At 44.3% G+C, this 121,896-nt stretch overlaps 1 protein-coding gene across 3 annotated transcripts; it reads left to right on the top strand.

The window, feature by feature from the left end:
• The first annotated feature begins 24,305 nt into the window (after positions 1 to 24,305).
• On the top strand, positions 24,306 to 107,690 carry hic2 (hypermethylated in cancer 2). 3 transcript variants are annotated; one of them, XM_068054684.1, is made up of 2 exons: positions 24,306 to 24,409; positions 105,220 to 107,690. In XM_068054684.1, exon 2 carries the CDS (start codon positions 105,251 to 105,253, stop codon positions 106,931 to 106,933), a length of 1,683 nt encoding a protein of 560 aa, XP_067910785.1. In that variant the 5' UTR covers positions 24,306 to 24,409; positions 105,220 to 105,250; the 3' UTR covers positions 106,934 to 107,690. The 3 variants fall into 3 exon arrangements, with proteins under 3 accessions (XP_067910785.1, XP_067910787.1, XP_067910784.1); XM_068054686.1 differs by lacking the exon at positions 24,306 to 24,409 and adding an exon at positions 24,866 to 24,889; XM_068054683.1 differs by lacking the exon at positions 24,306 to 24,409 and adding an exon at positions 85,300 to 85,386.
• Positions 107,691 to 121,896: the final 14,206 nt, after the last annotated feature.

Here is a 121,896-nt window from a genome sequence, read left to right as displayed (position 1 = left end):
GTCACTCTAGAATTGGCCTTTATAGCCACTCCAGGCACTGCTTCACAAACCACTGACCACCTCCAGGCGCTTATCCATTGTCTCTGGAGACAAGGACACCAAAGAAGAAGAAGAAGAAGAGGCTCAAACAAGCACATGAAGGCTTAATTAATTCACAGAAAGATCTGGAAACTTACCCAAAAAACTGACTCCATCCTCTTAGAAATCCTAGAAATTCTGGCGCTAGGAGCTGACCCTCTCTCAATGATTTAGGGATTATATTTTTCTCCCATCCTGGAGATGACATTGTCTAACTGAGTCTTCTCCACATGATGTATTTTTAGTCTTCTGCACACAGTTGACAATTGGAAAGGCTTCCGTTGTTTAATTTTCATTTTATAATGTAGCAAAAATGGATTGAGCAGCACTATTTATTTTATACTTATGACAGAGTACTCGAAACCAACCAGCAAACAAAGAATACAGATATGGGCAACAGATTCTGGAAACATTGCACTATCATTCTAGCTTGGTGGGAGATTCTGAATAAAAGTCTTAAATTTAGCCAGTTATGTTTTTTTTAATGGATCGCCTCAATGTTCTTTCTGCGTTGGGATTAATTTGCAACAAGCCCACCCTCAGTAGGGTAGTTTCTACAATTAGAACTAAATGCTACAATTAGAATGTATCGTACATAAATTCACTTAAGCTAATCTTATTTGGCCTTTTAACTTCCACCAATCTACTCTAATCTTTATGCAGTAAACAGACTGATGTGAGACTAGATTTTTGAAACAGCCGTTAATTTTTTTCACTTGCAATATTCAGTTAGTGGAGAAAGCAACAACATGCATTTAGATATCATCTTTAACATTGTAAAACATCCCAAGGTGCTTCACAGGAGTGTTCATCAGACAAAAATTGACACTGAGCAAGAGAAAGAGAAATTAGGACAGGTAGCAAGGAGCTAGGTATTAAGAAAGACTTGCATTTATATAGTACCTATCACGACTACCGGATGGACAGCCAATGAAGTACATTTCAAGAGTAGTGTTACGACCAGGTGAGAAAGAGGTCTAGGGTTCCCTTTCAGCCTTCACCTGGTCTTACTGTAACAGGGTTTAATTTTAAACACACTGTGCTTTTAGCTCCCTCTTGGTGAATCCTTGTTCACCGCTTTCCAATTATAAGGCAAAGAAACCAGCACAAACAGGCTTTCTTAGGTTTAAAGAAGAAAAGTGAAATTTTATAAAACTTTAACTCTAATTCAGTTAATGCCTATGGATTCACGACACGCCCACGCTAGCAAGCATACGCGATACACACATGCAGATAGGGACAGAAAAGAGCAGAAGATAAAGTGGAAATGTTTGAGGCAATATCTGAAGAGTTTTTGTTACGGGTCTTTGAGCTCACTGTAGAGTTCTTGATTGTAGGTAGATCTTGCTTTTCGTTGGGGCCCAGTATTCTTCTTAAACCTTGTTGACTGTAGGAGACTTTTCTCTCTTGGGGTTCATGTGTCTTCAATGGATTCAGAAGCTGGTAAAAAAGAGATGGCAAAAGGCAGACAGACAAGAGGTCTTCTTACGTCCGGGAGCATTCTGCTTTCTGCCAGTTCAAATACTGTCTCCATAATTTAAAACTCACAGTTCAAGCTCTGCAACAGCCAGTTAGTCATGTGACTAACTGGTCTGACCACATCTGTTTGTCAATTGAATTGCAGCAGGAAATTGTCTTTCCAGCCAGGGGCCTGGCAACCCCTTGTCACAGGCCTTCTCTTCTTCCCAGCAACAATTTGAAATTTAATGTCCATGTGGTGAAATTAATGTGCCTCATTCTTGGCAAGTGGAGACCTTTATGACAGTAGTCACTGTTGTAATGTAGGAAACACAGCAGCCAATTTGTGCACAGCAAGCCCCCACAAACAGCAATGTGATAATGACCAGATAATCTGTTTTAGTGATTTTAAATGAGGGATAATTATTGGCCAGGATACCAGGGATAACCCTCTTACCTTTCTCGAAATAGTGCCATAGGATATTTTAAGTCCACCTGAGAGGGCAGACAGGGCCTTGGTTTAACATCTACTCCAAAAGGGAACACTTCCAACAGTACAGCACTCCTCAGTGTGGCACTGAAGTGTCAGTGTAGATTTTGGTGCTCAAGTCTTGGAGTGGGACTTGAACCCACAATCTTCTGACCCAGAAGTAAGAGTGCAACTCCTTGAGCCACAACAGGAGAGAGAGAAAGAGTGGGGGGGGTGGGGGGGGCGAGATTTAGGGAGAAAATTCCAGAGCTTCGGGCTTGGTTGGCTGAAGGCAAGGCCACCAATGGTGGGGAGAATGAAGTTGGGGATGCAAAAGAGGTCCGAATTGAAGGATCACAGAGGTCTCGGAGGGTTGTAGGGCTGCAGGAGGTTACAGAAATGGGGAGGGTGAGGCCATGAAGGGATTTGAACGTAAGAATTTGCCGCATACTCACAAAACCAGGACTCTACAGAATGAGGGGGAGGGGAAATTCCTTTTAGTTCTAGTCCATATTGAACTTATAAACAGCTGAAAAGTTTGACTCTGTGAAGAAAAACAGCTCGGTTTTGCTAATCATATAACGAGTCACAATGACCGCATTACCCCGCCTGTGTGTGGGATGCAAACAGGATGGTGATACACTAAATAGCATCTGTTCCCGTAAGTCTGTAAATAATTGATGATCAGCAAAGGCAACATTGTTATTCTACTTATGCCATGCACACAGGGACAATGACGTAACTGTGAGTCACGAGGTATTATTTGCCAACAGCTTTACAATGCTTCATTACTGTAAGCTAGTTTCGAGTCACTTTGATAGCGAACTCTTAACTCATTGTAACTTCACAACAGAATAGATTCAAATCAGAGTCTGCATAACATTGTGAATACTGTTGGCTAATTGTTACCGATATCTGTTTCCAATTACTCCAGAACATTCCCACTTCCCAAGTCTGACACTAGGGCGAGAGATTCCTTGTTGCTTAGGTCCAGTCAGACTAGTATCTTTGCTGCCTCTGGGAGTTTGTCTGCGGAATAGCAGTATTTGGGCAGCAGCTCACAGTGCACACAGTAAGCATAGAAATTTGTCAAAGGACATATTGGGCCAGATTTTGCACTCAGCGGTTAATGAATGGCACCAGCTCTTCATTACACTTCCACTTGTCCAGAGACATTGGAATTTGCTGTGATTATAAAGCCCATTGTCCTCTACAGGGTATTTTGGAGCTGTGTAAATGAGCAAGCAACTGCGTATCTCCTTTACCAATTAGTTTGATATTGTTATTGAACAGCACAGGAAGTGTAAGTTAGAATATTTAATTCAACATCAAATAATGTTTCAGGGCCAGAGAGGTTGCTTGAAAATAAATAAGACTTATCATGCTGTTTAAAATTTACTTACGCTGGAATGGACTGCCTTAATTTTTTCTGGCACGTTTAGCAAATATCTATCACGAAATTAGAACTTCGCACCATTTCATTTATTTCAATGCCGAGTCTCTTTGACGAGATATTGGTATAGCATTGCTCCTGGAGGAGCAGGGCAACTCCAAATGCAACTTTCTGATTTCCACAATTGATTCCGCATCTGCAGTCACCGGAAACACTGATAGCCTCACTTTTTTTTTAATTGTAAAATCCATGTCACACCAAATATCTTGCTTAAACTATTGTAATAAACTATTGGCTTGTGCTCAAACAATTTGCATTCATATAGCAGCATCAATGTAGCAAACCATCCCAAGGCGCTTCACAGGAGCGTTATCAGACAAGATTTGGAGATATTAAAACACGTGACCAAAAAGCTTGGTCAAAGAGGTAGGTTTTAAGGAGCATCTTAAAGAAGAAGAGAGAGAGAGGTGGAGGAACACAGAGATCTCGGAGGTTTATAGGGACGGAGGAGATTACAGGGATAGGGAGGGGTGAGGCCACGGAGGGACTTGAGCGCAAGCATTTAAATTTGAGGCATTTAAAACATACATGGGGTTTAATCCTTTGGCCAAATTAATTTTTACATGACGTTATTTAGTGTATGTATATCTATAATTTTCAGAACAGTTTAATCCAATTTGATTTATAAACCTTTGAAAGTTGCACTTTGTGCTTCACTGTTATCAGTTTTTAGTCGTTGTACCTTGTACTTGGACACTGTCTTATACATGAACAGAAAGTAAACCATTGAACTCTTGTCGTTTCTCGTTTTCACTGTGAGTTTCATTATTATCTCCAGATGTTTGCCAATGCCCTCTGCTTGGAAAAGTAAATTTCAGGAAACAAGATACAGATAATAAGGGAGCAACAGTGGGAGGATTCCAGTCTGCCTGCATGATGCACCACTGGGGAATGCCTTGCGGGGAAACACTGAGTAGAAGTCAAATACATTCCCATAGTGAGGGAAAGCCATGAGGGAAGATTAGTTTTAATATACTGGGGCTTTATTTGTGATGCTAGAAATACTTACACTGGAACAGAGAACTCTACGTTGATTTAAAGAAAGAACTTGGATTTCTTTGAAGCCTTTCCTAACGTCACACACCATGAAATACTTCACAGCTAACGGAGCAGTTTTGAAGTGTAGTCACTGTCGTTAGGTAGGGAAAACTGCCAGCTTATTTGCCCACAGCAAGGTCCAACAAAGAATAATGAGATAAATGACCAATTATCAGTTTTAGTGATGTTGGTTGAGGCATAATCTTTGGCCGGGACATCGGGAGAACCCTCCTGCTCTTCTCCAAGTAGTGGAATGGGATCTTTTACATCCACCTGAGAGAGCAGGGAGGGCTTAAGATCAGCATCTCATCCAGAAAAAAAACGCCACCTCCGACAGTGCAGCACTCCCTCAGTACTGCACTGAGATATCATCTGGGATGGTGGAGGAGATTTTCAACTGAAAAATGGGCAGCCAGTAGTTGAAAATCAGGGACAGGGTTGCAGGTGCAGACTGGCCATTGGGGAAATCAGGAGATTTCCTGAGTGCCCCTTTTAAATGGTTCCTTTGTGCAGTATTACAGACACTGCCTTTTTCCAAGAGATTCCTGTGCCCTTTCGGGGGAGCCACACCAGCCTGGGGCAGAAGCATCTCAGACAATCTCATTCATTGTATGACAGGAGAATTGGAGATGGGAGAGGGGGAGTGCAGACGTTTGTCAGGTGGACCTGTAACAGGACGAGAAGACTGTCTGCCTGTTTCCAATGCTTGTCAAGAGCTTTGGGATGTCCTGAGGTCATGAAAGGCACTATATAAATGCAGTCTTTCTTTCTTTCCTCCCGACCTGCCATCACCTGGTGCAAAAACTGCATAAACTTCCCCACTCAGGCCTGGCTTAAAATACAATCGGGTTCGCATTAAATCAATACATAGGTGGCATAAACGCATGAAGTGCCCCGATGGGTGCCTCAGATACCTAACTGCAGTATATAGTTAAAATGGTGGCTAGCAGAATTGCAGTGATAAGGCACAATGTTCTATTCTAAAAGCCCCTTCCCCTGCTGTGTAAACGTGGGACACAGTGAGTTAAAATTCCTCTGGAGCATTGTTCCAAATTGGAGTGTTTTGCCTTGGTTAATGATTGAGGGAGAGACCAGTGCACCTGTTAAGGGAAAATTGGATCAATGCTTGAAGCATAAGAAGATATTGGGCTATGGGGAGAGTGCAGGGCAATGGGATTCACTTTGGATTGCTCAGGCAAGAATCCAACACAGACACAATGGGCCAAATGGCCACCTTCTATGTTTTAAATATCACTGACAAAGGCCCATGCGGGAACATTTACCATTCATAGAATCACAGAATAGCACAGAAGGAAACCACTTCGACCCACAGAGCAGAAACTCAAACAATTGTCAAATAGCATACACAGTAACAAAAACTCCAGATGAGATTAATCAGTCATATTAACATTTGCTTTATATGCTCACATTTATTTAGGTTCATTTATCTGTAAAATCTCATTCATTGTATGACAGGAGAATCGGAGATGGGAGAGGGGGAGTGCAGGATGGAGTATCCAACACTCTTGATCTGAGCAGTTTATTCACTGTGCTCATCAAGCTACTAAGGTAAGCTTGGCCTCCACAACACTCCTTATATGGCAATGGGAAAGAGGGTAGGAGAAAACAGAGGGTTAGGTACAGACTAGGAAAGAAGGGGACTCGTCAGACATAGACATAAGGGTTAGATCTTTCTCTCCAGCACTCCTAGCAGTCTAAGAGCAAACAGGATATTTCAACCCACCCTCACCCTCTGATTTTAATGCAGGGAAAATCACTGGCTGTGGGTTGGGGGGATGGGAGGAGGGGTGCAATTTATTACAATTCCACAGGTAGGGAACAGAGGGGCAGAGAGATCTCAGACACAGAGTGGGCATGAGGTGAATATCCAACTCATGAGGCTGATATGGTTTCAAAATTGTCAATTGCAATTACCACTGACTTGCAATACTTAATATATGCAGGCAACAAGAAGTACAATGTTACATTTATATAGCACCTGCAACATAGTATAACTTCCCAAGGTGCTTCACAGGAGAGTTATCAACCAAAATTACACACTGAGCCATAAAAGGGGATAGTATGGCAGATGACCAAAAGCTTGGTCAAAGAGGTAAGTTTTCAGGAGCATCTTAAAGTAGGAAAATGAGGTGGCAAGAGGGAAAGGTTTAGGAAGGGAATTCTAGAGCTTAGAGCCTAGTCAGCTGAAGGCATGGCCACCAATGGTGGTACGATTAAAATCGGGGATGTTCAAGGAGACCAGAACTTGAGGAGCGCCGTGATTTTGGAGGGTTGTAGGGCTGGGGGAGATTCCAGAGATATGAAAGGGTGAGGCCATGAATGGAGTTGAAAACAAGGATGAGAATTTTGAATTGGGCCAATGTAGGTCAGTGAGCACAGGGGTGATGGGTAAACGGGATTTTGTGCGAGTTAGGATATGGGCAGCAGAGTTTTGTTTGAGCTCAAGCTTATGGAAGGTTCAAGGTGAAAGCCAAGCCAGGAGGGTAATCTTGTTATCGACCTCCGTTATTTTTTTTGACTGTGAGTTTATGTATGTGCGAGTGCACATGTCTATATTCTCCATGAATGTAGCACGCAAAGGTGCAGAGGAAGCTGCAACAGTGTGAACCTATCAGTCTCAGCTGTTTTCTAGTTTGCTTGACTACAGCTTCTGATGTGGTGTCAACTGAACTTACTGAATAACATGTTTCCGTTCAATATGTGGCAGCTATATTCAGGAAACATCTGTATGCTCTGGTGCCAAGATGTGTTTCATTTTTTGAGAAGCCTTGAAAGCCATTTAGCTTTGACTTTATTGTCAGGATTCTGTTGTGTTGCACTCAGGACTGTTGGAAATAATCACACAAACTTTTAGGATTGTAAGAATGCACAGGGCAGGAAAATGACACAACAGTCCAGTCTCAGGATTGAAGAAGTAGAATACCATCAACTATTATCCCTCTCAATTGTTTCTTTGGCCAAGACACTATTCAGTTCTCTCTTAAATTTTCTAACACTTACAGCAGCCTGTATATTTCACACATTCACCACCCTCTGAGCCAGGTCTTGGCTTCATGTGATAGCAGGTTGGCAGTCCGATTTACAGCTCTCTTAATTTTTATCATCATTGATTTCAACAAATTTGAGAGTTCTTTTCCTGCTGGTAAAATTTGGAGAGTTTCTAACACAGTTTGCTGACTCATGAACACCCATTTTATACTATCGCACAAAGTCAAAATCTACCCCTCTCTATGAAATAATTGGATCTAAATTGTTGATAAATTGTTTCTTTCCTCTTTTGAACCTGAATCCCCGTCCCCAGTTACAGGCTGTGTGGTTTATGAGAGTTCAGTGTGCCTGGACCCCTCAGAATCTTGGACCCCTCAGAATCTTGGACTCCTCAGAATCTTGGACTCCTCAGAATCTTGGACTCTTTAATTCCTAACTGTCTGCCCAATTCCCCTCCCCTGTTCTGAAGGTGCTGACATGCTGGGAATGGCACTGCCTGCACTAGCAGCCCTCTGACAACTGATTGAAGTGATTGTTCTTCATATTCAAGTCTTAGCAATGCATGCTGGCAGGATGTTTGACCATGGGGAGCCACCTTGGATAAGCTCAATCTTATCCTTCCCTGCTGTCCGTGAACATATATTATCTTATATGGGCAATGATTGGAAGCGTGAACCTTGGCTGATTAGCCTAGGGAGACTGAAGTCCACAGTCTTGCTGCCCATCTGAGAACAACTACCTCAGCACAGATTAGGAATAGTAGACAAGGACTTTGTGACAAGCAAATACGGAGAAACCTGTATAAATGGACTCTCCCAAAAAAACTGGACACTCTCAAAGAATGGGCGCTCTTGACAGTCCCAAATATTTGCATTGTAAAATATACGAGAGTCACTCTGAAACCAAGGACAATCGCACATTATGAACTACGGACAGCCTTCAATGCTCCAAGCCTTTTTACAACTTAAAACATGGGACAAAGTACTTTAAAATGTTCAAAGTTGCAACTGTATCTGAGTCTGAAGATTGTGATGATTCATGGATTGTAACTGGATTCTTCTTTGCCTGTGCCAGTGTCAGGCTTTGAGTCGCCCCTGGGGCCGATGTCCCTGCATTCAAAAGCAACCTTAGAATCATAGAAAGTTTACAGCACAGAAAGAGGCCACTTGGCCCTTTGTGTCGGCGCTGGCCAAAAAAACAAGCCACCCAGTTTAATCTCAGCTTCCAGCATTTGGTCTGTTGTCCTACAGGTTATGGCACTTGAGGTGCATATCCAGACACCTTTTAAATGAGTTGAGGGTCTCTGCCTCTACTACCCTTTCAGACAGTGAGTTCCAGACTCCCACCACCCTCTGGGTGAAAAAGTTTTTCCTCATCTCCCCTCTAATCTTTCTACCAATCACTTTAAATCCCCCCCAATGCAACCTTGTTGATGCATCCCATCTCATGTGGATCCAAAAGACGTGCATGTAACCAAGCCTATACAGTGCAATTGTCCATTGTTTGTGAGTGTCGTTAGGAACAGGATCCACTGTACAGATAGCATACAGGCAGTCCAATACTTGGCACATCAGTTTTGCCATTATATCTGCTTCCGATCTTAGGTTCTTTAGCATTGTTGCTGCTGATTATCATCTCAGCTGCTTCTTCAGGATTGTTGGTATAATTTTTACAGTACACACAATGACCATATTGAGAATAAGGAGACCTGCAATAAAAGGACTGCCGGTGCCAATTCCCCTAGGTGTCTGTAATTTACAGTTTTCACTGTAACAGCATTTATAGCAGCCAGGATGTGAGAATACCCTTGCTTCCAAAAATTTTTAAGGAGTATAAGCAGTAAATCTACATATAGCCTCGTTTACATGACTGCTGAGCAGCCTTTGGGAGAAGAGTTGGATGAGACTGAAGAATGAGACTGTGAGAAGCATTTTGAAGCAAAGTCTCAAAGCATCTTCACACATAATGAGTTTGAAGTTATGTAGGTAAATGCAGCAACCATTTTACACACAGCAAGATACCACAAACAGCAATGACGGGAATGATCAGTTAATCTGCTTTTTATTTTGATCTTGATTGAGGGGGAATTTTGACCAATACACTGGGAAATCTCTTGACAGGCAGAGCTTTACAGAGGCTAAAAGGGTTAAATTAAGAGCACAGGTTACATAGGGTAATGTATTCCCCTGAGAATAGAAGATTCAGGGGTGATCTAATTGAGATGTTTAAGATGATTAAAGGAGTTATAGGGTAAATAGAGAGAAACTATTTCCTCTGGTCAGGGAGTCCAGAACAAGGGGGCATAAACTTAAAATTAGAACCAGTCCATTCAGAGGTGATGTCAGGAAGCACTTCTTCACACAAAGAAATGTGGAACTGTCTCCACCAAAAAGCTGTTGAGACTGGAGGTCAATGGAAAAAACAAAACTGAGATTCCTAGGTTTTTGTTAGGCAAGGCACTAAGGGTTACGGAGCTAGGGCAAATAGATGGAGTTGAGATATAGATCAACCATGATATAAGCAACCATGAACAGGCTCAAAGGCTGAATGACTTACTCTTACTCTTATATTTCGATGTTTAGTCTAATGTCTCATTTGATTGATGTCACCTCCAACAAGGCTCCAGATTGGAGTGCAATCCTAAATTACATGCCCAGGTCCTTGTCTGCCCTTGAGCCCACAACCTTCTAGAGAGGGAATGGTCACTAAAGGAATGGAAGGAGAGGGGAGGACACAATAATCAAACTCAGGAGCACAAGCTGGAACACAAGGCTCAGGGAGTTACAGAGCTAGGATAGGCAAGCCTAGGAGGAATTTGTTAGTAAGGATGAAGGTTTTGAATTCAATCTGCTGGGGGATGGGGAACGAGTGTTGGTTGGCAAGAACAGGAATGATAAGTGAGTGGAACTCAGAATGGAATGAATACAGGTGGTGGAGTATTGGAATGGAATGAACACTGGTGGTGGAGTATTGGATGATCCTGCAGTTCGAGTCTTTTAAGCAATTTCAAATGTTTGAAAGAAAAATGAAGGACACTATATAAAGGAAAGTCTTTGTTTTTTTCTCTTTCTAACATGCTACATCTCTGTCCTTCCACAAAAATAAAAGGTTTGAGCTGTGAAAGGATGGATGTAAAGGTATTGGTGACCAATATTTTGGAAGTGGAAATAGGCAGTTTTGGTGATGGACTGCATGCAGAGATTTGAAACTCATCCCAGTCTTGAATATGACTCTGAAGTTCTGCATTTAGCCTGAACGAGCACCCAAGGAAGGTGCTGGAACCTGACAATGCCTTGATTTTAAAATTCTCATCCTCATGTTCAAATCCCTCCATGGCCATACCTCTTCCTAACTGGTGTAACCTCCTCCAGCCCTACAATGCACTGAGAACTCTGTGTTCCTCCAACTCTGGTCTGTTGTGCATCCCCAGTTTCCTTCGCCCTATCATTGGCCTTCAGGTGGCTAGGACCTAAACTCAGGAATTCCCTCTCCAAACTCTCTTTTCTTTTAAGGTGCTCCTTAAAGCCTACCTCTTGGACCTCTCCTAAAAGGACCTTATGTGGCACAGTGTCAATTTTTGTTTGATTACACTCCTGTACAATGCCTTAGGTTGTTTTACTATGTTAAAGGTACTATATAGATGCAAGTTATTGAATAATGTTTCTTAGAGACAGCAGGTACAAAAATATTGGAGGTTCTGAGGATGGTATTGTTACGACCCAGTGAGAAAGGGGTCTAGGGTTCCCTTTCAGCCTTCATCTGGTCTTACTGTAACAGGGTTTTGTTTTTTGAACACTTGTTCACCGCTTTCCAATTATAAGGTAAAGAAACGAGCACAAACAGGCTCTCTTAGGTTTAAAGAAGAAAGGTGAAATTTTATCAAAACTTAACTTAAATTCTAATTCGGTTGACGCCTATGGATACACAAAGCACCCACGCTAGCATGCATACGTGATACACACATGCAGATAGGGACAGAAAAGAGCAGAAGACAGGACGATATAGATGGGCTGGTAAGGTGGGCGGAGCAGTGGCAAATGGAATTTAATCCTGAGAAGTGTGAGGTGATGCATTTTGGGAGAACTAACAAGGCAAGGAAATATACAATGGATGGTAGGACCCTAGGAAGTACAGAAGGTCAGAGGTCCTTGGTGTACTTGTCCATAGATCACTGAAGGCAGCAGCACAGGTAGATAAGGTGGTTAGGAAGGCATATGGGATACTTGCCTTTATTAGCCGAGGCTTAGATTATAAGAGCAGGGAAGTTATGATGGAGCTGGATAAAATGCTAGTTAGGCCACAGCTGCAGTACTGTGTACAGTTCTGGGCACCACACTATAGGAAGGATGTGATTGCACTGGAGAGGGTGCAGAGGAGATTTACCAGGATGTTGCCTAGGCTGGAGCATTTCAGCTATGAAGAGAGACTGAAAAGGCTAGGGTTGATTTCCTTAGAGCAGAGAAGGCTGAGGGGGTGTTGAGGTATACAAAATTATGAGGGGCATTGATAGGTTATATAGGAAGAGGCTTTTCCCTTAGCGGAGGGGTCAATAACCAGGAGGCATAGATTTAAGGTAAGGGGAAGGAGGTTTAGAGGGAATTTGAGGAAAGATTTTTTCACCCAGAGGGTGGTTGGAATCTGGAACACATTGCCTGAAGGGGTGGTAGAGGCAGGAGCCCTCACAACATTTAAGAAGTATTTAGATGATGGGCCAAGTGCTGGAAAATGGCATTCGAATAGTTAGGTGCTTGATGGCCGGCACAGACACGATGGGCTGAAGAGCCTGTTTCTGTGCTTTATAACTCTATGACTCTAAATAAAGTGGAAAGGTTTGAGGAAATATCTGAAAAGATTTTGGTTATGGGTCATCGAGTTCACTGTATAGTCCTTGCTTGTAGGTAGATCTTGATTTTAATTGGAGCCAGTATTCTTCTTGAACCTTGTTCACTGTAGGAGACTTTTCTCTCTTGGGTCTTGGAGTTCCGTGAGAAAGAGATGGAAGCAGACAGGAGAGGCTCTTTTCAATCCATGAGCCAAGAGCTTTCTGCCAGTTCAAAAATGGTTTCTACAATTTAAAACTCCCCAAGTTGGCCAGCAGGGTAGTCACATGCCTGGTATAATCACTTCTGGCTTTTTGTATTGGGTGGGTCAGAGGATAGCTCCTTTGTTCCAAGAAGTGTCTGTTAATATGCAAAAATTTCCTTCCAGCCAGGGGCCTGCAATCCCTTGTAATAGGCCTTGTCTTCTTCCCAGCAACAATTTGAAATTTAATGTCCATGTGGTGAAATTAATGCCCTCATTCTTGGCAGGTGGGGGCCTGCATGACAGTATCTTGGTGCATCATGGAGATAAGCCTGTGAACACAAGAGGAAAATCATTCTAGCAGATGTGCCACTTATAAGAATAGATAGGAACGCAACCAGGCAACAATGGTGTCATGGAGATGGAGCATGGAGGAAGGCAGTGATGGCATATGGAGCGGTTGACCATGTCAAAGTTCACAGAGAGGCCATCAAGACCACAATCAGATATATGTGCATCTGTCTGACAGGGGTCGGGTGTGTGCCAAGGAGTAATAACACACTATGATCACAGTCAGGTTATTTTTGGTGAGTTTGACCAGGCAGTCTCAGTGCTGTGGGCAGGATAGAAGCCAAACTGAAGGCATTCAAACAGATGGGGTATAATTTTGGCCTTGGGTGATAATGTAAAATTGACTATATTTGATCATTATACATCCCTCCCAATTTTTATTTCCCTTGAAGTTAATTGTTCGTTTATGCTATAGATCAAAGTCAAACTTTCCCTCAGGGATTGTTGCAGTGATGACATCTGCAAGCAAAAGGGCCAAAGGGTTGAGTCAGGAAGGGGTCAAGGGAGCAGATGGTGGCTCTCACACAGGAAGTGAAGATTGAGGGAGAGATGGAGAGAACTTACAGACTAATCTGAGATCATGGTTAGGGTAGGAAGAGATCTGAGGTGATTTGGGACAATGGGATAACAGGAGGCTGAGGTAGCTTATGTAGATGACCTCAGTTTTAGAGATGAGAAAAAAATACAAGTTCTTTGCACGTCTTCTTTTCTTCTTTGGCCTCCTTAGCTCGGGAGACAATGGGTAAGCGCCTGGAGGTGGTCAGTGGTTTGTGAAGCAGCGCCTGGAGTGGCTATAAAGGCCAATTCTAGAGTGACAGACTTCCACAGGTGCTGCAGAAAAAATTGGTTGTCAGGGCTGTTACACAGTTGGCTCTCCCCTTCTGTCTTTTTTCCTGCCAACTGCTAAGTATCTTCGACTCGCTACTCTTTAGCCCCGTCTTTATGACTGCCCGCCAGCTCTGGCGATCGCTGGCAACTGACTCCCACGACTTGTTATCAATGTCACAGGACTTCATGTCGCGTTTGCAGATGTCTTTAAAGCGGAGACATGGACGGCCGGTAGGTCTGACACCAGTGGCGAGCTCGCTGTACAATGTGTCCTTGGGGATCCTGCCATCTTCCATGCGGCACACATGGCCAAGCCATCTCAAGCGCCGCTGACTCAGTAGTGCGTATAAACTGGGGATGTTGGCCGCCTCGAGGACTTCTGTGTTGGAGATACAGTCCTGCCACCTGATGCCAAGGATTCTCCGGAGGCAGCGAAGATGGAATGAATTGAGACGTCGCTCTTGGCTGACATACATTGTCCAGGCTTCGCTGCCATAGAGCAAGGTACTGAGGACACAGGCTTGATACACACGGACTTTTGTGTTCCGTGTCAGTGCGCCATTTTCCCACACTCTCTTGGCCAGTCTGGACATAGCAGTGGAAGCCTTTCCCATGCGCTTGTTGATTTCTGCATCGAGAGACAGGTTACTGGTGATAGTTGAGCCTAGGTAGGTGAACTCTTGAACCACTTACAGAGCGTGGTTGCCGATATTGATGGATGGAGCATTTCTGACGTCCTGTCCCATGATGTTCGTTTTCTTGAGGCTGATGGTTAGGCCAAATTCATTGCAGGCAGCTGCAAATCTGTCGATGAGACTCTGCAGGCACTCTTCAGTGTGAGGTGTTAATGCAGCATCGTCAGCAAAGAGGAGTTCCCTGATGAGGACTTTCTGTACTTTGGACTTTGCTCTTAGGCGGGCAAGGTTGAACAACCTGCCACCGGATCTTGTGTGGAGGAAAATTCCTTCTTCTGAAGACTTGAACGCATGTGAGAGCAGCAGGGAGAAGAAAATCCCAAACAGTGTGGGTGCGAGAACACAGCCCTGTTTCACGCCACTCAGAATAGGAAAGGGGTCTGATGAGGCTGAATTGTGTCTTTCATATTGTCATGGAATGAGGTGATGATACTTAGTAGCTTTGGTGGACATCCGATCTTTGCTAGTAGTCTGAAGAGACCATGTCTGCTGACGAGGTCAAAGGCTTTGGTGAGATCAATGAAAGCAACGTAGATGGGCATTTGTTGTTCGCAGCATTTCTCCTGTAGCTGACGAAGGGAGAACAGCATGTCAATTGTGGATCTCTCTGCTCAAAAGCCACACTGTGCCTCAGGGTAGACATGCTCGGCTAGCTTCTGGAGCCTGTTTAAAGTGACTTGAGCGAAGACTTTCCCCACTTTGCTGAGCAGGGAGATTCCACGGTAGTTGTTGCAGTCACCGCGGTCACCTTTGTTTTTATAGAGGGTGATAATATTGCCATCGCGCATGTCCTGTGGTACTGCTCCCTCGTCCCAGCACAAGCAAAGCAGTTCGTAGAGTGCTGAGAGTATAGCAGGCTTGGCACTCTTGATTATTTCAGGGGCAATGCCGTCCTTCCCAGGGGCTTTCCCGCTGGCTAGAGAATCAATGGCATCACTGAGTTCCGATTTTGTTGGCTGTACGTCCAGCTCATCCATGACTGGCAGAGACTGGGCTGCATTGAGGGCGGTCTCAGTCACAACATTCTCTCTGGAGTACAGTTCTAGATAGTGCTCAACCCAGCAGTCCATTTGCTTGCGTTGGTCAATGATTGTGTCCCCTGATTTAGATTTGAGAGTGGGGGGGGGGCGATCTTCTTGATGGTTGGCCTAAAAGCTCTCTTAATGCATCCGAACTAAATGTGGAAGGGAGATTGAAGGAAGTAGTTGGTGGTGGAGAAATGTTTAGGGTGGTCCTTCCCCTCTAGGATAATCCAGGATTTCGCAACAGAAAGGAAATGGCAACAGTACCTGTGGTGGTCAAACCACATCTGATGATGGAAAACCAAGCTGGTCACAGGTCACGTACACTTGCCTGGATGGGTGTGGCTCCAACAACACTCAGGAAGCTCAACACCATCCAAGACAAAGCAGCCTACTTGATCGGCACTCCATCCAGGACCTTAAACATTCACTCCCTTCACCACCAATGCACAGTGGCAGCAGTGTGTATCATATGCAAGATGCACTGCAGCAACTCACTCAACAGCACCTTCCAAACCTGTGACCTCTAGAAAGACAAGGGCAGCAGGTGCATGGGAACACCACCGCCTGCAAGTTTCCCTCCAAGTCACACACCATTCTAACTTGGAACTATATCGCCGTTCCTTCACTGTCACTGGATCAAAATCCTGGAACTCCCTCCCTAACAGCACTGTGGATGTATTTACACCAGATGGACTGCAGCAGTTCAAGAAGGCAGCTCACCACCACTTTCTCAAGAGCAATTAGGGATGGGCAACAAATGCTGGCCTTGCCAGTGACGCCCACATCCCATGAAATGAATAAAAAAGCTCGATCCTGCGCCCTCAGATTTTGAAGTCGCAAAAGAGGCCTATGGAGATGTAGGAAGAGACAAGGGAAGGTAATAGAATGGAGGGAGAGAGACAATGAGAAGATTGGAGAGCAAAATACTGCGGATGCTGGAAACCTGAAAAAAAAACAGAAAGTGCTGGAAATACTCAGCAGGTCTGGCAGCATCTGTGGAGAGAGAAACAGAGTTAGCGTTTCAGGTCTGTGACCTTTCATCAGAACCGGCAAAAGTTAGAAATGTAATAGGCTTTGAGCAAGTGAAAGGGGGGACGAAGAACAAAAGGGAAGGTGTGTGATAGAGCAGAGAGCAAGAGAGATTAACTAAGAGATGTCACAGAATAAAAGACAAAGGGGGTGCTAATAGTTGTGGTAAAAGGCAAAGCATAAGTCCAGAGAGAGTGTTGATGGCAGAATAATGAACAGCTCTGTCCAAAGGCAAAAATATGGAAAACAAGTTTAAGACAGGAGCATGGTTAAAAATAAAATAAAAATAAATAATTTTTTTAAAAAAGACAGTCATGCTCTAAAATTGTTAAACTCGATGTTGCATCCAGAAGGCTGTAGAGTGCCTAATGCCTAATCAGAAGATGAGGTGCTGTTCCTCAAGTTTACAATGAGCTTCATTGGAACACTATAACAGGCCAAGGACAGAAATGTGGGCATGAGAGCAGGGAAGTGAATTAAAACGTCAAGCAACGGAAGCTTGGGGGTCATGCTTGCAGAATGAGTGAAGGTGTTCAGCAAAGCGGTCACTCTTTCAGTGTTTGGTCTCCCCAATGTAGAGACAACCACATTGTGAGCAGCGAATACAGTACACTAAATTGAAAGAAGTACAAGTAAATTGCTGCTTCAGCTGGAAGGAGTGTTTGGGACCTTGGATAGTGAGGGGAGAGGAGGTAAATGGGCAGGTATTACACCTCCCGCGATTGCATGCAAAGGTGCCATGGGAAGGGTATGAGGTGTCGGGGGTAATGGAGGAGTGGACTAGGGTGTTGCGAAGGGAACAATCCCTTCGGAATGCTGACAGGGCAAGGGAGGGGAAGATGTGAATGGTGGTGGCATCATGCCAGAGGTGGCGGAAATGGCGGAGGATGATCCAATGGATATGGAGGCTGGTGGGGTGGAAAATGAGGACAAGGGAAACCCTGTCACGGTTCTGAGTGGGAGGGGAAGGGGTGAGAGCAGAAGTGTGGGAAATGGGTCGGACATGGTTGAGGGCCCAGTCAATGACTGTGGTTGGTGGGGGGGGGGGGGGGGGGGTGAAATCCTATGTTGAGAAAAGGGAAGACATATCAGAAGTGCGGTTGTGGAAGTTTGCATCATCAGAACAGATGGGTCGGAGATGGAGAAACTGGGAGAATGGAATGGAGTCCTTACCGGAAGCTGGGTGTGAGGAAGTGTAGTCATGGTAGCTGTGGGGATCGGTGGACTTATAATGAATATCTCCAGAGCCTATCTCCAGAGATGGAGACAGAGAAGTCGAGGAAGGGAAGGGAAGTGTCGGAGATGGACCATGTGAAGGTGAGGGAAGGGTGGAAATTGGAAGCAAAGTTGATGAAGTTTTCCAGTTCGGGACAAGAACAGGAAGGGGCACTGATACAATCATCAATGGACCAGAAAAAGAGTTGTGGAGAGATTGGAGGGGATGGGGGTTGGGCGGCCGAAATTTGTTTTTCTGCCCTGGGAAAGTCAAAGGCCAGTACCACTGTGAATGCAATGATGGGACTCAAGCCTGTGACCTTGACAGAAAAGGAAATCAGCAAAACGGAGCAACTGGTGGAATGGGGCACAGTCCAATAAGATCAGTGGAAGTGCACAGATACGAACATATGAATCAGGAGCAGAAGTAGGCCATTCCGCCCCTCAAGCCTGCTCCACCATTCAATAAGATCATGGTTAATCTATTTGTGTCTTGAATTCCACACTCCCATCTACCCCCGATAACCTTTGATTTCATTGCCTAACAAGAATCTATCTACCTCCACCTCAAAAATATTCAATGACCCTGCCTCCACCACCTTCTGAAGGAGAGAGTTCCAAAGTCGCACAACCCTCTGAGAGAAAAAATTCTCCTCAGCTCTGTCCTAAAAGGGCAACCCCTAATTTTAAAACAGTGCCCCCTAGTTCTGGACTCAGCCACAAAAGGAAACATCCTTTCCACCCATTCAAGACCATTCAGGATCTTATATACTTCAATCAAGTCTCCGCTCACTCTTCTAAATTCCAGTGAAAATAAGCCCAGTCTGTCCAACCTTTCCTCATAAGACAACCCGCTCATTCCATGTATCAATCTAGTAAACCTCCTCTGAATCGCCTCCAATGCATTTACATCCTTCCTTAAATAAGGAGACCAAAACTGCACAGAGTATTCAAGATGTGCTCTCATCAATGCCCTGTATAACTGAAGCATAACATCCTTACTTTTATTTTTAATTCCTCTTGTAATAAAGGATAGCATTCCATTAGCTTTCTTTATGACTTGCTGTACCTGCATACTAACTTTTTGTGACTCATGAACGAGAACACATAGATCCCTGCACCTCAGAATTCTGCAGTCGTTCTCTGTTTAAAGTAATATTCTGCTTTTTCATTCTTCCTGCCAAGGTGAACAACTTCACATTTTCCCACATTATACTCCATCTGCCAGATTTTTACCCACTCACTCAACCTATCGATATCGGTCTGCAACCTCCTAATGTCATCTTCACATCATACTTTCCTACCTATCTTTGTGTCATCTGCAAATTTAGCTACCATGCCATCAATCCCCTCATCTACGACATTGATATAAAATTGTAAAAAGTGGAGGCCCCAGCACAGACCCCTGCAGCACTCCACCCATCACACCCTGCCAATCAGAAAAGGATCCATTTATGCATTCTCTCTTTTTTCTGCCAGCCAGCCCATCTTCTATCCATGCTAATATGTTACCCCCTACACCATGAGCTCCTACTTTTCATAATAACCTTTTATGTGCCACCTTGTCAAATGCCTTCTGGAAATCCAAGTACAGTATGTCAACGGGCTCCCCTTTATCCACAGCATGTGTCACTCCTTCAAAGAGCTCCAATAAGTTGGTTGAACATGACTTTCCTTTCACAAAACCAGGCTGACTATTCCCAATTACCTTGAGTTTTTCTAAGTGCCCAGCTATAGCCTCCTTAAAGATTGATTCTAACACCTTCCCCACGACAGATGTCAAGCTAACTGGCCTATAGTTACCTGTTTTCTGACTACCCCCCTCCCCTCCCTTTTTGAATAGAGGGGTTATATTTGCTACTTTCCAGTCTGATGGAACCTATCCAGAATCCAGCAAATTTTGAAACATTAACACCAACGCATCTACTATGTCATTGGCCACATCTTTCAAGACCCAAGGATGAAGTCCCAGGGAATTGTCAGCCTGCAGCGCCATCAGTTTTTAAAATTTAATTTAATTTAGAGATACAGCACTGAAACAGGCCCTTCGGCCCACCGAGTCTGTGCTGACCAAGACCCACCCATTTATACTAACCCTACAGTAATTCCATATTCCCTACCACCTGCCTACACTATGGGCAATTTACAATGGCCAATTTACCTATCAACCTGCAAGTCTTTAGCTGTGGGAGGAAACCAGAGCACCCAACGGAAACCCATGCAGTCACAGGGAGAACTTGCAAACTGCGCACAAGCAGTACCCAGAACTGAACCCGGGTCGCTGGAGCTGTGAGGCTGTGGTGCTAACCACTGCGCCACTGTGTTTGCTCAGTACTGTTTCCCTGCTGTTGTAATTTCACCAAGTTTCTCTCTTCATTCCACCTCCTGATTTACAGCTATTACTGGAATATTTTTTGTATCCTCTATGGTGAAGACAAGCAAAATATTTGTTCATTTCATCTGCCATTTCCTTATTATCTACTATTAACTCCCCATTCTTACTCTCTAGAGAACCAACATTCACTTTACTTACTCTTTTCCTTTTTAACTACCTGTAGAACCTCTTGCTATCTGTTTTTACATTTCTAGCTAGCTTCCTCTCATACTCTAATTTCTTTCTGCTGATTAACCTTTTAGTCATTCTCTGCTGCTCTTTATATTCTGACCAATCATCTGACCTGCCACTCATCTTTACGCAACTATATGCTTTTTCCCTAAGTTTGATGCTTTCCTTAACTTCTTTAGTTAACCACAGATGGTGGGTCCCCCCCTTAGAATTTTTCTTTAGAGTACGAATACACTTACTCTGAGTATTCTGAAATATCCCTTTAAATGTCTGCCGCTGCTTCTCTATTGATCTATCTCATAGCCTCGTAATCCAGTTCACTTCAGCTAGCTCAGCTTTCATGCCCACATAGTTGCCCTTATTTAAGTTTAAAATACTAGTCTTAGACTCACTCTTCTCTCTTTCAAACTGGATGTAAAATTCAATCATATTGTGGTCACTGGTACTTAGAGGTGCCTTTACTCTGAGGTCATGAATTAATCCTGTCAGATTACACAATACCAATTCTAAGATAACCTCTCTGGTTGATTCCAGAATGTGCTACTCTAAGAAGCTATCTTGAAAACATTCTATGAACTCATCATCCAGGCTATTATTGCCAATCTGATTTTTCCAGTTTATATGTAGATTAAAATCACCCATGATTATTGCCGTCCCTTTATCACGAGCACCCAATATTTCTTCTTGTATACTTCGTCCTATATTGCAATTACTGTGAGGAGGCCTGTGGGCCACTCCCACTAGTGACTTCTTTCCCCTACTTTTCCTCATCTACACACCAAACCGATTCTACATCCTGATCTCCTGAACCAAGGTCATCTCTAACTATTGCACCAATGCCATCCTTGATTAACAGTGCTACCCCTCCACCTTTACCTAGCTTCCTATTCTTCATGAATGTCATATACCCCTCAATATTGAGGACCCAATCCTTGTCAGCCTGCAGCTACGTCTCCATAATGGCTATCAGATCATACTTATTTACTTCAATGTGTGCTATCAGTTCGTCTACTTTGTTATGAATGCTACGTGCATTCAGATATCGAGCCTTTACGTTTGTCTTTTTGTTATCTTTGTAACACCTAGTCTTGACTGTTGGTGTGATCTTAATGTTTTTCTCTCTGTCCCTTCCTGCCATTCTCTGGCCTGTTTCTATTGTTTCCATGTTTCTATTCAGCTCGCCTGTCTTGTCTATACCCCTTGATTTGTTACATTTCCCCAAGCTTGATCCCTCTCCCCATTTATTTAGTTCAAAGCCCTCTCTATTTCCCTAGTTATACGGTTTGCTCAAATACTGGTCTCAGCATGGTTCAGGTGCAGGCCGTCCCAATGGTACAGCCCCCACTTTCCCCAGTACTGGTGCCAGTGCTGACGAACCGAAACCCACTTCTCCCACACCAGTCTTTGAACCACGTATTCATTTCACTAATCTTATGTGCCCTCTGCCAATTGGAAGGTGGCTCAGGTAATAATCCAGAGATTATTGCAGAGTGTTGGCAATACAAACCTGTAAGGGGAGAACTAGGAGGTGAAGGGGTCTCAATGAAAACAGGAGACAACTGAACAGAGAGGAAGTGGATTGGACCCACAGTGGCAACTGAAATATATGCACCGTTGGACACTAAGTTGCATAAGTGTGGAGTGATCTGTGTACATAAGACTCTGTGTTGAGGAACTTGAAAAGTATGATTAGAGTCTGGGATCTGGCTAGCTGCTGGAGTCTGGATTAATTGGCATTCAGTAATTAGGATTGACTGGAGGAGGCTGGGGCTTTTTACTGAAGGGGTCTGGGTAATTCAATTGCGGGCTGGCTAGGGTCCAGGGCTGGCTAGTGGTCGAGCCTGAATTGGCTGGCATGCAGTCAGGATCTGGAAATAAAAGGTGAAAATGGTGGAAACACACAGTAGGCCAGGCAGCATCTGTAGAAACAGAAACAGAGTTAACGGTTCAGGCTGATGACCTTTCATCAGAACTGGAAAATGTTAAGAGATGAACAGCTTTTAAGCAAGTGCAGAGCCAGGGAAAATCAGGCAGGGGAAGAACAAAAGGGGAAAGGTCTATGTGATAAAGTAGAGGAAAGGAGTGATTAAATGACAAAAGTGATGATGGTGCAAAGCAAAAGGAGGTGATAATGGGACAAGTGAAGAAACAAACAATGGGTCCAGAGGAGGTGTAAATGATTACAGCAAAATAGCAGAGGGGGCAGGAAGCATGGAAAATCTGGCAAAGTGGAGAAAGCTCGCATGCTGCTGGAATGTGGCAGAGAGAGACTGGTAGACCCCTCCGGTTGTGTACTGATAGGGGAACCCCATGCCAAGCACCAGCTCACACCTCCTCCACTCGTAGTTGGTCTGGTGGAGCCTGCCTCCAGTACCAGAGCCTGCTGTTCAAGAGAAAATGGCTAAGATATAAGCTCCAAAAGGTGTTAAACTTGTTTCCCCTAGGGGAGGTGGAAATGATTACAGGACATAGCCTGGCAGCCACAGTTGGGGTGTCCGAACCCTTTCCCTTTCTGTGGCCTTTTGGTGCTTTTTTGCTTGCTTTCGTTCTGTATTCATAAGGCTCAAGTTAACCCGAACTCACCCACTCACATCCCAGATGCTGCCTTGACCCGCAAAGTGTTGCCAGCGTTTTTTAAAAAAAATTTAACTGTTGTTAAACTGCAGTGTGGTCAGTTGCAGTTGCCGAGGAAGCCACAAGGTGTCAGGGAAATTCCTGTGTTGTGACACAAAGTGGCCTTTTGGGGAGGTGGGGGGCGGATTAGTTACGTTGCATTTGGGCACTATTGGTCCAAACAAAATGAGGGGTGAAATATGCTTGTCTCGCAGAATCTGCTCTTCCTGCACAGTTCTGGGGAATTATTACTAATAGTAAATAGGGGGGAGGTTCATAGAATAACTTTGATCATCGTCTGCCTTTCTCCACTCCAAGAGCTGACGTTGCAGTTTGGCACAGCCTTTTTCGTTAAAGGGGCCTTCGTCTTTTGTCACTGGGGCATATAACGCTTGTCACTTTAATTAATCTTATGGGTCCGACTCAGGATTCAGTGAGCCGCCCTCCTGCTGAATGAAATGTGGCAATTTCACCATGAAATTACACACACACGTGTTTTAGAACAAGTATTGTGCTTGTTTTTAAAAACATTTAAAATACCTACAATCTCGCTTGTGAATTCCCCGCGGTAGATAACAATTTTTGCAACAAAAAGAGTTGCACAATCTGAAAGGATCAATGGCTCACCCCAAATATGGTATTAGCTGTGCGCTGACGACATTTAACAGATAGTGCCCATAACCATACATGTTACCCCTAGAAACCAATAACTCCAAAGCAGCCAATCCCGGTGGCGTGTGGGCGGGCTGGGGTGTTCTTCAATGATTTCATTTCCGATTGGAACATCTGTGAGCTTCTCTTTTGTTTGTTACCGTAGGCACTTTAATGCCCTTTCTGCACAATTAAAATCCTCTTTTTAGGCGTTGTTGTTAAAATAGGCTCTCAGCAAATAAAAGAGGAGGGTCAATCTCCCAGCACTACCCATTTGAAGGAATTATTTTAATGAAATATATACACATTGAAAAAGAGAACTCCAAACGTGCTGTTTTAAAATGCCTGTGGCATGGCATTGCTAAGCGAAATAAAAAAAGCAAGAAAAAAAAAATGCAGATCACTGCAAGAATGATACATTGCAGCTGCCTTGCCCTTGGGAAAGAAGCTTCCCCCGTGAGCAGAACCTGAATGAAATTAGTAAAGAGAGAGGGAGAGAAATCCACTCACTTCGAACATATAAATCTTTCCTCAGTCCTCACTCGCAGGGAATACAAAATAACCCAAACAACCCCCAAATTTGATACTAAGCAGCAATATTGCAAAGCAGTAACAATGTTACCCAATGTGAGAAAGTTGCTATATTGTAGCTCAGGGCTTCAGTTTTCAATGTTGTACAACTGGCACAGGCTCTTTTTTTCTCTCTCTCTCTCTCTCTCTTCTCTCCCTCCCCTCTTTCTCCTCCTTGCCCCTCTCGCTCTCTTTCTCCCTCCCCTCTCGCTCTTGGCTTCTATTCAAATATTGGGTCAGGGGTGAGATACCAACGTCACTAGCTAGCAAGATGGCGGTGGAAAGACTGTGAGATGAGACCTGGTGTGGTACACTGAAAACCTCGGCGGATGTCTCAAGGTATTCTTCCCAACTTTACTGCTTCGTTGTTGGGCTGTTATTTTCTCTCCTGCTTGCAGTAAGGTCGGGCTGCTGTGTGTGTCTGTGAGGGGGGAGGGGGGGAGTTTTACTGTACAATTAGTGCCAGTAAAAGTGCAGGATTCTGTCTCTTGTGCTATGCCTACTCCTGAAGTCAGCAATACCAGCCTGGCAAGCTGTGCTTATCATGTCCTCTCTCTCTCTCTCTAAGCTTGTTGTTAAACGAAGGAGGATTTTTTCTCCCCCTCTTTCCCACCCATCGAGGCACAAATTCCTCTCCACCCACCCCAACTCATTCTTCCCCTCATGATTTAAAATCGATCGAATCCAGTTGAGAATTTCGATCTTCTTCATTTTCTGACTGAAACAATGTGTTTTTTAAAAAAAAAATAAAACCTCATATTTGTCGGGTAATTTGCTTGAGTGACCTCGCACTGGCGTGAGCGCCATCGGCCAAAGCAGGTATTGATCAGAAACGCTGCCAGTGTAAACTTTTTGTTTTGTCTGTGTTTCCCATTTACCTGTCTCGAATCTATCGATTTAGATTTTTTTTTTAATCTGCGTGTTTTTTTTTAATAATAAAGGGAACTAAGGAATTTTTTTTCTTTTCCAAAAAGACAGACGGTAGTTTAAGTATGAAACGAGACATTCTCTACACCGAACATTGCTGCAGTCGAATGCCGATATTCTTTTTTTTATATATTATATATCGCTCAATTCCGATAAATCTTGTCCCCTTTTCCTGCCCTACCTTCCCTCCCCCACCTCTGCCCGCCGCTTTTGAGTTGTCTTATGTGACGCAGATTGGCATTCTATTTCCCCCGGCGGTACAACCAGAAGGTAACATTATTAAATTCAATTATCTCCCACTCAGTTTAACCTTTGTTTCTTGGTTTAAGGGCAGTTTCTGCATAATACCTTGATGCAGATTACTTATTTAATGAGATCTTTGGCTAAAAATATCTCACTAATATGGTGAGATATTTTACCCTGTGGGTGAAACTAATATAGCTGCAGTTGGAACATTCAATCTTCCACAGCAAAGTAATAACAGTAAATAATCTTTCAAAAACTCTTTAATGCAGTCCAGATCAGCGTCACCTTGCTTCCTTTTTAATGTATTTTTTATTCCTTTAGATTACACTATAGGTGCAGAAATGCGTAACTATAGATTCCAATATTCAATACTACAAAAACAGTTTTATAGCTGTGAAGGGGAATTCAAAACTTTTGATTTTTGTATGAATAGTATAAACTTGGAGGATAGCTACAGAAAATAAGGAAATGTACTGAATCTGCCTTTTTAACCTAATTTTTCTGAGACTTGGAGAAATGTGCATCCATGTGTTTTTGTTAAAACTCAGTACTGAACAGTTTATAACTGTCAAATAATTTGTAACTTTTAATCTAAAGTTTTATTAATGTCACTTCAAATGTATTGAGCATAAACTTCAGGGTGAGGTGACTGACATCATACAGCAATGTAAAGGATTTTAATGAAACACCATTTTGAGCCCTATTTTCTGATACTGTCTACCAATTCTTCCAAATTGCTTTTCAGTGCTTGGACCTCAGTAAAGATATAATAACCAGCCTTTTTATTTTGTTTTGTTGTATCTCGCAACCGAAGTGTGTATTAGACAACTTTCTCCTGGGGGAAAAAGTAGAAACTTGTTTAATTTTGAGGTTGTAAATTATAATGCTGAGCATGCTCGATTTTGTTTTAAGAAAGGCCAACTAATTTGCATTATTCCGCACTATGAGTTAAACTTTACACGTTGGAGCCCTGAATCAAGAGCTGGATGCGATGACTATTTATTGAAGGGTCACTAATTGGCTCTTTCCAAGTACATGATGTGTTCGGCTGTCCGATGTGCTGTGCTACAGGCGTGATCAATCAATTCATAAAATAAAATTTTAATAATAAACCCTGAACATACACCTTCCCAGTAAGACAAATTGGAATTTTCATTTCAGAGATCTTTTATCCTTGGCATATGATGCACCTTGCAGAGGACTGTGCACATTCAGAAATTTGTTTTTGCGATTTTGACTGAATAATTCAGTGGATTGCTACGTAGAGAGTATTGACTTCTGCTCTGCTGTGAGTTTCATCTACTGTAACATGTCTTGTGGGAAAAACCCATTAAAGTTACATTGTTGTCAATGTCTCTCTTGCGGAGAATGACAACAGAATAGTCGAAAGGTTTTCTAATGGTCAAATCAAGAAAGTTTAAAAAATATTTGGAAGCCATCAGCTTATTTTTGACTTGTGCACTTTAGAAATAAGATTGTTGCACTGTGAGGACCAGTAAAAGCTGACTTGCTGTTTTAAGTATTTCTGTACAATCTAAGTGGGAGCATGTGTATGCATATTGCCTAGTGCAACTACTTACACATCTATCCAGCATACATTATGTTTGTGTATCAGTGCTGCAGATTTAAGAGTAGTAGCAGAGAGAAAAGCATTTAAAAAATATTTCTGTTCTACTTGTCCTCGCTCTTGGGTGTCTATGCAATGTATATTCTCCAGCAAAGACATAGGTGAGTGACACTCTACTAGTGCTGGGCTGGGGCTGATTATTAATTAGCAATTCACAGGAGTAACCTAGATAACTTGCCAGCCACATTTCATTTTAAATCTTTCCGTCTCTACGAACCCAGCACATTGCAAAACCATGTGAGCACAATTAAACTGTCAAGGAACTTTGTGTAATTCCAGTGGGTCTTATTTATTGAAAATATGTGCATTAATAGTACGTAAGATACACACTGCAAAATGAGACCTAAATTAACACAATTTTTTGTTTGAAATTGTCTTGGCTACTTCCAGTGTTTTTGGGGAAAAATGTACCAAAGTTTATTTTAGTTTTGGGGGGTGGGGAGGAGAGAGGTGGGGAAAGGCATTTTTCTCAGTTAGAACCAGACTTTACTTTTGCTGGAAAATGCCTTTTGAAGTAAGTACTAAACGGTAAAAGGGGAAAACTGCAAGTGCTGGAATCTGAAATAAAAACACAGTATGCTGGATACTGGCACTGAACAGCACGTCTGCAGCATCAGGAAAGAGAGGTTAATAGTTTGAGTGCTAGGAACGGGAATCAGCCAGACCCTTGAGCTAGTTTCGCCATTCAGCTAGACAGTGGCTGATCCGTACCTCAATTCCATTTTCCTGCATTTGCTCCGTATCCCTTGATACTTCTACCTAACAAAGTTCTGATGAGAGGTCATCACCTGAAACCTTAACTCTGTTTTTCTGTACACAGATGCTGCCTGACCTGCTGGACATTTCCAGCATTTTTTGTTTTTGTTTTTGTTTCAGATTTCCAGCATCTGCAGTATTTTGCTTTTGTTTTGTTCTAACAAAAAACCAATTCATCTCAGTCTTAAAATTCAATTTGCCCCCAGAAACAGTACCTTTTTGGGGCAGCGAGTTCTGGATTTTGTGTGGAAAAGTGCTTTGTGATTTTACTCCTAAACTGCTTAGCTCAAATATTAATATTGTTCTGGGTTCCTAGCACCAGAGAAAGTAGTCTCGCCCTCTTTTTTTTCTCTCTCTCTCTACCCAATCAAGTCCCATTATTGTGTTAAACACCTCAATTGGATCACCCCTCAATCTTCTAAACTCAAGGAGATACAAGCCAAATGAGTGTAACCCATCTTCGTAATGTAATCCTTTAAGCCCTGGTATCATTGCGGTGAATCTGTGCTCTATCGCCTCCAAGGCCACTATGTCCCTTTTGCGGTTCAGTGCTGCGCACTAAACACGGAACACTTAAATGGGCTCTGCTATCCTGTCTTTTCTCTCTTCAGATGCCATCGTGTCTGCTATTTGTTTTTTGTATATATTTTAAACTCTTAGTTTTTTTTTAATTGGGGGAAGCATAAAATGCAAAACAAATATAGCTGTATAATTCCACCCTCAGTCGTGACTAGACTCGACAAAATTCCACCTTTCTTCCCCCACCACCCCACCTGACTCCCTCCCACAACGTAGTTTACAAGCTAACCTCTTTAAGCAGCTGGATGTGAACTGAACAGGTCATAATGCGCTAATAAACTTTCCAATTCCTTACAGAATGGGAAGTTTTCTGGCTTCCCATTTCAGAATGACGGTACTTGTGGTCACCGTTCATTTTACAATACCCTGCTTGTTAGCTGCAGGGAGGGATTACTTTTGGTTGTATATGCCTGAAAGGGTTGTGGAAGCAGATTCTTGTAGTAACTTTCAAAAGGGAATTGGATAAATTCTTGAAAGGGGAAAAATTTACAGGGCAATGAGGAAAGAACAGGGGAGTGGGTTTAATTGGATAACTTTTTTTTTCAAAGAGCCAACAGGCACAGAATATTTATTTGTTCATGGGACGTGGGCTGACTCTATGATTCTATAAGCAACAGTATTGCTCATCTGTGTCTGTTTAAATGTTCTCTCATAGCAGCTATTTAAAAAATAACTATTAAAAATGCTTTTGTTTATTTTTTAAATATCCTGCATTATGTCCCCCACATATCCCTGTAAACAGTGAAACACCATTTTCTTTCTGTGAATCACTCTTTCCTGGGGATGACCAGTAACCTCATGTGATGGTTGTTTGACCATTGGCTTTGAACCTGCAGGCATCTCATTCTGTGAGCTTAACTACATTTCTGCAATGTGCTATTTGGAGTTTTGAATTTTCTTTCGCACAGATGCAGACTTTAGCAGTCCTTTCTAAATTTTGAATCTAACCTGTTCGGAGATATGCCGATTCTGCTGAGGCCTGGAGCTAAGCAGCACAGATGTATTAGTTCAAAAGGGCTTGTGGTTCCTCCAGCACACAGATTCTGCATCCAAATATTGGATTTTGAATTGACCCCAGTGCACTGCGCCTCACGTCAAGGTGGAAGATCTCCTAACATGCACAAATTTACTGTTGTCGAACAGTGATTTATTATTTCATTAATTTAATGGAGAAGGAAGCACAGCCGAGTACTTAACCTTCAATGTGTCCCAAGTTTACAGAGCTTCTTTACGGGAATCATGTCAGTGAATTTCAGCAGCCAAGTGGTAGGGCAGATGTGCTGTCTTAATGGAAGTCAAAAGAGGGGAACCAATTTCTAATATGGGTGTCAGTACTAATATTACTTCGCCTACACAGCAGCAGCAACTGCAGTTCAAAGGTAATTTATTGTATGTGGTGCTTTGAAAACATCCTGGGAGACCTGATAAGGCTCTATGAAAATGCATCTTTTTCTGTGTGATCAGTTGATTTCTTTTTAAAGTCTAGCACTAGAATGTATGCCAGATCTTTCCTGCAACAGAGTAAAGTTTAGTCAGACCCATCAGTGCTAAGTTAGTTGTGACAGCAATTGAGATTGTAAGATGTGCCTGGGTTTCGTGTCTTGGAATCATAGAATGAGACAGCACCAAAGGAGAATATTTGGCCTATCATCTTGGTGAAACAGTTACCCAATTAGTCCCTTTCCCCATAGCCCTTGTGAAATTTCCCCCTCAAGTATCTCCTGGTCATTATCCAATACCTAATAATGAAATTGGGTTTGGCTGTTATAACCTCCATTGTCAAATATTCTACCAGTGTCCCCTGTCCCTGCTCAAACCTGAAGGATGATGACTCAGGCAAGGTACTACCTGTGAAGAGTGTTTCAGTGAGAGTCTGTTCCTTCAGGAGAGGAGGAAAGAAAAGAAGGATGCAGGGCACTTGAAGGGAAACAAAGACTTTCATTTCTCTAATAAAAGCAAGATACTGCTGATGCTGGAAATCTGAAATAAAAACAAGAAATGCTGGAAATACTCAGCGGGTCTGGCAGCATCTGTGGAGAGAAAAGCTGCTTCTGTCTGTCTGTCCACAGATGCTGCCAGACCTGCTGAGTATTTCCAGCATTTCTTGTTTTTACTTGCATTTCTCTAGAACCTTCCATGACCTCCGGCCATCCCAAAGCACTTAACAGCCAAGTAAATTATTTTGAGTCATAGTCACTGATGTAATGTAGGAAACACGGAAGCCAATTTGTGCACGTCAAGCTCCCACAAACTGCGATGTGATAATGACCTGATCATCTGTTTTTTGTGATGTTGATTTGAGGGATAAATATTGGCTAGATCACCAAGAAGATCCTTTACGTCTAGCTGAGAGGGTAGATGGTGCCTCACTTTGAAATCTCATCCAGAAGCAGAATTGAGATTGTTGTGATTTTTTTTTTGTAAAATCGAAGATATCAGTCACTCCGCACGTAAGAAACTGGATATGATGCAGGGATATCACCATGGTTTGGTCATCCCAGGATGTCTGCTACTTACATGGAGGGTCACAGTACCTGGGAATAACACTTAAAGGAACACGTAGGATACATCCAAAGATATAAACCCTTCACCATCATATTACTCTGGTATTACCTGTTCCCATTAAAAACAAAAATCCTCTCTTCATACTTGACCAGTGCTGCCCTGCAATGAGATTATTAGAAGAATTTTGAAAACTAACCCAGTGTAAGTCACCTGGGTGCCACTTCCCATTAATAGATTCAGTTTGCGAGCACTGTTTGCCTAGTATTGGTGTGAAACTGATGATGTGTTTGTATATAAATTTGAACCATCCAGCCTGCACCCATTTTTCTCTGATTTCACCCAGCAGGACAATGTCCTGAATGAGTTAACAGAAAATGTGTTTGACTGTGCCTATCTTTTGTTTGCTCTATGATAGCAATACTAAAAACTGGACGCGTGGATTTATTTTCCTGGTGGATTTTTATTTTTAGTTAACTGTCTGCCTGCTCGTATTGGGCAGTAATAAGTGTAGAGCAGCACTGCACATTTGAATTGGTGTGGGATTTGGCAGTGCTGCCCACCAGTTTATCTTAATTTGGACTTGGGCTAAAAAGCTGATGTACATTTGAGCTGGTGCTAATGTTGAAGCAACCTACCTGATGTTTTCTTTGATTTGATGGAGGTGTTCAAAATCCTAAGGGGTCTAGAGAGAGTGAAACTATTCCCATTGGTGGAAGGGTCGAGAACCAGAGGACATCGATTTTAAGGTGATTGGCAAAAGAATCAACGGTGACATGAGGAAATGCCTTTTTATGCAGCGAGTGGTTAGGATCTGGAAAACACTGCCTGAGATTGTAATGGAGGCAGATTCAATCATGACTTTCAAAAGGGGGAAAAATCTGCAGGGCTACAGGGAAAGACGGGGGAGTGGGACTAGCTAAAATGCTCTTGCACAGAGCAGGCATGTGCTCAATGGGCCAAATGGTTTCCTTTTGTGCTTTAACCCCATTCTATGTTTCTATTCTATGGGCTGGAGAAATCAAAATCTGATTTGTCAATATGTATCCAAATCAGATATTGGACATTCTATATCCTTGACTTAAGGTGTATTTTTGGTGGCATCCTTATTAATTCAAAACATTCCCTTCCACGCCCCGACCCTCCAATCATACATAAACATTCATTTATCAATTAATATATATTTTTGGCAAATTTTTTCCATCAAGCCCTCGCTGCTTCCCCCAAACCACCTTCATGCCTCAAGATGGTGACTCTGGCACTTTGTGACCATTTTCATGAATGAGGCCTAGGCAGTGAGTATCGGCAAACTGTTCCTCAGCTGATCCAAATTCTAACCTCTCCCAATGGCACTGAATTGGGATAGGAAGCTGTATCAATGCTGATTTCCATCTCTCTCGCCTTCCCTGGCCCAGCCCCCTTGCTGCCACTCCAGCTGAGATCAGGCAGCTCAACAGAGACGTGTGACTATCCCATCAGAATATGAGAAATAGGAGTAGGTCATTCGGCCCTTTGAGCCCTCTCAGCCATTGATTAAGATCATGGCTGACCTACCTTAACTTCAACCTTCCCACACTATCCTCATATCCCTTCAACCCTTAGTACCCAAATATCTATCAACCTCAGCCTTGAATATAATCGATATCTGAGCATCCACAGCTGTCTGGGGTAGAGAATTCCAAAGATCCACAACCCATCGGTGAAGAAATTTCTCCTCATCTCCAGTCCTGAATGGCTGAACCCTTAATCTGATACTGTGACCCCATGTTCTACATTTCCCAGCCAGAGGAAACATTCTTCCTGCATCAACCCTGTAAAGCCCCTCAAGAATATTGTATGTTTCCATGAGATCATCTCTAATTCTTTTAAATTCTAGGGAATATATGCCTAGTCTACCCAATCTCTTCTCGTTGGGCAATCTGTCAGCCCAGGGATCAGTCTAGTGAGCCTTCATTGCACTCTTTCCAAGTTAAGGAGTCAATTTATATGGCTGTTATATGTTGCCATTGCCATGGAGTTGCTGGGGAGTCCCCAGCCCCATATCCTCTATAAAGGAGTCCATTATCTAAAGTTTATTGAGTTCCATTGCTTAATCTGTTGTTATTATGCATTTTATTTGCATTTAATCTTCTCACTTTCAGGTTTAACACTGCTGAGCTGGTTACGGGTTAACTTAATGGAATAGAAATGTAAAAACACATTTTCCATTTTACAAAGTCATAAATATGGATTTAGTAACAACAAATTGTATTTATGTAGCACCTTTTAATGTAATAAAATGTCCCGAGGTGCTTCACAAGATATTAGGTCAGATGGCCAAAAGCTTGGTCAAAAAGAGAGGTTTTCAAGGAGGGAAGCAGGTGAGAAGCGGAGAGGTGTACGGAGGGAATTCCAGAGCTTAGGGCCTAGACAACTGAAGGTATGGCCAGCAATGGTGGAGCGATTAAAATTGAGGATGCTTAAGGTAATTATGCAGAATGTTTTAAAATGATTTATTAACCTGCAGCAACTTTATTATTTTGGGAGGATTTTTAAAAAAGTTTTTGTATATCTGCTTTTTCTTGCCTGTGATACTTTAGGTTGCATAAAAATTACTTTCTTTAATCTTTCCCCATGTAAAGAGCATCTGAAATTCTCAATTGCATGACCCAAATATGTCTAGGGTTTATTCGTGAATGCGACTGAAAAGCACAGGCAATTGCTTTACAAACTGCTTTGTGCTGTTTGTCTCTTCCCCCAAGACTTTAGGTACAAATTATAGAGGAATAGAGCAAAAGCCATATTCAACAAGTCTGCAGTGGTATGTTGGTGCAAATTGTAAGATGACTCTCGGGTAAAATGATGGGCATGACATGGGCTACAAAAATGCTCGAGAAAGATTACCATCACCCTGAGTAAATGAGGTAACAAGTTGGCTAAAGAGGGTGGAAGCCCTTGGTTTTGTATGATTACACACTGTGCATCTTGTAGTATGCTTTTAGTCCATCCAGACAGAATGTCCAATGCTTAAAAAAAGTACTATATTAATATTTCACTAGAGATTTGCACGAGATTCTATAGTAGCAATAGGTTTGTCAAAGGCAATGTAGGCACAGGTACAGTTGAAGTAGGACCAGTTTAACACCATTCAAAGGAGTGAGTTATTAAATAAAAGTAAATTAAGCCATTGGTCGCTCTCCCACATGGCGTAAATCTCGTATGTTCGTATTGATACAAAAAGTCTTGATCTTATTAAAGGTAGGGTGCGTGCTACAAGACATGAACATTACAGCTCGCACCAGTTGAGCATTAGGTGGCTTTGTTCATGGATAATAGACCATTTAAAAAAAAACAAATACACCACTCCAATCCCAGTAAATAATTGATGCTGCCACTGGAGAAAGGGCTTTGTGGTTGTGCCACTGCAGCTTCAGCTTAATATATACAGCAGCTATTGCCCGTCTGTTTAAAAACAAGCCACTGCTTTCATTGACTGGACCTGGAACAAGAAAAAAAAATTAACGTTGACCCACAGGCACTTTATAATTAAAGATATTTCTGACAGGTTTGAAATGATGAGGCTGGTGATAATGGAACAAATGTTGACTGCACCCCATACCCTTCTGTTAAATGCAATTCTTTATGTATAATTTTTTTAAAAATGTGTACCCATTGCTTGGCAGCCTCTTATAAAATGGTGAGGGTTTATTCAGGTGAGCTGACAGTGAATGATTGCATGAATGCTGAACATCTCTTGGAAGGGTGTGTTTAACAATAGTCCTGTATTTATTAAAATAAAAGCAGCATTTACTTCAGAATTGTGCCAAAACCACATCAATTGATGGGTTTAAAGACTGGTTCCTTTGGTAAATCTGCAGATAGTTGGAACCAAAGCACATTTCTAAAGGAACGGGACCATTCACTTCAAATTTCTTGGTGTATATAGCCACACAAACAAAAGCATTTTTCTATATGCCCCCAGGCGAAATAACTTCTAAAACACTGTGGTAATTATCAGGTAGTCAATGAGGGTTCCCATGCAGTGGATAAAAATAATATTCAGGTTATTATAATGAGCAATTTCCTGGAACTTTTCTAATTCTTCTGCATTTCTTATTCTCCGCCATGTTTCTTGACCTCACTATGTTGGAATAGTTGAGTCTGAGGGGTTTGAATCCAGCACAGTTGACACAGTGTAATTTCTTTTTAAATTACTGTATATGTGAGCTCCAAGCTGTCAAAAATATCTCAGCAATAATATGCAAGCAAGCATATTGTGTGTAGGAGGGACAATAGTGACTGGCTGGCAAGACTGCACAAGTGCATAACTGCCTTTGGAGTTCCATCATGCTATGTCTTGAAGATGAGAGGCTTTCTTTGAAACTGTGTTCAGCATCTTCATTAAATTTATAAACTATTTTTAACACAGTCATGCTATGTTCAAAACATGGCTATGCAAGTTACAGAGCAGCCTTTTGTGCTATCAATTAAGTGTAAAAACATGGGGTTGGGGGGGGGGGTGGAACAGTTCAGGCATAAGATTATTCACGGATGTGCTGAAGATGTCAATCTTATTTAGAGCAGGGTTTACTACATTGAAAGTCTTTTTTTAAAAAAAAAAGCAAAATAGGTTAGGCTGTAATTAAAGTACACTGTGCAGTTTTGGCCATCCCATTTAAGGAACAGACACTTAAAACACAGGGTGATTCACCAGGATGATGTCTGGGATGGGAACTTATAGTTATGAGGAGAGACTTGAGGTATTGGGACTGTTTTCACTGGAGCAGAGAATGCTAAGAGGAGATTTAATAGAGTTTTAAAAAAATTCTGTGGTGTTTTGATCAGTGATTGGGGATAGGCAGCATCCTCTGGTTGGGTTTGCCCTTCCCAGCTGCCGTACCCAATCTGCAACTCTCAGCACCTGATTGCCATGCTACTGCTATGTAAAAGCAGCTTTAAAACTCCTACTGACTGCGTGAGGTTAGGAGAAATGTCTTTACACAAGAGGACTTTTGGAGCCTGGTCTGCTTTGCCACAGAGATTGGTGGAGGTAGAGACAACAGCCTCTAGTAATAGAAAATTCAGTAAATATTTGAAATAGAGGAAGGCATACAAACTAGGAGCAGGAGGAGGCTATTCGCCCCCTCGAGCCTGCTCCGCAATTCTATAAGATGATAGCTGATCTGTTTGTGGACTCAACTCCACTTTCCTGCCGACCCCCCAGTACCCTTTGACTCCCTTGTTTGTCAAGAATCTGTCTACCTCTGCCTTAAAAACACCCAATGACCCTGCCTCCACTGCTCTCTGGGGAAGAGAGTTCCACAGACTCACGACCCTCGGAGAGAAGAACTTTCTCTTCATTGCTCTGTTAAATGGGAGACCATTTATTTTAAAACTGCCCCCTAGTTTTAGTCTCTCCCATGAGGGGAAACATCCTTTCAGCGTCCACCCTGTTATGTCCCCTCAGGAGCTTATATGTTTCAATAAGATCACCTCCCTTCTAAACTCCACTAAATACAGACCCAACCTGTCCAATCCTTCCTCATAAGATAACCCTCTCATCTCAGGAATCAGTCAAGTGAACCTTCTCTGAACTACTTCCAAAGCAATTATATTCTTAAGTAAGGAGACGAAAACTGTACAGAATACTGTAGATGTCGTCTCACCAATGCCCTGTACAACTGCAGCAAAACATCTCTACTTTTATATTCCATTCCCCTTGCAATAAACGACACCACTGCATTTGCCTTAGCGAGCATTGGCATTTTTGGATTACTCTATAATAACATCTTGTATTTATATATCACCTTTAATGCAATAAAACATTCAAAGGCACCGCACAGGAGCGATTTATAAAAACAAAATATGACACTGAACCACATAGGACATATTAGGATCAATGACCAAAAGCTTGGCCAAAGTGGTAGGTTTTGAGGAGCCTCTTAAAGGAGGCAAGTGAAGTTGAGAAGTAGGGAAGTTTAGGGAGAATATTCCATAGCTTAGGGCCCCCGCAGCTGAAGGCGTGGCCGCCAGTGGAACAGTTGGTAATGCCGTCCAGCTAGGTGGGACTGCATTCTGTCTGCTTCCATTTCTGTCTGTCTAATCACAGCCAGAGAATTGCATCTGTGGCTTCTCTTCCTGCTCCTGTTTCTCAACTGCATGCTGCCCCTTGACGTCATCTGAAAATGCAACATCAGTTTCCACGTCGACGCTGATGATATTCGGCTCTACTTCTCCACCCCAGCAGATCAGATGTTGAACCAAAGCCCCATCTGCCCTCTTAGGTGAATGTAAAAGATCTGATGCTGTTTCAAATAAGAGCAGGGAAGCCCCAGCCAATATTTATCCCTCAAGCAACATCTCCAAAACAGATTAACTGGTTATCATGTTGCTCTTTGTGGGAGCTTGCTGTGTGCAAATTGGCTACTGTGTTTCCTCCATGACAATAGTAATTACACTTCAAATAAAAGTACTTAAATGACTGTAAAGCGCTTTGGGACATCTGAGATTGTGAAAGGTGCCATATAAATGCAGGTCATTAGTGAATAGTTGGTACAGACATGGTGGGCCAAATAGGCTCCTTCTGTGCTGTAAACTCATGATTTTAACTTCTATCATCATGAGGTTGAGAGCATATTTAAAAAGTTAAATTTATCCAGTTAACTTTGCACGCTGTCTGTCTCTGCCTCATAACTTGTGTTTTACACCTGTTTCAGGCCACCTGACCAAAGATTTCCAATTCGCCCCCTTTTTGTTCTCTTTATAAATTAAATGACAGCTTATGTTTAATGCACTATTACGCACCCCTTTAGTTTAATGATTGGCTTTGCTAGAATATATCAAAACTATAGTTATCACAGGTGGGTATTGTGCAAAGGCTAAATTCAGATCCTGTGATCAAAGTTGCTCAGTAATGTTTCCCTGTAGATTGCTGCTTTTAATTTTATTGAATGGTTGAAATATTGCAACATTGTCATTTTTCTTCGATCTAAAATGACTTCAATTAAATGAAGAAAATGTTGCACATTGGTTTATTTGACATTTCATATCTTGTAATCATGACTAGATCGTGGAACTCACTACCACATACAGCAATTGGGACAAATTGTATCAGAGCGTTTTAAGGGGAAGCTAGATGAGTACGTGAGGGAGAAAGGCATAGAAGGTTTTATGGTGTGATGACGTAAGTAGAGCAGAGGTTTGTATGGAGCATAAACACCGGCAGGGACCTGTTGAGCTGAATGGCCTGTTTCTGTGCTGTAAATTCTATGTACACCCACCTACTTGTGTTTTGAACATCAATTTCATTCTCAACGATGGGAGAAATCAAGGTTTGAAATGACTGTAGGTGACACTAACTGGTAGGGAGTGAAAGGGGCTTTTGCTGGCAAGCAGTCGGCAGGTTTTTGGGGCTGGTAGGTAGTTGAAGGGATCTGAGGTTGTTTGGCAGTTAGAAAATGGGGCAGCCTTACAGACAGTCAGAGTCTGTGACCATCAGTCTCATTTGTCGATGGGATCCAGGGACAACTAGTTTGTCAGATGCGGGGTAGTTTGGGGGTAGGGGGGGTGGGTGGAGAGAGAGCTGCGCCTGACTGTCTAGCTGGCAGGCAGGAACTGGGCCTCTGTCTTTCTGTGCTGTTCAGATCTGTCTGCATATCATCACATCTCGGTGAAAAAATCCTGCTTCCATGATAGCTGCTTGAGTGGTGCTTCCCAGGGCCATTGTCATCACCACCTTGAATCAACGAGGGCTGGGCAATAAATGTAGCCTTGCCACATTGCCCACATCCTGAGAAGCGAAAGGTTAAACTTGAGAATTTGCAGCGGAATTTCCCTGTCTTGCTGCAGGTAGATGCTTGTTATTGCTTCTCTCTGGAGCCCTGGTGTTAAACAGTTTATTTTAACAGTTTTATAACCTACAGAAGTTCCAGTCGATTAAAATCCACATTCAAACCTTTAGTTCAGGCCCAGCAGGAGATAAGGCTTCGGCACTGGGCCTGTGTCATATTTAGTAAATGCACACAATCTCTTTCTAGCTTTAACAAGGTTTTCATTTTTAATTCTGCAGTTTATCATGTTAAATCCATCTTCTGGCAGAAGCAGCCTATTTGACCTGGGTGAAAGTTTTTCTATGAGTCTATTAGCTGACTATGGATTTAACAGCATCAGGCACAGGCCTCCCAGAGTTTGAATGGGAAGAACATTCGAGCAGCTAAAACATATAGAATCTTGCAGCCAATTTGTATAGTTCAAAACAAGATTCTAGGATTCTGTAAACCATAGGAGTCTATTCAACCCATTGTGACTGCTGGCTTTTCACTAGATGTGTGACCCAGGAACCTGTGTGAGTGCAGGACTGCACCACCTTCATTCCTTCCCTTTGATGTAGGAGGCCAAGCTTTCGCTGTACTATGGTATGACACTGTTCTCTGTGGAGCGCCGATCAAAGCTAGAAAGCAGTAACTGTATAGAAAAGGTGGACTTTGGCCCATTTCTATTGAACCCACCCCACATCCCAGCACAAGATGAACGCAACAGGGTGTTGCTTCAGAGGTGGAAGTGAGGGAAAGGGGACACTGCACAGCGGAGGGGGTTTGAGGGGGCAGAATATTGCTTTGGAGATTGGGGCAGTCAACACCTGAGAATTGTTCTTTTGGGGGTGGGGGTGGGAGAGGACACTGAGCTTTTTTGCTTATTTATTTGCTGGTTGTGAGCATTGTTAACAAGGCCAGCATTTATTGCCCATCTCGAAATGCCCTGCTATAGTCCATTGCAGCAGTTTTTGATGTGGCTGAGTGGCTTGCTAGGCCACTTCAGAGGGCAGTTAGGAGTCGACCATATTGCTGTGGGTCTGGACTCGCATATAGGCCAGGCCAGGTAAAGACAGCAGATTTCCTTCCCTCAAGGACATTAGTGAACCAGATGAGTTTTTACAACAATCCGATAGTTTCATTAAAAACTAGCTTTTTATTTTGGATTTATTCAATTGACTAAATGTTTAAGTTCCCCAGTTGCTCTGGTGGGATTTGAACTCCTGTCTCTGGTTTATTAGTCCTAGCCTCTGGATTACTCGTCCAGTAGCATAACCTCTCTGCTACCATATCAGATGAGGGGTAATATGGGGAGCACAGAATTTTAAGTAAATGTTTTCCTTGTGATTTCTACTAAATTATTTCTGATTTAACAAGACATCTATGATGAGGATAGAGAGGAAATTGATTTATTTTTCAGTGTGTATATTGGTTGTTTTATACAACGGGACATATATATTTTAGAGAGAAGTTCTGTTTCTGAATCTGAAATTTGCATTGAATATCACATGCATTGATTAAGACTGTGGAATTCAGGTCCACATATGCATTTTCCCCTTGCGTTTCTAAACTCAAGGTATCAGAGGGAGGGAAGAAAGGCAAGACTGAAATCCAATTCGGTACTCCTGGCAAACAGTTACTGAGTGACGCTGACAAAAGTTTGGGAGAATGGCGTGTAGCACTAGGTCAGAGAAAGAGCCATCTTGAGAACGTCCCAGCGGAGAAACCGGCGGGAGGCTGTAGTAGCAAAGTTAGCGCTGATGACAAAAAGCCTGGTTGAAAATATTTTGTAGAAGCTGTTGAATATAGTCAGATAATGCAGAAGGGATTTGGGATAAAATTACCAAGAGTACCGCCAATCTTTATATAAAGGCTCTGCCGTGAGGGAGAATGCAGTGGCAGCCTGAAGGACATGGGCTCAGATGCAGAACTCCAGGAGGTTCCCAAGGGTAAGCTGGGGCAAGTGCTTGGAGGGATTTGTAAGTCAGATCGAGTAAGTTTGAAATTTATGGTGTAGGAGTACTGTGAGGCACTGGAGCTCAATGAGGATGGGATCTAAGTGTGGAAATTTTCTTGGGCAGTGGTGTTTCGAGGGGGGAAAAGAGAAATCCGAAATATGGCAAACGGAGGCTGCAAATTTAGTGGCAATATTTTTATGAATTTCAAGGGTACACGTAATAGTTTTTCGACTGACTACTGTTGACACGCTAGAGTTTCTTGCAAGCTGGACAGAACTTGTGCCTGGACCTGCACCTGAAGTGCTATAACCTGCAAGGCTACGGATCGGGTGCTGGAAGGTGGGATTAGATTGGGCGGCTATTTTATTTTCAGCCAGCGCAGACATGATGGGATGAATAGCCTCTTTCTGTGCCGTAACTTTTCTGTGGTTGTGTCGAGACTTGCCGGGCTTTACCCTGAGGGGTAACTACCATTTAAAGTGAATGATTGGTTATTTGGGAAAGACGAATTAGTGAATGATCAGAATTAAGCAACATGGGTGTTTAATATTAAACTCACAGCACTGCTGCCTAAGAGATACAATCATCAAAAATGAAAGTTATTGGAACTTGAGTTAATATGGTTTAGAATGTCTGATGAATGGTTTCTCAACAACAACAACTTGCATTTGTATAGCTTGTATAATAATGGGTGAATGGGGCTTGTTGCAAGTTAAGATACAGGCAGCAGAGTTTCAGATGAGCTCACCAGTTTATGGAGATAAATGCTTTAATGTACTGGCTAAGTAGTTAAACTTCATGTGCGAGCCTGGCACTTTGTTATTCTGAGAATCCATCCTGGATTGACGACTACCTTCCCAAACCGCACCCCCCCACATCCCATCGATTCCCTCACTTGTAAGTCCAGGTATGCTGAGGCTATTTTGGGTGTCAAAAGAACTGACAAAAGATCAAACTTTTTTTTGGTGCCTTTCACAACCTTGCAATTTTTATAAGTACAAATCCCGAAAGTGCTTTAAAGACAATGGAGTAATTGTGAAGTGTAGTCATTGTTGTAATGTTGGGGAATGCAGCAGCCAATTTGCACACGGCAATCTCCCACAAACAGCAATGTGATAATGACCAGGTAATCTGTTTCAGTGATGTTGATTGAAGAATATATTTTGGCCAGAACCCTCCTGCAGAATTGACATCAATCAGCTAAGATATTAAGCTAAGGAGCTCTCCGCCTGTTTAAGTGGATCTAGAAGACCCCATGATGTTGCGCAAAAGAGCAGGGAATTCTCATGGCTAAGGTTCCTAACTTGACCGCTAGAGAGTTTGCACATGAACTGAGTGAACATGTCATTGCCATGAAATGCCTTGTTCTCATGCATTGTGTAAGGAACTGTACAAGACACTGCACTTTACAACCAGGAAGTTGCAGTTGCATACATCATTGTGGTTTCAAGCCACGTAACACTATGGCTTCACCTGGGTATCCAGCTAATCGTATATGTGGGAGTAGGCACCACACCATACGGTCATTCTTTCCTGTAACACTTTGCCATTTGATGGTTAGTTATTCACCACTGAAGTTTTCTGCTGTTCCCAGTCATCCTTGTCACAATGCCTGTCATTGCTTCTCTCATCCCCCGTCTTCCGCAGAATGTTCCAACAGGGCGGCACAGTGGCGCAGTGGTTAGCACCGCAGCCTCACAGCTCCAGGGACCCGGGTTCGATTCCGGGTACTGCCTGTGTGGAGTTTGCAAGTTCTCCCTGTGTCTGCGTGGGTTTTCTCCGGGTGCTCCGGTTTCCTCCCACAAGCCAAAAGACTTGCAGGTTGATAGGTAAATTGGCCATTATAAATTGTCACTAGTATAGGTAGGTGGTAGGGAAATATAGGGACAGGTGGGGATGTTTGGTAGGAATATGGGATTAGTGTAGGATTAGTATAAATGGGTGGTTGATGGTCGGCACAGACTCGGTGGGCCGAAGGGCCTGTTTCAGTGCTGTATCTCTAATCTAATCTAAATGCGCTGCATTCTTCCACTCGTCGTCTCTGCTGTCAACCGTCAGTCTCGCATCTTTCAATAGCTTTGTCATACACGTTCTGCAACAATAACAGCTTGCATTCATATAACACCTTCAGCATTGTGGAGCATCCCAAGGCACTTCACCGGGGTAATTATCAAACATAATTTGACACTGAGGCAGGTGAGCGATAGCTTGGTGAAAGAGGTAAGTGTTAACGAATACCTTCAAGGAAGAGAAAGAAGTAGTGAGGGTTAGGGAGGGAATTCCAGAGCTTTGGGCCTAGGCAGCTGAAGGCACGGCCGCCAGTAGTGGAGTGATTAACAATTGCGATGTGCAAAGTGGCCAGAATTGGAGGAGTGGCGTGATTTTGAAGGTGTACCAAGGAACCAGTGGCTGCATCATGTGCAGATTGCCTTAACCACTGTGGCCACAGCACCATATCTGGTCTTAAATTAATGCACCATCACCATTTCTTTAAAAAAAAATACACAGACTAATGTGAAGATCAGCATCTCCGGGATAAAAACAAGAAATGCTGGAAATGCTCAGCAGGTCTGGCAGCATCTGTGGAGAGAGAAGCACAGTTGACGTTTCAGGTCAGTGACCTTTCATCAGAACTGACAAATATTAGAAACGTAAAAGGTTTTAAGCAAGTACAGCGGGCCTGGGGCAAGAGATAACAAAAGAGAAGGTGTTGATGGGACAAGGTTACAGAGAATAACTGACCAGAAGGTCATGGAACAAAAGCAAACAATATGTTAATGGTGTGGTGCAAGACAAAGCGTTAGTACAGAGAGGGTGTGAATTGACCGAAAAATGAACAGCCCTGGCTCCAAGCACAAACATGAAAAAAACCAGTCGGTAGGCACAGTAGAAACAAACTAAAATAAAATAAACAAATAAAAAAGCAAAACTAGCTTAAAAAAATAAAAAGGGGGGGTCCATCATGCTCTGAAATTATTGAACTCAATGTTCAGTCCTGCAGGCTGTAGCGTGCCTAATCGGTAAATGAGATGCTGTTCCTCGAGCTTGCGTTGATGTTCACTGGAACACTGCAGCAATCCCAGGACAGAGATGTGAGCATGAGACCAGGGGGGAGTGTTGAAATGGCAAGCAACCAGAAGCTCGGGGTCATGCTTACGGCTGAGTGGAGGTGTTCCGCAAAGCGGTCACCCAATCTGCGTTTGGTCTCCCCAATGTAGAAGAGACCACATTGGGAGCAGCGAATACAGTATACTAAATTGAAAGCAGTACAAGTAAATGGCTGCTTCACCTGAAAGGAGTTTTTGGGGCCTGGGATAGTGAGGAGAGAGGAGGTAAATGGGCAGGTATTACAGATGCCATGGGATAAAGGCCTGCTCAAGTCGGGGGAAAAAACCCGACCCGAACCTGACAAAACCACAGTGAGCCCAAGCCCCAACTCGACCCGACCTAACCATCCCTTTATTTACCTTCAGACTCGGAACCTCCAGGAAGTTGCAGCGCATGCGTGATGACGTCGTAGTGACGTCTCTCGCTCACCGCGCAAACTCAGTTTCGTCCCGGACTCCCAGCTCAAGTAAGTTTTTAAAAAAACAATTTCAATACTTACCAGCAGAGCACTTACCGTGTGTACCCGAACCCGACACGTCATCAGGTTCGGGTCAGGTAGAAGGCCTTTACCGTGGGAAGGGGATGAGGTGGTGGGGGTAATGGAGGAGTGGACGAGGGTGTCGCGGAGGGAACGATCCCTTCGGAATGCTGACGGGGGAAGGGAGGGGAAGATGCGTTTGGTAGCGGCATCACGCTGGATGTGGCAAAAATGGCAGAGGCTGATCCTTTGGATGTGGAGGCTGGTGGGGTGGAAAGTGAGGACAACGGGAACCCTGTCACAGTTCTGGGAGGGAAGGAAGGGGTGAGGGTAGATGTGCAGGAAATGTGCTGGACACGGTTGAGGGCCCTGTCAACCACAGTGGGTGGGGGGAATCCTCAGTTGAGGAAAAAGGAAGACATATCAGAAGTGCTGTCATGGAAGGTTGCATCATCAGAGCAGATGCGTCGGAGACGGAGAAACTGGGAGAATGGAATGGAGTCCTTACAGGAGGTAGGGTGTGAAGCAGTGTAGTCGAGGTAGCTGTGGGAGTCGGTTAGTTTGTTTCTACTGTGCCTACCCACTTTTTTTTTTCATGTTTGTGCTTGGGGCCAGGGCGGTTTATTTTACTGTCAATTAACACCCTCTCTGTATTAAAGCTTTGTCTTTCACCACACTATTAACATACAGTTTACCTTTGTTCCATGACCTTCTGGTCAGTTGTTCTCTGTGATCTTGTCCTATCAATACCTCTTTTATTAACTCTTGCCCCACCCGCACTTTACTTACTTAAAACCTTTTACATTTCTAATATTTGTCAGTTCTGAAGAAGGGTCACTGACCTGAAACATTAACTCTGCTTCTCTCTCCACTGATGCTGCCAGACCTGCAGAGTATTTCCAGCATTTCTTGTTTTTATTTCAGACTTCCAGCATCTGCAGTATTTTGCTTTTATTCCAGCATCTTGGGGATGTTGGTCTAACTGAAATTGTTCTCCCAACCGTCCTCAACACCAGAGACATTTGCCCTCATTCCAGTTGAACTCTACTGTCTGTTGCAGTGACTCCAAGCATGACACATCTATATTTGTACACTTAAAATATCACATCAGCTGGTGCATACGTCACACTCCAGAAACTGCACTTTGTTACAAAGGCAAAATCTATCTTCAAAAGGCCAGTGACTTAATGCTGCCTCAACTGACCAGCAACTGAAACTTGACCAGATCTTTTCCAACTTGCGGAATTCCTGGATCTAAACAGCAATTAAACTCTGATTCATTACACTTATTTGTTTAAGCCTTGTGGCATGAGAAATACCAATGAGAGCCTACCATTTTTGCAGCTGAGCCGAGCATTAATTTCCAGAATGTAGAGCGATTATACCTAATGGCTTTAAAAGCTGCACATACCTGTAGTTCAATAACAAAACTGCATTGCAGTTTATAGGGTGTCAAATTTTGACTGATGCTCCTGTGAAGGACCTTGGGGGATGTTTTACCACATTTAAAGGTGCCATATAAATACAATTTGTTGTTACTGTCGATACAATGCCCTTATAAAATGGGCATCATTTGACTTGCCTTTGTGGGTACCACTGAAGGTATTAGAAAATGCACAAACTTTTCGTTTGCCTTAAGCTAAAGATGAATAACAAAACCGCTCCTTGGTGAACCAAAAACCACAGAGATATGAAACCTGACCTATCGGGGCACTGACTTACAAGTGGAAAGTGGCATCAAATAGTGACTTGCTCATGAACCTTTTATGAAACTAGTAACTTCTAATCCTCACAACAGAATATGACAATCATTTTCCAGCAGCTCTGCACCCTGGCATCATAACATCGTACTTTGGACCTCAATATTTTCTTAAGGACTTCATCATCCTGATGTAATCAGTTTGGTCTCATTGTTTTTGTCGTCATCATTGGTTGACATTGTCGGAGCTCCTGTGATTGAGCCCTCCTGACACCTCTTTTTAAGACAGGGACCTCAGCCCTGGGCAACAAAGATGGCCATTTGGCCCATTGTGTCTGTGCTGGCTTTTTGAAACTGCTATCCAATTAGTCCCATAGCCCTACTCCTTCCCCTGCAAATGTTTCCTTTGTATGTATATTATCCTCAGTTTTGAGACCATTTGCATCATTTATGGTTCCACTTTTTCTCTACTACCCTCTAACTGCTGTAGTACTGAAAGTTTTTTTTTAAAATAATGTTTTGCCTCAGCAGCGATGCATGTTTCAAAGGTCCCTCCGATTATCCTATGTGTTCCTCTATTCATTGCAGTAAACCTGCAAATTTCCCTGGTGTTGTGTGCCACTCTTGTCCACAGTTGCTCTCTCGTTGAGTTCTTCTATACTGTGGCTGGACCACATGATGCAGGCTGTGGATGCTGTTGGCTAATTCAAGGATGAGCTCATCTGCCTTTTTGATGATGACGTTCCTCATGTCAAGAGGTCCGCTTCCCTTCTCCTGGCTCCCATCCGCCCAAAGCTTGTGGAAGCTTTCCAGACGTGATCCAGTTATTTAACTCTGGGTGTTGACCAGACATAGGTAGTGACTGGATGAGTTTTGTATTAAAAAAAAAGGATGGTCAGCAATGAGTTTGTAAAATGTATGGAGGTAGTTATTTGTCTTGGGCCTCATTGTGTACTTGTGCCATCACAGCATCCCAAGTTATAATTCAATAAATGAGTAACTTGGGATTCTAATACAAGAAGTTGTATTTCTACAGTGCATTTAATGTAATAAAACATCCAAAGTTTGACACTGTACTACATAAGGAGCAATTACATAAATTGGTCAAAGAGGTAGGTTTTAAGGAGTGTCTTAAAAGAGGAAAGAGAGGTTGAGGGAGGGAATTCCAGACTTTAGGGCCTCAGTGGCTGAATACACAGCTGCCAGTGACGGAGTGGTGAAAATCGGGGAAATGCAAGAGGCTAGAATTGGAGGAACATGGATATTTTGGATGATTGTAGGTTGGAGGAGGTTCCGGCCTTGGAGGGATTTGAAAACAAGGATGCGAATTTTAACATCTGGCTTCTTAACACAGTAGTTCAAACATGCTGACATATGCTTACATCTTGATGATAGGCTCTGTAATACTTGCAAAACAATGGAAACGAGTGAGTGATCACTTATAGCAATTTATTAATTTAATTTCCTTCTGAATGACTGCAATTTTCCAGTTCCTTCTCTCAATCGAGTCAGCAGGTGGTAATTGAGACAGGTATATCTAGAATTGCAATGGTTGTAATCAAATGGGGGTAGGTCTCGTCAGCTTTATGTACCGTACGTGATTGTAATTCACCCTTCTTTATTTCTTGATGCTTTGGTTGGCTCCACACTTGACTGTTCCATTGCTGGCTGTATCTTAACTCGCAAGTCTCATTCGCACATCACCCCTGTTCATGCTGGCTCTTGGTTTGGAAATGCCTCGATTTAAAAAAAAAAAATGAACTTTTTCTTTTTTTTTTTACAAATGCTTCTATTTCCTCCATCCCTTCCGTTCTCTGTAAACGTCTCCAGCCCTATAACTCTCCCGAGATCCCTGCGCTCCTCCGAATCTGGCCTCTTGTACATCCCCATTTTCCTTCACTCCCTCCTTGACTTTAGCTGCCCAGGCCCTAAGCTCTGGAATTTGCTCCTTAAACCTCTCCGCCTGGCTGCCCCTCTCATGTGAAGTACCTTAACCATTTTATGGTGCTAAAAGCACTATCTAAATGGAAATTGTAGTTTAAAAGCAAAATACTATGGTTCTGCAAATCTGAAACAAAAACAGAATGTTGGAAATACTCAAATAAAAGCAAAATACTGCGGATGCTGGAAATCGGAAATAAAAACAAAGTGCTGGAAATACTCAGCAGGTCAGGCAGCATCTGTGGAGAGAGAAACAGTGTGTTTCAGGTTGATGATCTTTCATTGGAATTGGAAAAAGTTAGAGATACAAGTTTTAAACAAGAACAGAGGCAGGGAAAGTGGGGAGGTGAAGAACAACAAAAGGGAAGGTCTGTGATAGGGTGTGGGCAGGAGAGATTAAATAACAAAAGGGATGATGGTGCAAGGCAAAAGGAGATGGTAATGGGGCGAGTAAAGAAACAAATAATGGATCTCGAGGAGGTGTAAATGGGAATTGCAGAATCATCACCAACAAAGAAAATTGGGACAGAGTAAAGGCCTGCTACCCGACCCGGACCCGACGACGTGTCGGGGTCGGGTCAAGCCAGGTCTGGGTTGGAAACGCACAGTATTAATTGGACTGGAAAAGATTGTTTAAAAAGATGACGATTAGAGCCACGAAATCAGTGATTGTTTGGTCACGAGTTAAACAGTAACCTATGGAGTTGTGCCCAGACAGGTTGTGCCACACTGTGCCAGTATCTGTATTGCTTAAAATAAACACAGCAATTGCCCGAAGGCTCAGAAAATATTATACATTACCTAGACTCCTGCTTTACAGGTTGAAATACTTGCTGCAAGTTTATGCAGAGACCAGGAAGGTCCTGAATGACTATAAAATATACAGTATTTATATAAATAATATAAAATGATCACTGTCAGGACTGCACTGTATGTGTGTAGACTAGAGACCTGACAGTGATCATTTCATATTTTCTGTATAAATACTGTATATTTTATAATAAATCAGTCAGGACCTTCCTGATCTCTGCATCTCAGTTGCTCACTGGATAAACTTGCAGCAGGTATTTCAAACTGTAAAGCAGGAATCTAGGTAATGTATAATATTTTCTGAGCCTTCGGGCAATTGCTGTGTTTATTTTAAGCAATACAGATACTGGCACAGTGTGGCACAACTCCATGGGTTTCTGTTTAACTCGTGACCAAACAATCACTAACTTCGTGGCTCTAATCTTCATCTTTTTAAACAATCTTTTCCAGTCCAATTACAGTTTTTGTTGCTTACCTGCACAAACTGAAAAAGTGAAAAACTGATTCGGAATTGGAAAGTAGGGAAAGTGAACATTCCAGTGGTTGGGTTGGATGCGGGAAAAAATGGAAGGACTCTGGCCGGGTCCTGCTCTGGTCCAATATGGTTATGTCGGGTTCGGGTCGAGTTTTTTTTTTTTCCTGACCTGAACAGGCCTTTAGGACTGAGGCTATGATCTGAAATTGTTGAATTCCATGTTGAGTCCAGAAGGCTGTATAGTGTCTAATCATCAGTAAAGTGATGGAAGGTGTCACCAACAGTGCCATCAAGCGGCACTTGCTTAGCAACAACCTGCTCAGTGTCGCTCAGTTTGGGTTCCGCCAGGGCCACTCAGCTCCTGACCTCATTACAGCCTTGGTTCAAACATGGACAAAAGAGCTGAACTCCAGAGGTGAGGTGAGACAGCATTTGACCGAGTATGGCATCAAGGAGCCCTAGCAAAACCTGAGGTCAATGGGAATCGGGGAAAACCCTCTGCTGGCTGGAGTCATACCTAGCGCAAAGGAAGATGGTTGTGATTGTTGGAGGTCAATCATCTGAGCTCCAGGACATCACTGCAGGAGTGCCTCAGGGTAGTGTCCTAGGCCCATCCATCTTCAGCTGCTTCATCAATGACCTTCCTTCAATCACAAGGTCAGAAGTGGGGATGTTCACTGATGATTGCACAATGTTCAGCACCATTCGTGAATCCTCAGATACTGAAGCAGTCCGTGTAGAAATGCAGCAAGACCTGGACAATATCCAGGCTTGGGCTGATAAGTGGCAAGTAACATTTGGGCCACACAAGTGCCAGGCAATGACCATCTCCAACAAGAGAGAATCTAACCATCTCCCCTTGCCATTCAATGGCATTACCATCGCTGAATCCCCCACTATCAACATCCTAGGGGCTACCATTGACCAGAAACTGAACTGGAGTAGCCATATAAATACTGTGGTTACAAGAGCAGGTCAGAGGCTAGGAATCCTGAGCCGAGTAACTCCCCTCCTGACTCCCCAAAGCCTGTCTACCATCTACAAGGCACAAGTCAGGAGTGTGATGGAATACTCTCCACTTGCCTGGATGGGTGCAGCTCCAACAACACAGTGGCACAGTGGTTAGCACCACAGCCTCACAGCTCCAGGGACCCGGGTTCAATTCTGGGTACTGCCTGTGTGGAGTTTGCAAGTTCTCCCTGTGACCGCGTGGGTTTTCGCCGGGTGCTCCAGTTTCCTCCCACAGCCAAAGACTTGCGGGTTGATAGGTAAACTGGCCATTGTGAAGGGCCTGTTTCATTGCTGTATCAATAAATAAACACTCAAGAAGCTCGACACCATCCAGGACAAAGCAGCCCGCTTGATTGGCACCCCATCTACAAACATTCACTCCCTTCACCACCGACGCACAGTGGCAGCAGTGTGTACCATCTACAAGATGCACTGCAGCAATGCACCAAGGCTCCTTAGACAGCACCTTCCAAACCCGCAACCTCTACCAACTTGAAGGACAAGGGCAGCAAATGCATGGGAACACCACCACCTGCAAGTTCCCCTCCAAGTCACACACCATCCTGACTTGGAACTATATCGGCGTTCCTTCGCTGTCACTGGGTCAAAATCCTGGAACTCCCTTCCTAACAGCGCTGTGGGTGTACCTACCCCAAATGGACTGCAGCGGTTCAAGAAGGCAGCTCACCAGCACCTTTTCCAGTGCAATTAGGGTTGGGCAATAAATGCTGGCCTGGCCAGCGATGCCCAAATCCCATTAATGAATTAAAAAAAAAGATGAGGTGCTGTTCATCGAACTCATGTTGAACTTCATTGGAACAGCGCAAGAGACCGAGGTCAGAGTGCAGTTGAGAGGAGGCTCAGTCCACAAGTGTCACCCCAAGCTTCCGGTCACCTGTCATTTTAATTCTCTGTTCCAGGGCATCATCTTTTGAGGTGCAAAGAATGACTAAAAGATTAATAAAGAGGGAAAAATTAAGAGTAAGAGAGAAAGCTAGCTAGAAATATAAAAACAGTTAGTAAGAGTTTCTATAGATATTTTAAAAAAGAAAAGAGTTAACAAAGTGAGTGTTGGTCCGGTAGAAAATGAGTCTGGGGAATTAATAATGGAAAGTAAGGAGATGGCAGATGAACTGAACAGGTATTTTGCATTAGTCTTCACTATAGAGGATACAAGTAACATCCCAGAAATAGCTATAAATCAGGAAATGGGAGGGAGGAACTCAAGAAAATTACAATCACGAGGGAAGTGGTACTAAACAAATTTTTGGAGCTGCGGCTGACAAGTCGTCGGGTCCTGATGGGCTTCATCCTAGGGTGGTAAAAGGAGTGGCTAGTGAGATGGTTGATGTGTTGGTTTTAATTTTCCAAAATTCCCTAGATTTGGGGAAGGTTCCATTAGATTGGAAAATAGTGAATGTAACTCCTTTGCTCAAAAAGAGAGGGAGACAGAGAGTAGGAAACTACAGGTCAGTTAGCTTAACATCTTGCTTAGGAAAAATGTTGGAACCTGTTATTAAGGATGGTGTAGCAGGGCAGTTAGAAAAATTCAAGACAATCAAGCAGAGTCAACATGGTTTTGTGAAAGGGAAATCATGTTCAGCCAATTTATTGGAGTTCTTTGAAGAAGTAACATGCTTTGGATAAAGAACCGGTGGGTGTACTACACTTAAATTTCCACAAGACATTTAATAAGGTGCCACATCAAAGGTTATTGTGGAAAATAAAAGCACATGGTGTAAGGGGTAACATATTGGCATGGATAGAAGATTGAGTAGCTAACAGGAAACCGAGTAGGCATAAATGGGTCATTTTCTGGTTGGCAAGATGTGACGAGTGGAGAGCCACAGGATCAGTGTTGGAACCTCAGCTATTTACAATTTAGAACAATGCCTTGGATGAAGGGACCGAATGTAATGAGTGTTGTGCCATTTAAGACAGAAATGGGACAAATCTTTGATTGCTGAGTTAATTTTGTTTTATTCTTGGTTTTTGTAAATATAAATGGTATTTTGATAGCTCCTATGCTGTAATGTGAAGCAGCTTGCTCAGCAAGATGTCTTTATTTTAAAAGTTGTTTGAGTAGAGATTAAAGTCTAAACATTGCAGGCAGTTTCCAGCTTCCATCGTTGTACCTACATTAAGCACCTAGCTCTGAGATGGCTGCCTACATGAATGTTCTCCACCAGTAATGTATAACTCTATGACTCTATTAGAGATGGACTTGCCTCAAGGCTGGTGGATTTTAAAATAAAATATCTACCTGTAGGACAAGTGAGTCAGGGAGAAATTCAACACATCCCTATGACGAGCAATTTAAAACACCATGTTTTTTGCCTAATTGAGTACTGAGCACAGTGCAGGAAAGCAGGCCAGCTCAGCTCTCTGTATCTAAATCCCTTCTGCAAATTGGACTATTTGAATAACAAACATATATTCAGTGGGCAGTACTGTTTCCACTCCCCCAACTCCCCACACCCTCCTCAACATGTTTAGTAAAAATGTTCATTTAAGTATACCTCTTTCAATTTATATTTCTTCACTCAAAAGGGTTGTGAATCTTTGGAATTCTGTACCACAGAGGATAGCAGATGCACCATCGTTGAATATATTTAAGGCTGGAATGGACAAATTTTGATCTCTCAGTGAATCGCGTGATATGGAGAGCAGTTGGGAAAGTGAAGTTGAAGTCCAAGATCAGCCATGATCATATTGAATAGTGGAACAGGCTCGGCGGGTATATGGTCTACTGCTGCTCCTATTTCTTGTGTTCTTAAAAGTTTTTGACTATTAGTTTTATGTCGATGAAGATTTCACCTCCTGAATACAGTTCAAGATGAAGCTGCTTTTAACATTGTTACTTAGATGGAGAACAAATCCCAGACGTTTACTACAACAACAACTTGCATTCATAATTCATATTGCACCTTTTAATGTAGCAAAACATCCCAAGGCACTTCAGGAGTATCATTAATGAAAATTTAACACAACCACAGGAGGAGGTGTCAGGAGAGATGAACAAAAGCTTGGTCAAAGAGGTAGTTTTCGAGAGGCAGAGAGCTTTAGGTTGGGAAAGGCAGTTGTTGGTGGAGCGATTAGAATTGGGAGATGCACTTGGGAATTGCCAGGACTGGAGGAGTGCAGAGATCTAGAAGGCTTGTAGGGCTGGAAGAGGTTGCAAAGGTACTTACACAACAAATCCTGCTCTCCCACTCAGCCAAATCACAGGCGTGTATATATAACTCCTAAGTGCCAGGAGCCTGAACTAAACCGTGCCAATACACAGGCAAGTTTTTGAAACGGAAGCTCTTGAGGCTCAGTCAGCAGATATAACATGGCCTTGTGCGACACTGGAGCACTCTGACCAACAAGAGACCCAGGCTCAGCTCCTCATTCTTGCACAGTTAGCTGATCTTATCTGGCTGCTGATGGTGGACGAGCTACAGCTGTCCTCCTGTATTCCTGCAATTTAAAAAAGAAAATCCTGGAAAAAAATTCAGCAGGTCAGACAGCAGCTGTGGAAAGAGAGAAACTGAGTGAGTGTTTCAGCTCAATGACCTTTCAGCAGAACTCCAGCATCTGCTGTCTTTTGCTGCCCGAATCATAGGATGGAATGGTTATAGCACTGAAGGAAGCCACTTGCCTTTTCCCTGTAACCCTCCAAATTTTTTCTGTTCAAATAATTACCAAATTCCCTTTTGAAAGCCACGATTGAATCTGTCTCCACCGCACTCTCAAGCAGTGTGTTCCAGATCCTAACCACTTGCTGCGTGAAATTTTTTTTTTTACCTTTTGTTCTTTTGCCAATCACCTTAAATTGGTGCTCTCTGGTGATTTTGTACACCTCTATCAAATCTCCTCTTAACATTCTCTTCTCTAAGGAGAACAGCCCCAAATTCTCCAATTTATCCTCATAACTCCAGTCCCTCATCCTAGAACCATTCTCAGAAATCTTTTCTGCACCATTTATTTTTGAACAGCGGTAGCAGTGAGAGTGCGAGCCAGGGGGCAGCTGGGAAGGTAAGTTTCAGTATAAAGTACTTACCTAGCGATTCGGCAGCTTCGGCAGGGTGCGGGAAAAAAACTGAAAAAGTGACGTCACAGGAAAGCTGTGACCTGATTGGCTGGTAGGGAATCTATACTGAATTTGAAAATAAAACTGATAAAAATTGATTAAAACACTAACTAATAAGTAGAGTAACTAAACCAGAGGGAGGGGATTACTGTATTTAGACAGCATTTAATATTTATTGTAGAAATCTAGCACTAGGGACCACATAGTGAAGTGTATCATAATTTAGTAAGGATTTAATAAGTATTTATTTATTTTATATCAATTAACTAATTAGTGCTAGAAATGACAGAGGGGTGAAGTGCTTCACCTGTGAGATGTGGGAAGTCCGTGACACTTCCAGCGTTCCGGGCGACGACATCTGCAGGAAGTGTACCCAGTTGCAGCTCCTCACAGACCGCATGGATCGGTTGGAGTGGCAACTGGATGCACTTGGGAGCATGCAAGTGGCAGAAAGCGTCATAGACAGGAATTTTAGAGAAGTGGTTACACCCAAAGTGCAGGCTGATAGATGGGTGACCGCTAGAAGGGGCAGGCAGTCAGTGCAGGAATCCCCTGTGGCTATCCCCCTCTCTAACAAGTATACCATTTTGGATACTATTGGGGGGGATGGCCTATCAGGGGAAAACAGCAGCAGCCAGAGCAGTGGCACCACGGTTGGCACTGTTGTTCAGCAGGGAGGGACAAAGCGCAGAAGAGCAATAGTTATAGGGGACTCTATAGTCAATGGCACAGATAGGTGCTTCTGTGGACGTGAAAGAGACTCCAGGAAGGTATGTTGCCAGGGTCAAGGATGTCTCTGAACGGACAGAGGGCATTCTGAAGGGGGAGGGTGAACAGCCAGAGGTTGTGGTACACATCGGTACCAACGACATAGGCAGGAAGAGTGATGAGGTCCTGCGGGGGGGAGTTTATGGAGTTAGGTAGTAAGTTAAAAAACAGGACCTCTAGGGTTGTAATCTCTGGATTACTCCCTGTGCCACGTGCCAGTGAGGCTAGAAATAGGAAGATAGTGCAGCTAAACACGTGGCTGAGCAGCTGGTGTAGAAGGGAGGGTTTCAGATATCTGGACCATTGGGCTCTCTTCAGGGACAGATGGGACTTGTACAAGAAGGACTGGTTGCATCTAAACTGGAAGGGCACTAATATCCTGGCTGTAAGGTTTGCTAGCGTCACTCGGGAGGGTTTAAACTAGTGGCAGGGGAGTGGGAACCAGAGCAGTAGGACAGCTAGTGAAGTAAATGAGGAGGACATGGTAAATAAGGCCAGTAGGACTAAGAGGAAGAGCAGGCAGGGAGATGTTGCTGAGCACAGCGGGACTGGTGGTCTGAAGTGCATTTGTTTCAATGCGAGAAGTATAACCGGTAAGGCAGATGAACTTAGAGCTTGGATTAATACTTGGAAATATGATGTTGCTATTACAGAGACTTGGTTGAGGGAAGGGCAGGATTGGCAGCTAAATGTTCCAGGCTTTAGAAGCTTCAGGCAGGATAGAGGGGGATGTAAAAGGGATGGGGGAGTTGCATTACTGGTTAAGGAGAATATCACAGCTGTACTGCGGGAGGACACCTCAGAGGGGTCATGCAGCGAGGCAATATGGGTGGAGCTCAGGAATAGGAAGGGTGCAGTCACGATGTTGGGGGTTGACTACAGGCCTCCCAACAGCCAGCGGGAGGTAGAGGAGCAGATATGTAGACAGATTTTGGAAAAATGTAATGGTAACAGGGTTGTGGTGGTGGGTGATTTTAACTTCCCCAATATTGACTGGGACTCACTTAGTGCTAGGGGCTTGGATGGGGCAGAATTTGTGAGGAGCATCCAGGAGGGCTTCTTGAAACAGTCTGTAGATAGTCCAACTAGGGATGGGGCCATTCTGGACCTGGTATTGGGGAATGAGCCCAGCCAGGTGGTCCAAGTTTCAGTGGGGGAGCATTTCGGGAGCAGTGACCATAATTCCATAAGTTTTAAGGTAATTGTGGATAAGGATAAGAGTAGTCCTCGGGTGAAGGTGCTAAATTGGGGGAAGGCTAGTTTAGTTTAGTTTAGAGATACAGCACTGAAACAGGCCCTTCGGCCCACCAAGTCTGTGCCGACCATCAACCACCCATTTATACTAATCCTACACTAATCCCATATTCCTACCACATCCCCACCTGTCCCTATATTTCCCTACCACCTACCTATACTAGGGGCAATTTATAATGGCCAATTAACCTATCAACCTGCCAACCTGCAAGTCTTTGGCATGTGGGAGGAAACCAGAGCACCCGGAGGAAACCCACGCAGACACAGGGAGAACTTGCAAACTCCACACAGGCAGTACCCAGAATTGAACCTGGGTCACTGGAGCTGTGAGGCAAGTGGGAAAAACTTTAAATGTATGTTGTGACGCGTGGAGAAGTGGAACTAGAATAAACGGCGCACTCCTCCCGCCTCGTAACAACCCAAGCTAGAAGAATTTGCTAAGCGCTCCCAGTGGAGTGATATTTAGTGTGATCAGGGGTGGAAATGCAACGCCTTGTCCCATGATGGGTTTCTTGATGTTTGTTGTCAAGGAGAACAAGTTACTGACAGGGAAGAGACAGTCCATGAGTCTTTGTAGATGAGTTTCGGTGTGAGCGACTAGCGCAGCATCGTCAGTGTAGAGGAGATCTCTGATCAGGACATGATGTGTTTTTGTCTTCGCTTTCAGCCTTGATAGATTGCAGAGCTTGCTGCTTGACCCAGTGTGCAAGTAGACTCCTTTCATATCTACAGGGAAGGTGAAGGTCAGGAGCATGGAGAAGATGCCGCCAAACAGAGTGGGGGCTGGGATACAACCCCGTGTCACTCCATTCTTCACACCGAAACTGTCAGAATTGGAGTCATCAACCTATACAGTGTACTATATTAAAGGGGCTATATAAATACAATTTGTTATTGAAAAGTGCTTTTACAGTCAAAAAAGTGCATTTTGAAGTGTACTCAATGTTGTAATGTAGGAAATTCATTGAGTGGTGAATCTTTGGAATTCTGTACCCCAGAGGGCTGTGGAGGCTCAGACACTGAGATATTCAAGACAGAAATTGACCGTTTTCTGGATATTAAAGATATCAAGGGATGTAGGGATGACGCTGGAAAATGGCGTTGAGGTAGAAGATTAGCCGTGATCTAGTTGAATGGCGGAGCAGGCTTGAGGGGCCAAATGGCCTACTCCTCTTATTTCCTCTATGAAATGCAGCAGCCAACTTGCACACAGCAAGCTCACACAAACAGTGTGAGAATGGCCAGATCATTTTTTCTAAGTGATGTTGGTTGAGGGATAAATATTGACCAGGACACTAGGAAGGACTCCATTGCTGCTGTTCAAAATAGTGCCATAGGATCTTTTATGTCCGCCTGAGAGGGCAGAGGGGGCCTTGTTTTAATGTCTCATCTGAAAGGCAGCGCCTCTGACAATGCAGCATTCCCTCAGCACTGCACTGGAGTACGAACTTAAATGTGTGTGCTCAAAGCACTGATTCTTGAGGATAGAGCACTGCCCACTGAGCCATTGCTGCCACTTGGGTCAAATGGCCTGTTTCTGTGCTGTAAAATTCACTGTAGTTCTGTGTAACACTGTCCAGCATCATATGTGTTCAAACATTATTTCGAAATGGCCAGTTGAGTGTGGTACAGAAAGCTCCCAATATCCATTGACCCACAGGCCAGAGTGGGTCAAGAGGATCAAGATTATTCACAGGAGGGAATTCAGACAGAAATAATGTTATCACAAAACATTTCCTTTCGATGTTCGACAATTAGCTTTGCCAATAAAGCAGCGGAGCAGATTTGTAGTGCCGTTTCCAAAAAGGCTTGAATTTTGTAGAGATGGCTTCTCTGGAGTCGCAGTGCGTTCCAGTAATTAAAGATTAGGAGTTTTCCGCCTGGTGTTCTGAAGATTCTTTCACACTTGCTGATGTGCAGTTTCCCATATTTGGAAAAGTGACGGTGCGAGACACTAGTTCTTGAATGCTGCATTTTTTCGGGGCCAGGCAACTTCAGTAGACTTGATAGTTAATTAGTGAAGGTTTGCTTCGCAGAAAGCTTAGTCATTTATGCATTCCTGGTTTGCATTTTACTGTTTCAGTGCTGAAGATGGTAGAATTAAATTCCATTCGTGAATTCCAAAACTTGTATTTATCACCTGTTTTCGGACTGTGACATGATGTTAGTTGTGTTGTTGAAATCCAAAGGCCTATTGAAAAAAGCTTGCTTTTTCCCCCCTCTCTCATGTCATGAGCAACTGCAGATATAAATACACTGACCCTCTGTTACTGTTGCTATGTAGGAAAAGGTGGCTGCCATTGAGATTAATGGCCAGTTGTTTTGGTGCTGTTGGTTGAGAGAAGAATGTTGAGCAGAACATCAGGAAATCTTTCCAGTTGTATATTGAGTAGGTCCTTAATGAACAACCCCCCTCACTTCTCTTCCCTCCCCCCCCCCCCTCCCTTCTCTTCCCTCCCCCCCCCTCCCTTCTCTTCCCTCCCCCCCCCTCCCTTCTCTTCCCTCCCCCCCCCTCCCTTCTCTTCCCTCCCCCCCCCCCTCCCTTCTTCCCTCCCCCCCCCCTCCCTTCTCTTCCCTCCCCCCCCCCTCCCTTCTCTTCCCTCCCCCCCCCTCCCTTCTCTTCCCTCCCCCCCCCCTCCCTTCTCTTCCCTCCCCCCCTCCCTTCTCTTCCCTCTCCCCCCCCTCCCTTCTCTTCCCTCCCCCCCCCCCTCCCTTCTCTTCCCTCCCCCCCCCCTCCTTCTCTTCCCTCCCCCTCCCCCTCCCTTCTCTTCCCTCCCCCCCCCCCTTCTCTTCCCTCCCCCCCCCCCTTCTCTTCTCCCCCCCCCCCTTCTCTTCCCTCCCCCCCCCCTTCTCTTCCCTCCCCCCCCCCCCTTCTCTTCCCTCCCCCCCCTCCCTTCTATTCGCTCCTCCCCCCTCCCTTCTATCGCTCCTCCCCCCTCCCTTCTATTCGCTCCTCCCCCTCCCCCTTCCTCCCCCCCTCTCTTCCCTCCCCCCCCTCCCTTCTCTTCCCTCCCCCCCTCCCTTCTCTTCCCTCCCCCCCCTCCCTTCTCTCCTCCCCCCCTCCCTTCTCTTCCCTCCCCCCCCCTTCTCTTCCTCCCCCCCCCTCTTTCCCTCCCCCCCCCCCTCCCTTCTCTTCCCTCCCCCCTCCCTTCTCTTCCCTCCCCCCCTCCTCCCTTCTCTTCCCTCCCCCCCTCCCTTCTCTTCTCCCCCCCCTCCCTTCTCTTCCCTCCCCCCCCTCCCTTCTCTTCCCTCCCCCCCCTCCCTTCTCTTCCCTCCCCCCCCTCCCTTCTCTTCCCTCCCCCCCCTCCCTTCTCTTCCCCTCCCTCCTCCCCCCCCCTCCCTTCTCTTCCCTCCCCCCCCTCCCTTCTCTTCCCTCCCCCCCCTCCCTTCTCTTCCCTCCCCCCCCTCCCTTCTCTTCCCTCCCCCCCCTCCCTTCTCTTCCCTCCCCCCCCTCCCTTCTCTTCCCTCCCCCCCTCCCTTCTCTTCCCTCCCCCCCCTCCCTTCTCTTCCCTCCCCCCCCTCCCTTCTCTTCCCTCCCCTTCTCTTCCCTCCCCTTCTCTTCCCTCCCCTCTCTCTCTTCCCTCCCCTTCTCTTCCTCCCTTCTCTTCCTCCCTTCTCTTCCCTCCCCTTCTCTTCCCTCCCTCTCCCTCCCTTCTCTTCCCTCCCCTTCTCTTCCCTCCCCTTCTCTTCCCTCCCCTTCTCTTCCCTCCCCTTCTCTTCCCTCCCCTTCTCTTCCCTCCCTCCTCCCTCCCCTCCCCTCCCCTTCTCTTCCCTCCTCCTCCCCTCCCCTCCCCTTCTCTTCCCTCCCTCCTCCCCTCCCCTCCCCTTCTCTTCCCTCCCTCCTCCCCTCCCCTCCCCTTCTCTTCCCTCCCTCCTCCCCTCCCCTCCCCTTCTCTTCCCTCCCTCCTCCCCTCCCCTCCCCTTCTCTTCCCTCCCTCCTCCCCTCCCCTCCCCTTCTCTTCCCTCCCTCCTCCCCTCCCCTCCCCTTCTCTTCCCTCCCTCCTCCCCTCCCCTCCCCTTCTCTTCCCTCCCTCCTCCCCTCCCCTCCCCTTCTCTTCCCTCCCTCCTCCCCTCCCCTCCCCTTCTCTTCCCTCCCTCCTCCCCTCCCCTCCCCTTCTCTTCCCTCCTCCTCCCCTCCCCTCCCCTTCTCTTCCCTCCCTCCTCCCCTCCCCTTCTCTTCCCTCCCTCCTCCCCTCCCCTTCTCTTCCCTCCCTCCTCCCCTCCCCTTCTCTTCCCTCCCTCCTCCCCTCCCCTTCTCTTCCCTCCCTCCTCCCCTCCCCTTCTCTTCCCTCCCTCCTCCCCTTCTCTTCCCCCTCCTCTTCCCTCCCTCCTCCCCTTCTCTTCCCTCCCTCCTCCCCTTCTCTTCCCCCTCCCCTTCTCTTCCCCCTCCCCTTCTCTTCCCCCTCCCCTTCTCTTCCCCCTCCCCTTCTCTTCCCCCTCCTCTTCCCTCCCTCCTCCCCTTCTCTTCCCTCCCTCCTCCCCTTCTCTTCCCCCTCCCCTTCTCTTCCCCCTCCCCTTCTCTTCCCCCTCCCCTTCTCTTCCCCCTCCCCTTCTCTTCCCCCTCCCCTTCTCTTCCCCCTCCCCTTCTCTTCCCCCTCCCCTTCTCTTCCCCCTCCCCTTCTCTTCCCCCTCCCCTTCTCTTCCCCCTCCCCTTCTCTTCCCCCTCCCCTTCTCTTCCCCCTCCCCTTCTCTTCCCCCTCCCCTTCTCTTCCCCCTCCCCTTCTCTTCCCCCTCCCCTTCTCTTCCCCCTCCCCTTCTCTTCCCCCTCCCCTTCTCTTCCCCCTCCCCTTCTCTTCCCCCTCCCCTTCTCTTCCCCCTCCCCTTCTCTTCCCCCTCCCCTTCTCTTTCTCCCCCCCCTCCCCTTCTCTTTCTCCCCCCCCTCCCCTTCTCTTTCTCCCCCCCCTCCCCTTCTCTTTCCCCCCCCCCTCCCCTTCTCTTTCTCCCCCCCCTCCCCTTCTCTTTCTCCCCCCCCTCCCCTTCTCTTTCCCCCCCCCCTCCCCTTCTCTTTCTCCCCCCCCTCCCTTCTCTTTCCCCCCCCCTCCCTTCTCTTTCCCCCCCCCCTCCCTTCTCTTTCCCCCCCCCCTCCCTTCTCTTTCCCCCCCCCTCTCCCTTCTCTTTCCCCCCCCCTCTCCCTTCTCTTTCCCCCCCCCTCTCCCTTCTCTTTCCCCCCCCCTCTCCCTTCTCTTCTCTTTCCCCCCCCCTCTCCCTTCTCTTCTCTTTCCCCCCCCCTCTCCCTTCTCTTCTCTTTCCCCCCCCCTCTCCCTTCTCTTCTCTTTCCCCCCCCCTCTCCCTTCTCTTCTCTTTCCCCCCCCCTCTCCCTTCTCTTCTCTTTCCCCCCCCCTCTCCCTTCTCTTCTCTTTCCCCCCCCCTCTCCCTTCTCTTCTCTTTCCCCCCCCTCTCCCTTCTCTTCTCTTTCCCCCCCCCTCTCCCTTCTCTTCTCTTTCCCCCCCCCTCTCCCTTCTCTTCTCTTTCCCCCCCCCTCTCCCTTCTCTTCTCTTTCCCCCCCCCTCTCCCTTCTCTTCTCTTTCCCCCCCCCTCTCCCTTCTCTTCTCTTTCCCCCCCCCTCTCCCTTCTCTTTCTCTCCCCCCCCCCCCCTCTCCCTTCTCTTTCTCTCCCCCTCCCCCCTCCCCCTCCCCCTCCCCCTCCCCCTCCCGGATTTTGTGTTTGAGTCCTGAAGTGGAACAACCCATGACCTCCTGACTTGCAGGCGAGAGAGCAATGATCTGACCTTTTTGATTGACTCATTTTCCCACCACTTTTAATCCCTCGTCCTCAGTTTTCCCTGGAACACCATCCAGGAACAAAGCAGCCCATTTGATTGGCACCCCATCCACCACCCTCAACATTCACTCCCTCCACCACCAACGCACAGTGGCAACAGTGTGTACCATCTACAAGATGCACTGCAGCAACTCACCAAGGCTCCTTCGACAGCACTTTCCAAACCCACGACCTCTACCACCTAGAAGGATAAGGGCCTTCCTAACAGCACTGTTGGTGTACCTACACGCCAAGGACTGCAGTGGTTCAATAAGGTAGCTCACCTCCACCTTTTCAAGGGCAGTTAGGGACGGGCAGTTAATGGTTGCCTAACCAGCGACACCCACATCCCATGAATGAATAAAAAAAAAATGCATTGGAACATCACCACCTGCAAATTCCCCTCCAAACACACCATCCTGACTTGGAACTATATTGCCGTTCCTTCACTGTCACTGGATCAAAATCCTGGAACTCCCTGACAGCACTGTGAGGGGTACCTACTATTATAGATCTTCCAAATCTGATTGTGAAGACGATACTGAGATCAGGAAGCTTAGGTAGAGACTGTTTATTGCTTGCCACAGAGCTTCTGCACTCCTAACAACCCACAGCCAGTGCTGGCTGGCTCTTTATACATACACATTTGGATACAATTAACTAATTAACACCCAACACCTGCTCACCCTATTATCTTGAACTGCCAGGTATTTGTTATCCATTAACCGAACTTCAGAACCTTAACACCTACACCCCAAGGACTGCAGTGGTTCAAGAAGGCAGCTCATCACCACTTTCTCGAGGGCAATTAGGGATGGGCAATAAATGCTGGCCTGGCCAGGACTGCAGTGGTTCAAGAAGGCAGCTCATCACCACTTTCTCGAGGGCAATTAGGGATGGGCAATAAATGCTGGCCTGGCCAGCGATGCCCGTGTCCCGCAAAACGAATTTTAAAAATAGCCGTGTGTGCAGAACAAATCTTGCCCCGTACCTTTACGAGGCTGCTGCATGGGTGTGGGAACATTGCTCAGGGGTGTTGTCTTTTCAGGAGACATTAAACTTAGACCTTGTCTGCCTCCTCAGGCAAATGTAAAAGCTCGTATGACGCTGTTTGGAAGAAGAGCAGGGGAGTTGTCCCCAGTGCCTTGATCAATATTTATCCGCCTGCCAATGCAGCACACACTCCGAAGGATGTAGCACAGTTTGTAGTCGCTCACCTGTCAATCCATCAGTTCACACCCTTCCTTCCTCCCTGTCCCCCCCAAGGATGTCTTGAAGAGAAGTGCCAAATGACCCAGAGGGAATGTGATGCAATGCTACTACACTGTACACCAAATTTTGCAATTTCCAGGTCTATTCCTGTGTGGTCATTAACCCTCTATAGCAGCACGCCGTCTGTGCTTTTCCAATTCCGGCCTCTTGCACCCCGCCCCCATTTTAATCACTATTGATTAAATGGTGTCTTCAGCTGCCTAGGGCCAAAGCTCTGCAATTCCCTTCCTATATTACTGCTCCCTACCTCCCTCTGCTCCTTTTAAGATACTTCTTAAAACCTACCTCTTACGAACCTTCCGGTCACTGATCCTAATATCTCCTTATGTGTCTGTGTCAAATGTTGTTAACATTCCTATGACGCATTTTGGGATATTTCACCACGTTAAAGGCACTATATACGTACAGTTTGTCGTCGTTGTCCCCACCAGACCTGGGCAAAAATTACTGCGACCACCAAAACGATTGCTGCTTCAATACTGTCCCAGAAGAGCTTTCTCTCTCCTTCCCTGGCCCCCTCCTTCCTTTCCCTCAGTAGTTTCCTGAATTTGGGCTCTGGGAATACTCGAGTAATCGTCTGGCAAAGAAGCGTAACCGAGTTATAATGCCTTGAAGGATACTGTGATGTAGTAGTCAGTGCTCCAGCACTGAGTATGACATCACATTGAATAACTCTTGTACCTTTCCCACTAACCAGTATGACATGTTGTGAAATGTGTGTCAGAAAATTGCACTGAATGGTTGGTTGTTTTTTTAAAAAAAATCATCGTACTTGGTAGAATTTAGTAGAACCAGGAGTTTAGATAACTTCTGAAGACGTTGTTCCTTTCCACTTCATTTCAACAACTTTACAAGCTGTTTTTGTTTCAGGAGCCTGGCCCCTAAGCTGTGAAATTCCCTCCGTAAACATTTTCACCTCTCTACCGTGCCTCCTTTTAGGTGCATCGTAAAACCTCCCTCTATGACCCAAGCTTTTGCTTGCTTCCTCTAATAGCTGTTCGTGTAGTTTGGTCTCAAATCTTGTTTTGCTAACTGCTCATGTGACTTGCCTTGGGACATTTTCCTATGTTAAAGGTGCCATAGAAATGCAAGTTGTTGTTGATCAGTCATCATAAATTGGCTTGTACTTCAAGATGTGTAGAGGTCGTTTTTGTTTGTTTTTTTTGCTCCTTTCTTGCTGTCTTAATATCACTCATGGGCTTATCCACACTGTTCAGCCTACACAGGCTCTGCTCACTCTGGAATAGCTGATGGGAGGAATGCTTGACCACAGTGAATGAAGGTGGGCAACCTAGTCTATCAGCCTGAAAACAAATAGGAGTGGGCGGGATGGGTCACCTGACTTTCCACAATGTGCTCAGAACTGTAGTCTCATGCTAATTGTTGGGCCCTTCTAAAGTCTTTGGTTAGAAATTGAGGGACAGCCCCAGTGGTATTATATGCTCTGTGATGAGTCAGTTCTTCTCGAGAGAAGTAAGACTTTCCAACAAAACAACTTACCCTTGGCTGAATTTTGTAAAACTGATCGTCAACTTTGTTTTCAAAAAAATTGTTCCTGTATCAACATTTTTAAATTTGTGTGTGTGTATATAATTATGTGTAAAATCTATATTTTGTTGTATTCTCTTTTTAAAGCTGCTTTTATATTCTTGGTGTTACTGCCTTCTGTTGCTGGCATGCAGCTGGTGGGAAAAGCAAACTAAAGTTAATCGGATATGCGAAGGCTGTCAGTGGAAATGCTGTATAAAGACAGTTTCTGTCTATCCACGCTGCCTCTTCCTCCCTTCTCCACCATGCCACCATGAACTGCACCTGAGTGGGCCGACAGATTAAAAAAAAAAGCTTGCACTGGTACAACATCACATCTTCATGTCCCAAAGTGAAGTGCAATCAAATACAGGAGCCAGCTTGCAGACAGCAAGATCCTACAAACTACACGTGAATGCATGGTCAGTTGGTCTGTTCCTGGTGGTCTTGGTTGAGAATAACATTGACCAGGACACTGGTAGGACCATAGAAGTTTGCAGCACAGTACTCTGAGTCAAACCTGGGGCATTTTGAACAACACAACTAGATTCCACATTGCCTTTAACACTCAGCCATTGGGGAGCTGGGAGGTTACTCGCTTTTGTTCACGCATGAATGACTCTCGCTGTTGCTCTGCCTGTCCTAGGAGATTACAAAGCTTTGGGAGGGGAGCTGGGGAGAGAGTGTGTTCATTTAGGCTGCTCTAGCCATTGTGAGTGTGGGGCAGGATTGATAGACCAGCTGGTCCTTTCTTGCCCATCAATTTCATGTTTGTAAAATGCAATGTTTGTAAAATGCTTTGCATTTTACACATTACTTACAAAATTGAAAAGATTTAATTTTTAATTCTGGCCTTTGTGTCTATGCTCGCTCTTTGCCAAAGCAATCCAAAATTACTCCTCCTGCCCTGGTCTTTTTCCATAGTTCTGTATCTTCCTCCGCTTCAAATATTTATCTAATTTTTTTCCATCTTTAAAAGATGCAGTAATTTTTGCACCAACCACTTCTGGCAGCAATGGACTTGGTGCTTCTCCATAGAATCATGGAATGGTTATAGCACAGAAGGAGGCCATTTAGCCCATCGTGTCCATGCCAGCTCTCTGCAAGAACAACTCACTTCGTCCTACTCCCCTGCCTTTTCCCTGTATCCCTGCAGATTTTTTTTTGGAGTAATTATCTAATTCCCTTCTGAAGGCCTCAGTTGAATCTACCTCCACCACACACTCAGGCAGTGCATTCCAGATCCTAACCACTCGCTGAATGAACAAGTTTTTTTCTCATGTCGCCATTCCTTTATTTTTCCAAACAGCTTAAATTGTTGTCCTCCAGTTCTCAAGCCTTCTGCCAATGGGAACTGTTTCTCCTTAACTAACTGTGTCCAGACTCCCTATTGTGATTTTGAACACCTCTATCAAATCTTCTCTTAATCTTCTCCAAGGAGAACAGCTCCAGCCTCTCCAATCTATCCACGTTACTGAAGTTCCTCATCCCTGGAATCATTCTTTGTAAATCTTTTCTGCACTCTCTCAAATGCCTCCAAATACTTCTTGAAGTGTGCCACCCAGAAGTGGGCGCAATACTCCAGTTGAGGCCGAACCAGTGTTTCATACAGGTTTATCATATCTTCCTTGCTTTTGTACTCTATGCACCAATTTACAAAGCCTTGGATCCCGTATGCTTTATTAACGACTTTCTTAACCTGCCCTGCCACCTTCAATCATTTGTGCATATAGACCCCCAGGTCCCTCTGCTCCTGCACCCACTTGAGAATTGTACCCTTCATTTTCTATTGCCTGTCCTCATTCTTACTATCAAAATGACTCACCTCATAATTCTCTGCATTAAATTTCATCTGTCAGGTATCCACGCATTCCACCAGCCTGTCTACATCCTCTTGGAGTTTATTATCCTCCTCACAGTTCACAATACTGTATAATATCTCAGTGGCCACAGTGTATATGTATTTTCAGTATGAAATTTAGTATATTGAGATTGTTTCAAAAATTCAGGTATATTGTATAAGAGGCAGTGTTGCAGCATGGATAGAGTTATGTATTACATTAGACAGACTGTTGATCCTTCTCTCCGACGCAGTTGGTAAATTGTGACTTCCACTCTGACTTCTTTCAGCAGCTTCCGGTACATTTCATCAGAGCCCAGTGACTTCTTCACTTATGAGTTCTGCTAATTATTATCAGAACAAATTCTTTTTCTATTTATCGCTGACAATTGTTTTATGTCCTCCTCCGGTACACCTACATTCTCCCTTCCACTATCATTTGGAATAACTAACAGAAAATATTTGCTTAATGGCTCCATCATACCTTCATCCTCCTCTTTTCACCTGTCTGTTAACTACTTTTTAAATCTGTTCTAAAAGCCCTTCATATTTCTTCTTGTATGATCTGTAAATAAGCGCTCTCAGATTAAACAAGGGTAACTCCAAATGGATGAACCAATTTTTTTTTAAACGTGAAATAGAGGGGAAAAAATCACCACTGCAAGTCCTGCAGAGAGGAGGGAAGGGGTTCACTACAGAAATATGTAAAAACATGGGGGATAATCAGGGAAGACGAGAGACCTAGGAAAATACATAGCTGTTGAGGCAGAACATTAGTTTTAAAATAAAAATTCGTACTAAAATAATAGAGTAGTAGAGGAAAAATGAGAACCACAAAAGATCCAAATAGTCCAAAAAAAGATGTACTTGAAATGGAAAAGTTTTCAGGGCTATGGGGAAAAACAGTGGGGTCAAACTAAATGCATTTACGGGGAAGCTAGATAAACACAAGGACAAAGGGAGTGGAAGGATATGTTGCTGCTGCTTCTTCTTTGGCCTCCTTGTCTCGAGAGACAATGGGTAAACGCCTGGAGGTAGTCAGTGGTTTGTGAAGCAGCGCCTGGAGTGGCTATAAAGGCCAATTCTAAAGTGACAGACTCTTCCACAGGTGCTGCAGATAAAATTGTTTGTCAGGGCTGTTACACAGTTGGCTCTCCCCTTGCGCTTCTGTCTTTATTGCTGCCAACAGCTAAGTCTCTTCGACTCGCCACCCTTTATGGCTGTCCGCCAGCTCTGGCATTCACTGGCAACTGACTCCCATGACTTGTGATCAATGTCAGAGGACTTCATGTCGCGTTTGCAGACGTCTTTAAAGCAGAGACATGGATGGCTGGTGGGTCTGATACCAGTGACCAGCTCACTGTACAATGTGTCCTTGGAGATCCTGCCATCTTCCATGCGGCTCACATGACCAAGCCATCTCAAGCGCTGCTGGCTCAGTAGGGTGTATATGCTGGGGATGTTGGCTGCCTCGAGGACTTCTGCGTTGGAGATACGGTCCTGCCACCTGATGCCAAGGATTCTCCGGAGACAGCGAAGATGGAATGAATTGAGACGTCGCTCTTGGCTAATATATGTTATCCAGGCCTCGCTGCCTTAGAGCAAGGTACTGAGGACACAGGCTTGATGCACTCGGACTTTTGTGTTCCACGTCAGTGCGTCATTTTCCCACACTCTCTTGGCCAGTCTGGACATAGCAGCAGACGCCTTTCCTATGCATTTGTTGATTTCTGCATCGAGAGACAGGTTACAGGCGATAGTTGAGCCTAGGTAGGTGAACCTTTGAACCACTTCCGGAGCGTGGACGCTGATATTGATGGATGGAGCATTTCTGATGTCCTGTCCCATGATGTTCGTTTTCTTGAGGCTGATGGTTAGGCCAAATTCGTTGCAGGCAGCTGCAATCCTGTCGATGAGTCTCTGCAGACATTCTTCTGTGTGGGATGTTAATGCAGCATCGTCAGCAAAGAGGAGTTCCCTGATGAGGACTTACCGTACTTTGGTCTTCGCTCTTAGACGGGCAAGGTTGAACAATCTGCCATCTGATCTTGTGTGGAGGAAAATTCCTTCTTCTGAAGACTTGAACGCATGTGAGAGCAGCAGGGAGAAGAAGATCCCAAACAGTGTGGGTGCGAGAACACAGCCCTTTTTCATGCCACTTTGGTCAAACCGCACCTTTTAATACTATGTCCATTTCTGGTTGCCAAGAAACCGGTTCTGGACATAAAATGCAGAGAGAACTCAAAAATGATTGAGCATCAGAGGATTGAGTTAAGATTGGAGAAATGTGGGTCTTTCAACTACAGCTTGCAATGTATATACCACCCTTCAATTCAGAAAAATATCCCAAAGTGCTTCACAGAGGCATAATCAGACAAAAATGAGCACTGGGATAAGGAAGGAGTTAGGAGGAGGGGCCAAAAGCTTCGTCAAAGTGCTTGGTTTTAAGGATGGTGGGTGGAGAGGTGTTAAGGGAATTAATTCCAGAGCATGGGGCTGTCAGTGATGGAGTGAAGAGGGGGAGTGATGTACAAGAGGCCAGAGTTGAAAAAAGTAGCATTTGGGTGGGGTGTTTTACTAACGAGGGTGAAAGGAGATAGAGAGGGGCTGGACTGTAAAGGAATTTAAACACAAGGATGAGAATTTTAAGTTAGAGGCTTTGGGGGAGTGGGAGCCAATATAAGTTAGCAAAGACAAGGGCGCTGAGTGAGAAAGGACATGGGCAGGATAGGATATCAGCAGCTGAAGTTATGGAGCATGGGTGGCTGACCAAGCTAAGAAAGCGAGAACGCATTTATATAGTACCTTTTCACGACCAGTTGGAGGTGCATCTGTTGGATGAGATGTCGTCCCAGCCGTCTTTGGTGGATATTAAAGATCCCATGGCACTATTTTGAAGAGGAGTTATTCCTGGTGCCCTGGGTAGTATTTAACCCTCAACAACATCACTAAGAAACAGATTATCTGGTCATTATTTCTGGGAGCTTGCTGTGCGCAGATTGGCTGCAACATTTCTTAAATTGCAACAGTGACAACACTTCAGAAGTACTTTATTGGCTGTAAAGCATTTTGGGAGGTTATTAGGTCCTTTAAGTCACTACATGATTGCAAGTCTTTTTCTTCTTTTGCTTCTGGTATTTCCTTCTGGGGCTGTCCAGAAATGATGTACTCTGAGACAAACCTTCTAATGATTTCCTATATTATTGCGTTCCCTGTTTTGCAGCAGAACTTTCAGCTGCTTTGGCCTTTCCATCTTGGAGCCCCTTCCCCTAAACTTTCCCTTTTACGTTTTGCTTTTTCCCTTCGCGTCTTTTAAAATGTGTCCACTGCACCTACTTGTTTGACCTGGGTGGGGTGGGGGTGGAGAGTGTGCTTTGATGTACAAGTTGTTAAAATAGTTCAATGTTCACAGGGGGAAAATAATATAAAATGTTAGAGCTGTAGAACTAGGACGTGACTTCTCTGTCAGCTTAGAAGTTGGTCGCCCTATTACCCGAGGTTCTGTATTCCGGTCTTTATAAATAGACATTAATCCAAGTCTGCCTGCTCAGGTGAATGTAGAAGATCCCTTGCAAGAACTTGAAGAGAAGCAAATAGTTCTCTTGGTCCACAGCACCAAAATAAACAGATTAACAGGTCAGTCATCTATTTGCTACCTTTGGGATCATGCTGTGCACTTATTGGCAGCCATGTTTACCTATGTAACAATGGTGTCCACGCTTCAAAAAGTAATCCATTTATATGTGAAGGACTTTTAGACATCCTGAAGATGTGAAAAGTGCCATATAAATGCAAGTTTGTCCTTCCTTGTCAAAGGAGGTGATTTTGGAGTTCTGTTTGGCCTCGATGAGACTGCGTCTGGAGTGTTGCATTCCATTTTAATCTCTGCATTACTAAAAAAAAAATAGAACTACTGAAAACCATCCAGACAAGGATATTGAAACCGGTTCCTGAGAGCTGGTTTATGTAAAAAAGATTGTCTGCTTCACTGTCCAAAGAAAAGGAGGTTGAGGGGCATGTTAATAGGGTTTTACAACTTTCCAGGGTATGGAGAGATTCGATATGGAGAAGTTACTTTTATCAGGCACAGTGAATCGAGGACTGAGTTTAAAGTTAATGGCATCAGAGGAAAATCAAACGTAAGCAAATAGTAAGAGGGTGATAAGATTTTAGAACGGACTACGAGTGGAGGTAATGGGATATAAAACTTTGGGATTGCATGAATTCTGCTAGTAATTACAATACGGGGCTATCAGTCTAGGAACATTTCCTCCATAACAATAGTGGCAGGAATTCATTGGCTGTAAAGGCGGTGGCAGCAGAGTCTGTGAATATTTTTAAGGCAGAGGTTGATAGATTCTTGATAAGCAAGGGGGTGGAAGGTTATGGAGGGTAGGTGGAAATGTGGAGTAATCAGTTCAGCCATGAACTTATTGAATGGCGGAGCAGGCTCGAAGGGTCGAGTGGCCTACTCCTGTTCCTTGTTCGTATGTAAAGCGCTTCAGGACATCCTGAGATGGTGAAAGATTCTCCATAAATGCAGGTTCGTTCTTTTCCTGACAAGGTAAGGAACCTGATGGTGAAATCTAGAAGGGTAGCTGCTATTTTGAATCTTTTTTTCTTTTGGGCCTCCTTATCTCGAGAGACAATGGATACGCGCCTGGAGGTGGTCAGTGGTTTGTGAAGCAGCGCCTGGAGTGGCTATAAAGGCCAATTCTAGAGTGACCGGCTTTTCCACAGGTGCTGCAGAGAAATTTGTTTGTCGGGGCTGTTGCACAGTTGGCTCTCCCCTTGCGCCTCTGTCTTTTTTCCTGCCAACTACTAAGTCTCTTCGACTCGCCACATTTTAGCCCCGTCTTTATGGCTGCCCGCCAGCTCTGGCGAACGCTGGCAACTGACTCCCACGACTTGTGATCAATGTCACAGGATTTCATGTCGCGTTTGCAGACGTCTTTATAGCGGAGACATGGACGGCCGGTGGGTCTGATACCAGTGGCGAGCTCGCTGTACAATGTACAGGGATCCTGCCATCTTCCATGCGGCTCACATGACCAAGCCATCTCAAGCGCCGCTGACTCAGTAGTGTGTACAAGCTGGGGATGTTGGCCGCTTCGAGGACTTCTGTGTTGGAGATACGGTCCTGCCACCTGATGCCAAGTATTCTCCGGAGGCAGCGAAGATGGAATGAATTGAGACGTCGCTCTTGGTTGACATACGTTGTCCAGGCCAATTTAGAATCTAGACAAATAAAATGGCACTGGGCCCCAATCCAATACCACCAGGACAAATACCACTACAAGCTTGAAGGGGAACTTGCAGGTGGTGGTCCCATACGTCTGCTTTCCTTGTTCAAGGTGGTAGAGGACACGGGTTTGAAAGGTGCTGCCGAAGGAGGGTTGGTAAGTTGCTGCAGTGCATCTTGTAGATGGTACACACTGCTGCCACTGTGCATCGGTGGTGGAGGGGGTGAATGTTTGAGATGGTGGATGGGTGGTGGTGGCCCAATAAAACTAAAACCTTGTGTAGAATATTAAATATGCTGCTCATTAATGTGGCCGACAATGTCCTGCCATGCCCACTGGTCACTTAAGACTCCAAGCAAACTGGTGACCATGCTCATGGTCACCCAGGCACAAACAGTGACCTTCGAACTGCAGCAAGCAGTCAGAGCAACCCTCCCCTTCAAGCCCACACAACTTTGGACCTGTGGACAGCAGCTAGGAAGAATAGATGGTCTAATGGTTGTCATCTCTTGTTTTTGAGGTCCAATTTTTTTTTTTGGAGTGAGGGAAAGATCAACAGCACAACATGAGAAGGTGCCAAAGCATACAGTTGGTAACGGAAGAGTCAAAACTTTCAATTACTGGGTGCTGTGCAACTTTTATTTTGGATAATTTAGCTGGCCGATTCCTATCAACAGCGACCTACATTTTTTCTTTGGTCCTCATTACGCACAGCAAGACATCTTGAAGCATTTCAAGGGACATGGATAGTGATTGAACACCATGAAGGAGAGAAAAAGGGAAGAAGTTCAGCAGAGGGACAAAAGCATCTTCAAGGAGGAGGTTTGTGAAGGTAGTAGGGAAAGAAGAGAGTGGACGTGAATCTATGGTCAACTGCATTGTGTCAGTGCTTTGATGTCCAATATGCTGTATCATCAGGGGAAATTATTTTTAAACGAAAGGGAAACAGATGGGTTCTGATGAGTCCCACCCAAATCCTTCACCTTATCTTTCTCTTTCAGATGCTCATTGACTGCTGTGTATTACCAACAACTTCTGTTTTGTTTTTACCCACAATCCAATTTTTAAACCTCCTTTAAACTTATTGTTTCCAAGTACCATATAGGCGCCAGCTTGACTAAATTGGCAACCCTTTTGCCTCTTGAGTCAGAAGGTTGGGTGTTCAAGCCCCATTTCAGAGACTTGAGCACATCATCTTGTCTAACACTTCAGTGCTGAGGGACGCACTAAAGCTTGGGGCAGCCGTTGCAAAGGCTCGATGTGGAAAGACCGCTGTGTAAGGTCTTCCTGCCATAGCATAGAGAAGGGCTGGAACCTGTGTAAAACCCCTCTGGCTGTATGCAGCTAAAAATGCTTTTTGCCACATTATGCAATGTATATTCTATATCAAATGGAATGGCAATAGTTGTGAGGCACCTCGTTCTGTTTCGGATGAATCTTATCTCTATTGCACTTCCAAATATGTCCATTTAGATTTGTTTTGTAATTTTCTTTTTACAAATTTTCTGAATGAAGTATATTTTTGGAAAAAAAACCTCAGTGCTTTAGTGAGGGAGTGTTGCATTGTTGCTTCATTAGACTGAGGCACACTCTGCCTGATCAGGTTGAACCAGAGGCTCCAAAGAAGAAGTAAAGCAGGGAGTTCTCTTGTTGGCTTGGTCAACACTTCTCCCTCAACAGAACAAATTAACTGTTCCCCATTGCATTGCTGTTTGTCAGACCTTGCTGTGCAAACGTTGGCTACTACATTTCCCTATACTCTCTTTTATTTCCAAAATATACTTTATTCATAAAATTCTGTTTAAAAAATAAAAATACATTACAAAACAGTTCCAAAAAGCACCAAGTCAAACAAATCAAAGTGCAAAGGAGATCAGTTTTCTTCAATACAGGAGTGAGTTTCCTCATAACCCTTCCATTTCATTTTACATGCCATGTACATTTTACAGCAAACAAATATTTTCTGATTACAGTTTGAGGGGTTTTCCATGGATCCAGCCCCTCAGTTCACCTTCGTGGGGTGGTTGGGGTGGGGGGGGGCCCTTACACAGTGGTCTTTCCCCATTGAGCCTTTGCTGCGGCTGACCCAAGCTTTAGTGCGTCCCTCAGCACGTAGTCCTGGACCTTGAAATGTGTCAGTCTGCAACATTCGGTCGTGGACAACTCTTTGCGCTGGAAGTCCAGTAAGTTTCGGGCAGACCAAAGGGAGTCTTTCAGTGAATTGATAGTCCTCCAGCAGCAGTTGATGTTTATCTCAGTGTGCATCCCTGGGAACAGCCCATAGAGCACAGACTCCTGTGTTACAGATTTCCCTATACATAGGTGATTATACTTCAAAAGTAATTCATTGGCTGACAACACTTCAAGATATCCTGAGAACGTTAAAGGTTGAGCGCCATCCTTGTCATTGTTACCTCTAGATTTGACTCTTCTATTGCACTCCTGGCCAGCCTCCCACGTTTGACCCTCCTGAAACTTAAGGTTATCCAAAACTCTGCTGCCTGTGCCCACTCGTGCCAAGTTCCATTCACCCATTACCCCTGTGCTCGCTGACCTACTTTGGCTCTCGGTTAAGCAATGCCTAGATTTTTTAAACGAAAACCTCATTTTTGTTTCCAAATCCCTCCATGGCCTCACCCCACCCCTCAAATCTCCTTCAGCCCCACAACCCTCCGGGCGGGCACAGATTTAAAGTGATTGGCAAAAGCGTCATGAGGAAGAACTACTTCACGCAGCTAGTGGTTAGGATCTGGAATACACTGTGTGGTGGAGGAAGGTTCAATCGAGGCATTCAAAAGGGAATTAGACTGTTATCTGAACAGGAAGAATGTGCAGGGTTATGGGGAGAAGATGGGGCAATGGCAGTAGGTGAATTGCTCATTTGGAGAGCTGGTGCAGACACTGTGGGCCAAATGGCTGCTTTCTGCGCTGTAACAATTCTGTTGTTCTGTGATATCTGCACTCCTCTAATTCTGGCCTCTTGAGAATACCTGATTTTAATCGACCCACCATTGGTGGCTGTGCCTTCAGTTGCCTGGACCTTCATGTTCTGGAATTCCCTCGCTAAACCTCTCTACACCTCTCCCTCTCTCCTTCTTTAAGGCGCTCCTTAAAATCTACCTCTTTGACTAAGCTTTTGTCCATCTGCCCTATTATTTCCTTGTGGCTCGGTGTCAAATTTTGTTTGGTAACACTCCTGTGAAGTGCCCTGGGAAGTTTTATTAAGTTGAAAGTGCTATCTAAATAAAAGCTATTGTGTGTATACCATTGTAAGTGTTTATTGTATGTAGTACAGCAATAATATAACAATAATGGAGAGAATTCTATAATGAACAAAAACATTCTCACCTATGAAAATTAGTCATTACCAGTTTTAGTAACAAAGCTATGGGCTGATAATAGGTAATTACTGAAAAGATAAACATCCATTTTAAGAAAAGCTGCGTAGACCTTACACTTGGATTTTATAATTGACTAATGAAAGCTAGCATGTATTCATCATATTTCAAAAGTTTGCGAACTGTAAGAACCTGCATGAAAATGTGATTTGTGCACGATTATATGCAGTGCATGGGATGAAGGATTTACATTACAGGTACACATTTAAATTCAGGGAGGAAACTCTTTCTATACAAATGAAAGCATTTGCACTTTATAAAATTTGCACTTTATAAAATTTGGTTTCCGTAGGGATCCCTTTTTCACATTCAGTGTCAGGTGCCAAGTCACCAGCGATGTGCTGGGTTTCACAGCTGGAGCTCCAGTGTCCAGTTGCACAACACCTGCTGCGTAAGTTTAGTGCATTTTTCTAGGCTCAATTTGCCTGTTCAGGAGCAGGTCAAATCAGTTTGGGTAGAGTTTCGCTTTTGGCGCAATCGGCGAATTGTGCCCAAAATGCACTTAGAATTGTGCTCGTCAGGTTATGCTTCAGGTTCCTGCTATAATTCATTTGCATAATCACAAACTTAAAATCTTCCATCAACCAGTGCAATTGGGCAGCATAATAGAAGGTAATTGTTTCATTTTTTTTTCTCTTTTCAATAACTGTTTTCCTTACTGTATTTAAGAATGGGAACTTGATGCAGTTTTAGTAATACAATTGAAAATCGGTCAATCGCCCAAAAATTAAGTATTTTTAATAAGTGTCCAGTCCTCTACCTGTCAGTAACTCGTTTCAAAATCACTGACAATGACTTTGAAAAAGATCATATGGAACCATTTAATAGTTTTATCGCCGTACACTGGTCAAATTTTTAAAAATACATTTTTTGACGTAAAAAGCTTTTAAAGTGTGCCTGCGTGCCTAAAAATGAGCACAGCCTTCCTGAACCGGCACAATTGGCAGAGCATGCTATTTGGATCCGAGGAGGGCATGGCTGGTTTTTGCTGGTTGGTGCCTGATCCCCGCAAATTGAACCTTGAACCAATGTAAAAGATCGCGGAAAACAAACGCAAATGGTTTTAGGCATAACTCACTTGTGTTTAACATTTCGCCAATCGTTTGCACTGGGTCAACCGATTCCATCCAGATTTCATTGATATTACCAGTGGAAAATTTGTGCATTATTCACCTTTCCTATCCTGAGTGGCGTGAACAGGGCTGTGTTGTTGCACCCACACTTTTTGGGATTTTCTTCTTCCTGCTGCTTTCACATGCGTTCAAGTCTTCAGAAGAAGGAATTTTCCTCCACACAAGATCAGGGGACAGGTTGTTCAACCTTGCCCGTCTTGGAGCGAAGTCCAAAGTACGGAAAGTCCTCATCAGGGAACTCCTCTTTGCTGACTATGCTGCTTTAACATCTCACACTGTGAAGAGTACCTGCAGAGTCTCATCGACAGGTTTGCGGCTGCCTGCAATGAATTTGGCTTAATCATCAGCCTCAAGAAAACGAACATCATGGGGCAGGATGTCAGAAATGCTCCATCCATCAATATTGGCGACCACGCTCTGGAAGTGGTTCAAGAGTTCACCTACCTAGGCTCAACTATCACCAGTAACCTGTCTCTAGATGCAGAAATCAACAAGCGCATGGGAAAGGCTTCCACTGCTATGTCCAGACTGGCCAAGAGAGTGTGGGAAAATGGCGCACTGACACGGAACACAAAAGTCCGTGTGTATCAAGCCTGTGTCCTCAGTACCTTGCTCTATGGCAGCGAGGCCTGGACAACGTATGTCAGCCAAGAGCTTAATTTTTGGGTGATTGACCGATTTTCAATTGTGTTACTAAAACTGCATCAAGTTCCCATTCTTAAATACAGTAAGGAATACCGTTATTGAAAAAAAAATGAAACAATTACCTTCTATTATGCTGCCCAATTGCACTGGTTGATGGAAGATTTTAAGTTTGTGATTATGCAAATGAATTATAGCAGGAACCTGAAGCATAACCTGACGAGCACAATTCTAAGTGCATTTTGGGCACAATTCGCCGATTGCGCCAAAAGCGAAACTCTACCCAAACTGATTTTACCTGCTCCTGAACAGGCAAATTGAGCCTAGAAAAATGCATCTTCGCTGCCTCCAGAGAATACTTGGCATCAGGTGGCAGGACTATATCTCTAACACAGAAGTCCTCGAGGCAGCCAACATCCCCAGCTTATACGCACTACTGAGTCAGCGGCGCTTGAGATGGCTTGGCCATGTGAGCCGCATGGAAGATGGCAGGATCCCCAAAGACACATTGTACAGCGAGCTCGTCACTGGTATCCGACCCATCGGCCGTCCATGTCTCCGCTTTAAAGACGTCTGCAAACGCGACATGAAGTCCTGTGACATTGATCACAAGTCGTGGGAGTCAGTTGCCTGCGTTCGCCAGAGCTGGCGGGCAGCTATAAAGGCGGGGCTAAAGTGTGGCGAGTCAAAGAGACTTAGCAGTTGGCAGGAAAAAAGACAGAGGCGCAAGGGGAGAGCCAACTGTGTAACAGCCCCGACGACAAAATTTTCTGCAGCACCTGTGGAAGAGCCTGTCACTCTAGAATTGGCCTTTATAGCCACTCCAGGCGCTGCTCCACACACCACTGACCACCTCCAGGCGCTTACCCATTGTCTCTCGAGACGAGGAGGCCAAAGAAGATTCAAAGGGCAGGACAGTGCTTTCAGTGCCCTGGCCAATGTGCATCCTTCAGTCAACACCATTTCATTGCTTTTTGTATGACTTACTGTATGCAAATTGGCGACTGCGAACACCCTCAAAATAAGCGACTGTCAAGTAATTCATAGTCTATGACGTTCCTTGGGGCATCCCAAGAAGGTGAACGGTGCTATGTGAATGAAGCTTTGTTTGTCCTTTTACTGAAACCAGCAAGCTTAATCTGGCGAGACACTTTGGGCCTATACATCCAGGTGCAACTGAAAGGGTGGGAACCACACATCTGATGTCAGCTATACTGTAAAATAACTTCTAATTCCTCGATGAGAGGGAGGTAATTCTGTTCATGTATAAACATGGCATTATTTTTTAGTTTTAGTTTAGAGGTACAGCACTGAAACAGGCCCTTCGGCCCACCAAGTCTGTGCTGACCATCAACCACCCATTTATACTAATCCTACACTAATTCCATATTCCTACCACATCCACACCTGTCCCTATATTTCCCTACCCCTACCTATACTAGGGGCAATTTATAAGGGGCAATTAACCTATCAACCTGCAAGTCTTTTGGCTGTGGGAGAAAACCCACGCAGACACAGGGAGAACTTGCAAACTCCACACAGGCAGTACCCAGAATTGAACCCGGGTCGCTGGAGTTGTGAGGCTGCGGTGCTAACCACTGCGCCGCCTATATCTGCAGTATGTGCTTTTAAATTTATTAGAGGAGTGGTATGTCACATGTGGTACACTTAAATTAGCTTGTTGCTTGGTCTTTTCCACTCTTCGGGAGTTTCTTTTTGTAAAGAAGTATATTTTGTAATGAGTTAGGATAATGAGCCCCGATAGGAAACTTGTCACAAAGGCCTCCATCTTCCCCCACCAGTTTAGTTATAGTAACATAACTTGGTGATACTTGTCTACTTGTAGCACACTGCATGGCAACAATGTCAGGCTACAGATAGATGGTATTTTGAAGTTGCAATCCTCAAAGCACTTGAGCCAAAACTGGTGTCCTGTTGAGCAAAGAACTAGCTAGCATTGGTTTTTGCTGTTAAATTTAATCTTGAGTTTTGGTGCAGTTTTGGTCTCCTTATTTAAGGAAGGATGTAAATGCGTTGGAGGCGGTTCAGAGGAGGTTTACTAGATTGATACCTGGAATGAGCGGGTTGTCTTATTAGGAAAAGTTGGGCTTGTTTTCACGAGAGTTTAGAAGAGTGAGGGGAGACTTGACTGAAGTATAGAAGATCCTGAACGGTCTTGACAAGGTGGATGTGGAAAGGATGTTTTCTCTTCTGGAGGAGTCCAGAACTAGGGGGCACTGTTTTAAAATTAGGGTTTGCCCTTTTAGGATAGAGATGAAGAGAAATTTTTTCACTGAGGGTTGTGCGACTTTGGAACTCTCTGCCTCAGAAGGTGGTGGAGGCGGGGTCATTGAATATTCTTAGGCAGGGGGATCAAAGGTTATCGGGGGTAGTTGGGAGTGTGGAATTCGAGACACAAACAGATCAGCTATGATCTTGTTGAATGGTGGAGCAGGCTAGAGGGGCCGAATGGCCACCTTCTGCTCTTAATTCGTATGTTTGTAATGCACAGTAGAATTGTACCATTAAATGTGATCAAACAGGAGCAGCAGGTGCATGGGAACACCACCACCTCCAGCTTCCCCTCTGAGTCGCACACCATCCTGAGCTGGAAATATATTGCCGTTCCTTCGTTGTTGCTGGGTCAAAGTCCTGGAACTCCCTCCCTAACAGCATTGTGAGTGCACCTGCACCACATGCACTGCGACGGCTCAAGAGCAATTAGGGATGGGCAAAAAATAATTGTGGGGCTTACCAGTGACACCCACATCCCATGAATGAATTTTTAAAAATACAATGACCGGTCACACTTTGAATTGGCAGCCATTTTGATCCCTGTATCGCATTCCCCTACCCTGCCCTTTTTGGGAGTCACCCCATGCCTGCCCCAGAGAAGAGAACGAGGAAGCCCCACCATCAGTCTGTTGTAGTATGACTTGTTAGATGTGGTCCTTCTTTGACCAGCACCTCACAGCAACACAACGTGAGATTGGGAGTTCCCAATTTGTGAAGGATTGCAGACTCAAGTTTGCAATGCAGCAGCGTCTAGTTTCAATCTTGCTGCGTATTACCTGTTTTCTATGTATTGGTGTCAGGGCTACAGGAATGTGTTTTACCAGTGAAGACCCACAGCGTATGAACACCGTTCACTTAATTCAGGAGAAACATATTTATCCAAAAGAATGGTTAGAATGTGTAACTCGCCACCACAAGCAGTAATTGAGGTGAATAGCGTAGATGCATTTAACAGGAAGCACATGAGGGATGAAGGAATGGAAGGATATGTTGAGAAGGGAGAATGAAGTAGGATGGGAGGAGACGTGTGGAACGTAAACGTTTGCGTTAGTGAACTGACTGGCCCGTTTCTATGGTGCGAATTCTATGTAGTTCTCCGATCAGTAGGGTTGCACGCATTCAGTGTCAGAGCATCTTGAAAGGTGCAATCATTCTGTTGGATTTCTCTCAGGAATCTTGTTTTGTGTGTTCCCTTCCCTTCACCTTTCTCTCTAACTCTCCCTCCCTCCGTCCCTCCCTGAGTTAGGTCTACTTGCTTGTGTTTACATGCTGGCTGAAGCGCCTGCACCCGAATTTAAAAAAAAACACACAAGCAAGTCTTGAAATTTTTTCAGTATCACTAAATGCAGCTCTGCTCATCTCAGAGCAAGACGATGTAGAGTACGCTGTTTCTTCCCTTGAGAGGTTAGACACTGTGACCACAGGAACATCCCAACCAGCCTCTTCAGGATTGCAAAAGGAAAGGTTTGGCCATAACTCCTCTCCTGATCATCCTCCGGTTTCCCCTGTTGGAGGTTTTGGTGAATGGATGTTAAGGGAGGACAGAAGCAGCTTTATTGTCCCGTTGTTAAATAGACCCCTCGGATCAGCCGGGCCTCAGTGGGTAGCACTCTTGCCTCCGAGTCAGAAGGTTGTGGGTTCACACTTCAATGACTTGAGTACAAAAATCCAAGAAGTACTGAGGGAGTGCTGCACTGTCAGAGGTGTCATCTTCTGGATGAGACATTAAACCGAGGCTCCATCTGCTTGCCCAGGTGGATGTAAAACATTGCATGGCACTATATTGAGGAAGGGCAGGAGAGATACTCCTAGTGTCCTGGCTAATATTTATCCTTCAATCAACATCACTTTAAAAAAAAAAAAAAAGATTATCTGGTCATTATCACATTCCTGTTAGTGGGAGCTTGCTGTGCGCGTTGCCAGCGGAGGTGGTAGACGCGGGCACGATAGCGTCTTTTAAGATGTATCTGGACAGATACATGAATGGGCAGGAAGCAAAGAGATACAGACCCTAAGAAAATAGGCGACATGTTTAGATAGAGGATCTGGATCGGCGCAGGCTTGGAGGGCCGAAGGGCCTGTTCCTGTGCTGTAATGTTCTTTGTTCAAATTGGCTGCTGCATTTCCTATATCGCAACAGTGACTACACTTCAAAAAGTGCTTCATTGGCTGTAAAGCATTTGGAATGTGGTCATGAAAGGTAAGTCTTTCTTTCACATGTAAAGAAGTGCCACAGGGAGCAATGCCCCAGGAGGATGCAATACCTTGAGACGGGTATGTGTCTGGGGGGATGGAAAGTTGGCCGGGTGATGGCGGAACCTCTTGAAATGGGCATGTGCCCTCCAAAGGCCTTTTCTTTCTCATTCAGCAGGCACACCATGCTGGGCCGTAAATAATCATCATTTCACTGCAGCAATCCTGAACCGTGGAATGCTTCCCCAGAACTGCCTATGGAAGCAGGAGTAATAACCTCCATTTAAAAGTGACTTAGATAGGTTCTTGAAAAGGAAGAATATATAAGAATACAGGGAAAGGGCAAATGAAACAGAATTAGATTAGGCAGATAGCACTTGAAGAGTTAATATAGGCAAGGTGGGCCAAACGGCCTCCGATGCTGTAATTTTCTTGATTAACTGCAATCATCTGTGCATTTGGGGAGGAAGATTGAGAAGAGGTAAACTACATGGTACAATATTAAAAAGGATGTAGGAACTGGGAGCCCGAGGCGTTCAGACACACAAGCCTTCGAAGGTGGAAGGACAAGTTGATTATGCCCATGTGTTTTTTTTTTATATAAATGGCTTTGAGTACACAAGCAAGGAAGTTGTGCGAAATGTTTATTAATCACTGGTTAGTCCTCAGCTTCAGACATGTTTCAAATTCTGAGTTACCACACTTTAGGAAGGATGTTAAGATGTTGGCCTCCTTGCAGAGGAGATTGAAATGAAAAGGAAAGACTTGAACATAGGAAATGGGACCAGGAGTAGACTGTACAGCCCCTCGAGCCTTCTCCGCCGTTCAATATGATCATGGCTGATCTGCCTCAATTCTATTTTCCCGCCCACTCCCCATATTCCCTGATTCCTTGAGACCCCAGAAATCTGCCTGTCCCAGCCTTAAGTATATTCAACGATGAAGCATCCACAACCCTCTAGGGTAGAGAATTCAAAAGATTCACAACACTCTGAAGAAATTTCTCCTCATCTCAGTCCGAAATGATCAGCCCCTTATCCTGAGACTGTACCCGCATGTTCTAGATTTCCCCAGCCAGGGGAAATAACCTCCCAGTGTCTACCCAATCAAACCCCTTCAGAATTTTATATGTTTCAATGAGGTCACCTCTCATTCTTCTTAACTCCAGAGCGTATAAGCCCAATTTACTCAGCTTCTCATCCTAGGACAACCTTCTCATCTCAGCAACCAATCTAGTGAACCTTCGCTGTACTGTCTCCAAGACAGGTATATCCTTCCTTGGGTGTGGTGACCAAAACTGCGCACAGTACACCTCGAACAGTCTCACCAAATCCCTATACAATTGTAGCAAGACTTTGTTTATTCTTATACTCCAGTCCACTTGCAATAAAGTTCGACATACCATTTGCCTTCCTAATTGCTTGCTGAACATGCCTGCTAACTTTGTGTTCCTTGCATTTATATAGCATCTTTCAGGACATCCCGGGCACTTTATTTCCCGGGCACTTTATTTTATCAAATTTATACGAGGGACTTGAAAAGGTGGGATTGTTCTCCTTTAGAGCAGAGAAGGTTAAGGAGTCGCTGGATCAAAATCCTGGAACTCCTTTCCTAACAGCACTGTGGGCATGCCCGCACCACATGGACTGCAGCGGTGCAAGAAGACTGGTCACCACCGCCTTCTCGAGGGCAATTGGGGATGGGCAATAAATGCTGGCCTCGCCAGCGACGCCCACATCCCATGAAAGAATTAAAGAAAATACTTGAAAAGAAAAACTTGCAGGGCTGTGAGGAAAGAGTGGGTGAGTGCGACTAATTGGTTAGTTCTTTCAAAGAGCTGGCACAGACACAATGGGCCAAATGGTCTCCATCTGTGCTGTAAGATTCTACGATTGTATCCTTTCAGCTAAATGACTGCACTTGGAAGCTAACTCAATATCAGGCTGAATTTGTGCAGCTAAGTAAGTATATTTCGAGACCTATTTAATTTTAATATGAATAATCTGGACTAAGTGTTTTATTGAGGTGTGCACTCAATTACCCAAACTCAGCTTATATCCCAGGCAATATTAAATTATTTATCTGCCAGATGGACTAATTTCCTCACTGTGGGGGAAATGGCATTCAATTGTTCAACTTCTAACCTGAGATAAAAAGACTGTGATCATCCTAAGGTACTATGTCATTTGCAAGTCTACTGTTGCTGCACAGCACTTTTGAGCTTTCAAAATACAGACATTAGTGACCTAGTTTTATTATGTACTTTCTCAGCCACATCGCAGTAAGTAGTTTTGATGTCATTAATTATGATTTGTTACTTCCACCCCCTGCACCCCCCAAATGCAGGTGCTTGCATTCTACCTCCTCTCTGTACATTGCATATCACTGCCTTTTGCTTTACCCCTTATACCGCCCACTTTGTTGGGCTTGATGCCAACTAAATGCCAGTGGTTCTGACACAAACGTAAGAAAGAACTTGTATCGCGCCTTTCACGCCCTCAGAACGATCCAAAGTGCTTTACACCAAATGAAGTACTTTTTGCAGTATAGTCACTGTTGTAATGTAGGAATCATGACAACCGATTTGCACAAAGCAAGCTCCCACAAACAGCAATGTGAGAATAACCAGGTAATCTATTTTGGTGGTGTTGGTTGAGGGATAAATATTGCCCTGAGCTCTCCTGCTGTTCTTCGTAATAACACCATGTGATCTTTTACGTCCACCTGAGAGAGCAGACGGAGCCGTCCATTTAAAGTCTCATCCGAAAGATGGCACCTGGACAATGCCGCACTCCCTCAATTACTGCACTTGGACTATCAACCTGGATTTTTTACTCTAGTCTCAACAAAGGATTGTGAATCTTTGGAATTTTCTACCCCAGAGGATTGTGGATGCTCATCATTGAATACATTTAAGGCTGGGATAGATAGATTTTTGGTCTCGCAGGGAATCTAGGGATATGGGGAGTGGACAGGAAAGTGGAATTGAAGCCCAAGATCAGCCATGATCATATTGAGTGGTGGAGCAGGCTCGATGGGTCATATGGTCTACTCCTGCTCCTATTTCTTTGTGTTTTTGTGGAATGGAATTTGAACCCTGAACCTTCAAGCTCCAAAGCGAGAACGTGACCAAGTGCGCTACGGTTGACCATCCACGGATACAAAACATAGATAGCTATGCAAACAAGGTAACTCAATTGCACCAGAAACTGACGTGCCTCATCATCTTTGTGTCACTAGTCAACTGCTGCCATACTCCGTTTTGGACATGAGACGATTAGGAAATGCTGGATCTCAACATGAGCAGTTCTAAAAGAGCAGCAAGTGTAATGATCAACATGAATAAAATTCTATTATTTCAGTACACCACCAACCTGGGGGGTGATTCTCTTACATATTTTATTCCCTAGGCATCGCATATTTGTAGTGTCTGGGATCTTGCTGTGCTGCAGATTGACTGCTGCAGATTGACTGCTGCATTCGCCTGTACAAATGAGCACGTAACGAAGTAATTCACAACACAGTTATTTTATTGCTTCTTAGGATGTAGGCGATGACAGCAAAGCAGCATTCGTTGCCCTTGTGTTATTGAGTCAGCTACATAGTGGATTCACATGATTGCCAATTAGCAGTGCCAAGTTCTTTTCCCTGAACTGCATCAGTGTGCCAGTTTGATTTTTGGCAACCTTTTGGTTTTTGATATGGAGCCAGCACACGAGTTACACAACTTGCCGTGGTGACTTGGCTGCTGGTCGAAGTGCTATAATTACCAAGCTACAATAGGCACCGACACAATGCAAGCGCATGCTCTCCTTTCTATTTTGCCTTGAGGAAAGAGGGACAGGATTACGCAGTTTATCGACGTAACAAAGTTGTATTGGTACAGCGCTGCATGTTGGATCCGTTATTCTGCGTGACTGCAATGTGAAAAGAGGAAGAATGTAATAGTTGTGCTTAACTCTCAGAATGGTGGTTGTGAGATTCTGTAAAATGGATCTGAGATGAGCAGGTTAGTTTAAATTTAATGCTGAGTTTGAGGAACCGTCTGATACTCTGGTGTACAGCTCATGAGTATGATTCTCATGGGTCTTTTCTGATGTTCAGGTGATTCTCAGGCTAAAGCAGCACAAGATTGTACAAATCTATAATTAGCAGTTTCCCTGGTTTTAATTAACATGGTCGGTTTAGTTTCCTTGACATAGGTAACTGAATCATCCTAGCAAAGGCACTGCTTTGACAGATTCCCAATTAACTGTATTGTTCAGCATGTTGATGTCATTGTTCAAAATATTGCTCTCGATTTGAACATGTCAGGAAAACATTGATTCAGATAGATTGCCGATCAACAATTCAGTACAGACCAATTTGTGGTGGATTATTAAAAGTTTATTAAACATTAATTGTTCATAGTTTGATGAATTTAGTAAAACCATTTTATGGAATCTAGCTAACTATGGAATTTAGTTCATTCTAAGGAAAACTTGCATTTATATAGTGCCTTACATCGCCTCTGGATGTCCCAAGGAACTGCACAGCCAAAGAATTTTTGTGTTCACTGTTGTGGTATAGGCAACTGCAGCAGCCGATTTGAACCCAGCAAGATCCGATGTACAGCAATGATATTGCTAGTACGAGCATTGATGTCTTGCACAAAGCAGATTAAATCAGCTTCTATCACAGGAAGTCACTTTTCTATCACTTTTGCTACTGTGTCATTGAAGTGCTCCTATTGAAAAGCAGCAGACTTCCTTTTCACTGAACTCAAGTCACCACCTTCCATAAGCCATTCACATTAGCCCCATCTTATATCTTCAAAGTTTCAGTATAAATTGTTGAAAGGAAATTCTACATTTTGGAGGACTTCAATGCGAAATTTCAGTTACTTTTAAAAGCATGAAGCAAAATACTGCGAATGCTGGAAATCTAAAACAAAAACAGAAAGTGCTGGAAATACTCAGCAGGTCTGGTAGCAACTGTGGAGAGAGAAACAGTTAGCGTTTCGGATCGATGGCCTTTCATCAGAATTGTTGTAATGAAAGGTCATCATCCTGAAATGTTAACTCTGTTTCTGTCTCCACAGATGCTGAATTTCATAAATTGCCTTTTTAAAGTATTTGTGTAGCACTCCACATTCTCAGAAGGACATTTGACTGTTTTACTAAGCAAAGGACAAAAATGGACTGGAGACGAAGTGCAGACATGGATGATCGAAGAGAAAGGTAGTGTGACAGGTGATGGGCATGTGTTCAAGAAATCAGTCCAGAATACAGCAGCACAGTGACTGAAAGAGAGACGGCAGATCCTACCTCGCTAGTTTGGGTGTTTTTCTGAAGGGGTGACTTGCCAAGCGTGCTGCGGTAAACTTTGTGGTGCCTCTAGACTTGCAGAAAGCCTATGATAAAGTTCCTTATGAGAGGCTGCTAGCATCAGCTGGGAATCCATAGTAAAGCCTGGAATTGGGCAAGAAATGGTCTAAGAAAAAAAGCAGCAGGTACTTGTAAAGTGACTGACGTCAGGGTTGCGAAGAGGGAAGACAGAAAGCCTTGCATTTATATAGCACCTCTCATGTTCTCCGGACACTGCAAAGCACTTTACAGCCAGTGATGCACTATTTGAAATGTAGTTATTTGTTGTAATGTAGGAAACTTAGCAGCCTAATGGCACACACTGACAGCAATGTGATAATGACCAGATCCCATAGATTGCAGCGTATAAGACAACCCCGTTTCAAGCCCCAAAAAAATCATGTTTTTGCATACACTCGACATGTAAGTCGACCCATCTTTCACCCCCCCCCCGCCCATACTCATTAGTAGTCAGCCTCAATTTTGTGCCCCACAAATACATGTTTTACTTGTCTTATGACTGGGCACAAGGGATCAAGCAAACAATCTGGGCTGTGTTGCGAAGATGTGCAGGAGTTTAAGACAAGCCCACGCAGCAGACCCCGCATGGCAAATGACGAAGAGAAATGGGTCCTCCAGCAAAATGAATGAAGTATGAAGCTGGTTTCAAGCTAAAAGTCGTAACATTTGCTAACTCGTCAAATAACTGCTGCAGTGAGGGAATTCGCTGTTGGTGGAAAAACTGGTGTAAGAATGGAACGAGGAGGAATCTGCTCTGAAGATGCCCAAGACCAAATGCGCCATGAGAACAGGGACCCAGTCGCTGGCCTGATCTTGAGAAGCATGTAACGGAATGGTTCCTCGAAAATCATCAGAACGGTTACATGGTCACTGGAAATGCAATGCACTTAAGTGGGCCAAATCAAACCTGAGGTCCAACAAAGATTTCAGAGCAACAGCTAGTTGGTGTAGTTGCTTTATGGAACAAAAATGTCTAGTGTTGTGGCTGAAGGCCAAGATTGCTCAGAGACTACCAAAATGACAAGTTTCCAGCGGTTCATCAGACTGGCATAAACCTGAGTACCATTATGCCACATTAGCAACATAAATGAAATACTCATGCATTTCAATATGCCCAGTAACCGAACTGTGGAGTGGAAAGGTTCGAAAACGGTTCTAGTGAAAACTGTAGGACATGAGAAGACATGATTCACGGTGATACTAGCCCGCGCGGCCGATGGAACGAAATTTAAAGCCTATGGTAATTTTCAAATTTGAAACCATGCCGAACACCAAGTTCGCTGCAGGAGTTTATGTGCATGTCCATGACAACAGTTGGATAAATGAGGATGGAGTTAAGTTATGGATCAATAATGTTGGTATAGGCGTCCCAAAGGCCTACGTAAAGAATGCAGCTTATTCGTGTAGGACGTGTTCAGATCCCATGTAACCAATGAGATCAAGAAGTGCCTGCAAAGAAATAACACCCACATTGCAGTTAAATCAGGGGATCTAATGTCCATAGTTCAACCTTTGGATGTGTGCCTTTACAAGCCATTCAAGGATCATGTTCATGCCAAATGGAATAGGTGAGTGTTGACTGAGAAAATACCTTCACAGGAGTAGAAATATGCGAAATATCTGAAAAAGATTTTAACCTTGGAGGTGAGGATCAGGGACAGCCAGAAGAGTGAGTGAGTAATGTGCATATTCTGAATCGTGTAGTAATTGCTAAAGTTGAGGCTGAAAGAGATCTTAGGGTGTTAGTGGATTCAACACTTAGCATATCAAAACACTGTGCTGCAGCAATTTACAAAGCTGAACTGTATTGCCATTTCAGTATTGTACAAGTTAGAGAAGGTTGCACTAAAGCTGAATCGTGCTGTGGCCAGCTTCCACCTTGAATACTGGGTCCAGTGTTGGTCACCCAAGACCGAAGTGGGACATTGAAGCCCAGGAGAGAAAAACCAAGCAACTGATCCCAGCATCTGACGAATGAGCTGTGAAGATAGACTGAAGGGACAGGAGTCTATTAGCCCTGAAAGAAGACAAACTGGGAGGGGGGAAAGCAGTGGTTATGCTGAGTCTGTATGGTCCAAAAGACTTTTTGGCAGAGTTCCTCAGGAAAGGCTGCTGCACAAGTTTAAAACAGTGAGAATGCAAGGTAAAACCTGGAAACTATTAAGAAACCAAGTGAAAGGGAAGTTGTGGGTACTTGTTAGGAGAATGATAGACGTTGGGAGCCAAGATGTTAAACCATATAGAAAAGGTAAACCCAGAGCATCATTTCACAGTGGACCCATGGCAAAGGGGACATGGATTGAAATTAACGAGGGGTAAATTTAGGACTGACCTCAAAATGAATAATCGGCACTTACAGCAGACTTCCAGTAAGGTGAAAATGTTAAGTCAGTCAAAAGATGTTGGATGGTAGCCAATCTCTTCCTGTAACAAAACCAGAAAATGCTAGAAACACTCAGCAGGTCTGGCAGCATCTGTGGAGCGAGAAACAGAGTTAACGTTTCAGATCAATGTCCTTTCAGCAGAACACCAGCATCCACAGTATTTCACTTCCCTCCTTGTGTTCCTGTGATAGAGAAAATGGATAGTCAGCTTTTTTTATTTCTTTTGGAATGTGGGTGTCCCTGGCAAGGCCAGCATTTGTTGCCCATCCCTAATTGCCCTTGAGAAGGTGGTGGTGAGCTGCCTTCTTGAACCGCTGCAGTCCATGTGGGGTAGGTACACCCACAGTGCTGTTAGGAAGGGAGTTCCAGGATTTTGACCCAGCGACAGTGAAGGAACGGCGATATAGTTCCAAGTCAGGATGGTGTGTGACTTGGAGGGGAACTTGCAGGTGGTGGTGTTCCTATTCATCTGCTGCCCTTGTCCTTCTAGCTGCTAGAGGTCACTGGTATGGAATGGGCCTTGGTGCGTTGCTGCATCTTGTAGACGGTACACACTGCTGCCACTCTGCGTTGGTGGTGAAGGGAGTGGACATTTTACATGGTGGATGGGGTATCGATCAAGCAGGCTGCTTTGCCTTGGATGGTGTTGAGCTGCTTGAGTGTTGTAGGGTAAGTGAAGAATGATCCAGCATACTCATGACTTGTGCCTTGTCGATGTTGGGCAGGCTTTGGGGAGTCGGGAGCTGAGTTACTTGCTGCAGAATGCCCAGTCACTGACCTCTTGTAGCCACAGTATTTATAGGGCTATCCCTGTGAACTCTGTCGGAAAATAAATGTCTGAATGTTAAGATTGGGAGGAGGGGGAATTACGTTTTCAGTCTGTACAGTTTGCTGCTGTATTGAATGAGTTACGACCTCCTTCGGTATTCATCTTGTGACTGTCTCGTGAGGAATAAATTGGTATCAGAGGACTGGAGAGTGCACGTGGGCCTGTATAGCTGACAGAAATCACTTGAGGTGCTGCATTAGCTCTAGAAACTTTCTGTCTCTTCATTCCCTTCCATTTCCCTGTGTGTGTCTTTCCCACAGTTACTTTGAAGGACAACAGCTGGGTCACGTAGAATGATCTCGACACGCATGCTACCAGGCATTTTGTTGACTTCATTCTGGGGGACTTTCAGCGCTGAAGAGACAAACTATTTCCTTCGAAGAGAAAATTTCACTTGCTCCAGGGACAGATTATGTTCCTCACCTTTTCTTCTTTGATACTAAAATTACTAAGATTCCTGTTGAGTGCAAGTGATCCCGGGGTTTTCCATCTGTCGTGATCATGAAGCTTTTATCCTCTAACTACCCCATTTAATTACTCGGCCTTCAAGTTGAATGCAAGTTAAAAGCAAAGCCATCCCCACCACCACCAACCACCAGGCAGGTGAACACCTGTACCTCTTGGAAGTCAACACCTTTGCATTTCCTGTTGGTAATTTACTTGGATATTGACAGCACTCATTCAGCATTTCCTCTGCTGACAGTCCCCTGCAATAAAAAGGATGCAAACTTCAATCTTCTGGCATCTGGGGCTTAGATTTTTTTTTGAGGGTTCATATAATTGTCATTGTAGCCTGCGGACGGGGTGTTGGTGGGGGGCTTCCTAGATAGTCCTCGGACAGGTCCAATACAGACTATAGGAAAGAATGGAGAGAGCATTGGTCTGCCAGCCTTGCACAGCCCCCGCCCCCCCACCAAAACAGTGCTCGAGAAGCTGTGGAAAACTTGTAGGGATGGGTAATCATTGTGAGACTTCTGCAATTCCCAAATGTCTCTAATTATTTTTGTTTGTAGCGTGTAGGACAAGCAACCACGAGAGTGGAAAGCCAACGTAGAACAAAGCTGCGGATGCTGGGAATGTGAAATAAAAGCTGAGAACACTCAGCAGGTCAGGCAGCTTCAGTAGAGGGAGCAGCAGCGTTAACATTTCAGGTCAATGATCTTTCTTCAGAACAGAAGCAAAATCCTCCCATCCAGATGATTGCACAATTACTCCCACATAGCTTTCCCTAAAGCTCGCAGCAAAGTAAGAATTTATTGACAATCCATGCCCATTTCAGTTGCACGACTTAATCCTCGGGCTGAACTATGTGTTTTGCACTGCATTGAGCAATGGTGCACCGTGCAGAATTGGGGCCAGCCCTACCACATGTTTTACACCAGCCCGTATACCAATCTTGCCGAGGACCAGTCCAGCTGGTTCGTCAAGAAAGGCCCAATTAAGCAAAACCGGATACTGACTGAAGCAGTCCCTGTGGACTTCTCCTCCTTGCAGTAAGTGGCAGTGCACCTCCAACCTGAGATTCCTGTCCCACGAGGGTGAAATTGCTCAGTTCAAGTTTGTTTTTTTTTAAAACTCTTCTTGCAGTCACTTTAACTAGCATTGGAGATTCTAATCATGAATGTGAGTGAAAGGTCTTTAAAAGATAGCATGTTTAGGTTTTTAATGTTCTACCTCTCTGATTCTGTTGTGTATATATGAGTAGACATTTGGATAGGGGATGGTCTAATATGTGGGTCACTGCAATAAGTGGTATTGTAGTTCATTGTGGTGAGTCCTGTCCCTGCTCCATTCTGAACTCTGCTTTCTCCACCAAAAATAGGTGAACAGATTTGTCCATCTGCTTTACTGTTTGCAGACTATGGGCAGCCACGGTGCCAACATAGTAATAAGTGAGCACGCTTCAAAAATAGCTTATTAGTGGTGTTCACTAGATGTTCCCAATGATGGCAGCATGTTTACTGCCACTTGCCCCTTGTTTGTACAGCTGCAGTGACTGGGAGGGAGGTGGCAGAGAATTATATTGGGTGGAACGTGCAGGGATAAGTTGAATTGCACATGGGTTCGCCTGACCATGAGTACCTTTTGATATTTTGTTCCCTGGCTCTTCATTTCTCATTGTTGTATTTTTCGGTCCCGCCCTATTTTGTTCGTTTTCCCCTCAGGTTCCTGCCTGTCAAGTGTCAGTTCTGTGCCCATCGCTACCCTAGTCACCCGAAGCTTAGGAGAAGTTGTGGAACAGCTGCAGCAAAAACAAACTCTGTGAAGTGCCTTTGTTCTAATGAAAAGCTGACTGACTGGGTGTGGAACATCAACTGTAATTATTCTCCCCCAAGCTGGGAAAGTTCTCATGATAAAAACAAGAGTGCTTCACCCGGGACCTATCTAAAGCTGATGTGGGTTCAGTAGGACATGAGCTTAACTTTAAATCACTGAGTAGGACAACCATTCTAACTACTGAGTCAGTGAAGTTTCCTGCTGCTTAGTTTAGACAAAGTGCAGTCTTAATGAATTTGGGAACAGCTTCCAGAATAGTTCATGATTGGCATGTGCTGTACAGTCTTTTATTTGGGAATTTCCTAGTGCTTTCAACTTTTTCTGTGCTTTTTAATCAGTGGCCCTTGACAAGTGCAGAGTCCTTCATTTTTCAGCAGCAGCGAGGACCAGGGGGCTGACGGGAATATATTTGGGCAGAACCTCAGCCTTTGACCTTATCCAACAGGTACGAGATACTTGCTCCCTGTGTGGATGAGGAAAAGGGCTGCGGGGAGGATGAGCCAACTGACCGCGGCACCATGGTGCAGAAGGCCATTCAAGAGTGGGGAGCAAAAAGACAAGTGGTAGTTATAGGGGATTCTATAATTAGGGGGATAGATAGCATCATTTGCAAGCCGGATCGGGAGTCCCGCATGGTGTGTTGCCTGCCCGGTGCCAGGGTGCCGGACATCTCTGACCGGCTTGAAAGGATATTGGAGCGGGAGGGGGAGGATCCAGTTGTTGTGGTCCACGTTGGGACCACCTCCGCTGGCAACGCGTTCCGGGCACCCACCACCCTCTGCGTAAAGAACTTTCCACGCATATCCCCCCTAAACTTTTCCCCTCTCACTTTGAACTCGTGACCCCTAGTATTTGAATCCCCCACTCTGGGGGGAAAAAGCTTCTTGCTATCCACCCTGTCTATACCTCTCATGATTTTGTACACCTCAATCAGGTCCCCCCTCAACCTCCGCCTTTCTAATGAAAATAATCCTAATCTACTCAACCTCTCTTCATAGCTCGCGCCCTCCATACCAGGCAACATCCTGGTGAACCTCCTCTGCACCCTCTCCAAAGCATCTACATCCTTTTGGTAATGTGGCGACCAGAACTGCACGCAGTATTCCAAATGTGGCCGAACCAAAGCCCTATACAACTGTAACATGACCTGCCAACCCTTGTACTCAATACCCCGTCCGATGAAGGAAAGCATGCCGTATGCCTTCTTGACCACTCTATTGACCTGCGTTGCCACCTTCTGGGAACAATGGACCTGAACACCCAAATCTCTCTGTACATCAATTTTCCCCAGGACTTTTCCATTTACTGTATAGTTCACTCTTGAATTGGATCTTCCAAAATGCATCACCTCGCATTTACCCTGATTGAACTCCATCTGCCATTTCTCTGCCCAACTCTCCAATCTATCTATATTCTGCTGTATTCTCTGACCGTCCCCTTCACTATCTGCTACTCCACCAATCTTAGTGTCGTCTGCAAACTTGCTAATCAGACCACCTATACTTTCCTCCAAATCATTTATGTATATCACAAACAACAGTGGTCCCAGCACGGATCCCTGTGGAACACCGCTAGTCACACGTCTCCATTTTGAGAAACTCCCTTCCACTGCTACTCTCTGTCTCCTGTTGCCCAGCCAGTTCTTTATCCATCTATCTAGTACACCCTGGATCCCATGCGACTTCACTTTCTCCATCAGCCTACCATGGGGAACCTTATCAAACGCCTTACTGAAGTCCATGTATATGACATCCACAGCCCTTCCCTCATCAATCAACTTTGTCACTTCCTCAAAGAATTCTATTAAGTTGGTAAGACATGACCTTCCCTGCACAAAACCATGTTGCCTATCACTGATAAGCCCATTTTCTTTCAAATGGGAATAGATCCTATCCCTCAGTATCTTCTCCAGCAGCTTCCCTACCACTGACGTCAGGCTCACTGATCTATAATTATCTGGATTATCCTTGCTACCCTTCTTAAACAAGGGGACAACATTAGCAATTCTCCAGTCCTCCGGGACCTCACCCGTGTTTAAGGATGCTGCAAAGATATCTGTTAAGGCCCCAGCTATTTCCTCTCTCGCTTCCCACAGTAACCTGGGATAGATCCCATCCGGACCTGGGGACTTGTCCACCTTAATGCCTTTTAGAATACCCAACACTTCCTCCCTCCTTATGCTGACTTGACCTAGAGTAATCAAACATCTGTCCCTAACCTCAACATCCGTCATGACCCTCTCCTCGGTGAATACCGATGCAAAGTACTCGTTTAGAATCTCACCCATTTTCTCTGACTCCACGCATAACTTTCCTCCTTTGTCCTTGAGTGGGCCAATCCTTTCTCTAGTTACCCTCTTGCTCCTTGTATATGAATAAAAGGCTTTGGGATTTTCCTTAACCCTGTTTGCTAAAGCTATTTCATGACCCCTTTTAGCCCTTGAACAGTATGTAATAGAACTGACAAGGGAGCAAGCTATCCTAGATCTAGTCCTGTGTAATGAGACAGGAATAATTAATGACCTCATAGTTAGGGATCCTCTTGGAAGGAGTGATCACAGTATGGTTGAATTTAGAATACAGATGGAGAGTGTGAAGATAAAATCCAATACCAGGGTCCTGTGCTTGAACAAGGGGGACTACAATAGAATGAGGGAGGACTTGGCTAAAGTAGACTGGAAACAAAGATTTTACGGTGGGACAGTTGACGAGCAGTGGAGGACTTTCAAAGCAATTTTTCAAAGTGCTCAGCAAAAGTATATTCCAGTGAAAAGGAAGGACTGGAAGAAAAGGGGTAATCTGCCATGGGTGTCTAAGGAAATAAGGGAGGCTGTCAAATTGAAAGAGAAGGCATACAAAGTGGCCAAAAACAGCATGAAACTAGAAGATTGGGAAAACTTTACAGGTCAACAGAAAGCCACAAAAAGAGCTATAAAGAAAAGTAAGATAGAACATGAGAAAAAACTAGCACAGAATATAAAGACAGATAGCAAAAGTTTCTATAAATATATAAAACGAAAGAGTGGCTAAAGTAAACATTGGTCCTTTAGAGGATGAGAAGGGGAATTTAGTTATGGGATATGATGAAATGGCCGAGGCATTGAACAGGTATTTTGTATCGGTCTTCACAGTGGAGGACACTAATAACATGCCAGTAATTGACAAAGAGACGAGCGTAGGTGAGGACCTGGAAACAATCATTATTACGGAAGAGGTAGTGTTGGGCAAGCTAAAGGAGCTAAGGATTGATAAGTCTCCTGGCCCTGATGGAATGCATCCCGGGGTACTAAAAGAGATGGCGGGAGAAATAGCAGGTGCACTGGCGGTAATTTTCCAAAATTCGCTGGACTCTGGGGTAGTCCCAGCAGATTGGAAAACAGCAGATGTGACGCCACTGTTTAAAAAGGGGGGTAGACAAAAGATGGGGAATTATAGACTGGTTAGCTTAACCTCTGTAGTGGGGAAGATGCTTGAGTCTATTATCAAGGAAGAAATAGCAGGGCATCTCGATAGAAATTGTCCCGTTGGGCAGACGCAGCATGGGTTCATGAAGGGCAGGTCATGCTTGACAAATCTTTTGGAATTCTATGATGACATTACAAGCAAGGTGGACAATGGGGACCCAGTGGATGTGGTGTACCTAGATTTCCAAAAGGCCTTCGACAAGGTGCCGCACAAGAGGCTGCTGCATAAGATAAGGATGCATGGCGTTAGGGGTAAAGTATTAGCATGGATAGAGGATTGGTTGACTAACAGGAAGCAGAGAGTGGGGATAAATGAGTGCTATTCTGGCTGGCAATCAGTCACTAGTGGTGTGCCTCAGGGATCGGTGTTGGGACCGCAATTATTTACAATTTATATAGATGATTTGGAGTTGGGGACCACGTGTAGGGTGTCAAAGTTTGCAGATGACACTAAGATGAGTGGCAGAGCAAAGTGTGCAGATGACTGTGAAACTTTGCAGAGGAACATAGATACATTGAGTGAGTGGGAAAAGGTCTGGCAGATGGAATACAATGTTAATAAATGTGAAGTCATTCATTTCGGTAGGAGTAACAGTAAAAAGGATTATTACTTGAATGGTAAAAAGTTGCAGCATGCTGCTATGCAGAGGGACCTGGGTGTCTTTGTGCATGAATCGCAGAAGGTTGGTCTGCAGGTACAGCAAGTAATTAGGAAGGCAAATGGAATTTTGTCCTTCATTGCTAAAGGGATTGAGTTTAAAGGCAGAGAGGTTATGTTGCAGCTGTATAAGGTACTGGTGAGGCTGCACCTGGAGTACTGTGTGCAGTTTTGGTCTCCTTACTTGAGAAAGGATGTACGGGCACTGGAGGGGGTGCAGAGGAGGTTCACTAGGTTGATTCTGGAGTTGAGGGGGTTGGCTTATGAGGAGAGACTGAGTAGATTGGGATTATATTCATTAGAATTCAGAAGAATGGGGGGGGATCTTATAGAATCATATAAAATTATGAAGGGAATAGATAAGATACAAGTAGAGAGGATGTTTCCACTGGCAGGTGAAGCTAGGACAAGAGGGCATAGCCTCAAGATTAGAGGGAGCAGATTTAGGACTGAATTGAGAAGGAACTTCTTCACCCAGAGGGTTGTTAATCTATGGAATTCCTTGCCCAGTGAAGTAGTTGACGCTACTTCAGTAAACGTTTTTAAAGCTAAGGTAGATATCTTTTTGAACAACAAAGGAATTAAGGGATACGGTGGGAGCGCGGGTAAGTGGATCTGAGTCCACGAAAAGATCAGCCATGATCTTACTGAATGGCGGAGCAGGCTCGAGGGGCCGGACGGCCTACTCCTGCTCCTAGTTCTTATGATAAAGCAACCCATCGTTCAAAACTTCTTTACTTTTTAATTATGCTGCATATTCACTTTTACCTGGGTTATCAAGTGGAAATATGATCTCTGTGCAATCTTATTTAAATTGCGATTTACTTCTGTTCCGAAACGAAAACAGGCTCATGTGGAGCAGAAGCACCAACGTGGACCTGTTGGGCCAAATGGCCTGTTTCTGTGTTGAAAATACTTTTGTAATAAATTCTTTCTTCTTCGGAAAATCGGACTCTTTCTGGAGCGGGCGGTTTTAAGTAAATTGATTGTGCTAGTTATTTCTCTGTTGCTGAGTTTGCAAAAACAGCGTCTTTCTCCAACTTGATTTTTAGAAACAAAATGCTAAACATCCAAGTTGCTAATTGTAGTGGTTTCAGTTTTGCTAGTGGCAGGAGAGACTGAGACTTTTCTGTACACTTGAAAATGCCGTTTGACAACTCCTTTCATAACGTACTGTTGGAAGCTAAAAGGTTTTTTTGGGAGAGTTAGTGGGTTTGAAGATGACACAGTGACACTTTAAGCAGAGGTTTCGCTTGATGAGAGAATTTTCTGCAGCATTTTATTTCCTTGCCCACCCACCTTTCTCGCACCCCTCTCCTTTTCAGGATTGTTGTACATTGATTAGTTCAAGGGGAGTGCACATTAATGTTACATCTTCTCAATTTAGTTTTTGAACACCATACGCAGAGATAAGCTGATTTCATAAGGCAGTTGATTGCTCAGTGCGTTTGACTGGAGATGCCTACAAATACTTCAACCTTGTCTCTTATAGATCATAATTTAGAGAAGGAGGTCATTTGGCCCATCGTGACTATGCATGCTTATCTGAAAGGACTATCTAACTGGTTTCACTCCCCTGCTCTCTTGCCATAGTCTTTTGCACTCGTGTGCTCCGCTGCACCATCCTCATTGGGAAGCAGAGTGTTAGCACTAAGCCCAGTGTCAAGAAACAGCTCTTGAAGCTTGAGCTCTTTCAATTGGAGAAGAGTAGAATAAACTGGGAGTTTCAGCATTGTCGTCTTGCCAAACCGTGCCGCTCATTGGTCATCACAGTTGGAAACAGAATAGCTAACAGTGAGAGTTGGCTCTATGCTGACCCTTGAATCTGGGATCCCCAGCCTCTTCTATCAGCCAGGAGACTTTTGGAAAACCTGCTTGCAGCTCTTGGCTTTAGAGACCTCTGTTGTGGGGTGGGGAGGGCTCAGCAATAGCACCTTCAGTGTAGTAAAACATCCCAAGACGTTTCACAGAAGCTTTATCGAACAAAATTTGATGCCCTGCCACCTAAGGGGGTATTAGGACAGGAAAAAAGGGAGGTTTTAAGGAGCGGGAGAGGTTTAGGGAGGGAATATCCAGAGCTCTGGCCAAGGCAGCTGATGGCACTGTCGTCAATGGAGGAGTGATGCGCAAGAAGCCAGAACTGGAGTAGGCCAGAGATCTGAGGGTTGTAGGAAGTTACAAAGATCGGAGGGGCAAAGCCATGGCGGAATTTGACACACGGGCGAAGGTTTCAGCAGCAGATTAATTATACTGGTCGACCAGAGGAGACCAGTGCTTGTGGCTGGGTGGACTAATGGGGTTTTCAGCAAAACTCCCATGTTTTTATACGGAATAGCAGGTGTATTTTTCCCCACCTGTCACTATGGCAGAGCAGTAACATTTTTTTCAAAGCTGTTGACTCTGCAGCCTTGTGAATTTTAGGCAATAATTCCTTCATACTCAGATTGAAAGTTGAATATCTCCCTTCAAAGTATTAATATACCAAACTTGCTGTTGGGTATACTTTGGTGCACATTCAAATGCATAATTACTGTCAGTTACTCATGATAACTACAACAGAAAAATAGTGGTAAATTTTCCTAATACTTTAATTGCCTGGCAACAAAGAAAAGCGCGGGGTTGAACATGCCACAGACAAACTTAACAGCAAATAATTTGGAAGTAGAATTACCAAATTCAAATTTATTAAGTTAGTGGTATCTGGGAAACTGACCTGCCGGACACTGAAAGGAGTAGCGGATGCATTTTGCAGTGTGATAATCCATGCATATTAATAATTAACCTATTTTGCTTTGGTGCCTTTTTTTTAAAAAAGCATTTCAGTATTATCAACTTCGACAACTGACTGCACACATTTGTCACCTTTTCTCTAAATTGTTTTTCTTCCCCGCTCCATTCACGTCATGTGATTACGTTTTATATAGCAGTCCCAAGGTACTTCAGAGATGTGAATACTAACTTCATTACAATGTTGAAGTATTAAGATTTGCATTGAAATGGAAGGAAAAGTGAACAAAGAACAGTACAGCACAGGAACAGGTCATTCGGCCCTCCAAGCCTGCGCCGATCTTGATGCCTGCCTAAACTAAAACCTTCTGCACTTCCGGGGGCCGTATCCCTCTACTCCCATCCTATTCATGTATTTGTCAAGATGCCTCTTAAACGTCGCTATCGTACCTGCTTCCACCATCTCCCCCAGCAGCAAGTTCCAGGCACTCACCACCCTCTGTGTAAAGAACTTGCCTCGCACATCCCCTCTAAACTTTGCCCCTCTCACCTTAAACCTATGTCCCTCAGTAACTGACTCTTCCACCCTGGGAAAAAGCTTCTGACTATCCACTCTGTCCATGCTGCTCATAACTTTGTAAACCTCTATCATGTCGCCCCTCCACCTCCGTCATTCCAGTGAAAACAATTCGAGTTTATCCAACCTCTTCTCATAGCTAATGCCCTCCAGACCAGGCAACATCCTGGTAAACCTCTTCTGTACCCTCTCCAAAGCCTCCACGTCCTTCTGGTAGTGTGGCGACTAGAATTGCACGCAATATTCTAAGTGTGGCCTAACTAAGGTTCTGTACAGCTGCAACATGACTTGTCGATTTTTATACTCTATGCCCCAACCGATGAAGGCAAGCATGCCGTATGCATTCTTGACTACCTTATCCACCTGCGTTGCCACTTTCAGTGACCTGTGGACCTGTACGCCCAGATCTCTCTGCCTTTCAATACTCCTAAGGGTTCTGCCATTTACTGTATAAGTTGCACTCTGATATATGTGGCTCAGCACTCTCACCGCTGAGTTAGAAAGTTGTGGGTTCAAGACCCGCTCCGGGGACTTGAGCACAAAAATCAAGGCTGGTATTCCAATGCAGTAATGGAGTGCTGGACTGTCAGTGGTACCGCCTTTTGGATGAGATGTTAAGCAGAGGCCCCGTCTGCCCCCTCAGGTGGACGTAAAAGATCCCATGGCACTACTCCGAAGAAGAACAGGGGTGACCTGGTCGATATTTATCCCCATAATCCACATCACAAAAAACAGACTATTTGGTCATTATCGCGTTGCTGTTTGTGGGAGCTTGCTGTGCGCAGATTGGCTGCCATGTCTCCTACATTACAACAGTGACTAACTGACTGAAATGCTTGGGGATATCCTGTCGTCATGAAAGGCGCTATATACATGCAAGTCTTTTAGGTGCGTTATGTGTATATATTAAATATGTTGTGCATATTTTTATATAAATGTTTTTTATATGTAAATATATATTTATGTCTAGTGTGCATGTGTGAGAGAGAGAGATTTCTACACTTAGATAAAAGTATTCAGCTGCGACTTGTTTGGTGAAACTCTTAAGAGGAATCTTTGGACTGTTTTTGTGTTTCTTGTGGGCAACCGAATGCGTTTTGACAAGAGCACTCGCTGTCTCTCCCTGTCTATTAACCATGTGATCCAGTTGTTCTACTAGAGACATGAAGCCTTTTGATTGATCAGCTTGTGTTGGCAGAAGTTCAACAGCTAGATCGTGCTTCAGGCTTCTTTGTGCATTTTTGCAAATTTGTGCAAATTTACGGTTCATTCAAAGCATTAAAGATGAGAGGAACCTTTTTGAGCATTTTATTTTTCAGCTGTTGACTTCTGAGTGTTTTGTGTGTGATGTGTGTGCATTCTTATGGACTTACAATTATAAAAATCTTCACGAAATCCTATGCTTTCTAAATGACTTCCTAAATCCCTGATAGCACATCAGGGCTCAGTATTACTTTTTAAAAAATACTTTTGAGTTGCTGATTTGATTTCCTCCTCAGGCGACGCTTGTCATATTTTTAGGCTGACAAAATGTCTGGTATGCTTTAATGGTTGGGCAACCTTTTTAACTTTTCGCACGCATTAAAAATGCTAAAAACAAAGTAACAATCCCTGTGTTTGATGTCCCTCTTGTGAGGCAGGGTGAATACAAGATTATATGCAAGGGGGACTGATGTTGCTGAAAGTTCATTGATTGCATTCGTGAAGAAACATGGCGAGGATGGCCAGCTAGTGTAACCTTTTTTATTACAGTGTAAGTGTAGTCAGTGAGAGTACCAATTCTAAATGTTCTTTACTTCAGCCACCAACTCAACTCTGCACCAAAGTGTATGTTCATCTTTGACAGAGCAAACCTGACTCAGCAGGAAGCATGAGCTAGCACTATAAAAGGGTTAAAAACACACAGATCTTGACTAATGACTGCAGTTTGAAAAGGTGCCCCACAGGGTCTGCACCCGCCCCCCCCCTCCCCCCCACTTTCCCAGTCTTCAGGAAAGGGAAAACAGCTGCTAACTTCTATCCTGTAAACGCTCTGGAAAATAAATGTGTGTATGTTGGAGGAGTGGGATGGAACATGATCAATCTCGGCATGCTTTGATATGTTGATGAGGTAAAGTGGGAGGAGGCTCGTGAGAAGCATAAATGGTGACACGGATCTGTCGGGCCGAATAGCCTGTTTGTTTGCTGTAAAATCCAGTGTAATAAATTGAGCATGAAGGTTGTTGATTCAGATGCAGCTTCAGCTTGCAAATCTAGGCTGGGACAGTACTGGGCAATGCAGCATCATTTGAGGTGCTGTTCTAGTGATGAGGCTGTAAGACTGTTCTAGTTGTCAGACTGGGGGGTGGGTACGGGAGGGAGGGGACAGCCATAAAAGATCTCTCAGTGCTACCTTGGGAGAGCCAAGATTTCTGGTACGAATGTGGATGCTGGAAATCCCCTTTAAAAACAGAAATGCTGCAAATGCTCAACAAGTCGGGCAGCATCTCTCCGGGGTCGCTGTCTAACTTGAGTGTTTCAGCATTTTATGTTTTTGTTTTAATTTATGTGATGATATCTGATTTCCTGGCCAACATTCTTCCCTCAACCAATATGACCACAGAAGAAAAGTAGGTTAGTTGCTCAGTCATGTGGTTGCTTGTTGGATTTTGCTGTGCACAGTGGATGCCACATTTGCCAACATTGCAGTCACTGTCTGCAGCAGTTTGAAATGTTTCGAGAGGTGGAACAGTGCTATGAAAACACAAGGCTTTTCATTGTGGTGGTATATCTGACTTATGGCTGGCGGGCAGCCATAAAGACAGGGCTAAAATGTGGCAAGTCGAAGAGACTTAGTAGTTGGCAGGAAAAAAGACAGAGGCGCAAGGGGAGAGCCAACTGTGTAACAGCCCTGACAAACAAATTTCTCTGCAGCACCTGTGGAAGAGCCTGTCACTCTAGAATTGGCCTTTTATAGCCACTCCAGGCGCTGCTTCACAAACCACTGACCACCTCCAGGCGCTTATCCATTGTCTCTCGAGACAAGGAGGCCAAAGAAAGGTATATCAAATCCGATGAAACAAAAGTTTTTTTTGATTGGTTATGAAAAGCATTTTTATTCTGAGTAAATCGATGCTTGCTTTTGTTTTATTCATTGTGTATTTGCATGATCTTGAGCAGCATAAAGTTTGCTGCTGAACTATGCTTTTACCTGACTGAAACTGAATCACTAAGACCACTTATTTCCACCTCCGTAACACCATCTGGTTCCGTCCCTGCCTCAGCTAATCTGCTGTTGAAACCCTCATTCGTGCTTTTGTTATCTCGAGGCTTGACTATTCCAACGCACTCCTGGCCAGCCTTCCATGATCTACCCTACGTAATCTTGAAGATAGCTAACAGAGTTTTGGGTATGTCCTAACTGCCACCAAGCCCTGTTCACTCATCACCCCTATGCTCGCTGGATATATCGGCTCCCAGTCGAGCATTGCCTTGCTTTATAAAACACTCGTCCTCATTTTCAGATCTCTCTATGGCTACAACTCTCCCTATCTCTGTAATCTCCACCAGGCCTCCAACATTCTGAGATACCTGCACTCCTCCAATTCTGGCCTCTTCAGGATCCCCAATTTTAATTGCTTCACCATCGATAGCCCTTCCTTCAGGTGCCAACACCCTAAGCTCTAGAATTCCTTCCCTAAACCCCTCTTCCTCACTTTCCTCCTTTACAACATTCCTTAAAACCTACCTTTTCAACTGCCCTAATATCTCCTGGCATGTCAAATTTTGTTTGAATAACACTTCTGTGAAGTGCCTGGGGACATTTTACTATATTAAAGACACTATATACATTCAAACTGCTGCTCTTGAAACTGAATCTTAACATTTATTTTATATATCTTGGAAGTCATAACTGCACAACATACAAATATTTCACCGTAACCTATCACTAGGGTTTCTTTCCATGTGCAGCTTATAGCTTTGGGTGTTAAAGAAAAGGACTTTTATTCATTTATAAAGCACCTCATCACATGCCTTAGAAAGGTCTCAAAGCACTTCACGCAAAGCAAAGAAATGCCGTGCATTTATATCCTACCTTGTCATTTCTGCAGGACTTGCTAAACTGCTTTACAGCCCTTGAATTACTTCTGAGGCATAATCACAGTTATGTAGGCAAGGCACTGGCCAATTTGAACTTAGCCAGGTCCTATAGCAATGAAGTAAATGATCAGTGAATTTGCTCTGTTAGTTGATGGCTGGATGCTGATCTGGACACTGAGAATGTTTCCCTCTTTGGAAAAGTGCCATGGTTTTTTTTCACATCCATCTAATAGTGGGATTTCTTGAGCATCCCATTCAAAGGCAAGGCACCTCCAACAATGCAGCACTCCCTCAATAATAACAACTACAAGTTTCACACTTAGTGTTTTTAACATTAAAACTAAAGTCCCAAAGCACTTCACAAAGCCATAATCAGAATTAAATGGGCGGTGTGTGTGGAACAGTACAGGGCAGGAAGAGTAGCCATTGCTGGAGATGCTCTGAAAGCGGTCAGATAGGTAAGATGGAAGCAAACAAGGGTAGTCTCACTGAGCTTGATGAAGAAGATGATAGAGATGCATTGAAGGAGGTTGATGTGGTTGACTGAACTAAAGGCCGCAGAGAGATTGACATGCTCCACTGAAGTGTCATAGATTAAGTCCTCAAGTCCTGCAGTAGGCCTTGAACCTTGTGCTCGATATCTTGACTTCCGTTTCAGGCTGCTCATTGTGAAAGCCACTGCTAGATCGTGGGATCTCTTTAACATCTCATTCAAAGGCAAGGCACTGCTAGGTTTAAAGCTTCCAATTCCAAATATTCACCACCCCCCCCACCCCCCAAAGAAAAGCTGAGAAACCTTCTAATCTAAATTTATACAAAACATAGAGAACCGGCAATGAAAAAAGTTTTTCTTGCATAAGAACTAGATGTGTAAGGTGTATTAGCATGTTGGTTTCCTGCAAGATAGCTTCTCTTCCAGGTATTGGCAGAAAGCTGCAGGTCTCAATACGTACTAAGTGGCAGACGACATCCTGTTTGACTCCTTGTTGTGTCGGATTCTGGTCATGCATTTATGTCAACATTTGAAAGTGTCTATGTCAACATTAGGAAGGGTAAAATCCTTTTATATAAACAGTTGGCTGTAAGGGTGTAGTTACAGGTCCTGGGCAGTGGGTGGAAGGCACCATGGAGTGAGTTTCTAGGGTGCTTTCACCTGCCCCACCCCAAAATCCATTGTCAACTTAGTGACCATAAATTGGCTCCCGTCCACCCTCCCTGATCATTTTTGGTTTTGTTTATAAACCATGGTTTCCGACTGATTTTTTTTTGGGGAGATAGCCAGTCAAGATATTCGTGTGAGTTGCAATGCCTGGGGACAAACTAGCACATCTCGTGCGCACTGACCTTGCAAAAAAAGGCACAGCCTTCCTTGTCGAAGCCTAGATGAGCAGGTAGCAATTGGGAAAATGACACAAACAATCTTTTAAATGTTTTTTGTAATTCCTTTAAACATATTTTATTTTTCTCTCCTCCTTATCCAGGTGGTTAAAGTTTGAGGAATCAGAGGTGGAAATGGAACTCCCAAATCACGCCAAACAACTGCTGCTGCAGCTAAACCAACAGAGAAGCAAAGGGTTCTTCTGCGATGTCATCATAGTGGTGGAAAATGCCCTGTTCCGTGCCCACAAGAATATCCTGGCAGCGAGCAGCATGTACTTCAAGTCCCTTGTGCTTCATGACAACTTGATCAACCTGGACACCGATATGGTCAGTGCCACCATCTTCCGACAGATTCTGGATTTCATCTACACCGGGAAGCTCCTGGTAACTGATCAAGCCAGCGAGCAGAATTTTAACGCCCTCTTAACAGCAGCCAGCTACCTCCAGCTTCACGATCTCGCCGCTCTTTGCAGGAAGAAGATGAAACGCAACGGAAAGACTTTGCACGGCAAGCTGGTCAGCCCCAACCCCGGGAAGCTCGGGAGAGGCCATAGACTTTCCTCCGCTCCAGTTATCCATACACGCTATTCGGGGTCACCCGAGGGTCTCACGAGACAGCAGGCAGGGGAACTGCATAGGGTGGAGGTGACTGGAGAAGAATTGTACATCGCTAGCTCAAACAAAGGAAATTCACATTCTCACAGCCAAAACAGCGGAACCAGCAAAAGCAGCAATACTAATGGCACCAACAATAGTGGGGAGCAGGAGCAAATGCTGGGTCTCGACCTATCCAAGAAAAGCCCTTCAGTCCCTCCTCACATGTCTCAGGAAGACATGCAGCTTGGTGAGTGCAACCAAGGATCTCCACATTCTGCCTCTGTTTCTGCAACCAACAGTGCCTCCTTTGAAGACAACGCCATGAACCCTCATAAATCAGAGAACAGCGAGTCCACAGATAGGAATGACATTACTGACAACCAGAACCTGGCTGACACTGGGCAGTCCAAGAGCTTTCGCCTCTCTGGTCGTAACACAGGGTGGATAAAACAAGAGAAGATATTTAACAGGCAGGAAAGTGTGAACTGTAGGGAGGAGAGTGCCTCAGTCATGAACGGTGTCATTATGGGTCCTCTAGCCAAATCGTTGGAGCGCGATTCAAGCCACCATTTTGACCACGCGATGCACTGCAAGGAGGAGGAAGAGGAGGAAAACGGGAAAGAGTGCAGTGACGACAGCGGCCAAAGCGAGGAGGAGAGCGGGCAGCCCAGCGCCCACACCTACAGACCAGGCCAGGACGGCTTCGAGCCGGTGGTGTACGGCGACAACCTCTACGTGTGCATCCCCTGCGGCAAAGGCTTCCCCAGCTCAGAGCAGCTCAATGCCCATGTGGAGACGCACACGGAAGAGGACCTGTATATCAAGGATGAAGCGGATGGCCTGGCCGCGCAAAACCTGCCTTACCCCAACGACTCCAGGCCGTACAAGTGCTCTGTCTGTGAGAAGAGCTACAGGGACCCCTCGACCTTGCGGCAGCACGAGAAGACCCACTGGCTCTCGCGGCCCTTCCCCTGCAACATCTGTGGTAAAATGTTCACTCAGCGAGGCACCATGACGCGGCACATGCGCAGCCACCTGGGGCTAAAGCCTTTTGCCTGCGAGGAGTGCGGCATGCGCTTCACCAGGCAGTACCGACTGACGGAGCATATGCGGGTCCATTCGGGCGAAAAGCCCTACGAATGTCAAGTCTGCGGTGGGAAGTTCACACAGCAGCGCAACCTGATAAGCCACATGCGAATGCATACCTCACCGACATAAGCCAAAGACTCAAACCTAATTTTCGGGAGAACGTGCTTCTCCACCATCGACAGAGGAAGATAGTCATATGGACTGCCTCTTTAACGATTTCGATTGGAGAACGAGCAAGAGGCAGGCGGGGGAGGGGTCTTTAGTTTCCAATAGTTGTTTAGAGAAATTCCTCGAAGCTTAGAGGTACTTGTTTTATTAAAAAAGTAAGGACCTTGTAATTTTTATGTGAATGTTTAAGCTGGAAGGTTGAGGGATCTAGCTGGGGTAATTTGGTGTAGGCTGGACTTGCTGCAATTTCTTTAGGTACATTTTCTTTATATTTTGTCCCATGTTTAGCTCCTCTCCTCTTGCTAAACAAGTCTGGTTGAAGTAACTTATCAGCTTGCTACCTCTTCACGATGATAACGGATAAGAAAAAAATAAATAAAAGGGTTAGTCAAAGAGTAATGGAAGGGAAGGGGGGGGGGGGGCGTAGATATTTCGAAAAATTATAATACAATAAATTTAAGATTTAGTATTTCCATTTTGACATTGCCCATCCGAGCTTTTTGGTTCTATCCAGATGTTGGTTGACATTTTTTTCCAAGCCAGACCAGATAAGACTTGTATGTTTTATCTGTCTTGACCAAACTATCTATCAGTGTATCGTGTTTTAAATTTTGAGCCATACCCATGTAAAGTCATAGCTGCGTCAAAGTCGCAAAAGTCATTCTAATGGTCAGTTCCGTGGTTAGGGTGGGGAAGGAGTGAAGGGGTGGGGGGGGGGGGGGGGCTTGTATTTTCAATAGCTTTTTATTGGTGAGCTGCTGAACCCAAGAGAAGAAGAATAAAAATGGCATGATGTGGAAAGGGTTAAACTGGTGTTTACATAGGCCTGCTAGTCAGTAAAGGCCTACAGTTGTTGTTAGCATGGTACGGAAGTTATAGTGAGGACAGCAAGGTGTGAGGATAACGAGCTTTTGTCTCTTAGCTGTACATTCCTGACGAAACCAAATTCTCAATTGCTGCATAGAAACAAAGACTGTAATGAATCAGGGGGCACACAAAGGCGAAGTTTGATGGCTTTGATTGGAACAGTTTTCCAAAGTAACTTGTTGGAAAAAGTTTACAAAGTATCTGTCGAAACGCCCTAATACGAAGATACAGAAAGCTTTTTTTTTTTAACAAAATATATATATATATAAATATGTGTGTGTATATATATATATATATATATATATATATATATATAGGGCTGGTTTAGGGTTTTTTGTGTGTTTTTTTTGTTTAATGTTTATTTGTTAATGATTTGACAATTCAACAAATGATATAGAAAATACCTTTTTTAACCTGTAAAACCAAGTATAGGTACTGGGGAAGGAGGGGATTCAAAGGAAAAGGTCCCCTTTCTGAAATGAACCAAGTTGATTTTATTTGGCTTTTGGGGAGATGGAAATGACTTGGACAGCAGATGGTCATATTCAGTTTTGTTTTACAGAAGGGATACTGGGGCAAGTCTAGGTATAGTCATTCCTTATTTCCCAAAGTACTTTTTTTGTTTTTGTTTTAAATATATATATTTAATATATATATATATATATATGTTGGGATGAAACAAAGATCTAAACTAGTGATTACAGCTTAAACAAATAAGAGTGCAGTATCGTTCTCAGCACTTAAAATGAGTACGACATTATGTCTGTGTACAGCGAAGGTATTGTACAGGAGCTTTCCTTTCAAGTAGTTATGTAGAATTGCAGTTAATAGATTTTTATTCAAAGGAAAATTTAAAAAAAAAAAGAAAAATGATAAACTTTCCAAACTGTGACAATAAAAGGTTCATAATTCAGGGATTGTTCAGCACCTGCACAGTGCAGTAATCTCAACTACATTTATATGATGTCGTAATGTATCAAGACATTTTCTGTATTTTAATGAGAAGCAGAACACTAGTTTCATATTTAAGATTTTGATGGGGCAGGGTGGGAAGGGGTACTTTTTTTCAGATACACACAAAGAGCCTCAAATGAGGTTAGGCAGCTCATGCAAAAAAAAGAATATAGGCTGTAGTCATTTGTCCCTGTTAATGTTTTATTTTGTTTCTTTTTGTGTTTCTTTTTATTTTGAAAGTTATCAGAGTTGTATAAAAAAAAAAAAGCTCATACCCAAATTCACAAAAAAGAAACTATTTTTAAACCAAAGCACATTTTAATGAGTATAAAAAAAGAACCTCATGTGACTCAAAAAATTATGTATTTATCTCATTGTTTACATGTAAACTTTCGACAGTCTCAGACCTCAGCAAAATGCTTCTTTCTGACAAAAAATGGTGCAAACTTAACACTTTTTTGACAGTGTTCTTTTTATCAATATATATGTATGTATTTGCAGTAATGAATGTATTTATTTCTTTTTTGAATTCTGTACACACTGTTTGCATTTATTTTTCAGTTCCATATGCAAAAAGCTGTATAAGTTGGACCTTTTTCAGAAAAAAAAATCTCAGAGACTTGCCACATAGCCATAAACCGCATAACCTGTGAAGATATTATTTGCAAAAGACTGGACAAATGTTTTTTTTTCTTTTTTGGCTTTGCATTGAAGATGTAATATGTTTGTTGTATTTAATACAATGTGTTTCTTTCTCGTCACAATGCACATTCATCCTCAGCTATTGCATGGCAAGCATTCCACATCCTGCCACTGCGTAGCTTTGGGTAGCAGTATTTATCTTTTTTTTTTGTGTTCTGAAATAGTCACTTTCTCGTGCAAAAAAAAAAGCTTGAATTCAGGTTGGGGCTGCATTTTCTGCAGCTCAAAATAGTCATGTGTCATAAAAATAATAAACAACTGTATGCTGAACTCAGCATTCAGAAAAGTTACAGTCTTAATGTACAGCAATCAGAAACTGTTATTTTACAATCTTTTCATTAAAAGCTTGACTGAAAACCACGTGCATCTCGTACTCTTAACATTAGCAGCATCATAGCTGGCAGTGCTGTTGATATGTTCTCGGTTAAAGCAGCAGGAAAAAAGAAGTGCTAAAGCATTGAGCTGCAGGCACCACTGTTGGGTTTGGTGTGCCACAGGCTCTTTTATCGGTCCAGTTGAGTTATTAGTAAGGGGCGTTTTTCCTCGTATTTTGTGTTCTGGGATCTATGAAAGTTCAGATTCTGGATGGTGTTGTGGGGGTGGGGGGTGGTCATGCACTTTGTGCCCATAACATTGTCACACTCCACCAAAAGTGAGAGTTCCCAAAGCTGTTGCCCATCACCAATTATCAAAGAGAAAGTCCCATGTTTCCTCAGTAGTTCTATAGGAACTTGCAGCTCTGGAGGACACCATTGTGTTTTTGCCAGTTAGGGCAATCCAAAATCAATCCCGCTGCTCTCGCCCCGTGGACCTGTATCTGCCTCTGCTTCAAATGTTCATCTACTTTTCCCTTAAAGGATAGAATGATCTCCGCTTCAACCATTCCCTGTTGTTTCATAATCCAGCAACTCTGCATAAAGCACAATTCTCCCTAACCTCTGTCTTCACATCATTAATGACCTTCTGTCACTGGCTCCCTAGCACAACAGAGTGGTCTTTTCCTCTTCATGCTATCATAACTGTTCATAATTTTAAAACCTCAATTAAACCTGGGCTTGGTTTTCTCTGCTCTTGTGATATTATGTCTGAATGTTTACAGTCTGTCTTAACTGTAGTTTCGCATCACTGGTATCATCCTGCTCTACCTATATTCCAAAAGAAAACAATAGATATAGAAAATTCTAATCTGTGCTCTGCATCCTATTTTGGACAAGTTTAAAAATTGACAGAAATAAAAGTACTTTTGTCTTCTGGTAGCTCCCATCAGACAATCACATTGTGTTTAGATTGGACAGATCCATTTATAATGTGCTTTCTCAGCACTTGCCTCTACTTGACCCAGAAACTAGATGGTATTCAATTACTGCCAAGATGTGGAGTGAGAGTGTTTTTTGGCCCTTCCTTGGCAGCTTCGAGCATGTTGTGCAGTTGAATCAGCATGTTTGCAACAGTCCAATTTGAGTCCTATTGATTGGCACTCTCGTTTTAAACCGTTACTGAAGGAGCCAGGCGTTGTACTCTAAATGAAGACTGAAGCAAATGATTCTGCACCATTTTTACACCCACAGCCTTGTTGCAAACCACCTGCAGCGTTGTAACACAATGTTGTTTTTGTCCCATAATGACATTTTGTCATTTAAAATCCCACATCAATGATCAACATCAACACTACTGTTACCCACCACCCCCCCCCCCCCCCCCCCCCAAATTCAGTCTTTGAAAGAAAGAACAAACTTGCATTTACCTTGCAGCTTGTATGGCTCTGGATGCCTCAAGGTTCTCCATAGCCATCAAATTACTTTTGAAGTGCAGTCACTTTTTTTTGAGGCAAATGCAGCAGGCATTTTACACACAGTACGGTCCTACAAACAGCAAATGAGGGTTGGCCTGGTATTTGCTGGTATTGGTGAGGGGTAATTGTTGGACAGGACAACAGTGAGAACTTTCTGACTCTTAATACTACCATTGCATCCACCCGAACAGACAGTGCAACATTCCCTCAATACTGTACCAAAGTGTTAGCCTACAAATCGTGCTCAAGTCCTGCACTGGGGCTTTGAACATCTGAGACGAGTGGGAGTGCTACCACCAAGCCAAACCAATATTCCTTTTGACCTCTCCTTTAAGAACATAAGAAATGGGAGCAAGAGTAGGCCATTCAACCCTTTGACCCTGCTGTACCATTCAGTAGGATCATGGCTAATTCTCTACCTCAACTCCACCTTCCCACACTAACCCCATATCCCGTAATCCCCTTAGTATCCAAAAATCTATTTTACTTGTATCTTGAATATACTCAATGACTGAGCATCCACAGCTCTCTGCAGTGAAGAATTCCAAAGATTCACAACCCTTTGAAGAAATTTCTCCTCATCTGAGTCCTAAATGACCGACCCCTTATTCTGAGTCTGAGACACCCCCGCCCCCCCCCCCCCCCCCCCCTCATTCTAGATTTGCCAACCAGGGAAATCATCTACCCGAACAGGCCCCTTAACAATTTTATATGTTTCACTGAGATCATTTCTCATTCATCTAAATTCTAGGGAATATCGCCCTCCTCGCAGGACAATCCCTTTATCCCAGTCCCAAAACCCTCCTCTATTTCAAATCTGTAGCTCGATTGATTTTTCTTTTTCTTCTGCTGTTTGTGGCCCAGCATTTCCTGACTGATCAATTTTATTAGTCAAATTTAAAACTCCACTGCGGCATAGTGGAGCAGTGGCTAGCACCGCAGCCTCACAGCTCCAGCGACCCGGGTTCGGTTCTGGGTACTGCCTGTGCGGAGTTTGCAAGTTCTCCCTGTGACTGCGTGGGTTTCCGCCGGGTGCTCCGGTTTCCTCCCACAGCCAAAGACTTGCAGGTTGATTTGTAAATTGCCCCAAGTGTAGGTAGGTGGTGGGGATGTGGTAGGGAATATGGGATTAATGTAGGATTAGTATAAATAGGTGGTTGTTGGTTGGCACAGACTCTGAGGGCCGAAGGGCCTGTTTCAGTGCTATAATCTGTAAATAAAAATAAATCTAGCTGGTGCTGCAGTGATCCGAGTGTTTGCTTTGCCAGGTTGCTAATGTCTCTGCATAATGGCTATACTGGCAATTGGTAAGTAGCCACGAATGGTCCCTGCCACCTTCATCCTGTAGGAACCATTTTTGTCCCCATCATAATGTAAAGTTGGATAAATATTGAATATCATCAGACTTTGGCACTGCGCAGTACATGTTTTGACTTAAGTAAAGTACTTGTATGGGAACTGTCTGACAAGGTGGGCTAGCTGTTGATTTTTCACCACTGAGATCAGAGTTCAAATCTAGCCCAGACTGGATGGATGCAAGTGCACTGGGTCAGCTGCCTGTAAGGGTATTTTGTGAAAAAGTTTGGACATTCTCAATCCAGTTCCTAGTGAATAAAATGGGAAGAATGTCACACTGCTGTAGTGGGGATGCTCTTTTAAGTTTAGGGCTGAGGCAAAATAGAAAGATTTTTACTCTAGATCTGGATGTGGTTTGCCTGACCTGGAAGTGCCTGGTGCTTACACTGAGGGCCAGAATTGGGAAGCATTCCATTTCCCAGGCTGACATTCCAGTGCCAGTAGTGTTTGGGAATGCTGCACTGTTGGGAGTGCCATCTTTTGAATGAGACATTAACCTAAGGCACCATCTGCTCTCTCAGGCAGCCATAAAAATCTCATAGCTCAATTTTTTTTAAAAATTCAATACAGGTTATCGGTGTCACTGGCTAGGCCAGCATTTAATGCCCATCCCTAATTGCCCTTGAGAAGGTGGTGGTGAGCTGCCTTCTTGAACCGCTGCAGTCCATGTGAGGTAGGTACATCCACAGTGCTGTTAGGAAGGGAGTTCCAGGATTTTGACCCAGCGACAGTGAAGGAAGGGTGATACAGTTCCAAGTCAGGATGGTGTGTGACTTGGAGGGGAACTTGCAGGTGGTGGTGTTCCCATGTATTTGCTGCCCTTGTCCTTCCAATTGGTAGAGGTCGCGGGTTTGGAAGGTGCTGTCGAAGGAGCCTTGATGCATTGCTGCAGTGCATCTTGTAGATGGTACACACTGCTGCCACTGTACGTCGGTGGTGGAGGGAGTGAATGTTTGTAGATGGGGTGCCAATCAAGTGGGCCGCTTTGTCCTGGATGGTGTCAAGCTTCTTGAGTGTTGTTGGAGCTGCACTCATCCAGGCAAGTGGAGAGTATTCCATCACACTCCTGACTTGTGCCTTGTTGCTGGTGGACAGGCTTTGAAGAGTCAGGAGGTGAGTTACTCGCCTCAGGATTCCTAGCCTCTGACCTGCTCTTGTAGCCACGGTATTTATATAGCTACTCCAGTTCAGTTTTCGGTCAATGGTAGCCCCTAGGATGTTGATAGTGGGGGATTCAGCGATCGTAATGCCGTTGAATGTCAAGGGGAGATGGTTAGATTCTCTTTTGTTGGAGATGGTCATTGCCTGGCACTTGTGTGGCGCGAATGTTACTTGCCACTTATCAGCCCAAGCCTGGATATTGTCCAGGTCTTGCTGCATTTCTACACAGACTGCTTCAGTATCTGAGGAATTGCGAATGGTGCTGAACATTGTGCAATCATCAGCGAACATCCCCACTTCTGACCTTGTGATTGAAGGAAGGTCATTGATGAAGCAGCTGAAGATGGATGGGCCTAGGACACTACCCTGAGGTACTCCTGCAGTGATGTCCTGGAGCTCAGATGATTGACCTCCAACAACCACAAGCATCTTCCTTTGCGCTAGGTATGACTCCAGCCAGCGGAGGGTTTTCCCCCTGATTCCCATTGACCTCAGTTTTGCTAGGGCTCCTTGATGCCATACTCGGTCAAATGCTGCCTTGATGTCAAGGGCAGTCACTCTCACCTCACCTCTTGAGTTCAGCTCTTTTGTCCAGGTTTTACCCTATTTGAAATGGTTTAACAGGGAGCGGGATTTCTGTGGAGCTTATCAGCTGGTGTCCTACAATCATGCAGCTTCTCTCACATGCATACACTCAAGTAACCATTCTGGCTTGAGCAGAGGGCCTTTGTTAATGTACAAGTTAATCTAGTTTGTACAGTGCTCATCAGCAGCTATTAGTGTGATCTGACCAATTATTAAAAAGAATAAGTCTACAGCGAACAGCAATTTCTTGCTCATCCTTTGATTCAGAATGGGCCAGATTATGTGAAGAATGGCATTGATGACCAAGAAAATGTTTCATCCTGACCTGTTTCAAAGGTATTGTCTGGGCACAAGTGCTGAGTTCAGAGCTCCTGGTATGTTGCAATATGAGTCCTTTTTGGAGAAATGTAATATTAGTCACATTGTTCCTGTCTAGTTTGCAGATTCTAAGGAAAGCTGACATCAGTAACGTGGTGACTGCTGCACTAAATGACTCATTGGTAAAGTGCAATAATAAACGCAGAGAGGTAACAGACCTTTATATTTTTAAAAGTGCAGTCAAAAGATTGAAGATGCAACAAGAACTGTCTACTCTTTTAAAAAAAAAAAAAATGTTGTGCTGGTGCTATCTTTACAAAATGTTTTGCATTATCTCAAAACCACTGCCCAGACGTCCAAGGTAGATACTGAGAATAAAGCTCCCAAACAGGGATTTCAACCCTTGACCTGTTATGGGATTACCAGTTTTGAACGAGACAGAGTCGCTGACAAGGCAATGCTAACAAATGCACAACCAAAGCATATTTCAAAGTCCTGTGTTCAACAGTCATCTGCTGCCATTTAAGTATGCAAGCCTACTCAGCTTCCACTCTCCCCCACTCCTCCCTTTTCCCTATGAGTTGTAAACCATCTTGCAGTGCTGAAAATATAACAGCATCTATTCAGGATTCCTGTTATTTTTAACAAGCAATCTCAGTCCCAAAATAGCTTTAGATGCTTACTGGCTGTGTATTTATAATGCTGCTGTGCTTTTTTTTCCAATTCCACCTCTTAATTGAATTAGTTCTTTATAATTCTTTCTTCCACACTGGCTGCCCTTTTGACCATTGAGGTTTGAGTGGAGCATAGAGGGGCCAACGAGTAACTCACCTGTCTCCCCAAAGCCTGTCCACCATCTACAAGGCACAAGTCAGGAGTGTGATCGAATACTCTCCACTTGCCTGCATGAGTGCAGCTCCAACAACACTCGAAGAAATTTGAAACCACCCAGGACACTTACTCAGCACCCCATCCACCAACTTAAACATTCGCTCCCTCCACCACTGGCGCATAGTGGCAGCAATGTGCACTATCTACAAGATGCACTGCAGCAACTCACCAAAGCTCCATCTACAGCACCGTCCAAGCCCTTGACCTCTACCACCTAGAAGGACAAGGGCAACAGATGCATGGGAACACCACCACCTGCAAGTTCCGCTCCAAGCCACACACCATCCTGACCTGGAACTATATTGCCGTTCCTTCACTGTTGCTGGGTCAAACTCCTAGAACTCCCTCCCGAACAGCACTGTGGCTATAGCCGCACCAGATGGACTGCAATGGTTCATGAAGATGGCTCACCACCACCTTTATTTATTTATTTTATTTAGAGATATAGCACTGAAACAGGCCCTTTGGCCCACCGAGTCTGTGCCAACCAACAACCGCCCATTTATCCCATGTTTCCTACCACATCCCCACCATTCTCCTACCTACACTAGGGGCTATTTATAATGGCCAATTTACCTATCAACCTGCAAGTCTTTGGGTGTGGGAGGAAACCAGAGCACCCGGCAGAAACCCACGCTGTCACAGGGAGAACTTGCAAACTTCGCACAGGCAGTACCCAGAACCGAACCCGAGTTGCTGGAGCTGTGAGGCTGCGGTGCTAACCACTGCGCCGCCCCTAACCTTCTCATAGGTAATTCGGGATTGGCAACAAATGCTGGCCTATCCAGCGACTCCCACATCCCATGAATGAATTTAAAAAAATGAGCCAGAGCCATTTGATTGAGGCCCTCGCCCTGCCCGTCCAACTGAAGTGGAAGAGTCGGCCAACTTCAAAGTCAATGGAGGCGGAAGGTCACCGGGTGGTAACGCTGCGACTTTGGACAGATATGTGGACTCAGCCAATTTTTGTCCACTCCCCACACCATTCATACTAGGGGGGATCTGAGCATTCTAAAACAAAGGCTAATTTTAGTTTGTATTCGTGTCCATTGGCTGTTGATCACATTAATATTAAAAACATTTAAAAAAATTGTCACACAAAGTGCATTCACATTGTGTATCTTTTATTCTGGGCAGTTACATAATGAATCTCTAAGTCCAATTAAAACTCGAAGTGAGAAGGGTGAATGCTTTAAAATGCCTGGATTAAAATGTAAGGATAAAATCTTGACCCTTTGTCATGAATTGTGATCAATGCACTGTCTGGTGTAATTTGTAACTAATACTGTTGAAAGTAACAAAATTAATAGCTACAATAAAACCCGTTTTTATGCCCATCTCTGAGTTACGATTGATTAATGAATGTGACTGCTGCAAAAGTTTCGTAACTGCCAAAAACTTCAATTTTCTTCGTACTCAGGCTGCAGGCACATGGTCCCAGTTGATGAATTCCCATTATGATCAGCATTTCTATACCACCTGGTATGGTGCAGAGCCTTTCTCACCAGAAGGTCCATGTGGGGTTAGGTGATACCTAGCTGGCAAATTGGGGTGTTACAAGTGACCTAGGGAAAGAAAGTAACATCAGCCCAGGGTTCCCACTCCTGATGGGCATAGCTGAATGAATGTCAGGATAGAATTTTAGTCACCTGTCCTAATATCTCCTTAAGTGGCTCAGTACCAAATGTTGGATAACACTCCTGTGAAACACCTTATATATTTTACTATATAGATGATAGTTGTTACTGTGCTTGACTGTCATGATCTCTATGGAATAGCTCACCAACACTCACTGTAGAGTTTGCACAAGAAGTATGACTATCTGAAGAAGGTACCTAAAGGGAAGAGATAATGTTGACAGTGACAAACTCTTTCACCTTGTCCAGAACAGAACCAGGGGATATGGCCTGCACTCAAAACCAATCTGCAGAAACAATTGGGCCCAATTTTAACTCTGTGCAAGGGAATAGTTTGAAACATAGAAAATAGGAGCAGGAGTAGGCCATTCAGCCCTTCAGGCCTGCTCCTTGGAAGAGCCAAAGGCGACATGTGGAAAACTTCTTTACGCAGTGAGTGGTTATGATCTGGAAAGCACTGCCCAAGAGTGTGGTGGAGGCAGATTCAGTCGTGGCTTTCAAAAGAGTATTTAGATCATTATTTGAAGAGAAAAATTTGCAGGGTTATGAAGAAAGGGCGGGGCATTGGAAGTAGGTGAGAACATAAGAAGAACATAAGAACTAGGAGCAGGAGTAGGCAATTCAGCCCTCGAGCCTGCTCCGCCATTCAATACAATCACGGCTGATCTCATCTCGGCCTCAACTCCACTTTCCTGCCCATTCTCCATAACCCTTCAACCCATTACTAATTAAAAATCTGTCTATCTCCTCCTTAAATTTACTCAATGTCCCGGCATCCACCGCACTCTGGGGTAGTGAATTCCACAGACTCACGATCCTTTGAGAGAAGTAATTTCTCCTCATCTCTGTTTTAAATCTGCTACCCCTTATCCTAAAACTATGACCTCTCATTCTAGATTGCCCCACAAGAGGAAACATCCTCTCTATGTCTGAGGACTGGAGAGTGCACGTGGGCCTGTATAGCTGACAGAAATCACTTGAGGTGCTGCATTAGCTCTAGTAACTTTCTGTCTCTTCATTCCCTTCCATTTCCCTGTGTGTGTCTTTCCCACAGTTACTTTGAAGGACAACAGCTGGGTCATGCGAAATGATCTCGACACGCATGCTACCAGGCATTTTGTTGACTTCATTCTGGGGGACTTTCAGCGCTGAAGAGACAAACTATTTCCTTCGAAGAGAAAATTTCACTTGCTCCAGGGACAGATTATGTTCCTCACCTTTTCTTCTTTGATACTAAAATTACTAAGATTCCTGTTGAGTGCAAGTGATCCCGGGGTTTTCCATCTGTCATGATCATGAAGCTTTTATCCTCTAACTACCCCATTTAATAACTCGGCCTTCAAGTTGAATGCAAGTTAAAAGCAAAGCCATCCCCACCACCACCAACCACCAGGCAGGTGAACACCTGTACCTCTTGGAAGTCAACACCTTTGCATTTCCTGTTGGTAATTTACTTGGAAATTGACAGCACTCATTCAGCATTTCCTCTGCTGACAGTCCCCTGCAATAAAAAGGATGCAAACTTCAATCTTCTGGCATCTGGGGCTTAGATTTTTTTTTGAGGGTTCATATAATTGTCATTGTAGCCTGCGGACGGGGTGTTGGTGGGGGGCTTCCTAGATAGTCCTCGGACAGGTCCAATACAGACTATAGGAAAGAATGGAGAGAGCACTGGTCTGCCAGCCTTGCACACCACCCCCCCTCCCCCCCCCCCAACCAAAACAGTGCTCGAGAAGCTGTGGAAAACTTGTAGGGATGGGTAATCATTGTGAGACTTCCGCAATTCCCAAATGTCTCTAATTATTTTTGTTTGTAGCGTGTAGGACAAGCAACCACGAGAGTGGAAAGCCAAAGTAGAACAAAGCTGCGGATGCTGGGAATGTGAAATAAAAGCTGAGAACACTCAGCAGGTCAGGCAGTTTCAGTAGAGGGAGCAGCAGTGTTAACATTTCAGGTCAATGATCTTTCTTCAGAACAGAAGCAAAATCCTCCCATCCAGATGATTGCACAATTACTCCCACATAGCTTTCAAAGAACAAAGAAAATTACAGCACAGGAACAGGCCCTTCGGCCCTCCAAGCCTACGCCGATCCAGATCCTCTATCTAAACCTGTCGCCTATTTTCTAAGGGTCTGTATCTCTTTACTTCCTGCCCATTCATGTATCTGTCTAGATACATCTTAAAAGACGCTATCGTGCCCGCGTCTACCACCTCCGCTGGCAACGCGTTCCAAGCACCCACCACCCTCTGCGTAAAGAACTTTCCACGCATATCCCCCCTAAACTTTTCCCCTTTCACTTTGAACTCGTGTCCCCTAGTAATTGAATCCCCCACTCTGGGAAAAAGCTTCTTGCTATCCACCCTGTCTATACCTCTCATGATTTTGTACACCTCAATCAGGTCCCCCCTCAACCTCCATCTTTCTAATGAAAATAATCCTAATCTACTCAACCTCTCTTCATAGCTAGCGCCCTCCATACCAGGCAACATCCTGGTGAACCTCCTCTGCACCCTCTCCAAAGCATCCACATCCTTTTGGTAATGTGGCGACCAGAACTGCACACAGTATTCCAAATGTGGCCGAACCAAAGCCCTATACGACTGTAACATGACCTGCCAACTCTTGTACTCAATACCCTGTCCGATGAAGGAAAGCATGCCGTATGCCTTCTTGACCACTCTATTGACCTGCGTTGCCACCTTCAGGGAACAATGGACCTGAACACCCAAATCTCTCTGTACATCAATTTTCCCCAGGACTTTTCCATTTACTGTATAGTTCACTCTTGAATTGGATCTTCCAAAATGCATCACCTCGCATTTGCCCTGATTGAACTCCATCTGCCATTTCTCTGCCCAACTCTCCAATCTATCTATATTCTGCTGTATTCTCTGACAGTCCCCTTCACTATCTGCTACTCCACCAATCTTAGTGTCGTCTGCAAACTTGCTAATCAGACCACCTATACTTTCCTCCAAATCATTTATGTATATCACAAACAACAGTGGTCCCAGCATGGATCCCTATGGAACACCACTGGTTACACGTCTCCATTTTGAGAAACTCCCTTCCACTGCTACTCTCTGTCTCCTGTTGCCCAGCCAGTTCTTTATCCATCTAGCTAGTACACCTTGGACCCCATGTGCCTTCACTTTCTCCATCAGCCTACCATGGGGAACCTTATCAAACGCCTTACTGAAGTCCATGTATATGACATCTACAGCCCTTCCCTCATCAATCAACTTTGTCACTTCCTCAAAGAATTCTATTAAGTTGGTAAGACATGACCTTCCCTGCACAAAACCATGTTGCCTATCACTGATAAGCCCATTTTCTTCCAAATGGGAATAGATCCTATCCCTCAGTATCTTCTCCAGCAGCTTCCCTACCACTGACGTCAGGCTCACCGATCTATAATTACCTGGATTATCCCTGCTACCCTTCTTAAACAAGGGGACAACATTAGCAATTCTCCAGTCCTCCGGGACCTCACCCGTGTTTAAGGATGTTGCAAAGATATCTGTTAAGGCCCCAGCTATTTCCTCTCTCGCTTCCCACAGTAACCTGGGATAGATCCCATCCGGACCTGGGGACATGTCCACCTTAATGCCTTTTAGAATACCCAACACTTCCTCCCTCTTTATGCCGACTTGACCTAGAGTAATCTAACATCTGTCCCTAACCTCAACATCCGTCATGTCCCTCTCCTCGGTGATTACCGATGCAAAGTACTCGTTTTGAATCTCACCCACTTTCTCTGACTCCACGCATAACTTTCCTCCTTTGTCCTTGAGTGGGCCAATCCTTTCTCTAGTTACCCTCTTGCTCCTTATATATGAATAAAAGGCTTTGGGATATTCCTTAACCCTGTTTGCTAAAGATATTTCATGACCCCTTTTCGCCCTCTTAATTCCTCGTTTCAGAATGCGCCTACAATCCCGATATTCTTTCAAAGCTTCGTCTTTCTTCAGCCGCCTAGACCTTATGCATGCTTCCTTTTTCCTCTTAGCTAGTCTCACAATTTCACCTGTCATCCATGGTTCCCTAATCTTGCCATTTCTATCCTTCATTTTCACAGGAATATGTCTCTCCTGCACGCTAATCAACCTCTCTTTAAAAGCCTCCCACATATCACATGTGGATTTACCTTCAAACAGCTGCTCCCAATCTACATTCCCCAGCTCCTGCCGAATTTTGGTATAGTTTGCCTTCCCCCAATTTAGCACTCTTCCTTTAGGACCACTCTCGTCTTTGTCCATGAGTATTCTAAAACTTACGGAATTGTGATCACTATTCCCAAAGTAGTCCCCTACTGAAACTTCAACCACCTGGCCGGGCTCATTCCCCAACACCAGGTCCAGTATGGCCTCTTCCCGAGTTGGACTATTTACATACTGCTCTAGAAAGCCCTCCTGGATGCTCCTTACAAATTCTGCTCCATCTAGACCTCCAACACTAAGTGAATCCCAGTCAATGTTGGGAAAATTAAAATCTCCTATCACCACCACCCTGTTGCTCCTACATCTTTCCATAATCTGTTTACATATTTGTACCTCTATCTCACGCTCGCTGTTGGGAGGCCTGTAGTACAGCCCCAACATTGTTACCGCACCCTTCCTATTTCTGAGTTCTGCCCATATTGCCTCACAGCTCGAGTCC

This window comes from Heterodontus francisci, chromosome 23 (genome assembly GCF_036365525.1).
Source record: "Heterodontus francisci isolate sHetFra1 chromosome 23, sHetFra1.hap1, whole genome shotgun sequence".
Classification (NCBI taxonomy): Eukaryota; Metazoa; Chordata; class Chondrichthyes; order Heterodontiformes; family Heterodontidae; genus Heterodontus; species Heterodontus francisci.
The sequence above is the reverse complement of the archived record's forward strand: the minus strand, read 5'-3'. Positions and strand labels throughout refer to the sequence as shown.